Source organism: Orcinus orca, chromosome 1, assembly GCF_937001465.1.
Source record: "Orcinus orca chromosome 1, mOrcOrc1.1, whole genome shotgun sequence".
NCBI lineage: Eukaryota > Metazoa > Chordata > Mammalia > Artiodactyla > Delphinidae > Orcinus > Orcinus orca.
In genome coordinates this window covers 59,657,522-59,801,700 of record NC_064559.1, presented here as the reverse complement: position 1 = coordinate 59,801,700, position 144,179 = coordinate 59,657,522, and the positions used below count along the sequence as shown (strand labels likewise).

General features: G+C 39.7%; 1 protein-coding gene across 2 annotated transcripts; it reads left to right on the top strand.

Annotated features, from left to right (window-relative positions):
• The first annotated feature begins 32,388 nt into the window (after window positions 1-32,388).
• PRRX1 (paired related homeobox 1) lies at window positions 32,389-106,984 on the top strand. Of its 2 annotated transcripts, XM_004269749.4 has the most exons (5): window positions 32,394-33,649; window positions 89,001-89,176; window positions 93,888-94,069; window positions 97,855-97,926; window positions 103,646-103,783. In XM_004269749.4, exons 1-4 carry the CDS (start codon window positions 33,409-33,411, stop codon window positions 97,907-97,909), a joined length of 654 nt encoding a protein of 217 aa, XP_004269797.1. In that variant the 5' UTR covers window positions 32,394-33,408; the 3' UTR covers window positions 97,910-97,926; window positions 103,646-103,783. The 2 variants fall into 2 exon arrangements, with proteins under 2 accessions (XP_004269796.1, XP_004269797.1); XM_004269748.3 differs by lacking the exon at window positions 97,855-97,926 and having other exon boundaries at window positions 32,389-33,649; window positions 103,646-106,984.
• The last annotated feature ends 37,195 nt before the right edge of the window (window positions 106,985-144,179 follow it).

Below are 144,179 nucleotides of genomic sequence, written 5' to 3'. Positions count from 1 at the left end.
TCTACTTAATCTTTGATTAGGCTCTGATGGTCCACTCACAATAGTGCTTCTTCTATTAACCTGAGACCTATTCCCAATTACAACCTGCTTTTGGTGTTCCTGGATGACATCAAGATGTGTGGGATTAATAGACAGTAACAGGCACACTGCGGAACAATTGTAGCAAAACACCACATTCCCTCAAGAGCATGGAGGGTGATTTCCTGGGTCAAAATATTAATGTCTAGACTTCCAAGGCTGTTGTTATTATTCTGGAAAAAAAAAAAAGCATCATTCTACTGAGTCAACAGACCATCCTGGATTTATCATTGAACTCATCTCATTTTACTCTCTAATTTAAAATTTCTTTGTTTCTCTCTGACAGTTTGAAAACATACTACTATTAACCTCAAAGAGTATTGGGTCCACTTATACATGATAGAAATATACTGTGTATAATAATATTACACATTTATTTATAATCTGTCTACTTTCAAAGAAAGGATTTGAGGTGGGCTATTCAGAGTAAATGAAAGAGATTCAATCAGCCCTTTCTGTCTGGGAATTTGAGAATCTAAGTGTACCCCAAAAATGCCAAATATGGCAATTTTCTCCAGGACTGTCACATTGCCCTACTTCCAAAAAGATGACACCCAAAGAGTTCACAGCTGTGCTGTCACCACAAGTTTAAATTTGACACTGGTGATATCAAAACCATGGAAAATAATTTTTAAAAAATATCACAGCTGAGTTTATGGATTACTTAAGTTGTCATTAAGAAATAAGCTCCACGGAGTTTGATAGAGACTACTGACATTAAAGGATGCTCAGGGCTTCCCTGGTGGTGCAGTGGTTGAGAGTCCACCTGCTGATGCAGGCGACACGGGTTCGTGCCCCGGTCCGGGAAGATCCCACATACCGCGGAGCGGCTGCGCCCGTGAGCCATGGCCGCTGAGCCTGCGCGTCTGGAGCCTGTGCTCCGCAACGGGAGAGGCCACAACAGTGGGAGGCCCGCGTGACGCAAAAAAAAAAAAAAAAAAAAAAGGGTTTTCAGTGAAGGAAATTTATTAAAGAATCAGCTGTGTAAAATGCTGTGCTAGGCCTTCCACATCCATTATCTCATTTAACTTCATACTAACCCCATCAACTATTATTATTTTTCTCATTCTGTATATCAGCAACACATTTCAAAGAGGTTAAATACCTTCCCCAACAGCTGGTAAGTGACAGAATGAGGAAGCTTACTCATGTCTACCTGATTCCAACGCTTCATGTGCTCTTTCCATTACTACTGGAATGTTTGGAATTCAGATTAAATTCCATTTTTGGCCTGGATTAAAGATCTGCTCTGTGGCATCTCTCAGGAGTCAAATATAATAGAGGCTAATGAAAACAGCTGATTCACCTAACAAAGCATAACACACCACAGAAGCAAGGGACAGGGTCTTACTCTTGGAACAAAATCATGGCAAGACTGAAAGCCTTCTCAGCCATTCCCTCTCAGAGAAGCCACGATAGCTAAAAGTCTACTATGAGTGTTTCTTCCTTATGCCCTTTTTTTTTCTTTTAAAAAAGAAACTATTTCTCTGGAATACAGGAAAGGTTTATACATGAAATAAATTCATATCCAGGTATTTTGTGACTAATAGGATATGCCTTCTTATGAGAGGAGAGGAAAGGCAGTCAACACATTTTTGGTGTGTGGAAGGCAGCAGGGCTGAAAAAAAGAACGGAAATCTGGAAATGAGAGAATGCTCCCTATTTTGTCTCCTGCTTAGGTCAAATGCTAGACATAGTACTTGGGAAAAAAGGAGAAAATAAGATTCTGGTGTATCTTTCTTGCGTAATCTAGAAGCTTGCGATGGGCCTGAAATTTGTAACCATGTTCTTAATGTGAAGGAAGTCTGCCTGAAGATATTCATAACTTTTTATTCTATTCTAGTGACCACTGATGATTTGTATCATTTTACAGGTCAAGAACTGGCATCAAGGTCTTTTCTGAACTATTTGCTTTTATAATTTTCATAATCCTATACATGAGAGGTACACTTTGAAAAAGTTAGGAAGAGATTTCTTTACCTTATCTTTGTGAATTTGACCTTTGATTATCATTTAAGTTTGAACCACAAATTATGGATTTGACTAAGACCAGTCCTAGTTAGCAAATTGCGCAAAACCATAGAGAAAAAAAAACTTAGTGATTTATTCTGTCTCATTGACTTTCCTGCTTGACTGAATATTAGAAAGTATAATGTAACTAAATATAGAATGTACCTCAGAACATAAGGGTTGGAAGACCAGAGCCAAACTCCAAGCACCGCCTATAGTTGGCAACACACAAAGTTCCGTTTTTAAACAACTTTTTTCAAAGCTTCTAAAAAATTATTCTGCTCTTTAGAAAACACTGCCTAGCCCTGTCACATTGAGACAAGCCTGTGGAGTTGGCAGCCATCTTGTGCAGTGAAAGACAAAGTATCTGGCTCTGAGCCAAGGAAAGCCAAAGTGATCAATATTACATTCTGAAAGCACCAATGGACCCTTTGTCCCAGGACTAACTCTTCTGGGAGATGTGCCAGAAGATTCACGTGTGCACATATGTGCACACATGCAGTAACATGATGATTCAGGAAATCTAGTCATATGGGAAGATCAAAAGCACAGCAGGATATTCCTGTGACTCTGGCATTGGTCAGCAATACTTCAATGTCCACATCCAAATATGAAGGCAGCTTAAAGAGTCTACAGATGGAAGATTAACAGAAACTTGAAAAAATGTACTAAGGCAGCTTATTTTTTTTCCCGTTGTCCTTCCACCTACCATGAGCAGCCCTGGTACATTGTCAATCACTCCCTCACACCACTTTGAAGTATGACTCTGTCCCTGAATCCTACAGAGTAGATGCCAGCCTGGCCTCATCTCACCTCTTTAAGCCTCTGCCCTTCAGCACACTCACAAGTGTTTGGAACATATATTGGGGATGGAAAGGAATATGATCCCAGCCCCAAGTCCAGACGGCTACTAGAACACGTCATGTGTCTGGCACTGAAAAAGATCACATTGCCAATTTAAAACTAGAGAAATGATCTCAGTTTTGAGGGGAAAGAAAAAAGAAAGTCCATGTGGCTGATGAGAGAACAATGAAAAGATACCTCACACACACAAAGATCATTTATCTAAAAATCAAGGCCATATTTGGGATCAGAAAAAAATAGACTTAGTGGATAACATTAATAGAAGGGCCTAATGAGGCACTCTTGCTACTGTTGTCCTTACAAATAAATTTTAAGAACACATTGAGCCAGGGAGGAAATTGGTATTCAATTTAGAACTTTTTCATACGTTTAATATCTGCCTCTCTCATCATGTTTGCAATTTTTACAGTCTTTGTTATGAATAGCTTCTCATCACATTTCTATGAGGGAGATCATCATAATTACAACCTTATGTTACGGGAGAGCAGAAAGAAGTGACTTGGCAAAGGTCATGTGGCAACGCAGTGTCCTAGACAGGAAGGGAACTGATATATCTGGAAACCATTGTGAGCTGTGCATTCCAGTGTGCCTGGCAGAAAACAAGGCTCAGGTTGCCCTAGCCAAAGCCCTGAGCTTATTCAGAGACATGCGTGCTTGATGTGGATGTGATGTCTCTAAGAAGAAGAAATCAAGCTTTACTAGTAATAAATTGAGCAAAATCATGTTGGAAGCAATTTCCAAAATTACTGTTACTGCTAGGAGCGCTGGGAGTAAGATAGGGAAAGAATGAGCTGCCTTTTAATACTGGAGCATTTGATTTGGCATTTAAATTGCTACAAAATATGCTCTTAGCTAACAACCTATCATTTGCAAAAGCATATTAATTCTTTTAAGGATGGTATCTCTTTCACGAGATGCTCCAGGAGGCTACGTCCTTGTGTTCTTGGATGGTATTGTATAGCCCACGTGGCGATGGGACAAACCAACACTTCTATCCTAGGATGCTGCTTTGCAGTAGGAACTAGGTGTTTAAATAATTTTAGAAATAAAATATCATGAAGTTCATAATTTCTGAACACTGAATGAGCCTTCTTTCAGAACTTTTCCAAACTGATCACTGTTCTTTTTCCACCAGAGTTAAAAAAAACACTCCATCTCCCATTACAACATAGAAGAGAGTAAGACTGAAAACTCAAATGAGAGAAATGACGGAGTGTTGTAGTCAGTATTTTTCAGAAACTGCCTGTTACCAGGTAAGCAAATATCCTTCTGTAGTTGTTTTTAAAACACTGTACTTACTTTGTGCACTTTGAAATAAATGGAGAAATTGAGAATTTTCTGTAATTAATATTGAAATTCTGATGTATAGAAGTAAACATTTAAATCATAAGGTAAAGGACTAAAACTTCATTGGATACAGAAGAAGTCTATTAAATGAGAATATGACCCAAACTGGACAAGGACAGACACATATCCCACAGCCATATCTGAACAAGTGGCTTTCCCCAATTATTCCACAGAGAAATTAAATGTTAATATACCATATAGTTTATGTTTCAAATGTTTTAAAGTGATTATTAAATATTTCAAACAGCACAGATGAAATGGTATATTATCACCAGCTACATTTTTCAAACCTTACTCTCTTGTCATATTTGCTCCAGATCTAATTTTTTTACAAGGAGACATGGCAGGTACATTTGAAGCTCACAACGGAACACCACTCTCCACCCTCACCACTGCATTTAATTTCCTCTCCTCTGTCTGCACCAGTAATTGGAAACTGGTGTGTATTTGTGTTTGTTGTTGTTGTTTTCATACTGCATTATATGTGGTTATATCAAAACCCATTATGCAGCATAATTTTGCACATTTAAAATTTTTACCCGAATGGTATAATGTTGTTCACATTCTTTTCTACTTGTTTTCACCTTCCACATTGTTTTCACCTTCCACATTGTTTTCAACATTTATTCAAGTTGATGTATATATATGTGTGTGTGTGTGTGTGTGTGTGTGTGTGTGTGTATATAGTTTAATCATTATAATCACTAAAGTTGGTCTACCTGTGTGTGTAAGTTGGGGAGAATACTATTTAATAACAGTTCACTTCATTGATTTTCATTTTTATTGTACTTTTTTTTTTTTTTTTTTTTGCGGTACGCGGGCCTCTCACTGCTGTGGCCTCTCCCATTGCGGGGCACAGGCTCCGGGCGCGCAGGCCCAGCGTCCATTGCTCACGGGCCCAGCCACTCCCCGGCATGTGGGATCTTCCCAGACCGGGGCACGAACCCGTGTCCCCTGCATCAGCAGGCGGACTCTCAACCACTGCGCCACCAGGGAAGCCCTGTTGTTTTATTTTACATTTCCTCGGTTATAGTGAGATTGATCTCATTTTCTGTGGTATTCCTATTCATAGTCTTTGCTCATTTTCCCAGTGGGTTCTTTGACTTTTTAAATTAATTTGTAAGAGTTCTTAAAATGTTATAGATACTAATTCTTTGACAATTATATGCCTTGCAAATAATTTATATTATGCCTCTTTCTACAACTATTTATGTATTTCTGTATTTAATGTCAAGCCCCATCTCTATTCTTTGACAGCTCCATTCACCATACACAGTTAATGACCCCAAAGAAATTTTACAGTAACTTCACTTTGCTTGCCTATCAACCCCATTCTTGTTCAATTCCAGATACAATTTGCTTCTGACGCTTGACTCCGTTTCCTTTCATTGGCCCCAAATCTGATCTTTCGTATGACATTTAAACTTAGAGGTTTTGATATTCTGTGCTCCCTTAAACTCTTGCCAAGCACTCAGCCTTGGTCATCTCAGCTCGTTTCTTCCTGATGCAGATTTTCTGGATTTGTATAACTCATGTACCATGTTCTCATGATGGTAGACCCTTTGGTCTAGCATTAAATTTCCTAACAAATGCTAAATCTTTATCAACCTGATTTGTTTTCTTCAGGCATATATCACTGTCCTAAATCATCTTGTCCATGTCCAGAATCAAAGCAATACCACTGCTTCTTTATTATCTGTTTCATGCTCTCTACCCTCCTACCACTATGTAAGCTCCATGAGATCAAGGATTTCATCTTTTCACCATAGTATTCTCAATACTTTTAGAATGAATGAATGAATCCAGGTGTTCTTTGCACAACCTCTGAACTTTGGAAAGCTAATTCTAGCACAAGTCTTTCTAATTAAAGTTCTATACCATTCTTACACCATAATATACAACTGAAGAGATGAATAAATGAATAGAAGAATGAATGAAGTAATTTCAAAACTGCTTTCCTCCCAATATTCCCTATTTTCAGAATGGAGTCGTCATCTCCTTTTATTTTTCTAGTCCAAGAACCTCAGAGTCATCCTAAATCTTTCTCTTCTCCTTGCTCTAGCATACCCAATTTTGTCAGTTCTACTTTCTGAGTATTTGCCCTTCCTCCCCATCTCCATGACCATTGCCCTAGTTTATCTCCATCCTCTTCATCTTCTACATGTCTATCAGAGGGATAATTCTAAACACAAGTGCTATTATGTTATACTTCTGCCCAGCTCTGCCACTGAGCTGCACGACCTTGGGCAAGTAACTTAACCATGCTGTACCTTACAGAGGATTGTTGTGGGGCTTAAATGAATTAATATAATGAATAATAATAACATTTAGAACAGAGCCTGGGATATGGTGACAGTCAATATATGTTACTAAGTATTATTTTATTAGAACTTAGTATTCTTCAATGAACTTGCATTGCTTATAGGAAAACAAAAATATGTCACAGCACAAAACAACATTTTTGCCAGGCATGTAAGACCTTTACTATTTTACCCTGCCCACTGCTCTCTATTCACTTCCCCCTCTTCTCACTCTAAATTCTAGTAATACCAAATCACTTTGCATTCTCTATACATAACATGCTTCTTTATAACATTGCACACACTGGTGTCATCCTTTTCAAAGTTCTCTTACCTTTTAAGTCTCAACTTTAATGCTGTGTCCTCTGATGAACCTTTCCAGACATATCTTGATAAAGTCAGGTGCTTCCCTGGAAGTGCCACTTAACTTTGTGTATATGCCACTTACAGCTATTATCTTACTGTATTATTAAATTTTAAGTAGTATTTCTGAATCTTCAGTAAACTGTATACTTCTTTGGGGCAGAAATAGTTCATTTAATCTGTTTTTCCTTTTTCCTAGTACCAGGGTCTGGCATTTAGTACATATCCAACAATTATTTATTGAACAGATATATGAATTACCTGGAATGGCCTATATTATTGATAGGGGAATAACATTTTGAATAAAGGAAAACCCCACCATTATTATTCATGACTCTCTGCTGAGAAAAACTCCAATTCTGCATATTTAGTGATTTAAGTATGTAAGCTCATCCTTTGAAGAATCTCATAGCTTGTGATCTATTTTACCTTCATATATTCCTTCTCTAACACTCTTCCTTTCTTTATGTAGATACAAGTTTCTGACCTGCATCATTTTCCTTCTTTCTGAAGAATTTCTTTAATATTTCTTGCAGTGCAGGTGTCCTGACAACAAATTCCCTCAATTTTTGTTTGTCTGAGAAAATCTTTATTTGTCTTTCACTTTTGAAGGATAATTTCACTGAATAAAGAATTCTATTTTGGTGGATTTTTCTTTCAACACATTAAGTATTTCACTCTACTCTTTTGCTTACATGACTTCTGAAAATAAGTCTGATGCAGTTTCTATCCTTGCTGTTCTGTAGGTAAGGTATTTAAACTCTGGTTTCTTTCAAGATTTTTCTCTTTGTCTTTGATTGTCTGCCATTTCAATATTGTGTACCTATGTGTAGATTTTTTACTTTATCCTACTTGGTATTTTATGAGCTTTCTGGATCTGTGTTTGGTGTCTATCACTAATTTTAGACAATTCCCAGTCATTATTGCTCCAAATATTTCATCTGTTCCTTTCTCTTTATTTTCTTTCTGATAGTCTCATTGTATGCATATTATACCTTTTGTAACTGTCCCAAAGTTCTTGAGTATTCTGTTTGGTATCATTCCATTCTTTTCATTCCTTTTTCTCTTTGCATTTCAGTTTAGAAGTTTCTATTAATGTTTCTTCAAGCTCTCTGATTCTTTCTTCAGTTGTGTCCAGTCTATTGAGGAGCCCATCAGAGGCACCTTTCATTCCTGCTACAGTGTTTTTGATTTCTGGTATGTCCTTTTGATTCTTTCCTAGAATTTCCACCTCCCTGATTACGTCACCCATCTGTTCTTGCAATCACCCACCTTTTTCTTTAGGGCATTTTTCTTAGCACATTAATCATAGTTGTTTTAAAGTTTCAGCCTAATAATTCCAACATTCATGTCATACATGACTCTGGTTCTGATGCTTGCTCTGTCTCTTCAAACTGTACTTTTTGTCTTTTAGTATGCCTTATAACTTTTTATTGAAAGCTAGAAATGGTGTACTGGGTAAAAGAAACTGAGGAAAGTAGGCCTTTTTGTGAGGTTTTATGTTTATCATACTAGGAGTTAGGCTGTGTTTACTGTTTGCTGTAGCTGTAGATGTCAGAGGCTAAAATTTCCTATGGTGGACTTACAGTTATCTTCCCTGTTGTCTTTGGGTTTCCTTAGAGATATCAATTTTTTTTTTAATGTCTACTGCTTCTCAGTAGAACTACAGGGGATACGCTGATACTTCCAAGAAGAAATGGCTGAGTGGTGCTCAGGAAGATAGAAGCATAGGTAATCTCACCAAGAAAGGGTTCCATGCTCCAAATATGTATGGCAGGAATCTACTGGTATTGAAAGGGTCATGCAGGCAGCAGACATTTAAATGGCTATCAATGTGGCAGAAAGACTGAAGACCACATGCCCCCTACCCAATATCTTCACCCTATGTAAAATCTACAAACTGTGACATAACCCAGGATGGAGAAGTCCAGGAAAGCCTAATGCTTATGTTTTCTGCCTTATGGGTTGAAGGCTTAAAATATTAATTATATTAATTTATGATTGGGAAAACCCATTTATGATTAAAAACTCTCCAGAAAGTGGGTAGAGAGGGAACACACCTCAACATAATAAGAGTCATATATGACAAACCCACAGCTAACGTTATAGTCAATGGTGAAAAGCTGAAAGCATATCCTCTAAGATCAGGAAAAAGACAAGGATGTGCACTCTTGCCATTATTATTTAACATAGTTTTGGAAGTCCTAGCCATGGCAATCAGAGGAGAAAAAGAAATAAAAGGAATCCAAATTGGAAAAGGAGAAGTAAAACTGTCACTGTTTGCAGATGAAATAATACTATACATAGAAAATCCTAAAGATGGTACCAGAAAACAACTAGACTTCATCAGTGAATTCAGTAAAGTTGCAGGATACAAAATTAATACACAGAAATATGTTGCATTTCTATACACTAATCATGAAAGATCAGAGAGAGAAATTAAGGAAATAATCCCATTTACCATTGCATCAGAAAGAATAAAATACCTAGAAATAAACCTGGGAGGCAAAAGACCTGTACTCCAAAAACTATAAGATGCTGATGAAAGAAATAGAAGATGACACAAACAGAAGGAAGGATATACCATGTTCATGGACTGGAAGAATCAATATTGTCAAAGTGACTATACTACCCAAGGTAATCTACAGATTCAATGCAATCCTTATCAAATTACCAATGGCATTTTTTGCAGATGTAGAACAAAAAAAAACTTAAAATTTGTATGGAAATACAAAAGACCCTGAATAGCCAAAGCAATCTTGAGGGGAAAAAAAAAAAAAAAAGGAGCTGGGGGAGTAAGGCTCCCTGACTTCAGATTATACTTTAAAGCTATAATAATCAAAGCAGTATGGTACTGGCACAAAGACAGACTTATAGATCAATGAAACAGGATAGAAAGCCCAGAAATAAACCCATACACGTATGGCCAATTAATCTATGACAAAGGAGGCAAGAATATACAGTGGAGAAAAGACAGTCTCTTCAATAAATGGTGCTGGGAAAAATGGACAGCCGTATGTAAAAGAATGAAATTAGAACATTCTCTAACACCATACACAAAAATAAACTCAAAATGGATTAAAGACCTCAATGTAAGACCAGATACTATAAAATTCTTAGAGAAAAACATAGAACACTCTTTGACATAAATTGCAGCAATACTTTTTTGGATCCACCTCCTAGAGTAATGAAAACAAAAATAAACAAATGGGACCTAATTAAACTTAAAAGCTTTTGCACAGCAAAGGAAACTATAAACAACAAAAAGACAACCCACAGAATGGGGGAAAATATTTGTGAACAATGCGACCAGCAAGGGATTAATCTCCAAAATATACAAACAGCTCATGCAGCTCAATATCAAAAAACAAACAACCCAATCAAACAATGGGCAGATCTAAATAGACATTTCTCCAAAGAAGACATACAGAAGGCCAAGAGGCACATGAAAAGATGCTCAACATCACTAATTATTAGAGAAATGCAAATCAAAACTACAATGAGGTATCACCTCACACCAGTCAGAATGGCTATCATCAAAAAGTCTACAAACAATAAATGCTGTAGAGGGTGTGGAGAAAAGAGAACCCTCCTACATTGTTGGTAGGACTGTAAATTGGCATAGCTACTATGGAGAACAGTATGGAGTTTCCTTAACAAAACTAAAAATAGAGCTACTGTATAATCCAGCAATCCCACTCCTGGGCACATATGTGGAGAAAGCCATAACTCAAAAAGATACATGCACCCCATGTTCATTGCAGTGCTATTTACAATAGCCAAGACATGGAAGCAACTTAAATGTTCATTGACAAAGGAATGGATAAAGAAGATGTGGTACATATATACAGTGGAATATTACTCAGCCATTAAAAAGAATAAAATAATGCCAGTTGTAGCAAAATGGATGGACCTAGAGATTATCATACTAAGTGATGTAAATCAGACAAAGACAAATATCATATGATATCACTTACATGTGGAATCTAAAAAATGATACAAATGAACTTATTTACAAAAAAGAAACAGACTCACAGACTTAAAAAACAAACTTATGGTTACCAAAGCAGAAAGATGGGGGGGGGGGGAGAGATAAATTAGGAGGTTGGAATTAACATATACATACTACTGTATATAAAATAGATAATCAATAAGGATCTACTGTATAGCACAGGGAACTCTACTCAATACTCTATAATAATCTATATGGGAAAAGAATCTGAAAAAGAATAGATATGTATATGTAAAATTGAATCACTCTGCTGTACACCTGAAACTAACACAACATTGTAAATCAACTATACTCCAATATGAAATGAAAATTAAATTTAAAAACTTTTTTTTAAATTTATAATGGGGGGGCTTCCCTGGTGGCGCAGTGGTTGAGGGTCCGCCTGCCGATGCAGGGGACACGGGTTCATGCCCCGGTCCGGGAGGATCCCACATGCCGCGGAGCGTCTGGGCCCGTGGGCCATGGCCGCTGAGCCTGCGCGTCCGGAGCCTGTGCTCCGCAACAGGAGGGGCCACAGCAGTGAGAGGCCTGCGTACCGCAAAAAAAAAAAATAAAATAAATAACAATGGAGAAAACATTTCTTTCAAACCTGAATTTGTAGACATATTCACATTTTTATTAGATCCCTATGCTCTTCTTTAAAACAGAGGGTACATACCTACATTCAAATGATTTCAGAAAGTTTCTCCAATTCTCTTTTAATAGGATTCATCTTCCAGAAAATTAATAAATATGGAACACAGAAGACTTAGGCAAACTAGACTTTATTGCTGTAAAAACCACTTTGGATTAAACCCAATCTAAATAACTCAGTATGAAACTAAACAGGAACAAGATAGAACAACAAAATTACAACAAATAAGAAACTCAGAAGGGTCAAAAATGCTAATATTTACCAGCATTATGAGCTCCTAATTATTAATTGTGTCACAACTTAGCCTTGTGACACCTCATTACTACTGTAGTCCTCTTACTGTCCAATGTTCCTGCCCCTTCAAATTCTCTTGTCCCAAACATTACAGCTGCTATGGGCATCACATAAAAATTTGCTGCAATCATTGGCACTTCAGCTTAGTAATTATTCTAACTTTTTTCTATCATCCTGGACTCTTTGAACTCCCTCACAAATTGGTTCTCTTAAATCTCCAGTCTTCCTTGCCTTTGGATCTGGGAATGCTCATCTGTTGATAACCCAACCTCAGACCATCCTGATTGTTATGGGTTAATTTTATTTCTCTGCTTCCCCTCCCCACCAAAGATATGTTGGAGTCCTATCCCCCAGTACCTCAGACTATGACCTTATTGGAGATAGAGTCTTAACAGAGGTAATCAAGTCAAAATGACTGGTGTTCAATATGACTGGTGTCCCTATAAAAAAGGGAGATCTGGATGCAGAGACAGAAACATACAGAAAGATGATGTGAAGAGACACAGGGAGAAGATGGCCATCTCTATGCCAAAGAGAAAGCCCTGGAACAGATCCTTCCTCACAGCCCTTGAAAGGAATCAATCATGATGACACCTTGAGTTCAGACCTCTAGCCTCTAGAACTGCAAGATGACAAATTTCTGTTGTTTAAGCCACCCAATTTGTGGTACTTTATTATGGCAGCCCTAGCAAACTGATACACTGATCCTCATCCGACATCACCTTGGAATGCTGCTTCTGATCATTGTTCTTTGGCTCCAGGCACAGAAACCAAATGCAGGATGTCCCACTGCATAAAACACAGCAGCAAAACAATATTCCTTATGCTCCCTATCAGGAGAAGTAAACATAGCCACACCTTGAGCTTCAAGAACATTTTTCTTTATGCCTATATATGAGTAATAATTATCAGTCTCTTTCAAAACACATAATTCACTGTTGTATTTACTAGCCAATGTTGTTAAAGATATTGTTCACCACATCACCCATATCCTTACATGGAATCCTGTGTGAGAAACTTGTTCTGAAATTCAGTGTTTCACAATTTGGCAATATCTATGAAAATTAGAAATGTAATGATAATCTATGACTAAGAAATTCCACAAGGCCCTGAAGGTGGATGCAAGCTTGGATTGTCTAAAGATCAGGAAAAAGGCCAGTCTTAATCTTTAGGTGCTTCAAGATGTGGATCTTTCTGAGACAGTTTGTTCTTCAACTTAGTGAATAATCAAGAGTAGAATAGAGTGAGAAATATCCCTAAAACATCAAATATTTTCTGTTTGACCCTCTTGGATCCTTGGAATTTGGGACATTTAGAATGAGGATTTCAGTTCATCATAGATCTTGCCCATACCATGTAGCTGTGACTGTTCACTTTGTGGCTCCTCAGACACAGATCCTCAGAGTAAGAATAATGATATTGATACGAATCAGGTTACAGGGCCACAATACCCATCAGGTGTGTCTTTTAAAGTAGCTCTATAGTGTAGCTAAGACAGCACTCAAACTGTACATAAAACAGTAATGATAGACTGCTTATAAAGTATTAATACGAAAGCTTAGAAAGCTTATATGCTCAGAAGAAACAAACACTTTGCACCTGCTCCTGTAATCCTTACATAAGGGAAGGAAGAGCTGTAATTTAGACTGTTTTGTGGTTTCTTTGTCTTCTCTCTGCCCCAAAGAAAACAAATACACACACAGCTGTTATAGCACTTGCTTTCTGCTCCAGAAGAGCATAAGTATGGAGTAGAAATCTTGACTGCTTGCAGACATTGCCTAATAACTAAAAAGTGACAAACACAGCAGGTCTCTCCTGGTTCCAGTAAGGAGGCAGTAATTCATTATAAAAGCAACTCTGCAGCTGCAGTGATGGCTGTTTTATGCTCATTTGTGCACCAGAGTCGGTCCACGCATAACTGTGTAAGTTTAAAGCTGAGGAAGTAACATCACTACTGTGGGCCTGGAGGTAGAAAGCACTATGATGATCCCAAATCAAAAGAGGAAAGTGACCAGTCCTACTGAGATAGAACCAGTTTCCCAAGCTTGGTCCCATCAAGGCCAAGAATGACTCCAGTTGAGAGGTAGTGACCCGAGATTAGGTCAGTGCAGTTTTTAAAAATATATATTTTATTTTTTACATTTCACAAACAAAAAATTTGTGAATTCCAGACCATGTACAATTTAAACCTTTTCAAAGGGCCATGAAGTTGCAATACAGTAAGGTGCTTGACTGAGGTTGGTGATGTCAGTGAATTTAACCCTTATTTTTGACTATTATTTCCTGTAGTAGTTATCGGTGGTATTGGTCAAAGATGTTATTTTTTAAAATCCCATTGATTATAGAGAGATGGAATGTCCTTCAAGTTTCCCTTTGGAAAGCTCTTACTTTTTCTTCCTACTATAAAGTAAATAATCTTGTGATAATTTTTAAGAAGAATCATTTGGCATAATATGAAGATATCAATCACAAGTGCTATGAAGCATTTCAGAAAAGCTCACTCATTCATTCATTCATCCAACCAGCTCTGATTAATTGCTGAGGTGACTTTGAAACTGACAGCTGAAGAAAGAGCAAAAGCTAATCTTAAGCAAAGTAGGTGTGATGACCATTAGAGACAAGGAAATGGCCTAGGTGAAGAGAGGGGTAGGAGGTAAAGTTAATCCATTTAATGAAGGGAAGTGTGCTAAACCTTGGGAGAATAGAGATAAGGACAAATCCCAGTGGGAGCTTACATTCCAGTAGAGGGAAATAGATATGTGAACTAATAAAAGTAATAGAACGTGATCAATTTTATGATGAGGTGAACGATGGTTCAGCAGGGTCCAAAGATAAGAGTGGTTAACTCTACCAGGCTTTCTATAATGCTTGAGCTGAGTCATGAAATATGGCGATATACTCCCCAGACTTTTCAGAGAATGACAAATGCTCTAGACAGAGAAAACTGAAAATGTGAAGGCAGAAGTTGAAATAGCTTGATACATTCAGGTTGCTGAAGCTTGCTCCATTTGGAATAAGGGTTCATTCATATACTCATTCGTTAAACAAGTTCCTTAGAATAGTGAACGAGATGTGTTCAGCCTACGCCTGCATGGAGACTACTTTATAGTGATGGAGGCAGATTTTTAAAGTACGATGGAAATAAATATATAATTACAAATTTTAAGTGTTTGTAAAGAAAAAAGTGAGAGCTAAGATAGATATAGAGAAAGAGACATGAGGAGGAATAGAAATATTCTTTAAAGTCTAGGAAGTGCTCTTGTGAGAGGTGACTTTTAAAATGACATTGAAGAATGAACAAAAGCTAATCTTAAGCAAAGTAAGTGTGATGACCATTAGAGACAAGTAAACGGCATAGGTCCTGATATGTGAAGAGAAGGGTGGGAGGTAAGGTTAATCTAGTTAATGGAAGGAAGTGCATGCCATCACTATGCTAAGGTGTTTAATCTCGCTCTTGTAGGCAATACAGAACCACTGGATAATGTTGAAAGAGACAAATACCATCATATTTGCATTTTAAGAAATCTACTTTCTTGGCAGGGTAGACAGGTATTGTCCATAAAGTAACCAGTTAGGAAATTGCTACAGTGGTCCAGTCAACGGAAGAAGGATTGCTGGAAGTGAAGTTAAGGAAGGAAAATAGAAGGTGCATATAAAACAAGCCCACATTTACACAAATAGTAGTGAAATTCAGGAAATTTAAGGCAAAGGGAAGATCAAAAACCCAGAGGAAAACTCAGTGGATGTTGCTTTTCATGAGACTTCTTTAGGGCCTCCTTTCTGACTCCAAGTATTCTTTCTCCTTGGTATCGAGTTTGCCTACTCAGCCTGCCTTGTTTACCAGAAGTCTATATAATTTTCTAAATATTTTGAAGTTATATTTTTAATTATGCCTAGATTATATATTTTAACAAATTTAAAATTTTAATTTTCTATTAGTTGTAGTTTATTTTTATACTTTTCAAAAGGTAGTTTCTAACTTTATTATCTTATTGTCATAAAAGACTTGTTTTATTTCTGCTTTTCTGTGGCATTCTTTTTGTCATAAACTACAGTAATAATCGGCACTTGATTGTGATAACCGCAATCAGTTCAACTCTTCTTTGTTTAATCAATCACAGAGGCCAATCTTTGACTGCCTAAGATTTATGTCTTCTGTTAACAGAATCCTGTACACTCGTTAACAAGTTAGTTCACTCCTGCCTGAGATACAGAGACAACTAAATTCAAAAAATATAATATCAGGCAACATTGTGTCTGCCTTCAGTGTCTGTAAGTTTCAGCAAGTATATTTTGGGTACTCGAAGTTTTATCACTAGCATCAAAGAGAATTAAGAATTGTAACCTGACTCTATTCATTCAACAATGTTCTACCGTTAAACTTTATTAGTCAAACTTCTTTCAGTATACTATATAGTTGAGTTTCTTCCCACTTGGGAAAAGGGAGAACAGTGTCAGCTGGGCATAGGGTGAAATGTACAGGGTATCAATGACTGAATGGATCACCAAGCACTACCTGAAATATGCTTCTCTAGGCCTGTGTATGTGTGCATGTATTTGTGTGCACTTCCAAATATATTCCAAAGTATTCAATGTTAGTAATACTATTTAAGTTGTACTGATTTTAAGGATGATAAAGCAACATTGTCCTACAGCCTCTAAAGATTCTTCTTTAATTCATAAATTGTATTATAGTTCCCCATCTGGTTTTCCTTCAGTCTGAATGGCTTATTGGAATAGACTCTACATTTTAGACATGTCCTTGGAAAACCTATGTTCTATCAGTGAAAATCCTGAGAAGTAATAATAGCAAGAAACTTGATTGTATCTCTTGCTTCAGTTTTCCAAAAGAAAGCCAATTATATCAATTTAATTATCTTTCTTGTTCTTTTACCCTAACATGTCTACAGTTGTGTGTTCCTTCTTGGTGTTTCCATTGTAGCTTATGCATCTAAAATAGGGATAATGAATTTTTAAATATTATGTAATAGTTTTATAATATGTTATAAAACTACAAATATATAATCTATTTTAAATGTCATAAGAAAATAAATACACATAATATATAATAAACATTAAAATATAAACCTTTTTCCCCCTATTTCCATTAACTTTCTATTTATTTGGAAATATCCATCTGCTGGAAATGGCAAATAGAAATGGAAAATAAAAGAGTAGTGGATATTCAACTACTGACTACCAAAATGGGATTTTTGAGTCATTTTTTTATGACAGTATTCTTAGAAGCCAAGCATTGTGGAAAGAAAAAATAAATCTCTAATTTTTTTCTACTCTTTTTAAAACATCAAGAAGCAGGACAGGCTGACCTGAATATCAAATTCCAATGGGTAGAGAGAATTCAGAAGACATATATCCTTTCCATACAGGAAAGTGAGCAAATTCTACTTCTTCTAGCCTAAAAGATTATGGGAAGAAAAGTTTAAAAGACATGGGAGGAGGTTCAGTTCCTCAGTCATTCTCCCCCACAAAGTACCCCCCCTCCATTTCCCACCAACTCCAAAGATTTTCCCCCTTCTTCCTATTTGCAACTCTTGAAAGAGATGATCTCACAGGGTGCTGTCTTGTACCAAAACAAAAACAAAAATAAAGAACAAACAAACCACACACACAAAAACAAAAAACAATGGAAAGGCTTGGTTTGCTTATAAGACTTGAGCTAGCCCTCTAAATACTCCATCAACTCCTTTAGTGTGTGAAAAAGATCCAGAAATTTGCATGCAAGGGGAGGGGAGGTAAGGGAAGCAGTTGAGCCATTGGGCTTATATGGTATTGCTGTGACAAGGGATGAGAGGACTTAACCAAAAGGATCCTAATCCTAGGAAGCTGAACATAGTGAGCTAAAACCGAGAGGGTTGTGCAATGCTAGAGTCAAACTGAAGCTTAATGAGCCAGGGTGGACCACTGCGGCCTAACCAGCTATGAGAAGCAAAAGCACACCTTCATCAATAATACCTGTGAAAGGGAGGCCAGGAATAAATTCCAACCAGAAGCTTTGTCATACAGGACCTAGAAATCAACACAGGGCCGTAGATCTTATTTGTGGATCTTAGACTCTCTCTTTCCAGCCTCTTTGAGACTTGAAACCCCTTCCTAACATTCTCAGATGCTAACCTAGAAGAAAGCCAGGGGAATGGAAAACAAGCTGAAAGATTGAGTATTAACATCCTCAAGGATAACGAATTATCTTTGAGAAGCTATTGAATCCCCAAGAGTCTGAAATACCATTACTTATTGAATTTAAGCTTTTCTTTTGGTCCTACTGGATGAAGGACTAGGGGAATAGATCAATTTTAGAAATTAAAGAAATTACTTTTTTCAGTTTGAAAAATATAGTGTTCAATCATTAACTCTGCCACACAAAACATTTTCTTAATATCTGTTTATCTCCCCTCTTAGATAGTGAGTGTATTGTGGGAAGACCTGTTTTGTTGTTTGGTCTTTTTAAATCTTCAGGGTTAGTTGGCACTCAGCACATGTTAAGTGAGTGAATTAGTGAATGAATGAGTATCTAGTGCAGAAAGGCCTTGGGGATTGTTTTACAAGTATCCATTTTCCTGGTTAGGATTTGAGGTAAACAGGCATGAAAAGTGCAATGAAGACAGACATCTTGTTGAGAAGTGAAGTTCTGGATGAAGAGATGAATCTTCAAATATAGAAAATCAAGCCTTACAAGGGTTACTGTGTTGAATTCTATTTGACCTTTAATCCCAAATGCCATTGAAAGCAACATAAGCAAAAAAAGAATGTTGGAATCTTCACTTCATGCGCTGTCTGACTCACTATTTATACTTTTTATTTGATCTTCAATAAGGCTCCCTTTACCTCATACATGAGTTATGGGTTCAAGGTTTTTATTAGTCTTCTTGCTGCAGCAGGGTGCAGTAGCTGAAATTCTTCTTCAACCTGTACAAGTACAGATTCATTTTTCAATTGAAGCTGTTATCTCCAGAAAGAACATATTTCACCAACACAATCCAAGGGCAGAGTCATAATAGCAAGTCTTCCCTATGGTCTAAGAATAGGAATCTGGCTCCTGGCAGCTGAAGAGCATGCTGGTGACAATATGCATCCTGATGTGACATGGCAAAGGAATCTTTCATTGCAAACAAAAACATGGCACCTTTCAAAAATGGGGTGGGTGTGAATGTAGAGAAAAAATAATCTAAGTATGACTATCCTTTGATTTATAGGATATCTAAGCATACATTTCATAATTCTTTCTTTTCCATTGTTCTGCCAAGAAAAATAGTAAGCCTGAATGCTACAATACAACTTCTCTCTTAACTCCATCCCCAGAAAAAAAAAGCAAAGACAGGGCCCTAAACATTCAGTGGTATCTTATTTGGGAATATGGACACTTTGGTGAGACAGGCAAAGGGACAGGCAAAGACTTTCTCTTCTTCCTCATGATATTTCTAGTTTTTCAGTTGCCACTGTGGTGTAGGGCGACTCAGGAGGGTAAATTGAAGGCTAAAGGTAGGGAAACAGAGGGAGTCTTGGAACTAACTTTATACTAAATCTTACATTTACAGTTTCAGACCATTGAACTGGCATTTCTTTATGTCACTGATGCACACCTGCACAACACACCATTTAGCAAGGCAGTTAAGAGCACATGCCTGACTGTCAGAGAGAACCAGATACTAATCATGTCTGGGTGACTCTCCTGGGAAAATTACTTAATTTTGGTTTCCTTATCTGTAAAAGGAGAGAGTAAAACCTACCTTCCAGGGTTATTGTAAAGATTAAATGAGATAATGGGTACAAAACACTTTGCACAGTGTTTGGCACATAGTAAATATTCATGAAATAGTAGCAATTATTACTATTATTACAGTTCTGAGGTTATGAAGTTGAGATCATCATGAACACCTGTAGAGCTAGGAGAAAATTGTCATGTCTTTACATACTTCAGACATCTGTTTTCAGTGCTATATACTTGGTGTATCATTTAATTGAACACGTAAAAGCATAGTTAAGATTTTGCTAAATATCAGAAGGCAATTTCTGAAAATATTTAATGCCTCTTAGACCAAGTGATATTTTAAGCATTTTTTTCTCATGCTGCTACTTATTCTTACAGAAATTCTCTGTGGAAGACAAATGGTAAATGAGTGGCAAGAAATGGGCCTCCAATCCCTTGCTTGAATTATAGTTTCTGTAAGAAACATAATATGATATGTCTTCAGCTTGTGACACGGAAATGGAGGGAACCAACTTTTTAAAAAATGTATGGAACAAACTAAATGTGCTCTTTGTGGCTGGCATTTTTCCATCAACATTATATTTGTGGACCCATCCATATTGTTGCATGAAGTATTTAATTCTATAAAAATTTATTTATCCATGATATTGTTTTTGAGTATTTGGGTTATTTGCTCTTTGAGTCTGTCATAAATAGTACTGTTATACTTTTTTAAAATATTTCTTTGGGTACATGTTCATATGTTGAACCATCCTTGCATTCTAGGAATAAATCCCACTTGGTCCTCATGTACAATCCTTTTGATATGCTGCTGAATTTGATTTGCTAGTATTTTATTGAGAATTGTTTATTCATGTTCATAAGATATATTTGTCTGTAGTTTTCTCTTCTCATAGTATCTTTGTCTGGCTTTTGGTATGTTGTGTTTTCACTTTCATTCATCTCTATTTTCTAATTTCCCTTGTGGTTTTGTCTTTGATCCACTGTTTGTGATTCAAAGAGTGTGTTGTTTAATTTCCACAAATTTGTGTATTTTCAAGTCTTACTTCTGCTGTTGATTTCATCCTGTAGTAGTGAGAGAATATAATTTAAATAATATTTGTCTTTTTAAATCGATTGAAACTAACCTGAAAAATGCCCCAGGTGCACTTGAGGAGAATGCATATGCTGTTATAGTTAAGTAGAGTGTTCTGTATGTCTGTCAGATCTTGTTGGTTTATTGTGGTAAGTCCTCTATTTCCTTTCTTATCTTCTCTCTGGTTGTTCTATTATTGAGAGTGGAGTACTGAAGTCTCCTCCTATTATTGTAGAGCTGTCTGTTTCTCCCTTCAATTCCATCAGTTTTTGCTTCATATATTTTGCACGTCTGTAATTAGGTATGCAAATGTTTATAATATTTACATATTCTTGGTGTACTGAAACTTTCATTAATATATAGTGTTCTTCTTTGTCTCTTTTAACTTATTTTGATTTAAAGCCTATTTTTTCTGATATTAGTACAGCTACCCTTGCTGTCTTTTGGTTACTATTTGCATGGAATGTCCTTTTCCTTCCTTTCACTTTCAACCTATTTGTGTCTTTGGAAAGTGAGTCTCTTATAGATGGCATATAGCTGGATCATGTAGTTTTATCCTTTCTGTCAATCTCTGTCTTTTTATTAGAGTGTTTAGTACATTTACATTTAAAGTAGTTGCTGATAAGGAGGGGTTTACTTCTGTCACTTTGCTATTTGTTTTCTGTATTCCTTACAGCTTTTTTGTTCCTCATTTCCTGCATTACTGTTTTCTTTTGTGTTTAGTTGATATTTTGTAGTGAGACATTTAAATTTCTTTCTCATTTCCTTTTGTATATATTCTATAGTTATTTTCTCTGTGGTGACCATGGGGATTGTATTTAACATCCTAAAGTTACAACACCTTAATTTGAATTTATACCAGCTTAAATTTGATAACATACAAAAACTCTGCTGTTTACAGCTCTGTCACTACCTGTTCCAGTTGCTGATGTCACGAAATTACATCTTTTGTATTGTGTGCTCCAAAACCTAAACTAATAATTCTTTCAAATGCATTCATCTCTTAAATTATGGATAAGGCAACATGTAGATTTACAAACCAAAGTTACAATAATACTAACTATTAGACAATAGTTAAAAATATATTAGTCTCTTAAATCATGTGGAATAGAGAGTGGAGTTACAAACCATTGTTATAATACTACCTTTTATAATCACCATGTATTTAACTTTATCAAGATCTTTATTTCTTCACATGGCTTCAATTTATTGTCTAATTTCCTTTCATTTCACTTTTCCTTTGAGCATTTCTCACAGGGAAGTTCCAGTGGTAAAGACATTTCTTAATTTTTATTTATCTGGGAATGTCTTAATGTATCCCTCACTATGAAGGACAGTTTTGCTGGATATAGGATTCTTGGTCGATAGTTCATTTTTCCTTAGAGTGCTTTGAATATATTGTCTTCTGGCCCCCAAAATTTCTTATGAGAAAATCTTCTGATCATCTTATTGAGTATCCCTTTTATGTAATGAATCTCTTCTTGTTGTTTTCAATATTCTCTGTTTATCTTTGGCTTTCAAAAGTTTGATTATAATGTGCCTCAGTGTGGATCTCTTTGAGTTTACCTTACTTGGAGTTTGTTGAATTTCTTGGATGTTTATATTCATGTCTTTCCTCAGATTTGGGAAGCTCTTTGCCATTATTTCTTCAAATATCCTCTCTGCCCATTTCTTTCTCTTCTCTTTCTGAAACTCTAACACTGAATAAATGGTCTGCTTGGTAGTGTCACTTAGGCTCTATTCAGTTTTCTTCAATCTTTTTCCTTTCTATTCCTCACATTTGGTAATTTCCATTGTCCTGTCTTCAAGTTTGCTGATTCTTTCTTCTGCCTGCTCAAATATGCCTTTGAATCCTTCTAGTGAATTTTTCATTTCAGTTATTATACTTTTCAGCTCCAGGATTTCTTTTTGGTTTCTTTTTATGTTTTCTATCTCTTTATTGGTATTTTCATTTTGTTTATACATCATTTTCTTGAGCATATTTAAGACAGTTATTTTAATTTCTTTACCCAGGTAATCTTCCATCAGGTATTTTAAAGGAACTCTTTCTGATTATTTATCTTTTACTTTGAATAGGCCGTACTTTCTTGTTTCTTTGTTTGCCTTATGACTTTTTGTTGAAAACTTGATGTTTGAATCTAATAAGGTGAAAACTCTGGAAATCAGATTCTCCCTTTTCCCTAGGGTTTGCTGGTTTTCATGATTGTATGTATGTATGTGTTTCCTTGTTTGTTTATTTATTTATTTGGGGCAATCTCTGTTCCAAGGATCAGCCTGAGGTGTAAACCTAAAATCTCCTCAGGTCTTTTCTGAGCCTTCACCTTTCCCATGCATGGTCACTTTCTAATTTTCCCTATATGTGCACTTGCTTTTGAATGTCTTAGGCTTTAGTGTTTGTCTCCCAAAAGGGAAAAAAGAAAAAATGAAGTGGGGAGAAAGGGCACTGGCCATTTAATTCCCTTAGAATCACTTTCACTTGAGGGGAGGAGCTTGAACAATGGGGGAAATGTTACAACAATTACCATCCTCCTTTTTGCACTTCTGAGATCAGAATCAGTGATCAGCAATTACAGCACTGATTCCTGATATTTGGAGAGTAGGGTCCTTTTTGCCTACCCTGGCTTCCACAAGTTGTGTGTTGTGTGTAGCTGCTCCAGCAATGTGTGCACAGCTGCGTGCCACAGGGCTGAGGCTAAGGTATGAGTAGTAGTTGCTACTGTGCTAAGAGCTAAAATTGACTGAAATCAACCTCAATTTACTGTCCAAACCTTCCCCTGAAACTTGCAAGCCTTCAATATACTCCAGAGTTTTAAATTAATTATATTAGACAGATTCTGCCAGCAAAATTGTTGTCAAGGTGGAGAGACAGTTTCTTGGTGCTTTCTACTCCCCCATTTCCCCAGAATTCTCTCTGCTTCTCATTATTTTTCTCCTCCATACTTAAGTCTGGATATTTTCTTCTGATCTATTTTTCAGCTATTTCTCTCTTAAGCTGTATCAAATATCCAGTTAAACTCGTCTACTGAATTTTTGAGTTCACCTGTTGCATTTTTTAGTTCTATAAATTCCACTTGATTCTTATAGTTTCAGTAGTGGAATATTATATTGTTTATTGTTAATTTTAAGTCCATGTCTGCTATGTCCAATACCCGGGACACCTATTTCTGTTGTGCATGTTTTCTCTTGGTCTTGTTTCTTAATATGTCTGGGTTTTTTTTTTTGTTTTTGCGGTATGCGGGCCTCTACTGTTGCGGAGCACAGGCTCTGGACACGCAGGCCCAGCAGCCATGGCTCACGGGCCCAGCCGCTCCGCGGCATGTGGGATCTTCCCGGACCGGGGCACAAACCTGTGTCCCCTGCATCGGCAGGCGGACTCTCATCCACGGTGCCACCAGGGAAGCCCTGTTTTTTTTTTAACTAAAATGCTGGGCATTTTATATGAAAATTATAGTGACTCTGGGTGTTATATTCCTCCAGAGAGGATTCAACCTATTTTAAAAGGCAAGAGAGAGGCAAATCAGCTCAATTTAATCTAGGACTGAAGTCAGTCTTTGGTAAGGTTCAGTCTTCATCTAAGTTTCTTGCATCTTAGGGATGTAGCTTTCTATGTTTCCTAACAGAGGGCCCGAAGTGTTCTTGTGGATTCTCCTCCTTGATATGTCATAAACTTCAATTTTGGTCTTCCTGGCCCTTTTGGGTTGCCAAAATTGCTGATCTGCTTTTTATTCACATTATGTTATACTGAGCCTTTTGCCTTGTGCAACTTAATTAGCAAACACCTTGAGGGAAAAATGGTATTACTGTTCTTATTTGTCTCAGCCTCACTTTTCTATGAAATCTCAGCTGCCCCAAACTCTAATTTGTCTTTCTCCATGGCCGTACAAATGCATAAAGCTCTGCTGAATTATCTGTTTCTTAGCAGGTACATTTTTTTCCTTTTCTTTTCTTTTCTTTTCTTTTTTAAGTCTCTTGGTCCAGTCCAAAATGTGGCAGAAAGTGGCAGACTACCCAACAATTAAGGAGGAATAGAGAAAGTTTGATTTACTTCCAAAAGCATTCTTCTCTGGAACACGATTTTCAAGTCCTGACTGCCTTGGAAGCTCTTTGATATTTGGGGTGAGGAGGATATAAATATTTCAGATTTTCTAGTTGCTCTTAGAGGGAGCATTGCTGTTCTGCTACAAGCTACTATATAATAAACAAAAGTGGAAATTTTGAACTTTTATTGAGTATTTACTATTTGCCAAGCACTCTATTAGATCCTTACTATGTTATGCTACTTTTTTTTTTCAGCAGTACCTTAGATGCTGAGACTCAGATATTGAGACTCAAAGGGACTGCATAACTTGCTCAAAGTTTTTAAGAGGCAGAATCAAGAAATATACTTCCAAGGTTTTTAAAGCTTCTACTCTTTCCATCATACTAAACTCAACATGGAATATAATAGACTGGTAATGGTTACAGGTTAATGGTAGACCCCTGCTTTATGCCATTTGGTCCAAAATAACATAAAATTGGATATCTGAAATCCTGTATCATAATTTTCAGAAGGAAAGCAAGAAACCCAACAGTAATGAAAATTAGAGAGATCACTAAATCTTACCCTTCAAATTTTGAAGGAAATAATTCAAACTTCTGGCTTAAAGGAGCAGAAGATGCTCAAAAGAAAAATTACAAAAAGAGGAAAAGATAAAAGGTGAGTGGCAAAAGGAAGTTTTGTTTTGTTTTTAAATCATGTATGTTGGTGAGAAGTGGTTCTGGTGTTTTAAATGCAGAGCTGGACACCAGGTTTATGAAAAGCAAAGCTGTATTTGTATAAAAGAGGTGAATGGTGACTTAACAAAGTGTTGAAGTATTAGGTTCATTGATCTGCAAAGTGTTGAAACACTACATTATTTTAGACTTTAAAAAAATCAGTTTTCTAACTTCCGTTATGTAAATACTTCCTTCTTATCTGTAGTGATGAAAAGCAAGAAAAGAATGGCAGGAAAATGTGACAACTGGAGGTAATAATCACTGCAACTGGTATTATACATACACATTATCTCACAGCATCCTTTTGAGACAGGCAAGAAAAAAATGTCACTGAAATTTGTTACCACTATTTACTGTGGAGCAAAACTTGAAGTAAGGTATATCTGGATGTGTTCAACATGACAGATAAAAAATTTTTATCTAACCAAACAATAATATACCTAACCAAACAAGTGTAAATAGACAATAGAAGGTGCAACCAGCTTGGTTTTTGACCTATGAGCTAGTACTATAGGAAAAGTGGAGAACTGGGGGACAAGAAGTGAGAGACCTGTTTAGAAAATTAGAGATTTATGGAAGGACTCAGGAGAGGAAAGCAGGTGGAGAATTGGTTGTGCTTGGCTCCAGATTTATGAGAGCAGCAAGTCCAAAAAGGTAATCTTAAGTGTCCTGCCCACTGGGTAAGCACTAAAGTCAGCTGAAGAGCCTCATAAGTTTTAAATTGGCCAAATTTACCCAGGCCCAAGGCGTATTGTATCTATCCTGTAAGATTCCACCCCACTTTTGCTTGGCTTAGAAACAGAGCTCTAGGGCCCCAACGTTTAGGAACTTGCAGAGGCAATAAGGCAGCCTGGGACCTCAGCTCTGGTGTCTTACATAGGGCCAAGAATCCAATGAGCATGCAGGTTCTCTAACTATCAGAGTGTGGTTAAAAAAAAAAAAAAAAAAAAAAAAATCCACCAGGCTTGAGCATTTCCAGCACAGTATTGAAGGGTCAGCAATGGTTTCCCTGGCAGTGCTGTGTGCTGCTGTTTGCCTAGAACCACTCCCAGTTTTATGCTTCTCAGTCACATGCATTTGCCCAGGAGTTTTCTAAAATAGGAAAACAGCAAGAATTTAACATCCTATTTTTCCATGGAACTCAAAGGAATCTGTAACCAGGGCCATCTGAAGAAGGGAATTAACAGAGTAGAGGAAGGGAATTTACATTTGTTAAATGATGATTATGATAAGGCAATTTTTATGTTTTTGTTTTTTTTCTTTCTTAATCCTCCCAACAGCCATTTGTGGTTTGTCTGAATCTGCCTGGTGAGTAAGGCTTGAGTTCCTCAGGACAGAGAAGGTATGGCATCTGCACATTCATTTCCTCTGAGGGCGTTTGGCAAGTCATCCTGACTACTAATTGTTATTATGTTAATATAATGTGAACACACTCTAATATTATAGCTACACACTCCCACGTAATGTTGCCTATTCATTTGCTCCAGTGTTAATTAATCTTCAGTTGCAATTCGACAAGCACTTATTGACTTAGTGACAGGATTGATGCTAGTTAGATAACACAGGCAGAATTTAGTGGTTACCTGGATAAGCTGGAGGTCATGTCAAAGAGGGAGGAATTTGGGGTAACTCCTAGGTTTCCTACTGGGGAAAAAGGCGGAGCATGGGAAGATTAGGTTGAGTTCAGTTTTGGACATGCTGAGTTTAAGGTTCCTTAATGAAGTGCGTGTCCATCAAGAAAATAGCTATTTTTTTTCCAGGGTTTACTGTACGGTAAGCACTGTGTTAATGGCTTGCATGCATTCTCATTTAGTTCTCATGAATGTATGTGGTAGGAGCATGGTTTATCTCATTGGAAAGATGAGTAAACTGAGGCATAGGGAGGTAAGTAACTTGCCCAGTTTGCCCAAGGTGACAGTGAGTAGGTGGTAAAGCTTAAGATTTAGATATTAGACTCATTGATGAACAAGTGGTAGTTGACCCATGAAAGTATATGAGATCTTTTAGTAACGACCTGTTTACTGGAAAGGACAGTGAGGATGAGGGACAGAACTCTGGATAATATCAATATTTAAGGAGTAAGCTGATGAAAAGGAACACTCTACGAAGGCCAAGAAGAAGTGGTCATTGAAACAGAGAACCAGGAGAAGAAATTTCAAAAAGAGAGTGCTCAATACTGTCAATTAGAGCGAAGGCACTTGGCAAAGGAAAGTCTGAGAGTACTCACTGCATTTGCCAATGTGCAGGTCCCCGGTGTCTTCAGTAGCACGTGCAGTCAGTGTCCAGCGGTTTGAGGAGGAGACAGCTCTAAGTGAAACTGCACTAGGTCCTACGTGAATATGTTGGCCCTCCCAAACTGCAACAAAATGAACCTATTACCGGCTTGCTACCTGGAAATGTGTTTTTAGTCCTACTTCCTTTGATTACTGCAAACTGCCAAAATAATCCAATAGGGCTATTGGATGGAGGTGGGCGTGGGTAGAGAGCATTCACCCATGCATAGGAGAAATGTTCCTGAGATGCCACTTATGATAAGAAGAACCAGAACGGGGAGGGCAAAGGAGAGTTTTTCTCAAGTCTGGCATAAAATCTCCTCGGAAACACTAAAATATGAGAACCCTGAAGAATCTATCTTGCATTTTACTCTTTTCCCCTTTTTTATTGCTAATGAATATATACTAGAATGTCAACCATGAGCAGGAAAGCATTTCCACCCCTATAGCATGTTATTTGCATGAGGGTGGTATTGTCTTGTTTACATGTCATGGAACCTACGACCTGTCACACGTGATTATCATGTCAGCTTATTAACATGTCAGAGAGTACAACTCCTGGCTTCTACCTCAGAGGGGAAACTGCTTAGGGTGTGTGGGGGGGGCATTCTGCTAGCCAGATGAGGCAGAGTTCTGCTAGCTTCCAGTGCCAGGGAAATCCTGGACAATAATCAATACCAAACCTAACTATGAATAGGACCACACAAGGGCACATAACTGGGAACCAAACCTCCTTCCTACTTTGGTCTGATCTCTTGGCAAGTTTCCTTGCTAGTCCGAGCTTTGCTCCCACTTACTTGGGGAGGAATCTAGACACAGGAGTTATTTTTAAAAAGGATAGGGCAGAAGGAAGGGTTGGAAAGCCACTCGCAGATCCTGGAGGGATCATGAAGAAGAGGGTTCTGGTTAATTACATGATCCAGGGCTTCACATTTTAATAATCATTGATTGATGGATGGAAGTCAAAGAAAAAGCCAGGGAAAGACCTACACACGTTTAGAGATTTTGAGTTAGAAATGCTCTCCTTCTAACTTTTCCCAAAAGGAAGTCACATGGTGAAAACAAAGTAGTGATTAGGTAACTAAACAGGCCACAGCATTCTCTGAGGACTTCTAAGTTCCCAGGCCAGGCCTGCCGCTTGCCTGGGAGATGAGCATGTGCTCCCGGCCACAGCTTCTCCTCCCCTGACATCTTTCTGCCAGATGGTCATTCTCTAATTCTAGAGGTGCTTGGCCCTCCTGGTTCCTGCAACCTGAGCCGAGAGAACTTTGATCCACCAATTTCCCCCTCCCTCCACCCCTCTGGCGAGCAGGGCCTGGCGCCTGGACGCAGGGAGAGGCCAGGCATGGAGACCCTTGGCACTCTGAGAAGGAGCTCCGTGGCCCGCCTCTGTGTGCCCGAGGTACAGCGTCTGCGCTGGCTCCGAGGGTTCCGCGTCAGCCTTCTCCCGCCTGGCCAGCTGGCAGCACGAACCGACGCCTTTCACCATTTACCGGGTGAATGCGCTCCTTGCTCATGAATCTCCCTGTAGGGTTATCCGGCTGGTTTTTAATTACAGTCCAGAATCTCAACAAATTACAAATGTTTTGTGTAAACATAATAAGGGTGTGGATCCAATCCACTAGCAATTGTTAATAGAAAAAAATAAAAACTAAAAAGCTCCACAAAGACCTAAACAAGAAAAAAATACCAATTCTGCAGGGTCTATGCCTCCAGGATTTGCTTTCTTGGGGACCCTCCCAGAGCGTCCTCCCAACTCACCCCGCCGCCCCAGCTCCCTGCGGTGAGAACTACGGATACCCTGGGAAGGAATGGCCTTCTGGAGCGGTGAAGAGTCCCCGGAGCCTTTTCCGCAGGATTCCAAAATAAGCATGCCGGGACTGCCAGAGGGGCCCTGCCGCCTGTCTCCAGACCCTGTCTCAAGCTGGCATCTCCCTTCCCTTGGACACCCCGGGAGTCTGCCCCCTAGTTCCAACTTCTTCTGGGCTTGGAGGACACTCTGTCAGCCCTTCTCCTGCCACGTAGTCCTCAAATGCCACCCCTGGAGGGGGACTCCGGGGCCTCAGGACTCTAGCGCAGCGCCGAGAGCTGCGCTGTGGCAGCTGGGCCAACCCCACACAGTCTGCTGGTATTTGAACTCTCACTCCGTAAGACATTTTGGGAAAATATTGTGCATAGAAATGTATAGATGTATATATGTGTACATATACACACGTATATATGCATGTATATGTAATTTGGTCGACAAATGCTAAGCAAATGTGCCCGGTGTTTTTGTTGAAACCGTTAGCATCTTAGTTGGTATTGGTATAATTGGTTGATATTATTATGAGTATGACAAGTGGATGATGTAAAGGGAGCGCCCGATCCCCTTGGAAAACACAGCGGAACACAAGTGGAGACATCTGATTGTTTCCAACTGCCCGTATCTCCCCTGTCGCTACCTCTCGGTCACCAACCAGGCTGACGGCACATTCTGGACAAGGCAACTTCCTCCGAAGGGCGATCTCCCCTCATATGACTGAGATCAATGTGTCTTCAGGGGAAGCGGCAAGTCCTGGGGGTGTCAGAAGCCCCTAGTCCCTTATCCAGACCTTTGTCACAAAAGGCAGTTCGGTTGGTATCAAGGACGAAAAGAAACATTAAAATACAACTGTGTAATGAGGGTGGAGAAGGAGGGAAAGGCTAGGGCCTGCTCCATTTCTGGGAAGATCCGAAGAGGCTGACTCGGCTGCGGGGACATTCCCAGCCGTGCCTCGCGGGGCGTGGAGAGAAGGGAGAAACGGCCGGCCCCTCAGCCCTTTCACCTAAGCTCATGCAGCCGGACGCCGGCTGAAAACCTCTCTATGCGATTAAGTCACGTCCATTCCAGCCGGTGGCACTGACACATGTGCGCTCGGCTTAGGCGCGCGCAACCAACGGTTTTGGAAATCTCCGCGCAAGGCACCCGCCTGCAACGCTCCCACTCCGGCGGGCCCACCTGGGAGCTCGGCCGTCTCCCACCGGCATCCCGCTAGCCCTGCCGCGCAGCTCGCCCCAGCCCAGACGCGGACAGATGTTTACTGCTTAGAGCCCCGACCACTGGGGAGACGGAGCGACGGGCTCTGCGCACCACGCGGCGCTGGCTGGGCTCTGGGGCTCCCGGTCCGGGTGCGAGCGGGCCGCGGGGGAGGGCGAAGGGATGGAAAGAGGAGGGAGGGAGTGGGTGGGCTAATGATGAAAAAGTCTCCTCCATCCCGGCTCCTTAATTAAATGCATGGAAAGAACCGAGGCGAGCACATCTGGTTTCAATCTGCAGCCCTTTGATGGCATCAAATGTTCTTTTCCTAGATCAGGGCTGGAAGTTCTGGGCTAACTGTGGCCGTTTGGAGCCCAGAAACCATTTACACACACTCGGACCCTTCTTTCTCTCCAGTCGAGCCTCTGGGCTATAGGAGAAAAAGGGAAAAAAAGAAAAAAAAGAAGTTTAGTAATCAAGGGAGTGAGGGAATATGTGTGTATGTGTGTGTGTTTAACGAACATAAAACGCCACAAATAAACACTTAATATTTTACTTACTAGTCATATAGTAACTCATTTCTAATGAGACTATTAAAGCTGTACCAAATTCCAACAGGTCATGAAAAAATCGCTCAGCACCTCTCTGTCCTCTGTCAAGTTAGGGCTCAGCATTAGAACGACAAAGCATTATCCATAGACTTAGATGGGGGTTCGTCCACCCCTCTCCGTCCTTCCTCCCTCCTCCACCCCCAGGGCAGCCGGACTGTACCCTGAACCTCCGCTGGAGCCTCCGCCCGCAGCTGGCTCTAGGAGTGCCCCTGCTTCCTCCGCATCTGGGCAGCGCGACCCTCTCGGCTTAGCGTCGTAGCCTGGGGAAGCGACCTTGGCCGCACCAAAGAGGTTACGAAATTGGCCAGCGTGGGGGGAAGGGGAGCAATTATGACAAACTCCTAGAGTCCTTTCTTCCAGCTAAATAAATATGTAAATTTCCTACTGCCTGGCCCCGGGATTCCTAGCGGCGCGGAAAGACTCGAATCGATTCAGTGCCTTCTAGATCTCCCCCAACCTGCCTTCAGTCCACGGAGGAAGCGTGGGAGAGCTTTCCATTATGATCACTCCTGTCATTTTATTACATTATTTAATAGGCTGCCTCTACAGGGCCAAATGCAGCCTTAATATGCTTGCTGTCTCCCTTGTTCTCAGACGCTCTTCCAGCCCCACCACCCAAAAATTGTTAGAACAGCAGGAAACGTAAAAAAAAAAAAAAAAAAAAAAAGGCAGAGAGAGAAGAAAATTTGATTGAGATAGTTGTGGATTTTTTCCAACAAGTTTCCCCGCAGCTGTTATCAAAACATGCAAATGAGATTTTCCAACAGGATCTTAAACAAATCTGGAGGAGTTAATGCCGAAGCAAAATAATCAGCCCGTTTGAAGTGACTATGGGTTTCAGTTTGTCTTTTCTCCCCGTGATACTATTGCAGGGGAATGATAATTAGACCTTTACTTAAAAAATCTGAAGGGGCTCTCTCGCTTTCTTTTCCCTCCCTTTTCTCCCCCTCCTCCCTCTCTCCCTCTCTCGCTCCCTCCCTCTCTCCTTCTCTCTTGCTCAGAAGTTGGCAAAGGGGGTTTTCTTAATCAGACTGTTTTTTTGGTCCGAGGGAAAGGAGGAAGAAGGAGATTGTGATGGAGAAAAGGGGTCTGTAAAACGTCAGGCACCACACAAAGGCTTTGCCACGTAATTACAGGCTCCTATTAAGTCGAGATCTGCCCTCCCAGGGGTCTCCAATTTTCTTGTATTCCCTACAAAGCCTCCTCTGCATGCCAGTTTGTGCCTTTTGAAGTGCCAGAGAGCTTCTTGATCCAACTGAGAAGGAAAAAGGAGCTCAGCAAGAAGAGGGGGAGAGGGAGAAGGGAACGGGGAAACCCACCACCACCCTCCTTCGGACTCTTGGAGCCCTTTTTTTTTTTTTTTTTTTCCTTACGAAAAGTAAAGTGAGAATCCTGCTCTCCAATACATCTGCAAGACATCACCCTCTCCTCCTGAAACTTTAGTCACTCCTGAGAATCCACAGGAGTGCAGAGAGGGGGAACACGTTTTCTTGAAGATGTTTTAAAGCTGGAACAAGCCTTCTTCTGTTGGTGCTTGAACTCTTGCCTGGGAATAACATTTTTAACCTTAAAAAAAAAAACCCACTTTGATTCTTCTCTCCCACCCCTTCTTCTCTGTTCTTCTGTTTGCCTAACTCCCCCGCCCTGCTGGCCTCCCCTTTCCTCTCTCCCCCTTATTATTATTTTTAGTGTGTGCGCGTGGACGCTTTTGGAGAGCTGGAAGGGATTTTTTTCTCCTGACTTGAACATAGGGTGACTTTTAATTTTATTTTTTGGTGTGGATTATCTCTTTGGACCCCGCCGGACTTGGCCTCAGGAAGGCAACCGAGGCTGTCGAAGGCTGCTGGTGCAGAACGCTCTGCTCTACACAAGGGGGTCCCCCGCCCTCCTTCCACTTTTTTTTTTGTTCTTCCCCTCCTTCTCTCTCTCTCTCTCTCTCTCTCTCTCTCTCTCTCTCTCCACTCCCCCCCTCTCTTCCCCACTCTTCTCCTCTCCCCCCTCGCGCCCACAGCGTTTGGTGTTGATTCGAGCGGGAAGAGGGGGGTGGGTGGGATCGGAGGGGGAGACCATGACCTCCAGCTACGGGCACGTTCTGGAGCGGCAACCGGCGCTGGGCGGCCGCTTGGACAGCCCGGGCAACCTCGACACCCTGCAGGCGAAAAAGAACTTCTCCGTTAGTCACCTGCTAGACCTGGAGGAAGCCGGGGACATGGTGGCGGCGCAGGCGGACGAAAGCGTGGGCGAGGCCGGCCGGAGCCTACTGGAGTCGCCGGGACTCACCAGCGGCAGCGACACCCCGCAACAGGACAGTGAGTGAGGGGCGCATGCCCGCGGGGGTGTGTGTCCCGGGGCGGGGGGCTGGAGCTGGGCGGCTGGAGCCCGCCTGGGGCCAGGGGGAGAAAGTCAGGAACCAGGAGGGGTTGGTGGCAGTGGCCGGAGGAATGGCCGGTCACAGACAGAGGGAAAAGGATGAGAAAAGGAGGGCTCCGCGGAGGACGGAGCCAGGGCGGACGCTGGAGGGAGGCCCTGCGATTGAGGTCAGGGACTCTGCCCGCCGCAGACTCTCGCCGAAGCCGACTGCGCTGCCTCTCCGTCCCGAACGAGTGCGGCTGCCAGATCTTCCCGCTTGCGGGGCGACGGGGCTGGGCTGGAAAAGGGTCCCAGAGCGGTGCAAATTCGGGGGGCCCGCCCTGTTTGGGAAAGCATTGGGTTAAAGATGCTGAGTCGAGTTCGGAGGGCTTCTTCCGGGTGGCGTAAGCGGGTTGGAGGGCAGACGGGACAGAGGTGGCAGAGGGCACCGCGTAAATCGAGCTAGACCCGCGCTGCTCTGGCTGGGCACCGCGCGCGGGCTCCGAAGGCCGGGTGTGCGGGAGAGGCGGCGCCGGAGCGCCCGGCTAGAAAGCCGGATCCGCTCTCTGTCCCCGGAGCCACTCTCTGTCCCCGGCTGTTGCGGACACCTGCATAAGGATTTGAGACCCCCGGTAGAATGAAAGGCCTGAATGACACGGGAAGACTCAGGCGAAGCAAAGGTAGTGTCCTTTAGGGGTGAAACCCGAGCTGCCGCCCCGCATGAGCCCGCACGGGAGAGATGCGCTGGGGAAGCGCGGAGCACTGTGTCGCATTGAAGGAGCTCTCCCTACTGGCCCCAAAATTTCCAGAAAAGTCCATGTATAATCTCCCTTCCTCAACCTACCTGATTGGTATCGTGCCCCCAAGGAAATCTCACCTCGCGTTATTAGCTGTACCTCAAAAAACGTGACTCCAAGTGTATCCATACGTCCTGGAGTCTATAACAGACCTGTCACCTGGCTCATCACAGGTGACATGGGGTTGGATATTTCCTAAACAAGGTTGTTAGAGTCAGAACTTGGCTGGAAGGTTTTAAATGAGGCTGATCCCTTTCCATGCCATTATTTGCTGACTGCTGTTTCGCCTTGGAACCTGGAGCCTGTGGAACCAGGGGGTCCACTGGAATTCTGTGCTTTTCCAAAAACAGTGCCAAGGTCAGATTCTCAGAAAACAGATAGCAAAGCAAACGGGACTTAGAAACAGCTGGAAGCAAGGCCTGTGAAAAATGGTGGGAGGGCCAAGCTGAAACAGGCCGCAGGGAGAGCCCATCTCTACCGCAGGCTGCCTGCTGTTCGCCCTGCATCCTTGGTCCAGGCCTGGGCTCCCCTTATAGTTTTTTAGCCAAAAGCAAACTGGGGCCAATCCACCCTACGACGCGCAGAGGCAGAGGGTGATGGGGAGTCTGACCTGGCCTGACACTAGGGAAAAACTGGGCAACTCTGAGGAGTGAAGACCCCCGTGTCCCCAAGTCCCGGATAATGCCTGGGTGCAGAGGCCTCCTTGTTGAGGTTACTGGTTTCTGGGGAGCTTTCTGGGGAGCTGCTCAGGCCCAGCACAGCCAGGCAGCATGACTCAACCACCGAAGGCGTAGGCACTTGTAGCTCAAGAAAATGCACTGCAAAATAATATTATTTGAAAACACTTTACTAGGGAATATTTAAACATACAAAGAGTAGGGCGAATAGTATTACGAATTTCCATGTGCCTATTACCCAGCTTCACTAATTCTGCAAATTCCGCCGTTTTTTTTGTTTTGCCATGGCTAATTATTAATCACAACGTTTGTCACTATTCGGAGAACTGAAGGCTGGAGCCACAACAGAAAACAACATTGTGAAGAAACTGCTGTATAGAAAATCAGGGTGCGGCAAGGGAGATCAGCCAGGGCTGCTTTGCCCCAAAAGCAAGCGGAGGGCTGTGTAAAGCAGGCCCAGGGTCAGTGGCCGCAGCAAGCCCAGGGCCCACGCAGGCCAGGGCTGGAGAGATGCTGACGGTTCCTGTCGTTTGACTTTAAGTGGACACAAAGAGAGGGGAGTTCGAGTTCATGGTGGCCTTCTAGTGGGTACAGAGCAAGACTGGGCTGAGGAGGCCAGCTGGGAAGCACCCCCAAGCTGAGGCGAGGCCACAGTGGTGGGGAGGCAGCCCAGGGATGGCTCTTTCAAGACCCAGGCCTGGCGCAGCTAAGGCTGCGTTGAGCACGTGACAACCGCGGGATGGTTGGGGACAGGCAAAGGGCAGCAGGCAGAGTTGGGGACCGTTTGTCCTGAGGGAAAGGGATGACACCTGTGGGAACCTGCCTGCTTGATACTTGAGCACATCACAGAGTTTCTAGTAGTAAGGAGGCCTAGTGGGGAGTGACCCCAGAAAGGAAACAGATTCTGGGGGAGGGGGTGTTTGAGGAAGAATGGTAGACAAACAGTTCCAGAGGGAGGTCGCAGAATGCAGAGCGAGGTGATGGGAATGAGCTGATGGACAGACACCTGGGGCTGAGAAAGTAGCCGGGAAAACACACACACCCAACCCCCCCCCCCCACACACACACACGCCAGAGGCCTTGCTTTCTGGAGATGACCAGGGCCTATCCTAACAAATAGTAGTTGCTTTTAGAAGCAATGTTTCCTCAACCTCCTTCCCCATCTCTGGGATGAGAATAAGAGGGTTTGGTAAGTTGAGTGATAGCAAGTGTCCAGGAGGACCTTTGTCCTTAGTCTTGGGACCCAACCAGGAGATGCCAAGGAACCTGTCATGAGCTACCTAGAAGTCAGGACCAGTGGAGCCCTGCTGGGCCTCCAGTCCACTGTGGACAGTGAGGGTCAGACTGTGAATCAGAGAAGAGAGGAGTCTCCAGGCAGGGTGTTAGAGCTAGGCTGCCAGCTGCAAGACACAGAGGAGGGCACCGAGAGTCAGGCGCTTTGAGCAGCCTGCTGGGAGTCTGCTCCAGAGTGAGAAATCATAATCTCCTTTGCAGAGATGAGGAACATTTAAAAGACACCTTTTCCTCTTAGAGCTATATAGAAACAGGTCCTTCCTAAATTTTCTGTTCAGCTGAAATAAGTAAAACAGACTCTACTTACACTTGCAATGTTAGATCATTAATACTGCAAATTTTTCTGAATTACAAACTGGACCCATCTTAGCAAAGAGGAGCCACGTACTGTCCAAAGTGAAGGCTTCCCGCTGATCTCCTGCACTCCACACCACAATTCTGTCCCCCCCTTTTTTATTCACTTCACTTTCCTCTCTGTTGAAGGATTTCTTTCTCCTTTTACTGATACTCCCAGCCTAGTAAATTTCTCAAACTTCTCGGTTCAAATATCTTAAGTGTTTAAAGAAACGGTTCTTTAACACGGTTAGAAATCCAGTGGCTAATGGGGGAGTGTGGAGTGAGAAGGGGGTGGTGGTAGAACAGGGGTAGTCAGGGAGAGGAAAGAGAAACAGGTCATAAAAATAGGCAGACCTACTTCTAGGAGGACGGTGCATCCCGCTGTCATTTCTTAATCTGAACTTCTGCAAACTCTTAAAAAAAAAAAAAAAAGCGCCTGCCTTCCACGTTCCCAACCTCTAAATTAGTGAAACCAGATTGTCCTAATAAGACCTTTCGTTGGAAACACATGTAGTCATAAAAAGGTAGACGGAAAGTCAATTAGACACGCGTGCACACTAGCACACATTCACAAGGCTGTTCTAAGTGTGCACCGGGCGCAGCTGGACCGCGGGCCACGGCGGGATGCAAATGCAGAACAGCGGCGCGGGGAAATCGATTTGTCACAAAGGGAGAGGTGTAAACGCGGCGCGAAGGAATCACCCGCCCAATGCGCCTGCCACATTCCCGGGGGCCCATCTCTGCCGACTCTTCTAGGCCAGAGAAACGCCCAGGAGAGCGGGACCTTTCTCCAGGGCGCTCCCTGCTTGGAATTCATATCGGAACATCAATTCCACTGGAGTCTCAATATTTGCAACACCTACAGCGCCAAGAAATTTTCCTATGCGGCACCACCCTGGGGCCCCGGAGCCGGTGCCGCCACTCTGAATTTGGGCCTCAGTTATCTCGATTCAGGGGAGGGAGCGAACGAAATATACCGTTTTAAGCGTAGCCTGGAATTTTTTTCTCTTTAGAGGAGGCAGTGAAATCCAGGATCAAGGGAGGTCACTGAGTCCCCAAGGTTGAACGTCAAGTCCAGAAAAGAGGTTGAGAATCCTGTTTACCTTACATGCAGAAGCAAGGGGCTTAATGGCCTCCTCTTACCGTTTCGGAGAAATTGACCGCCTAGTGACTCCCTCTCGCTTTGGAGCGAAGGGCGCTTGGAGTTTGAAGCTTCGGGGAGGGGAGCCTCTAAAGTCCGAGGCCCCGGCTGCCAATACTCCCTGGGGCTCCAGATCCCCCAGGTCTAGAAGACAGTGAGTCACTGGCTCCACCGTTCACTTCACTGAGGAGGCCCTGCCCAAGGCTCCGGAGCGCCTTTCCCGCACCTTGGGCGTCGCGCAAACCTGCGTTTTTGCTCGGCGACCTTAACCTTCCCTGGGCAAGCTCAGGTCAGAGCGTAGGGGCGTCAGACGGGGAGCAGTAGGTCACTCGGGTCCCTGCAGTTCCTTCGTCTTCCCAGGGGCGTCATTTTAGATTTTACAACACGAGTAAATAAATCATCTCCAAACCAACAAGATGTCACCCCCCTCCAGCCCCCTGCGAAAAAACCCCAGCAATTTCAGAGCCAAGGAGATCTTCCTATTCCACTGGCTCAGATCAGCTCAGATCCGAATTTTGAAGCCGCTCTGGTCAGCAGACACCTCCGGGAACCTTTTTCAGTTTTAAATAACATCTATAGATTTTCAACAATGAGGATCCCTAGACCCATTTGAATTTTCTTTTAAAAGATGTGTTTCTTTTACAGTTCCTCTCCCATATCCTGTTTACCTGCTCCCTCCTTCAGCAGGGCCGACAGTCAAAGCAGACCTCCACCTCCTGGAGAACCCCTCTCCTTCGCGGGGGCGCCAGGGACGCGGGTACAAGGAAGTTGCAAATCCGTGCGCGCCTGTGCGTGCGCGGCGAACCCCGCGTGCCTCTCGCTCCTGGCGGTGCGGACTTTCAATGGCTCTGAGAATATATATTTATTTTTTACCCTTTAGGAGAGATGGAGTCAGCAAAAGCCATAAGAAGTACAATTTTTAGGAATCGGGGGAGTGTATTTGTAGAAAAGGATATAAGGCTTCCTTTTTTCTTTTTTTCTTTTGTCCCCCTGAGGGTGGATAAGGGGCCAACTCCCTGTTGCCACTTCGTGTCCAAACATTTACAGAACTACCTGTGATTGCGCGCCATTGTAATCCGATTGGACGCTCTTTGTCGAATTCTGGGTTTTAATTTGAAGCGGGGCGAATGCCACTCATAGTTTTGGTACACTTTTAACTCCCTGTTCGACAATTCAAAGAAGATGCATATGTCAACAGCATTATTATTTATCCACAAGAATTTGGATTCTTGTAAAATCCAATAGTTTGGTGAGCAGGCTAACAACACTCAGTTAAAAACCAACCACCTCAAAAAGTAATAATAATATCAACAAACTGCCACGAACTCCTTTTCTCGAAATGCTGTTTGTTATTAAATCAGTAAATGCGGAGAAACATTGCTGAGACGTCTGAGGAGGGACAGTCATCGGTGTTTCAGGGTCAGTGGGTTTGTTTTCCAAACACACGTACGTTTTTGAGTAAGGAACCTCCACCGTGGTCTGGATATTAGTAGATTCTTGGCATTGTCATTTGTCTAATTTAGTGAGGCAGCCTCAAGGAAGTAGTCGTACAGAGAATTATGGCCTATCAATTTTAGGTTTAAGACAAAAAAGAAAAATCACTACATTTCACTTGTCCTGGAAGCACTTTTCTTGGTGAAAAAAATATCTGGGAAGCCGATTACAGGGGCAAGCCACTTTAGGGGAGGGGAGGGGAACAAAGGCACAAATGGTGGAGGGTTAGGGAAATTTTATGAAAGAAAATAAAGAAAACACGTCAGAACAAATCAATCACAAACACAAGTGACTTCTCAGAAGAGTCTGAGTACAACTAGAATCAAGGATTCTGCTGTTCCCGGAGTTCTCAAATACAGGAATTTATATAGGTCTGAGTTAGGACCAGAATGCAGTTCTCGGGCACTGGATAGCCTAGTCGCTTTGCTGCACCCCGTAATGAGGGAGCTCTAATTCCCAAGAACTTTGGTCCTCATTTTTGCCATTATTGATTTCCCCAGACTCAGCTCCAAATGAGGAATGCATTTGAAAAATGTGTATTAATTTGAATCCCCAAGGCCCGAGTTATGAGAAAGAACAAGGACAGGTCCTCTGGTTCCTATTTTGTCTGCTGTCAAGGAGTTATTTGCAAGCGATTGGAAATGCTCTTAACTGCCGCATGAGGAGAGACTACACCGAAACTCTCTTGCAGGAATGGCGGTCGCACCCGGCCAGAACAACAGGCTCTCTTCGACGCTCATCTATTTGGGGGAAGAGGGGCGGAAGACGTGGGGCGAGGGAGAATTAATTCAGTAATTCAGTGAAGAATTTTAACTTGTAAAATAAAGACACAGTATCTTAGATTTTAATGTTCTCCATCTCTGCCGGCCGGGACGAAGATGCGAAAACCGCCACCCCACCTCCGCCCTTTTCCTCCCAGTTCCAGGGGCACTGGGGCGCAGCGCTCGGCGAGGTGGAACGCACTCGCGAGCCTTACCAGACGCGCCTCTCCTTGCTCTCTCTTGCCGAAAGGGGGCGCATTCCTCCCAGGTCGGGGCTGGAACTTAACCCCGGCCTTCAAAAACCCTTGGACTCCCGCAGGAGAGAGAGATGTGCTGGAAGACCCCTCTACACAAGTAGCAAAAGATGGGAAATATCAATAGCGTGAAGTCACTGGGGGGCCTGCGTAAATATATGCTACACATAAGTTTTAACGGAAACATGGTAACAGCTGGTAAACTTTGTGCCTTCCTCTACTTTGAAACGAGGGTGGTCAGTATTCCAGGGTTAGCAGGAAGGGACAGGAGAAGAGTGGGACTAGATGACCCTGGATAGGTGGGTGCTAGGGCTGATGCCTCGGTTCCAGTGGGAAGGAGAATGTTTGAATTGTGGAGGTGGGTGAGACATTTCTGTAGATGAACTCCAAGTATTTAAAGAAAGAGGGGCAGTTCTGAGAGACAGAGAGCTGGCAGTAGTAGTGAGATGCTGCAAAACTGCCACAGAAACCCTCAGTACCTGAAGTCCTTGGATAGGGCAGAACATTGGCCACCTTAGAGTTAGGCCCTAGGGTTAGGGTAAGCCTCTTCCCCTCAAAGGAAGAACAGTAGCTGCCCCCGCCGTCTTTTATGTGCCTGCAGCTTGGGCACTCACAACCATTTCCAACCCCTGAATCTGACTCCTGGCCTCCACTGGTCCTCCCTTTTTGGGCAAGAGTTTCAAGAGACTTACAGGACAGATGAGGATACACCCTTGTACAACTTGGGATCTTCTACTTCTCTCTTGGTCTGTTTCTCACCCTGACATTGGAGGGTCAACAGGATAAGGCAATGCTGGGAACAACAAACTGACAGAATGAATATTTTGTCTTCGTAACTTCGATGGTAGTTTATACACACCTTCCAAGATAATCTTGAGCTTGGGCGTTCACTAGAAACAGAAGCATGAGGCCAGAACTGGAAGGGAAATTGCTTTCCCTCAAACGTTTGTCTGAGAGAACATTCACCCCATTCACTTAATTTCTCATCATCAGTATGTCATTATATTTTAAAGGACCTCACAGTGCTGGAAGGTGGTGTAGTTATAAATAAGCATAAAAACAGATGGGTACTCTTCCAGTACTCTGAATATACATGCGGAGGCCAAATCTATTCAAAGACGACTGAGATATACAACTTAAAGGCCAAGGGGCTCAACTCAATCAATTTTTGAGCCAGGATATGCTAAGTTCAATCAGCTTGACTATGGGCAAAGTGAAAGGCCTAGCCAGCACTTCAGATATATACAGAGAACATGTTTTCTCAAGTTTCCGTTGTATTTATCCACACAAATTCATGGTAGTCTGCAAAGGTCTTGGTAGAATTGGCTTGGGTCTGTTGAGTGATAGGGAGTCAGTGCCCCGGCCTCCTGAGCTTGTCCACCATCCTTTTCTTCTTTGCATTCATTCCCTGTGCCCCAACTGGCTGTCCAAGATCTGTCTGCTGTGGAGAAAACTGATGCTAGAGGCCACAGAAGCCTCTTAAATGCTGTTCTAGAATCCTCAGAAAAGGAGAGGGCTTTTGAGCAAAATATGTAATGTACTAGGTATTTTCATGTATTTGTCCTCTCTGATGATTCATTTTATAATAGCCAGTTAGAGACTTCTTGGGGATTGAGGTTCGGGAAACTGGTTACTATTCTGCTTCTTTTCCAAGTAACTCATAAATATATGAAGTTGAAAGTTCTAGTGGGAACAGGCATTGAATCTAAATCTTTATACCTGGACATTGACATACATCACCATTAATCCAAACTGGGAGGTGACACTAAATAATTATGTACATTGTGACTTTTCTTTCCATTTTCTACCAGTGCTACTTCCCTAAATACTGGTCTGGATTACAGCAGTCACATACCACTGGGACAGGTGCCAGACTGTTGTCTGTGCTCAGTAAATGCTTATTAAGTGATAGAATGAGCTCCCTAAGTTTAGTGGATCCCCTTTCTAACCTAGCATAAGTACTAGGCCCCCTCCCCTCCTCTTCCCACTCTAAACCCTTTGCCTTGGAGATCTCCTCTAGGCTCACCATTTTAGTAACCATCTATATACTAATGACTCCCAGGATATAGCTTCAAGGCTCCCCCCCTTGGAGCTGCAGATCTATATATGCATCTACCTATTGGACATTTCCATTTGAACAGCACAAAATGCTTCAACCTCAAAAACAACCTAAACATGGCACTAATGAGCTCCTTTTCCCAGTCTGATCCTCTCATAACTTTTTCTATTTTCCTGTATCAAAACATGTGGGTGCAACACTCAGAAACTTCAGACTCATCCTTGACTCCTTCCTTTATGCCTCTGTCCAATCCAACTCCAAATCCCAACAATTTTACCTTCTAAAATCCCTTGAATTCATCTCCTTTTTAAATCTTTACAATACCTCACCTGCACTGCTAAGCCAGCCTCCTAACTAAATGGGTCTGTCTGCATCCATGCTTGTCCTCCTCTATGTGTACATGATGGCAGAGTGGATATAATAGATCTTCAAAGAATATTGGTTGCATGAATGAGTGAATGCTAGTGCATTTTTTACAAATATATTTTTTAAAAAATCATGGCTCTCCTCTTCTTTAGAATTCACAATTGCTTTTCATTCTTTTCTATCTGAAGACCAAATTTTTGTCCTGTTCTTTTTTTAAAATCACTCTTTACTATATCTATATCTATATATATATATATATTTTTTTTTTTTTCGGTACGTGGGCCTCTCACTGTTGTGGCCTCTCCCGTTGCGGAGCACAGGCTCCGGACGCGCAGGCTCAGCGGCCATGGCTCACAGGCCCAGCCGCTCTGCGGCATGTGGGATCTTCCCGGACCGGGGCACGAACCCGTGTCCCCTGCGTTGGCAGGCGGACTCTCAACCACTGCGCCACCAGGGAAGCCCTACAATCTGTATTTTTATCTCTGCCCCAGCAACCTGCTCATTCACACACAAATGCTGATTCGAACCATTCCCCTGCTTTTCCCTAGTATGCCAGTTAAGCTAGTACGTGTGCTCTAGTCTCTTTTCTGCTTCTTTGATTCTGATCTGAAATGTCCTTGCTCCATGCCTCTTTTTTACAAACCTACCCATGCTACCTTTCAAGGTTCTGCTTCCATCACCTCCTTGTGACATCTTCTTTGTCTGCTTCTTTTAGACCAAGCAAATCCCTTTTCTCAATGCTTACTGTAGAAATAATCAGTTCCTCTACAAGTACTGCTTAATTCTTTTCTAAATATTTTAAATTGTTAATTTACCTTGAGAATTTTCTTAAGATTAGAGACTTTTTTGGGCAGGGTTTATTCCACAGTTGTAGTAAGCAAATAAATCAAATAGATAATTTTAGGGAGGTATTGTATGATTCTTCTGTTTATGCAATCTCTAATGCAAGTAATTTTTAAAATATGAGTAATACCAAAGTGCAATACATGCTTATTTTAGAGAATGTATTATTTTGCATTAAAAAGTTTAAATGGGAAAGTCAATTAAATTTCACCACCCTGAGGTAGACACAGGTAACAGTTAGATGTTAAAGTATTTCTTTTTTATTTTTTACACAATGTTTGTATTAATATTCTTTTTTAATATAAATTTATTTTTATTTTTGGCTGCATTGGGTCTTCTTTGCTGTGCACGGGCTTTCTCTAGTTGAGGCGAGCGGGGGCTACTCTTCGTTGCAGTGTGCAGGCTTCTCATTGAGGTGGCTTCTCTTGTGGAGCGTGGGCTTCAGTAGTTGTGACGCATGGGCTCAGTAGTTGTGGCTCGCGGGCTCTAGAGCGCAAACTCAGTAGTTGTGGCACACGGACTTAGTTGCTCTGCGGCATTTGGGATCTTCCCGGACCAGTGTTCGTACCTGTGTCCCCTGCATTGGTAGGCAGATTCTTAACCACTGTGCCACCAGGCAAACCCATGTACAACATTCTTGATGGCTGATTTTTCTTAATTTTTCAAAGAGTGTGTTTCCCCCAAATTAAGAAAACACACACATGTTGAACCCACTTGCTCTCGTCAGAAAAGTTAAACAAACGCACAAACAACAAACAAAAGTTCTCCAAGAATGATGAGAGCTGTGACATCACAGTTATTTCCCAGCGTTCTCAAGTTCCAGTGGGTACATTTCCAGCAGTAAAGACCTTCAGAGTAAACAGTTTCTTTTTCTTTTCTGCTTGTTCTAGCTGGGAACCTTCCCTAGACATGAGCACATGTCTCCTTTTGAAATTGGAAAAGCCTGCATAATACCTAAAGGACATTCCAAGACCACAGTTGGAGAGCTACTGCTCAAAAAAAATCATTTTTACATGATTTAGTAAGAAAAGTGCCACAAAGCAAGTTGGGAAGAAAATATCTTAAGGGACTGAAATTTTTCTATTATTGTAGATCCCTGGATCTTGAATTTTCTTTTATTAAATATTTTAAGACTCATACATGCTTTTGTAGAAAAAAGAGGAGGAAAATGATATATATTTCTCTGTACCCTGTAGAATGATGATCAGGTTGGATAGCAACACATTCCAGGACACGGTAGTGTTTTTTGGCAGAAGAAGAAGCACTTAGAAAAATCAAAGACAATGCATTTATCCAGATATGAAAGTCTGCAGTCCCCCAGCCCTTATTTCAAGTGATAATTGCAGAGAAAATATAAATTGTTATTATGAAGTCTATGTAAAAATCATTCCCAGGCAAAATGATGTTGAAACATTTGCCTGATGAATGCAAATATTTTCTTTAGGGAAAGTATTAACAAATGATATAACATCATGCAGAACAAAATTTTAAAATTATAAATTAGATATAGCTAATAATTAATCTTTCTCTTTCTCATGAAAAAGGGGGAACAGGGAGAGTAATCATCGTTTTTGAGGATTAAAAATCACTCTTCCCCAATAAAAGTTTCTGCAGTTTCCCACATTGCCTAGTTTTAAAGGAGAAAAGAAGGAGAACCACCCAGAGAGCTCTTTGCCTATAACCAGATGTGCTGTTCAGCTGCTCTAATCCTCAAGTTCGAGGGAAGAACACAGGATGAATCCTTAACACATTTAAGAAATGAAATGTAATTTGGTTCATTAATCACGAAACTGAAATCTGCAGTTTCGCTACATATATTTCAAAGGCTGAATCCCTTTTGACAAGAGAAGAAGAAAATAATATCACTGCACGTTTGACTGTTACGCGTCTGTTCTAGCTTCCCTCAGGGAAGAAGAGATTTTTCCGTGCGTGATCATTTTTTACTCAGAATATATGAAGTGTTATTTAAATTTATATCTTTTTTTCCTTTACCCTAACATTCTCCTTTCTCAGGGTGATGAGAATATCTGTTGTCTGCACTGTTTTGGATTTTTCTTTTGTGTGTGTGTGTGTTTGAAGATTCAGGGCTACCTTGCACAGCCAGGAAATTCCAGCTGTGCTTGGGTAAAGCCTTAAAAGTACAATTGTTTAAACTGAATTAATATACTCAGGCTGCTGTTTGCTTAATTCTTTTCCCTTATTACTTGTATAAATTGATGCCTTGCTTGTCTTAAAGGATTAATAACATTAATAATAGGAATGATAAAGTGAGATAAAATATGAAACTGCTTCACAAACTCTAAGAACATGTGCCAGTGCTATTATGTTTTATAAAGGCAGTTCTAAGAAGTAGGTAGGGGTAGCATAATTATTTTTGTTTTACAGATAAGAAAACTGTGGCTTGGAGAATTTTAGTGAGCTACTGTTGAGTGACTTGAATCTTGATCAGGAATCTCTCCTGATCCCATTTTAATTTTTTTCATTGTATCCCACCACCTTTGATGTCAATCAGATTCTTTTAGATACATTATTATCTAGAGAAACAACACTGAGTTAGGAAGAGGGACCCCAGCATGCCACTTCATGACACACTGCCGTGCTGCACAAATCTCTTTTAATTCCTCTGGTTCTTATTCTTCGTTATAAACTGGGCATATAACTTCATTATAAACTGCCCATCTTCCTCATGGGAATGTAGCAGGCCAAAAAGACATTGCATTTGTGAAAATATTTGAGAAATAAAGGGCTAAATTTATGTACATTAGTATACCATAAGGAATCAAATGAAGGCTTTTCTAAATTAAGTTATCAAATAAAGATAAAAAACAAGAATGTATTTCAATACATTTATATCCAATTCTCAAAAGCAAGAATACTTAATTTAGATTTAGGGGCACTAGGAGGTTCAAAGCATTTTACTTTGTTTTTAGACAAATCCATGTTAAATGATGGGTCTGCAATTTACTTACTGGTTGACTTTAGACACGTCTCTGGGTCTTGATTTTCTCATCTAAAAACCTGACACATTAATATCTATCACACAGGTTTATTGTTTGGAATGATGAGATGATGTAAACAAAGACCCTGAATGCTTGCCCTTTCCCTGTTCTCTAATTCTACGACCTCTCCGACAAGTTCAGGCTCAGTTATGTATTCAATACGGTTTCCCAATCCATGCTGGAGGTCATTTAATGTCACTGAAATTAGGAATATTCCCATCCTCCAAAGTCACAGTCTTACAGCATGTCACTTACCGAGTGACTAGGGAGACATCCGTTTTTGATCAACAGTTCAGAGCTGATGCCTTAGGATTTTTAGTGACACTCCTAAGACCACACCATAAGTTCCTGGCAGAGCCAGGAGTCTGGCTCAGATGTTCCTGACTACGGTCACCTCTTTCAGGCCACCCTCCCCTTCTTTAGCATGAAACAGTATTGCACATCTTTTTAAACTTTGAGATGGGACCAACCTTTCATATTTCCACGTGCTTCATCCATCACTGAAGACTTTATCGTGACTGAAGCAGACAAACACCCATCCCCAGGTTAGACACTGAATTGAATGGAGAATATATGACATATGCTTAGGCTACCAGCTGTCAAGACTTCTCATCCCAGACCTGACACAGCCAGTAAGTTTCCAGGAGACCAATCACGTTAAATTTTCTCTGTAGTATAATATCTCTAACATAGCACTGTCATACCACTCCTCTGAGATTTCTGTGGGGTTTACTTAATTTTTTTGTACATGAATAATACTAAGTTAAATGTGATTATATATAAAGTTGCCATTCTTTTGCCAACTTAGATTTCCTAACCAGTTGAGTAAGATAAACATTCTGTTCTCAGTTTGATATGTGACCTGCTTTCATATGTATGGCTTTGAAATCTGATGAACCTGGAAGACATACAGACTGCATTTCTATATCATGAAGCATCCAGGACTCTTTATTTATTTTTTGCCAAGCAATTAACGATGAAATCTTCCTGGCATTTTTCTGTAATAGAACAGCATGGCTAATGCTTGTGGTGCATGTGGAGAAAATGGGTCACTGTGGGTGAGGCACTTTGAAGACGGTTTATTGCAAGACGTGTGCTAGCCGTCTAGAGAAGCAGGGTACCATGTACCTTCTGCACATGATAGATGAGAGGCAGATCATCTCTTAAACACGCTCAGTGGGTATTAGTCAGAGATTAGGAGCACAGCTTTGTTGGGAATATCAGTTCCGACATATGGAAAAGTGTTTGTGTGTTTGTTAAAAATGCTTTGTGTGCTTTACAGTGTTATGTAGTCTCTAATTGGGGGTGTAGATAACTGGGTTACTGCTTTCCTTTAGGGAGCATGGAGTCCTTCCTCATCCAGGAAAATTATGCTTTGGTCCTTATAGTCTTCCTTTCTTTCTCCTATATATGTCTCTCCCATGTGCAGTTCATTTCTAATGATTTAGAGAAAAAGGATAAAGAGAAATAACAGGTAATCGGATTCTTTCTCTAATGCACTTGCAATCTAATCCCGTGTATCTTAAAGTGTGATCCCTAACTCACCCGCATGCATCAGAAAGAAGAACCTTAAAATGCAGATTCCAAGGCCCCACCCACACCCAGTGAATCAGAATCTACCAATCATGTGCATTCTAAATATCCTGGATGATTTTTATATACCGCAAAGTTTGAAAACACTGACGTACACCACTTTCTCTCATAGTAATTGGTGTTGAATGATGTTTCTTTGTGACATCCACTGTGTTTTATGTGTTCCATTGTTATTTAACTCTCCCTAAGTGTCAATCTTATCTTTTCAACCAGGTGTATAAAGTTTTGAAGACAAGGGCAGAGAGGCAGGTATTTTCTAACTTCAGAGTGCTTATCATGGTGCTTTTCATGTTGTAGATGGCTTAATAAAAAGCATTTATTAAATAAATGAATGCATGAACAAAGTGGGAGATAAAAAGAGCACACATAAAGCACTCACTAGGTGCCTGGCACTGTTTTAAACGCTTCACATAAAACAAAGAAAAACAGTTTGAGGCAATTATTGGGGGTTGTAAAATTACTATGATAAATTTTCAGTGATTGTTATCTCAGCTCTTCTTCTAGAAGAAAAATGTTAAAGAAGGGGCAATCTATCACACAGATACTAATATTTGCAATTTCACTTTAGTTTTAAGTAAGTTTTCAGATGAAAGCATGCCACATTTAGAAAGTTATAGTTCAGTATTTTGTATCTTTTTTTTTTACAAAGTCCTTCCTTTCTGATGGTTGATAAAGTACAGTTTTTCTAATATTTATGCAATTTTGTGTACTTATCTTCTACATGGTCTGAGAAAGCCAAGTTTTAATTTACCCTTTTTTCAGACATTGACTGTGGGAAGGTTGTATTTTGAAATTTCAACATAACTTTTCCAAGTTTGCCATGTTTAGAGACAAATTTATTCCATTAGTGGGCACATACATTAGCTTGGCACATACTAAAGTTACATCTCAAATATCTCCTTTTAAGGTGTGTTCCAGGGCTTTTGCCCTAAATGGATTTTTCTGCTAAATATCAGGCTTAGCTTTTTTCTACTGAAGTATATCTAATTCATAGCTTGCCGTTCAAAGAGTGTGGAGGAGATGTGGATAGCCTCTTAAATGACAGACCATTCAGTTAAAAAGGAACTGCATTTAGAAAGTCAGGGTTAGTGTGATTTTAGAAAGCTCAGAGGAAGAGAACAAGAAAGGAGGACCTTTGCAGAGATGAGAAGGGGCAAAAAACAAGGGGAAAGGCTTTCCTGGAGTCATATCTGCAGCAGAGACCACTGCTGAGTTACAGGCCTCTAAGCTCATCTGGGATCCTTTGGTGACCTAAACTTTGCTCTAGTGGTTTACGACATCACTGGCACCCCGTTAGTGGAATTACAACTTCATAATTTACAGTTAGCTGTTGTTTATTTTATATTTAATCATTTGTGGAGCATATTGGCAGTATACTCAGGGGAACTATGTGGTTGTGCTCCTGCAAATCTTGTTGCATAATTAAGTACGTAAGAAGTAATTCACCCAGTGTCATAACATCCCATATTTCAGGTCTTGCAGATGCTGGCCTTGGTTGTGATTGTCCTGAAAGTTAGCCCTGCTGACTCACCTTCTCAATGAGTTTTTCTTTGGGCTGAACAGTTACCAAAGACAGCTGGGCTTCCTGGTTTAAATACAGTTTTCTAAGTAGCAAGCATAATGCTTCCATAGAAAGATAATCCTCTATGTGATATTAACTTCTATGATGTAACTGTAAAATGTGTTTCTATTCCTATTAACCCAAAAGAATGTTAAATGTATCAATGATATAACAAAGAAGGTTCTTGAGTTAGCAAAGGGAATTTGGATTAGTCTCTATATTTCTCTGTGTTTGGCCCTGCGGCTCAGAGATGCTTATCTAATGTCTTTGGACTTATCTAATGTCTTTGGATCTTTCAATGGAGGAAGGGAGCTAAGGGAAAGAAATTAGGATTTATTGAGCACTCATCATGACCAGGTACTGTGCTGGGTGATTTATACTACTTAATACTGTTTAAATTTTCACAATAATGCTGAGTGGTAGATATTGTCATGCCCACTTTACAAATAGGGTTTTGAGACTCAGAAGGGGCAGAGCAACTTGCCTAAAGCCTCAAAGTTAATCCTGACAAAACCAGAACCTGTCTTGACACCTCTGGTAACCCATATTCTGTTATCCTATCACTTATCCTCCAGTGGTTAGAAAAGTGGAAGAAGATGATTGAGTTGAATGGCTTTTCTGTGACGTTTAGTCCGTGGAACACAGGACTCCTGTAACTGGGGTACTGGACTGTTCACTGGGCTTACAAGTTAAAAAATGCAAATAGTCCTTTAGAAAATTATAGTTTTGCAAAGAAAACCCCTCGTGTCACTGGATACTTCAATGACAGTCAAGCAGCAAAGTTGAGGTTAATTACAGGGCTCAGTGAACTTGACTGAAAGGGTGAGCTGAAGATAGTACCAGAGAAGAGATTAGGAGAGCCAGAGAGCTTTCCTCAAGATAAGGACTTGATTTTGATCATGGCTCTGACCTTGAACATGCCACCCAGCCCCTCTGAGCTATAATCCTCTCAAATAGAAAGCATATCGGTATAGTTTTTACAAGTCCATTGAAGATTAAATCAGGTATATATGGATCTTCTTTACCTTATCTCACGAGTGGTACACATCTTTTCAATTGTGTCAGGTCTAATACTGGATTAAATACCGGATTAAAATATTGAAACAAAATGACAGGTCCAAAATTTCTGGTTATATTCTTTCCTGCTATGGAAATGATTTTTTTTATAGCAAAGAATAGGGTTTTATTTGAAAGAGTCAGTCTGATTTGGTTGTTTGGAATTGGAAATTCATTTTTCCAGATGCAATGTTATAAGTGGTGATTAGGGTCCCAGGAAGCCTCCAACAGACGAGTAAAAGTATGATATAGATGAACAGTAGTGATGATGGAGGCATCCAGAGGGCTGTGTCCTGGAAGGAATTGTCTCAGGGGCTCAATAGTGAGGAGGAAAGGGCTGTCCTTCCCTCTTTACTGGTATAGACCAGTGCTGGGAAAAGTTTAGAACTGGATGAATTTTATCTCTAGCAGCCTTCTTTAGCACTTACCCTCTGACCACCAATGTATGAATTCAGCCCTTCTCTCCTGGTGCTCTCATGTCATTTATGGTGTGGTCTCTTTGCCCGGTTTCTTTAAGAATGCGACTGAGGTTTTGGTGCCTCAATCATCCTTCCTGCTCACCCCTCTTCTTTCTTAGTTCCCAGTGATAAACACACAGACAGTAGTTTAATGGGAAATGATATACTGAATTTTCATCATCTGGACCAACACTCAATAAACCCCGGGCAGCCCAAGGCCCCATCTTCTGAGATTTGCTGATGAAACAAAGTTGGAGGCCTAAGTTTAAGTCTGTCATGATTGTGGAACAGACTCCCATTCCATTGTCTTTTCTGTTCCTCTCACTCATTTCCTCATGTTTGACAACTATGTTTTGAGTACCTGCTGTGTACCAGTCACTATTCTAGGTTTTGGGGATGAAGCAGTGAAAAAGACAAATTGTTTCTTCTCATAAACCTTACATTCTCCTGGGAAAGAAAGGTGATAAACCTGTACATAAACGAACTAGATAAATGATTCAATTACACATGATGCTAAGTCCTATAAAGGAAATGAACAGGATTATACGAGCAAGGATATAATGAAAGGAAGGAGCTAACCATGAGGAGATGAGAATAAAGAGCCTCTCAGGCAGTGGGAGTAAACAGCAAGTGCAAAGGCCCTATGACAGGTACAAACTTTTTTTTTTTTTTTTTTTTTTGCGGTACGCGGGCCTCTCACCGTTGTGGCGTCTCCCATTGCGGAGCACAGGCTCCGGATGCGCAGGCTCCGGACGCGCAGGCCCGGCGGCCATGGCTCACGGGCCCAGCCGCTCCGCGGCATGTGGGATCTTCCCGGACCGGGGCACAAACCCGCGTCCCCTGCATTGGCAGGCGGACTCTCAACCACTGCGCCACCAGGGAAACCCAGGCAGGGCTGTTTTTTTTTACTTTTTTTTTTTTTTTGCTGTACGCGGGCCTCTCACTGTTGTGGCCTCTCCGCTTGCAGAGCACAGGCTCCGGACGCGCAGGCTCAGCGGCCATGGCTCACGGGCCCAGCCGCTCCGCGGCATGTGGGATCTTCCCGGATCGGGGCACAAACCCGTGTCTCCTGCATCGCCAGGCGGACTCTCAACCACTGCGCCACCAGGGAAGCCCTTCATTCCTTTTTTTTTGTTTTTTGTTTTCTTTTGGCGGTACGTGGGCCTCTCACTCTTGTGGCCTCTCCCGCTGCGGAGCACAGGCTCCGGACGCGCAGGCTCAGCGGCCATGGCTCACGGGCCCAGCCGCTCCGCGGCATGTGGGATCTTCCCGGACCGGGGCACAAACCCGCGTCCCCTGCATCGGCAGGCGGACTCTCAACCACTGCGCCACCAGGGAAGCCCAACAGGTACAAACTTGATGGGTCCAAGGAACAGAAAGAAGGTCAGTGTGACTGGAAGATAGCAAATGATAGGAGTTTGGCAGATGAGATCATAGACATAAGTAGGGGCCGGGTGATAGTGACCTTGTCGGTCACAGTGAGGAGCTGGGCTTATATTCTACGTGTGATGGCAGTGGGAAGCCCGTGGAGAGATTTAAGCTGGGGAGTTTTGTAATCTGATTGATGAATTTAAGAGAACAATATGACTGCTATATGGAAAATAGATATTAGAGGGGGAAGGAGAAGCAATTAGGAGGTTATTGCAACAGGCCAGGTCGGGGGCGATGGTGTTTTGAACCAGCTGTATGGATGAAGAGCTGAGCATCGGTGGCATTCACCCAGACTGCGCTTACTATAGGGGCGTAGGAGGCTGATGGGAGCCAGCTGGCTTAGTAGATAAAAGAGGCCTCGCCTGGAGGACTGACCCCAGGTGCTTACTTTTCTTAGCCTCATCTTTTCTGTATTTCCTTAACCAGGTTTTCTCTCGAACTTGCAAGCCTTTTCTCAGGGAGCTCCCTGGAATCAGTTGACAAAGAAGAGGGAGTGGTTGGGTGCAGTGCAGTGTGAAATGTGGGCAATTTTTTTCTCGAGTTTGTGATTTGAAAAGTTTGAGCCTGTAATTCAGGTACTGCCTGTAATTTTCCCAGAAAGGAAGGATTCTGTTTTAAGTTTAAGTTCAAAAGCAGCCTCTTTGTAATTTAACAAAACATGAGAAGGTAGTGTTACTAACAACCACAATTCAGATACGTGATAACTGAAATGCCTTGAGACGTTCTTTGTATTTCCTCGGTTGGAGTTCCTCCCCTTTAGTGTGTGTGCATTAATGCAGTCAGAGGTCAGAAGCCAGTGAGGTCTTTTCTCCAAACAATGAAATAGTACGCAGAGTTCAGATGAGCTCAAATCAGAACATTTTACCTACCACTGGTCATCCAGCTAACAAGTATTTATTGTGTTCTGCACCATGTCAAGCACTTTGGAGGATACTAAAGATGCGTATGACATAAGCTTTTGCCAAAAAAAGCCAATCATCTAATTGGTGAGATGAATCTACTACTGGCCCTCACATAGCTCACCTTCAGTGTAATTTTAACACGTCCAATCCTGAGATCACCAGTCCTCCATACCTTTCCTCCTCTTTTCCCCATCACTCAAGGGTACCTCGGGCTACCAGGTGGTGCCAGCTCAAACTTTCAACAGCAACTGCAGCTCCTTCCTGTCTCCTGTTCTACATGCCTGTTTCTCGGGGCAGACATCTTGTCTCACAGGGGCTTGATCAGACCTTTCCTTCCAGTTCTTTACAGATGGAATTTTCTATGACCTGGAAGTAATTCTAAACTGGAGGAAGAATTTCAAACATGTAAGAAACCACTAGTTGGAAAGAAGACACTTTGAATAGATACATCTTGCTCTTATTTATTTTTTATTTTTAAAAATTTTTATTGGAGTATAGTTGATTTACAATGTTGTGTTAGTTTCAGATGTACAGCAAAGTGAATCAGTTATACATATATCTACTCTTTTTTAGATTCTTTTCCCATATAGGCCATTACAGAGTGTTGAGCAGAGTTCCCTGTGCTATACAGTAGGTCCTTATTAGTTAGCTATTTTATATATAACAGGGTGTATATGTCAATCCTAATCTTCCAATTTATCCTCCCCCCCCTTACCCCCTGGTAACTACAAATATGTTTTCAACATCTCCTCTTGCTTTAAGAATATTTTGAACCTCCAGTACTTTAAGCATTGTGCAGCTTATAGTACCACGAGAGTTAAGAAATGCCTCATTATCTCATCTTCCTCAGCATTCTAAACCTTCTAACACTTCTCGTGATTTTCAAGTTATTTGGCAAATGATGTTATAGTCAGCATAAATGTACAAGTATGCGATCAATTAAACAGACCACACAGAAAAGTTCAGTAGTTGGAAAGAAAAACTGGACTTCATATAAACTGAACCTTGGAACAAGATGACAGTCCCCTAACTTTGAGACTAGAATTCAGAGACAGTTTATTAATTTCTTAACACGGAATTTAGACAATATTTTTCCTGAGGCTGAAATATTGGCTTTGCAACGGGGCTTATTTGAGGTTTTATTAGGCTTCTCATTTCTTCTGAGCTTCCACTAATGTCTTTATTAATGATCTGAAAAAAGGAGCAGAGGAAATTGGGTCAGGATAAATCATTTTACACCAGTGGTGGCTGGAACTAGCCCTGCACATCTCCTGATGCAGGGGGACACAGAGGACAGTGTGAGGTGGGGAAGCCCTGCAGCCTGACAAGGCTGGTCATAGTCAGCTCAGACCTGGGAAGGCTGGTCAAAGGGTAATTCAAGTCCTGACTAGTAGCTGACTAGGGAACAACTCAGCAGTTCTCAGAAGGCTGATTCCAAGCCAGAGGATTTATGGAGGCAATCTGCAAGACACAGTTAAGAGGGAAGATGATATGGGAATTACAGTGCTTTCATCCAGACTAGGAAGTTTAAAAAATATTTGTTTTGGTAGGTGAAGAATATGGAATTTGAAATCAGAACATCTAGATTTCAGTCCTGCCTATGTGTGCCACTCTTGGCCTCTATTACCCATCTGTAAAATGGAATGATAATGCATGCTTGATTTTTCTTTTTTTTTTTTATGGAGTCTTGAAGGGGGCACAACATGGAAGAAAAGATGTATATGAGAAGAAACTAACACAACCTTGTAAACGAACTATACCCTACTAAAAATTAAAAGAAAAAAGATGTATGTGGTTTGAGGTCTGATCAACACTACTATAAAACTCTAGTATAACAGAAGGGTAGCAAACTGCTAGGGAATCAGACGGTGGATTTTTCAAACTAGCGGGGATACATGAGGAAAGGCTTCCTGGAAAAAGCAGCATTTGAACGGGACTTGGGTGTAGTAGAATTTTTTTACAAGTTGGAACATTGTGAGTTAAGAACAATATAAACACTAAGCAAGCAAATTTCAAATGGACATGGACCTGTTCAATCCCACAAGGACGCTTGCAAGCAGAAGGGTGAGGCCTGTGAATTTCCTTGGCAGTAGCTGACATTGCTTCACTCTGTTATAGTTAAAAATATAGACCCTCCGCCTCCAGGCTGTCAATCTAGGCACCTTTCACCAGCATTAAACTCACTTAAAAATGATTTGAAACAACATTACATTTTAAAAAAAAAAAAAAAGAGCCTGGTAGATTTTTAGTCAAGGGTACAAAAAACAAGTTGCTGTTTGTGTTCCAGATACTTTTTAAAAAATATGGTCTAGTGAGTGGAGAATGGCAGCTTGGAAAACATGCTGGCTTTTAGAGGACCAGAAAACCTAAGAGGGCAAAAGCGGGCAGCTCTGCATTTTATAACCCAGCTTTTCTTTAAAAGGAGCTATTGGAGACCCTGGAAAGGGGGGAAGGAGAGAAGTGGGGAAGAGAACTCATTCAAATAATCCCATGGTTTTCAGCAAGGTCAAAAGTCTGAGAGTTCTGTGTTGCCTTGGGGAGTGGGACTAAGGAAAATGTGACTTGGCAAGGTCAGCAATTTCTGACACTCATTCAAATTCTAGCCTTAGGAGGGTAGCTATTTGATGAGAACAGGGGAAGAAGTGGCATGAATAGATGACTTTTAACATCGGTAAGAGACAGGCAGCTGCAGCAGCTTGTGCGCTCAATTCCAGGAGAGACATTTCGAGAGCAAACAGCGTCACCTCTTAATCGCCTGCATATGGATTTCCCACTTGGTGGATTCTTTTAATGTCGATGGTTGCTGTCTCAAACTTGCACACTCCAGAGGTACTTCATTTCATTATCCCAGAGACTGCACGTTGAGAACCCAAAATCATCTGGAAACTAAACCTAGGCAAAAGTTGTTAGAAATGTATACCTCCTAGGTAAACGAAAACAAAGAAACTATATAATATTTTTCAGGGGTAAATACAGAAGGCTTCTGGACTACCTTTTGTTTTGGGGAGTGGAACTAACATTCTTTGAGTACCTTGTAAATGGTCATGGCTTGCTTCTCTCCATTAGTTAGAACAATCAATAATTGATTGGACACTTCCTCATCCCCCCCCCAAATACAAGTCATTTAAGCGTTTTTTAATTAATACTAGGCTCTTTCCAGAGTGACACAAAGTTAAACAAAAAGCATAGTTTCTATGATATTAAGAGCTTCTTTTAGAAAGGTCACCTTGACCACTTAGGATTCTTTTTTTTTTACAGGTCAGAATATTGTGAGTGAAGAACAATATAAACACTAAACAGGCAAATTTCAAACTCCATACGTGAAAGCTGGGTTTTATTTTTATTTATTTGTTTTTTAATAAATTTATTTATTTTATCTTATTTATTGTTTCTGGCTGTGTTGGGTCTTCGTTGCTGCGCGTGGGCTTTCTCTTGTTGCGGCGAAGGGGGAGCGACTCTTCGTTGCAGTGCGCGGGCTTCTCATTGTGGTGTCTTCTCTAGTTGCAGAGCGCGGGCTCTAGGTGCACGGGCTTCAGTAATTGTGGCACGTGGGCTCAGTAGTTGTGGCTCACGGGCTTAGCTGCTCCGCGGCATGTGGGATCTTCCCGGACCAGGGTTCGAACCCGTGTCCCCTGCATTGGCAGGCAGATTCTTAACCACTGTGCAACCAGGGAAGCCCTGGTTTTTAAATAGTGAGAAAGTGTTGGCGTCATACATTTACAGTCTGTTGCTATATTTGGTGAACAAGTCTGTGGGAAGTACTCATGGATATTAAACAAGGAGGACTCTTGGTCTACAAACCTTCCTCTCTCACCTCTTAAAGGAAATTTATTTGGATGTTCAGGGATGCTCCACAACTTCTGTGAATTCTTTCCTCTGTATGATACTGTGCTAAGCCAACAGGAGAAGAGCTTTGCTCTGAGAGAGAGGCAGGGCCCACTGGCTAAGAATGTGGACTTAGTATAGCAGCCCATTCCCTCACTTCATGTTCTGCAGTTACTCTCTGAGCCCCACCTTCCTCTTCTCCAAAACGAGGAGTACAAAACCTCCCATATAGGGCTATTGTGAGCATCCAGTGAGATAACGTATTGAGCGTGGTTAGCGCTGTGCCTGGCATGTAGCAAATACTTGCAGGATGGAAGTTATTTTATAATAAGCACTTGATCCTTATTTTACAATTGAGCAGACACTGTGGAGTCCTTTATCACTCAGCCATAAAAACTGTGTGAATATTTCCTTGAAATATTTGTAAACATCTGGAAACAATTTAGTCCAAGGACACTTTAGGTAACTAAAGGGACTCATTCTTAAAATGAATATATAGTCTCAGGAGACTCTGGGGTCAGAGAGCAAGTGACCAAATACTTCTGCTCAATCCAGAAAGCTTTGTGGTGAGAGAGAGGGAAAAAGAAGGAGGGAGAAAGAGAACGGGGTGGGGAGAGAAACAGATTTTGCTTAAAGCTAAGGATCAAGCATATTTTGTTTGAGAAGCAACATGTTGCTTATTCTGTGATTTAAAAGTCAAAGCATCTAGGCTATATATCTGTTTATTTGCTGAGTGACCTCTAAATCCAGTGGAGTACCTCTCTAAAAATTATTATTGTTATTATTATTATTAAATCTATTCACCTAGAGATCTTGGGAGATAAAGCCTAGAACTGCCTGCTGAATTTGGACCTCGAAGCGGTGTAAAATCACTCGAGGGAAACATTAGCACTCAGAGTACAACGTGGATCAGAAAGATGTAATGTTACACAGTGTAAAGAGATATCTGTGGAATTGGGCTATACTTGCAAAAATGGAGGTATTTGGGATTTTTCCTACTTTTCTTAGACGTTGCCTTTTTTTTTTTAACCAATCCATTTGAAAAAGCAATTGGCTTTTTAAATTTTGCTCTTAAAGATAACACAAAGCCAGGTGTGGTTTGAGGGTTCCCGACTTTTAGCCCTTCAAAATTAATTTCAGATTCATGCTCGGGATAATCTAGACTTTAGAAATTTATTTAGTTGTAAAATTTTATTCAAAAAATTCTGGGCATTCTTATTTAGCCACATAAGGACATTTATATAAACTTCCTACTCTTTTCTGACTATATCGTTTCATAAAGAAAAGGATACTATAACACCAAAATAATAAAATGACTATAATCTCAGAATAAAACATATGGGTGCACTTAACTTATGAAGAAACTCGCTGCTTTGTACTTATTTCCTCCCCATTTTATATTGGAACCTTGAAAGATTTGTTCTGAGGACTGTTGACTAGGAATCTCTGATCTAGGTATTTTTTGCCTCCTATATCTTCACTATATAATTGCTGATTTTGTTACTGAAACTCATTTGATGATTTCGTGATGACCCTAGTTCAAGTAAAATTCATATTCTTTAGCTATGCATTTTCAGTTCTTAGTTCTGTGACAATAAAATTATCATCAATATGCCTTAACAACCAATTACATATTTAAAACCAGATGAAAGATAATCTGAATAAAAAGTAGACATTTGAGACTTTTTTTCAGGAATTATTGATTTGAAGCTGTACTCAATCCATCAGGATCTATTTTTTCCTTATCCACTGGTACCCAAGTTCAGATTCCCCAGCTTCTTAGGGACAGTGATAGGAAAACTTGACTAATTTTCAGTTATTTCAAAACACCTAATGAAAATATATGTTTACTCTCTACAGACAAAGAAAAAACTTTACGATTTCTTGATTGGATTGATATTAAGTTACCGTCACTCTGTGGAACATTGTATAGCTCTTAGAATATAGTAGGGACTTATTAAAGAGCTGATTGAACACATAATGAATGATGATATTCCTGGCTATCACAGGCTAAACGACACCTTAGACTGACAATTTTGAGTTTACTTAATGAAAATAACAAATGATAGTTTATTTTCCAGTAAGGTTTTTAAAACATGGAATCTGTGGTGGGGGGAAGGTAGTCCATGGAACTGAAAAGATTGACAGCATTCTTTTCTTGTGTGAAGATGTGAGTGGAAACAGGCTGTGCTTTGAGGCAGTTTTGTGCACTTAATCTTTATGTTTGTGACCAGAAGTCTATGCCAAGAAGCATGTGATTTTTTTAAACTTTCAGTATATGATTGTAATGTCCTGATATTTATCAGCTCAAAAAAAATCCTTTTCATTTCTTAGATATTTTTCTTGCTTTCGGACACCAGGTGGCGATATGAGGTGAGATGTGGGGAGCTTGGGGCCCTGAGGCTGGATTATGTCACAAGACAGATAAATTTAAAAAGGGAAGGCGTTTTAACGATTTGGCTGTATTTTGGCTGAGAAAGGCTAGGTTGGCATTCATCATCTGTATGAAACACTTTTCTCACCAGATTTCAGGCAATATTTCACTTGGAAAATTCAGGAGCTACCAGAAGGTCTGTAGCTTCTGCTAGTCTTGTCTTTTTTTTTTTTTTTTTTTCGATACGGGGGCCTCTCGCTGCTGTGGCCTCTCCTGTTGCGGAGCACAGGCTCCGGACGCGCAGGCTCAGCGGCCATGGCTCACGGGCCCAGCCACTCTGCGGTATGTGGGATCTTCCCAGACCGGGGCACGAACCCGTGTCCCCTGCATCGGCAGGCGGACTCTCAACCACTGCGCCACCAGGGAAGTCCTCTGCTAGCCATTTTTGATTAGTATTTCATAATATACAAGACCTGCCCTCCTCCCATCTCTCACATTCATTTAACATTTACAGAGTACCTGCAGTGTTGCACGCACTGTTATAAGCACTAGAAATATTGTGTTGTATAATAAGGTCTGGGCCCTGCCCCCTAGGGCCGCATAGTTTAGAAGAGGCAGACATATGAGTCCTAAATCAGCAACATGTCATGGATTCTAGGATGGAGTCAGGATCAAGGCAGGATAAAGAAGAGTCACAAAGGATGAAGTTGTCAACCAAATAAATGGCTAAGGAAGAACTACATGGAAGATGCGAACTTTGGGCTGAATAATGAAAGATGAACAGATGTTAATCACTTAGAACGGATTGGGGGAAGGGAATTCCCTTTATACATAACAGTCCATTTTGCCACCACAGACAGTTCAAGTATGTGTGGTATGTGCAAGAAAAGTTGGTTGGGTCTTAGCAGTTAATCATAGTCATACCCAAAAGCAAACTTGGTAGTTAACATTAGTAACCTAGTTTTTGGATTTGAAAAATGTGAGAGAATACACTGTTGGCAAAACCCGCCACCTCCTCCTATATATGAGAATTTTTGTGATAAGAGTAATTGTAATATAAATTGGGTTTAAACATTCAAATGTTTTTACGGGGTCAGGATGGTTTAAATATGGGCCACCTGGATTTTGTGTCAAAAAGGTCTGGACGTGTGATTCTTGGAAGAGTTTGAATAAAAAAAATTTAGAAACTATTCAGAGAGTCGGAAATTTCAGAAGATGTAAGAGCCTGGAGAGAGAATAGTAAGTTGGCTTGATGCAAGCACTGCCATTGGGGTCAGAACCAGGGACTGCAGGGATTGATCAGAGATAGTCCATTAGAAAAGGTTTGATTGCAGGGAGAAGGTACTAATGGTTTTGTCTGGGCAGACAGAAAGAATTTAGAGAGGATAATGTGATGAAAAAGATGCCTGCTTGACAAAATTTGGGGATGGATAATAGCACTAGTTTGGGTTTTAGATGGCTGTAGAGAGAGTCAGATAATCCGTTCAAGTGAGAGACATGTTTTGTTCGCCACTATTTTTCCAATGCCCATCACAGACCTGGGAAATTGTTCCTCAAAAAACATTTGTTGAATAAATGAAATAAAGCAGATGGGTTGGGTGACAGCAAGCAGACTCAGATTGGGTTAAAAAATGTTTATTAGCCAATTTAGGCATGAAATATAAAGTAATGTCTTAGACATTGCCAATGGATTTAATCAGGCCAAATTTAACCCAAGTAATGAGAACCAACTTGTTTTTATAGAGTTGCCATGCAAATGAATTCTGACTTCGAGAAGAAATTACATTCATTTCTTCCTTCTTTCTTCTTCCCTTCCTCTCTCTTTCCTTCCCTCCTTCCCTCCCTCCCTCCCTTCTTTCCTTCTTTCCTTTTTTTTTCTTTCTCATGTTTTTGCTATTATTTCAGGTACATTGAATTATTTTGTTTTCCCCAGTTCCCATCTTTTCTTCCTCTCTCCTTCTTTTTCTCTCCCTTTTCTTCTTTTTCTCCCCCCTTTCTTCTGCATTCCCTCCCCCACCCTTCCTTTTCTCCTCCTCTCCTTCCTCCTTCCCCCTTCTCCTTCCTCTCCCTCTTTTTCCTCCCCTATTCTTGTGTGAGTGACAAACATAGAATTGAAAATAAATAAACTAAAGGAGCACAGCCCCAAGGGTTTAATGTAAAATGGAAATATTTTAACCCTTGTGCTCTGGTGGCTGACAGAGTTCTAGCTGCAGGTTTCAGCAGACCACTCGACCTTCTGTTGGGGTGGGGGAAGCAATGCCTTATTACAGCACTTAAACCTACCTTATTGTAACATTAATTCAAGAAATATTTAATGCGCCAACATATGTACATGGTACTGTGTTAAGCACTCTGAGAACACAAAGTTCTTTGTCCCTCAAGAAACTTGAGTTGATGGATGGGTCTAGAATCTAGGCTCTAGATTAGATAAACACAAAATAAATATAATATTAAATGGAAAGTGATGTTACAAGAGAGGAACAAATTATTTGATACAGGAGTTATTTCTATCTTGGAAGTCCAAAATTGGAGTAGGATTTATATTTCTGGGAAAGAATATGCATTTATATTAATGATTGTCCAAGATCAGGAAGTTCTTCCTAATAACGGACAATCTTTATGGGTTAAAAATCTAATTATTCTTCCATAGTTTCAATATTTCTGATTAAATTCTTAATTTGAAGGGTTTAACTCAAGAGAAGAGCCTTAAAAATCCCAATAAATGGTGTTAGTAAGACTGTTGGGATATTCTTCCTTGATTCATTGTTGAATTATATATTAGAATGTAGCTAACTTTCTAGAATGTAGTTAAAAGATAACCTTACATTATTATTATAACCCTACCTTATAATGAGCATTATAACCTTATTATTAAGTTATGCATTACATGTATCTGATGAAAAATCAAAGCTGATTTTATTTCAGGTTGCTAGTATTCTCTTACTATTTAAGAATTAGATTTGTCCTAGTTGTGGAATCATTGTTTTTCAAGATAAAAAATGATAGTCTGTGACAAGGATTGAGGACTTAAATGGGTTCAGTAGAGAACTTTCATGGAAATAAGTTAAAGGAATCTTTAACTAATTAATTCCCCACCACCACCCAACACACACTCACCCCTACCTCTCTTACATTTTTCTGCATTTGGGGCTTTTGGAATTTGTGTATCATCAAAAAGACTTACCTTCTGCAGAAAGCCCTTGACCTTGAGGTACCTTGGGAAACTTTAGGAGCTTGCTTAATCCTATATGTATTCCAGGCAAATTTTGACAGCCTTATTGCTTTTCATCATTAAGTGATCCTGGAACTTTTCCTACATAGTTGGGCATATTAACACCAGCATCTTGATTCATTTCCAACCCAACCTTCAATTTATTCCACTTAGGCTAGTCATAGCATTCTTCCCTGCTCCTTCTGTGACCTAAGCCATTTGGGAGAACAGTGTGTGCTGTTAATATGTGTAGAGTTCTCAGGAGACAGAAGCAATAGAAAAGCCGAATAGCATGGTTTTGTTATTATTACTAATCACGGGGCTCTACCTCAAAGGAACGAGGGTGAGAAAAGATGAAATAGCATTGATAAATGACTTGCACAATAAAATATGCTGTAGAAAAGTTCTAAATATTACTATAAAGAGTGGAGACAGCATGCAAATGTGATTAAGGAGGTGGGGCCAGAGGGCAAAAGCTGGAATATGGGTGCACTTAGGGTCAACAAGACTGATTTCTGCTATGATGTAACTTCCCGCACATACCAATCTCAGAGTCATGTTTTCAGGAAACAGGATATTTGATATGACAGCAGTGCCTTACTTACGAAGGGGACCAGGAAAGAACAACAGTTAACTTTCTTGCTGGGCTGTGATCTCCCTCTTCCCCTACCCCTAACCCCCACTAAATTCAACAATTACCATTGTAAATAATTTAAAAATTGGTGTTGCTAGGTAGAACTTGCTCAGCCAGACTCTTAAAAGGAGAACTTTTAGGAATGAGACGTTTGATAGTACAGTTGGTATGATGGAGGATGGGTAATGGGGTTGATGGGGCCATTTATTACCTGGAATTTCTTGGAAATTGAATTAAAAAGACGAGAAGATCAGACCTTGAACTGGACTAAATTTTGAGATGAGACAATCAGAAATCTGATCTGATTGGAGGAAAGTGAGATGTATCAGTAGTAGCAAAGAAACAAGTCTACGTAGTATAAATTGCAGGTGAGTTTTTGTCTACAAAATAAAATGGTTGGGAGTAATAATTCCATTTTATTTCAAACATTTGATTCCTAATTTCCATGTTTTCTGCCTGTGAGAAGCGGGAATAGTATTGTTCACCACACATAGATACCATAGAGTTTTAGTTTTATATAGCACTTGGCAGTTTTTTTGGAAGAAGGTTGCCGCCACAAAGGATGTTACTACCACATACTTTGGTTTCTAGGTGCAAACGTGTCCAAAATCCCAGGTGCAAATGTATCCAGATTTCAGCACCACAAGGTTTTAGTTTCTCACTTGTGTTTGTTGTAGTCCCTGCCAACAAATGAAACACAGTAAAGAGGTTGGGTCAATTTCTAAAATGAATTAAGGAGAAAACGGTAACTTACAGAATCTCTGAACTCACAGTTGAAAGAGAGTTTATAAGTGACTGAATCAAACCTATTCTGGGATCTGGAATTCCTCCTCTGGTATTCCTGGATTAAAAAAAATCCAGGGCTTGTTTAGTGGTTTTCACAGCTAAGGAGTGCACTATCTCACAGAACAGCTGTTTTCTTTGTAGGGTGGAAATTATCTTTATAAAATTTATATGAAAATTTTGTACATGTACATGCTTGTGTGCATGTATTATACATATGCCCATTTAGAAGAGGCATATTCCCTATATAACTTCATTTTCTTATTCAAAAGCTAGTCACATGGGCTAAAAAGTGTGAGCATATTTATGGGGAAAATAAGAGAACTGGAATAGTGCTTAAGAACTGGGAAATGTGCCCGCAGTATTTACCACTCTTTTAAGAAAGCATATTTAGGCTTTTAGTACCAAGCACATCTTTTTATTAACTCAGGAACTTCTACTATTTCACAATGAAAGCAGACTGTAAATAAAACGTTACTGATTTTCTTTTTTCCTTTTCCTGTAGTAACCAAATGCTTTCAGCCACTGGAGTCTAATGAATAACAGCTGTGCTTGAAGTGTTTCTATAGCTAAAAAATTTTAAGTATGATAACATCTAAGGATTTTTTGTTGTTGTCAGAATAACAATAGATGCGGGAAACTAAGTGGTGACTAAGGGCATCAGTTCTTCTAATTTGTCATTCAGCCTCTTCGTGAAGTAAATTAGGAACTGGCAGAGTCTAAGAATGCAGTGCATTGGGAGAGAGGCCGGGGCTCTCTGAACCTGCATGTAGTTGCAAGAACTTGCAATGGAAGAGTCTAGTTCACCCACTGGGATGTCTTTGGTGGCCTGATTTACAAGATATCTGATATTAGAATGGCTAAATGCAATAACTCTACCCCCATGGACGGTTAGAGCTACAAGGGTCTGGAGAGGGCGTCCTTCCAAACCTCTTATTTGCAAAGTGAGGAATCTGAGGTGATTTACACAAGATCAGGTCGCTGGTGGCAGAACTGTGTCTGCAACTGGAGCGCCTGTTTAATGCCCATTAGGTTCCACCAGTGGCTTTTCCAAAGCTGCCTTCTGGTTGTAACCACTCAAAATAAGATGCTATATAAATACTACATACCTAAATATTCAATCAATTGTCCCCCCCCCCCCACCGCCACCTTTTAGCGAAACCTTTCTGGAATATATTTGACGCTAGTGTCATGTGTCTGTTCACATACGCTTAGTGAAGGAATATTTGTCTTTGGGTGGAAAGGTCATTCTTTCATGCTGGGAATGTGTACATGCATGAGATTCTCAGCCACAGTTAGATAGAGGAGAATATTTCCTTCTTCAGGGTCAGGATCAGAAGCCTTTATACTGCCAGCTGTGCTTGAGTTCTTTTCACTTGGACATATCAACTCCCAGTCAATTATATTTCCTATTAGTTCAAATCATTTCCTATCATAATATTGTAATACTTATATTCAATACTACATAATATTGTAATACTTCAATTAAAAAATAAATAAAAATAAAAAACTCAAAAAGGAAAGTAGAGACTATTGCCACCAACATTTTTGGATTTGTATGCTGGCAAGAGTCAAACATCAAAGAAATTTTGCTGCAAAGCTTTTAGATTTGGATTGTGTTTAAAAAAAGAGAGCCACTAAAGTAGTGCTGGTTCGTTATTTTAAAATATTAAATCTGCAACACATAATCAGTGATTTGATTAATAGTGGCTAATAATTTTGGATGTGCTTTTTTGCTCTATTCAGTGAGGAATCATTTTTAAAGTCTTTATGTGTGAACTTATAGCCTCATATTGGCATTAGATATTATAAGAAGAATAGTTACTGATAAATAATAAAAAGAAAACATAAAACTAGATGTATTTAAGGTCCTGAAACTATTTTATTTGTTTACTTGATCTTTTATTTTTTTTAAATAAAATGCATATATATTCAAGGTAAAAAAAAAATCACTTCCTGTTAGTTCCTGTTAGAAAGTCACACCTCCAGTCAACAAGAAATCTATAAGAGGTATGAAATCACACCTTTCCCTCCAGCTATCCTAACTGCGTCTTCTCTTTTCACTTCTTTTCCTGGATATGCTCTTTTTTGCTCTATTCTCTGGGCCCTTATCTGGAACCCCAGTTGATGTAATGTAGCATAGGCTTAGAGCGATTTAGGATGATTTTTCTGGGACCGTCCAGATGTTCAGTGTGGAGAAATAAAATATAGACGTGCTTCCCTCTAGACTTCAACATAAAAGGCTTGAGCTTTTAGCTTCCTCTCCCTGTAGTGGTACGTGTCCAAAATCCAGCACAAAAGAGAGACAGAGAGCATCCACACCTCACATCTGCACGGGTCACTCATGCAAGGTGCCAGCTAGGCAGGAGCAAAGGAGAGAGTGACACATGAAAAGTCCCAGGGCCACATGACAGTAAGACCAGCCTGGCATGCTTTTCTAGAGCGATTTGGAAACTCAGCGGGAAGGGTGCTAAATGCATTATTAGTCATGGCCAGCGGTGACCTGTCTGTATTAGAGAAAAAGAGGCAAACTTGGCTCTCAATATCATATTTTTTGTCTTACTTTGCCTGTTCCCTAGTGTGCAGTTCTCAGAGAGGAATGTGCCATAGTATTCCAATGGTTATGAAAAGATAGCATAAGTACAGCTGGCAGTCCGGAAAGGATGTGGTTAAGATATAAGCCACTTGAAGTTCTTTATAAGTAAAAATACCTCACTTAATGGCTCTTTTTTTGTTTTTTTAACATCTTTATTGGAGTATAATTGCTTTACAATGGTGTGTTAGTTTCTGCTTTATAACAAAGTGAATCAGTTATACATATACATATGTTCCCATATCTCTTCCCTCTTGCGTCTCCCTCCCTCCCACCCTCCCTATCCCACCCCTCCAGGTGGTCACAAAGCACCGAGCTGATCTCCCTGTGCTGTGCGGCTGCTTCCCACTAGCTATCTGTTTTACGTTTGGTAGTGTATATATGTCCATGCCACTCTCTCACTTTGTCCCAGCTTACCCTTCCCCCTCCCCATATCCTCAAGTCCATTCTCTAGGAGGTCTGTGTCTTTATTCCTGTCTTGCCCCTAGTTTCTTCAGAACCTTTTTTTTTTCTTTTTAGATACCATATACATGGATTAGCACACAATATTTGTTTTTGTTTTTCTCACTTCACTCTGTATGACACACTCTAGGTCCATCCACCTCACTACAAATAACTCAATTTTATTTCTTTTTATGGCTGAGTAATATTCCATTGTATATATGTGCCACATCTTCTTTATCCATTCATCTGTTGATGGACACTTAGGTTGCTTCCATGTCCTGGCTATTGTAAATACAGCTGCAATGAACATTTTGGTACATGACTCTTTTTGAATTCTGGTTTTCTCAGGGTCTATGCCCAGTAGTGGGATTTCTGGGTCATGTGATAGTTCTATTTTTAGTTTTTTAAGGAACCTCCATACTGTTCTCCATAGTGGCTGTATCAATTTACATTCCCACCAACAGTGCAAGAGTGTTCCCTTTTCTCCACACCCTCTCCAGCATTTATTGTTTCTAGATTTTTTGATGATGGCCATTCTGACTGGTGTGAGATGGTATCTCATTGTAGTTTTGATTTGCATTTCTCTAATGATTAATGATGTTGAGTATTCTTTCATGTGTTTGTTGACAGTCTGTATATCTTCTTTGGAGAAATGTCTGTTTAAGTCTTCTGCCCATTTTTGGATTGGGTTGTTTGTTTTTTTGATATTGAGCTGCTCTTATGATTCAATTTTCCAGTTAAAAAAGGGCAAAGAACACATTTTGCCATTTGTGCTAGAGATTAGTATCTCTTTATTTACATGCAAATTACTTTAAAAACTAGGAAAACCTATAAAATCTTAAATATTCCACACCAGGGACTCAAACTAAGAGTCTTTGTCAAATAAAATGAATTCTCTGAGATCTGCTTTGAGCAACTTTCTTTGCATCTAAGCACAGCCTCTCTTAGAGTAAGGAAATAGTAAAGTTCTCACAGGGAGAGAAAACGTTTACCACTCAGTAAAAATCCTGGGGCCTCGCTGTATGAAAGCTTTAATTTAGCTCGGCTCCCTCCTCCATGAGTTAATTTAGAGCACTAATAAAAGGAGATTATTTTTGGACTGAGAATCTGCCTGGTACATTCTTTGAACCTAATAGAGCTAAATAAAGCCATCCAAACTCCTGTGATTTTTGGAGGAGGTCACCCACAAGTGATAGCCCTGTGATAGTTTTTATGAACATAGCAGACCAAATGTGAAGGAACATGCTCTAATCTGGAGCGATTAGGAGCCTCATATATGAATAGACCCGCTTCTTAAACCCACATTAACTGGGAAAGATATGGAATGTGAATGTGCAAGTGTGCCTGAGTGTGCACGCACACACACACATACACATATCAGTGCAGGAGGCAGCAAGGAGAAAGGGAAAGCACATAGGCCTAGAAGTAGAATAAACCGTGTCTCAGCTTTGGCTGTGGTACCTACCCGGTTTCCATTGGGCAAATCACTTAATCTCTTTAAGACTCAGTTACTTTATTGTAAAAATGGGAACAGTCAAAAGGTTATCATATTGGATGTGAAAAGTATATACATTCACAATCACCTTGCAAGCCTAATATTTTAGTTTTGATTTTTTTCCTTGCCTGTACCTTTTCTGTTTTTTTCTCATAATAAATGTAAGACAAGCTCATCATAGAAAATTAAAGAAGAGTATAGAAAAAAACAATATGAGAAAAATATCTATTATTGCATCACTCAGAGGTAAATACTCTTAACACTTTGATTTATCTCCTTCCAGTCTTTTTTTGCTGAATAGTGTTTCACACAGTTAAGAATATACCAGATGTATAACTTTCATTCGTATATATATGGATATATGTGTTCACAAGCGTTCTTTCGTAACATTAAAAAGGCTTTATAAACGCAAACCTTAATACTGCATATTCCCCCTCCTCATCTTTATCAGCATTATTGCCAACAGCATCATTATCTTCGTTTACTGATCACTATATACTAAACAAAAAATAAGTGGTTTACATATATTCTGTTATTTTACTTCCTTCTGATAGAATACCGATGTTTGTATACTGAGACAAATATAGTCAATAAAAGCAAAATATTGGAGGGAATAATAATATTAATCTGTAAGCCTCTGAGAGAAACTCCAGGACCATTGAAATTAAATTAACTGGCAACAAGGTGATAGTAATACTGACAATGACCTCATACTTCTCTGGAAAGTTAAATCTAAATAAAGATATACACATATGTTTCTTGAAAAAGAGATGTCGTACCACATATATGCACTTGAGACTAAATTTTTTTCTAATTTCTAAGTCTGGAAAACAAAGCATCTCTTTGTTTTTCTGTTCCTAAGGAATGAAATCATTTAAAGATGGTTTAATGCCTCAGTGAAATGCAAAAAGGCTTCTTCCGAGAATACATAGGCACCATTCAGGGTTTGGGAGGGTGTTTTAGAATCACAGTAGAGGCCTTTTGCTTATTAAAATTCACTATTTTTCTGACCAGTTAGCCTCTAAATGAAGCAGCTGAGAGGAATAAGACCATATTATTTCTTTAGTTTTCAGAAACCAATCTTGTCATTTCCATTTTTATCAACAGAGCTCATTCAGAGCAGAATTGGAGCAAAGTTGCTGCTGACTTGATCTGGCCAAAGGTTCTTAAGTAAGGCCTTTCACAACCATTGCATCTTTTTGCTGAAAGCTTGCTGGTGAAGGGAGAGAGTGCAAGAGATGGGAGAGTCAGCCTTTAAAAGTGAAGAGGGTGGGCGAGGAAGGGTCGAGGGGGGTCTCTGGGGAAGGGGCTCTTGGTGTTTAATGTTCTAATCCTCCCTTCAGAGTGGCCCACTGGCCGCCAAGGCTGGTGTTATCCTGTGTTCAGTGTTGATGGTCTGTAATCCTTTGTCAGAGTAATTGATGGTGAAGTCTGCACTTTTGCAGCTAATGATAAATAGGGCTTTTAAAGGTTATAATTTCTTGTTTAACTGATGCCAGTTGCAAATACTTTGTGCTGAGGAATAATTTCTCTCTGCCAAATAAAATATAGTGGAAGTCTGGGGCGTGTTTTTCAGCTTATTGTTAATCACAGCTTGCCTGACAGAGCACTTTCTATGCAGGAGATAAATGCTCAGGCCGTCTGGCTGCCAATTTCAGTACAGAAAGGACTTTTCTTGTGGAAAAAGCTTTTCTGTTTCTCCAGCAAACATTAATAAGGCTTGTTTATTTTTATTTTTTTTTACTTCTGATTTTTATTCTTGTATAAAACACTTTCAGAGGGCTACATGTTTAGTTCCTTGAAAAGAGAGGGATTCTTTGAGTTTCTGAATGTGTCTCACTTCTTTCTCTGTTCCATTCTGGAGCCGTGGTGCGCACATAGCTCCTCCAGATTAATGGCAAGAAGGCAACTTTCTCAATTCACAGAAAACTGAATTATGAGCAGTGGGGTTGGGGGTGAGGATCTTGAGGGGGTCTGCCCATTTCAAGACTGAAGGAAAAGTTAGAGTAAAAAGGGCTGGAGAATGGCAAAGAGAAGAGAAATAAGGGTTCCTGTGGGCTCAGAAGGAGACAGGCTTGCTTGGATTTGAATTGCACAAAGCAACACAAAAATACGATGAGAAATGCCAGTTTGCCTCAAAGTACAAATGCATGCACTTCTGGGGTTTTCATATATATATAATTATACTTAAAATATACCGATAGAGTTAGCAATTTTAAAATACCCTGTGGTCAATATTTTGTCATATCTGATATTATATTTTTGGAAATTTTCTTTCTTTTCTTTAATAAATCAAGTTGCTTAAAGTGAGACTCCTCAGGAGCCTGGGAAGTTCAGTAGGTCTCAGGTGGAATGTTGGAGGGTGGAGGCAATACCAGGTAGTATAGAGCCTTTGATGGGTTGTGTTACTGCAGGTTCCTAGTGGAGGGGTGCGTGGACTTTTTGGATATACATTTGGACCATTTGGAAAGTCCTTCAGAGGTCTGCCATACAGTAAAAAATTTCCCTTCTTCATGTCCTGAATTTGTACTTTGAATCTTTTGTAACTCAGATACACATATACTTAATAGATTGAAAGAAAGATCAGCAGGGAAGTTAAAAACGGGTACATACCAGAGAGATAGTGAGAGATGATGGACAGAGATATTATGGTGGAAGTTTAAGAATCAGAGATGCCTAAAGCATCCTGAGCATTAAAAGCAGCAGGATGGGCCACATTATTAGTACTGACTTTTTGAATATATAAAGTGTCGATGTTTGCCTCACGCCCAGCCAAAACCACACTCTATGCAATTAGCAGGATGCTATCTGAAAGGCAAAACTGCTCCTGTCACCCACTCCCCTGCTGAAAAATTCATTACTGACTCCCCTGCGCTAAAGGATGAAGTCCAAATGCACGTTTTAGGAGGCCCTCCACCATCTGGCCCTGCTTTCCCTACAGCTCCATCTTTCTTCTCTTCTCAAAGATCCCAGTGCTCAGCTTCAGCAACACAGGAAGGTCAAGATCATATCACTTGCCAGCCCTGCCTTCTTGAGATGTCTACTTTTCCAAAACTCTGAAATTAGGACAATGACATGCTCCTTCATGGGGCTGGAATGAGGAATAAATGAAGTGAAAATCCTCTATTAGGAATGAGTAATACTGCTTTCTATAACTTTGCTCCATCCATTACAAGCAGTCATCCCCCCCGGTCAAAGTGTAATTTTTTTCCTTGAAAATCCAGTGCAATTTGTTTCTCCTTTTCTGTGACTCTTTTTTTTTTTTTTTTTTTTTGCGGTACGCGGGCCTCTCACTGTCGTGGCCTCTCCCGTTGCGGAGCACAGGCTACGGACACGCAGGCTCAGCGGCCATGGCTCACGGGCCCAGCCGCTCCGCGGCATGTGGGATCCTCCCGGACCAGGGCACAAACCCGTGTCCCCTGCATCTGCAGGCAGATTCTCGACCACTGCGCCACCAGGGAAGCCCTGTGACTCTTGTTTTTCATCTGTTAAGATGCAGTTGATCCTTCCTTTGTTCCACAGCTTTGCAGGGTATGCCTCCGTTATTTTACTTAGCTCATTTTTTTTGAAGTTACCTATTTATAGATCTGTTTTTCTCACTAACCTGTGAGCTCCTTGTGGGGGTGAAGGCCATTGACCTTTCATACTCACCAGCCCCTAGGTGTTCAGTAAACATATGTCACATTGCATAGAAAGAAAACACAAGATAGGAAACCTGAACTGATTCATCATTGCAACTTTATTTTAATTCCATGGTTTAAAGGCTCGTATACACCTTGGGCATGAACTCAGTTTAATTTGTGGGCTACTGATCATTCCATCTCTACTCAGGCCAAATGCTTTGCTTGCTTTGTTCAAGAATCGCTCATTTGTCAGACTCCCCCTGTGGAGTTGGTCTGTGTGTGAGGTGCGTGTGAGGGAAAAGCAGAGGCACATTTCTGCTAACAAATGTAGTTTCCATCACAAAAGAACTAAAAAGAGAACTACCCAACTTAATTTCTTAGTGGGGCTCACCGGATCCTTAAATTGAGGTGCTTATCTACGTTCACATCAGACGATATTGAATTTTGCTGTTTTTTCTCATGGTTTCCGTTGTTCTATCTCATGAGCACCCTCTGAAGGATAAACACTTAAATTTTTAATTTTATTTTGATAGCACTTAAGGCAAAGACAGTATAATATGGTTCTTCCATAAATGGCAATAGTAGAGTATTTCAAACAACGTGGGGATTCCAGAAAGCTGAGGTCGCGGCACTTCAGTGATTGACGATGCTGAGTGTAACGGATGGGTACTAGGTCTGTGCAATTATCTTGTTCCCACTGGCCTTGTGCATAATCGGATTTATGCTCCCATGATTCTGGGAAGAATTTGTAACGAGTTGATCAGGAGAAGAATAGAAACATCTTGTAGGCTGTAACTTCAGTGTTTAACGTTTTGCCAAGTCAAATGCTCAGAAGTGTTTCTCTGAAAGAAACACCTCTTATACAAATCAAATGATTGCAACCCAATCATATATATATCAAGAAGTTGGTGTATTTATTTATTTCAAATTCTGAGTTAAAATTATATCCAACATATGCTCACAAATTCCTATGCACTTCTTAAAAGTTCTTTCATTTTTTGATAGTTTTAGGAAGGACATTTTATAACCTCTGCATTCTTTCAGGAAAGAATGCTGGTTCTATGAAAGACAGAGTAAAGAGTTTCAGAACTTGGGCTCTGTAGCCAAACTACTAAGAGTCAAGTGTCAGCTATGTGCCCCTGGTCAGGCTGCTCAATCCCTCTCAGCCTTGGCTTCTTCATTTGCAATATGAGCATAATAATAACATGACCTATTAAGGTAATGAAATATAAAATATTCCATGTAAAGTACTTAACAGTGATTCTTGGAAAATAGTAAGTACTCAGTAATTGTTCGTTATTAAGAAATATTAAATAAGTACTTACTTGGGAAATCATATTAACACAACATCACATTAGATCCTGGAAAGTAGGTAAGACAGTTACAAAATATTGTGTCTGCCTTCACAGAGTTTACAATAATAATGTCTTATTTGTATGCATAGTAGTTTTTAGGAAAAAAATCTTATTTGAACCTCACAACAATCCTTTAAGATTTTTTTTCATTTGTTAGTAAAGAAACTGGAGCATAGTAAGGCTGCGAGTTTGTTGAATGACAGTGAGGGGCAGACACAGGTCCGACACTCAAGGCTCTTGTCTTGAGTTACTGTCATTTCCAATACACACCAGTCTCTCCCTTTGAGTAGCTATTGAGACTAAAATACATAGAAAACAAAGAAGACAATGTAACAGTGTATAACAATGTGCTAAATTGTGTGAATCAAGCACTTAGTGCAATTAGAGTTAAGAAAAGAGAATAACTCATATGATCTTGAGAAGTCGGGAAAAGTAAAATAAAATTTTTTAATTAGAAATAAAAACAGTGAACTCACCCACTAACCATTTTTAATTCTGAATGTTACTGAACATTGGTTTCTCTTGTACATTAAATTAAGTAAACGTTACTTTACTTAGTTTTGCTAAATTTATTAAATTATTAATATATTTTTCCTTAAAATTGTATTTAAGTGCTCTTTTCTTATACTGTAAACACATTTGGACTATAAATGAAATAGCATATGTGAGGTGTTTTATGATCTTTGGAAGAAAGGCATCATAAAAATGCAACCTCTCAACCCTCAGAAGTTATGAATACAATTACATTGTCTCTCTCTAATGGAATTCTGTTCTCTCCAACTGCACTGAGAATAAAGTGGGGAACATAGATTTCTAGTTCTATTCCTGAGGTTTAAAAATCTCTAGGCTGTGGTTAACTTTTGGCTTGAGACCACAAAAAACACACTCCAAATATTTGTCATATCCAAAGGTTAAGTAGGGTACAAAGATGTAATTGATTTATTGGCCATTGGTCACTGGAGTCATTGTATAGGACTGTATGCAAACTTGCCTTCTTAGCTGTACTATATTCTTAAAGGCACCTTGAGAAGCAAGCTAGACTTGGGAAAGCCAGTGACATACATCTTCCTGTCTCCTGTCCTGAGCTCCCACAAGGGATGATCTTGGAGGAACTCGCCATCATGATAGTCTTTGTTGAAACAAATAAAACGGTAGACAGATTTGCCCCAACAGATCTGCACCCTGTGTATAATAGACTATACACCAAACTCTTCTTAATCCTAAATGTCAGAGTTTTTCTCTCAGCCTGGGAAGTAAATTGTTTTTCTGAATGCTCTCCTTTTGGAAGAGGCATCAACTTGGAATCTAACTAACAGGCCTAAATTCTGTTGTTACTGGATCCTTTGCAACATTATTTTTCCAGCCCTGACAAGAAACTGCTTTTCTAGAGGGACCCATAAAATCTACCTAGTGGCTTTGGTCTGGATTTTGAAACATATACTGCAAATGGTTCCAAAGGCTTGCGTATTACTTGGGTCCTAGTGGGATGGTGTTAATGTATAAACACTCACAGTTTAATGGAAGAGCATCCTTAGTGATTCATCTTTAATGCACTCCTACTCCTTTTGTGTCACTTCCCCTCCTCTATGTCTGCATTATGCAACAATTTAAGACCCCATTGATATAGCACTTGGTTGTACCAACCAGCACAACTTGGCAATTGACTTACTTGGAACCTTACACACTCTGCCTTGGTTTATTTAAATTTTAAAATTTAAACATCTGAAATATCTATTTAAGATTTTTTTTTGTTTACAGCTGAGTCCAGCTGGCACTGATATCACATGAGCCATTGTCGGGGAGCTCCTACCTAGAAACTAATATGTCAAAGTGAGTTACCAGATATAGCTGACATGAGACTAGGTAATGATGATAGGTCTTAACAGTTTTAGTGGGCTACACAGAAAGCCCAAACAAGTAAAATCTTTCACAATGCCAAAGGTTGGTCCTTTCCACTGGGGGCAGTTGGATCTGCTTCTGGTTCTCATGTTTATAGCACTGTTGCAGTTCAACCCAGGATTCTCTGAGCTGAGTCACACACACACTCACGCAGACACACACACCCACGCACATGCACATGCACACAGACTTTTTATAAAAAATATGACCCCCACCTCTAAATGTCAGATTATTTTAAAATTCCAGAACTTTATAAAATGGTTTTTCATCTTTGCTCTCTTCTCAACTGTTTGAATACTTGCTAAATCTGAACATTTTCTTTAAAGTTTATCTAAAAGAAAATAAGCATCTACGCAATGCTGAAATAACCCTGATATCCACAAAGGTCATCAGTAATGTTATTTAAAACATCAAGAACACTGCAGATTTGACTGCAAAAATGTGTATCCGTGGAGTTATATAATATCTAGTTAGTCATAGATTCCAAAATTGGAGATAATTAGTAAGTAAATATATTATTCTTTACTATATACCTCTTTGAGGGCACAGATTTATTCATTGGTCAAGTATTTGAAGAAGAATTTATAATTTAAAATCAGGAAAAGATATTAAAAATCTAATAACATGCCACATTTGATAACAATAGAAATGGAAACCCAGCTTGGCAAAGTTACATGCTTAAGATTACATGACTGGGAAAAAAATCACATGATTTTTAGTACCAGACAGGTCAAGAACCCAGGTTGTCTGACTTTTAATCCACTGGAGTACCTCCCCCACCCCTGCCCCCACCAATTATATAAAACTGTCTTTATAATAAAATTCTATGAAGACATAAATATTGGATTTCTGGGGAAAGGTATAAAATCACTATCGTGAAAATCTGATCTGGGGCTATGACTAATTAGAGATAAAGTTTGATATAAAACTAGACTCTCTCAAGTCAAGAAGTTAATTATACTGATGTCATTCGGTGACCACCTAGGCTTAGTGGCAAACAAAGTTAGTGCCCTTTTGGCTTTTGGGAAGATCTGAGACTGGTGCTAAAACTAGAAGTCTCCAGGAAAGAAAATCATGATAATCCTCTAGCCAAGGAGCTTTACTTCCAAACTGACAGACCTGTAGTAAAGAAGGAAGTTTAATTATGCTCTCAAGGGAGGTATGACCACTACTGGAAAACCTTAGTATGAAAACAACCAAACAGAACAAAGTGAAGGAGCCCAGCAGGGGTCTGCAAAACACAACTGAAGAGCAAGAAGGAAGTTGATTTCCTTGTAGGTAACTCCCTCTTTGGCTAGATAAAAAAGTATAAAACTGCAGCTTAGGATGGTCTCACTTTCCCAGATCAGTTACTGTATGCACACGTCCTTCAACCAATTTATGGCAAACATTATGTTTCTAAGATCTTATTTTCTAAAATCTCTTCTCCCATCTATACACCTAATCCATATATGTTTTTTTTGTGAGTCACCTGAGTTCATAAAATCTTCCAGTTTATTCCTAAGATGCTTTATTTTAAAGGTGCTGCCTTCCCAGTAAGCTAACCACATCGTCAAACCCTGTGCCATTTTATCAACATTGCAGAGGAATAGAGAAGAAATAAGAAGAAAGCCAGCAAATGAAAGTTGAAGAATGGTTTTGTAGTGGAATTAAGCACTAGTTTTGTAGTGGAATTAAACACTAGTTTGTCCTGGTTTATCCTTCCTCTTGGTTCAACATATTGCTATCAGAGTCCTTTCTTGAAAATGACTTAAAGGTTGGAAAAAGATCTAAAGGTAGGGAAAATCTGTAAAAAGACGCAAGGATGTGGAAGGAAGAATGGCTGTATTGGCAATGCATGCACATTGGGAACAGGTGTCAAAGAAGAGAAAGATTTAGGTGGTGACTAAAGAGCCATTGTTCTTACCCTTGGTTATCCTCCTTTTCTAGTTACCTTCTTTTTAATCAGTAAAACTTGTTATTAGGTCTTTCCTCCATCCTGGCTTCTTCCTGTTATGAGCTGAGCAGTATAAAGTCTTCTTGCCAACTTTCAGATGATGCGGAGTTGGAAGTGGTGGCCATGACATGACTCACAGTGACACATAGATTACTCATAGGTTTCCACTCTAGGCAAACAGAATCACCTACTCACAAGGAGTTCTTTAGGGCTGTTCAACAGCAGGGGACATGATTCAGTGGAATAAGATTATCCCACATGGATTTTTGAGTGCTTTGCCCAAAACCTTTTTTCTCTCATATGACCTTAGTGCATCAGCTTTCTTACCGGTTAAAAGTCACATATCCCTGGAGAGGAAATCGCCATATAATTAAGGTTTAGGTGTGGTTGACAGTAATGTTCTTGTATGTTGGCAAATGAATTAGTCATGCTTTTGCCCAAGCTCCTTTACCAGTGAAAAGGAACAGAAAACACAGAAATAACTAACTAGAAGAGAATACAACCTAAAGCTAAAAATATATATTTTTGGAACAGAAATAACTGTATCAGGTCACCACTAACATGTTCAATAATTCCATAATGTGTCATCATTACCAAAGTCAAAGATTTAACAAGTGTTACTGAGATATATAGGGCTCTGTTCTACACACTTATTCACCTGCCTCAAGGCTCTCTTCTAACTGGGGTGATAATTACTGATGCAAAGTCATGTGCAAAGAAAGTGCATGAGAGACCTGGGTAACGCATGCTCCTGGAATTTATGTGCCTTGTAGAGATTGCAGTAACCCTTCATAACAGGAAAGTCTCTGTGCCAAGACTTTATAGAAACTCAGCCCTGAAAGGGCTGTCAGGTTTGTGGCTGAGTGTGAATCAACCAGGTGTACAGAATAGGCGTTTTCACCAAGCACAGTTAACATATTCATTAGTCATTCAAAGAAAAGAGCCTAAAGTATGCCAGGCACTAATGCTAGAGGCTGGGATACTACAGTTAACAAGTCAGAAAAGGTTCCTGCCCCCACGCAACTCATATTCTAGTGTGTGAGCCAATCAGCAGCAATAATTATTTGTCATAATTATTAGTTTGTCATAAGTTGCAAAGCCGATGGTTCATTCCGATTCTGGAAGGGGAATAGTTATAGGAAGGCTACTTCTGCTTGGTGATCAAAGAGGGTCCCTATGGAGAGCTGACAGGAGGAGGTTAACTATGGAGGTTGACTGAGACTTGGAGGAGGAGAAGGTACCATCAGTATAGTCAGTGGATAGGGGAGAGGCCTAGTATGTGTGGTTAGGCAAAGACAGACGAGGTCAAAGAAGAGTATGAATGACACATGAGGAAGGCATGATTTGTCACCATCATCAGCTGAACAACCAGAATGGGGTGAATGGAATGACAAGTCATAATGCAGCTGAAAAAAGGATGCTGAACTTCACATGTGACAGAGGGAGGCTCATGCTGACTGTGTCTTCTTACTTGCCAGCCACTTTGGTGTCTCTGTCCTCCTCCCTCGCCCATTACTGGCTCTGATGGCCACCACATCTACTGGAATCTCTTTTCTCTGTTTTTACTTTACTTTTCAAGTGCTCATGGCTTCATTTCCCAAATCGATTATAAAGTGCCTTGAAGGTGGACTACATGTAATATTTGTCTGTTTCTCAGAGCACCTACTTGCCTGGTGTGTAGTAGATGCACACTTAATATTTGTTCAAATGAATGAATAAGGTGATAGAGACAGGATGTGAAGGTCAAGAATAAGCGTGACCATTGTTAGTGGCACCAGTTTTGGGATTAGTCTAAAGTGGTTGACATAGACAGTGTTTTCAGCAAGTGTACTGTCACCCAACCCACAGTTAGGTGGTCAAAGCTAGTAGAAGTAATAATAGAAATAGCAGTTATTCTCATTTCTGTTAAGTAAATTTAAATGTTAGAATAACTGTTTCTTAGAAACCTCTCAGGTTGCCTCTTTTTTCTTGACTGCGATTATAGGTGAACTAATTTCTTTTAGAATAAAGATTCACATAAATTTCAGTTTGGAGACATATGTGCAGAGTACTCTGGACATAGAGGAATGGGTCAATCACTTCAGCTTCCTCCAGGCATGAGTAATTACAGAATAGTCTTCATCCAATATGTCATCTAGCCAAAGGTTTTCCAAAACATAGACAAGAACGAAACAAAGCAAAACCAAACACATAACAACAAAAACCAAAGGACATGATTCAGTCATTGCCTTAAACAAACAATTATTAAAAGTTTTCTATTGGGCTAGATACCGAAAATATAAAAACAATCCGAAAAACCCACAGTGCTGGATTTGAAAGAGATCTTAGTTGCCTAGTCCAACCTATAATTTTTCCAGTAAGAACACTAAGGCCAAACATCACATATTTGGTCAGCAATCCTGCTGAATTAGGATCTGAACCTCCTGATTGCCAATCTAACACCCTAATTGCCAATTTCCACAACTGCTCCATAACAGAATTTAAAGCAAAATAGAAGGAAATGTGTATATACCTAGTTGTTATAATTTTTAAAAAACATGTATTGTTTATGTCTTAAAGCAACCCCATTTTACAGATAAGAAAGTTGAAATCCAGAGATGTTACAGTGTGATACATTTCTCAGAATATGTCAAGCTTTAAACCACCGTTTACACTTTGGCTTTTCTAATTCTTGAAAGAGAATTTTAATTTCCTTTCACTTAAACATTGTTTAAAGATACCAGGCTTCTTATGTTGACCATTTTGGCCTATTTTAGTCTTTATATTAGTTTGATGTCAGAGGCCAGAGTAACACCTGAGAGGGGCTTTAATCTCCTCTTTAGCCCTCTTCATTTACTCTATACAGTGTTAACAGAGTTATCCTTGGCTCCATCTTTATTGTGATGAAAAGCTAATTCTCTGTTTTCTGTGGCTTTCTCTGCTATAGGCATCTGTCCTTTTAACTTGAGATGAAAAAGCATAAGGAAAGACTAGTCATGCTTCTATTCTCAAGTGTTCAAGCCTCATAATTGTCTTTTTATCCAAGTAAAAGAGCCTTGTTCCACCACTACTGTCCTTTCAAGAGCTGAGCTGACTCATTAATCATGTACATCTCCTTCATTACTATCTGCTGCCAGCTATGTTTATTTGTTTGCTTTTTTAAAAAATGTATTTTTTACCGTATTTTTCTTGAGGACATTAAAATTTATTACCCGAAAAATGAATCATTAAAAAAAAATGACTTATAGCGGCTGCCTCCCATGGAGACACCAATTTCCACTGCTAACGTTAAGACTGATGTTGTGTCTTTTACAAAATAACAACAAGTCTTACTACAAAGGGAAGATGCTACCCAAAGAAGACAGGAGCTTATAACTCCTCTAGAGCTTTGTTTGTAATCCTGCTGAAATACACGGCACTTCCAAGGGGACCACACACCTGGAATACTGCAAGTTTAGAAAGCTTTTAAAATCTCCATCAGAACTCACTCTTTTCCCAGAATTCGCTTTCCTTGGTTTCTTTTTATCCCTTTGGAATTCACCAAAATGCTCAGACATTTAGAAAAAAAAAAAGTCACTGAATAAATATTGAGTAGTATGACCCAACTTTTGTGTTTTTAGACATGTGGCAACCAAATTAGTCAACCCGAGGCAAACAGGCTGCGAAATCATTGAATTTTCATAGCCTGGGTTTAGCCCTTGGTTGTCTTCTTCCTTTCTCCTGTATTTTTTTTTTAAAACTTGTTTCTAGTGAGATTACTTGTTAAAGGAGAAGGTTGCTGTCTTTGAGTCTTAGAATCTGCCTGCTTTCTGAAAGTTTCTTTTCAAAATTTTAATTGAGAGAGGAAAATTGATTGCCTTGTTAGAAAGCTAGGAATTGACGAGCAGTAGAAAAGTGACCCAAACTGCACTGATTTCCATGTGCAATTTTGGGTCTATTGTCATGTTTCAGTTCTTTTTTAATTTATAAAGTTTTTACTCATTTTTCATGCTCCCTAGATCTCAACTATGCCCTCCATCAAACCTAACTAAGCCAGATCAACATATTTGAATGTTTTTTCTCACTATCTCCCTAGTTATGCTGTGATAGAGATCTTAGTGAATAGTTAGATACCAACAAACAGTAAGCAGAAGAAAAAAGGAAGAACAGCAGTGGTTTTGACAATCCACCTCCAAGGAGAAATTGCAGCAGCAGTGGTAGCTGTTAAAATCCACCACTTACAAAACAACTGCTATGTGCCAGACTATCTGCCTGCTCTGTGTTCATTATATTTTCAAGTGACCCTAGGAAGTAGGTAGTCTACTTCCATTTTATTGTTTTGAAAATTGAGGCTCAGAGAAGTGAAGTGTCTTACTCAAGGCCACACAGCTACTAAAGTAGCAGGGCCTATAGGAGAACACAGGTCATTCTGATTGCCAAGCCAGTGAACTTTCCTCTCTACTCCACTGCACTCCCTCCTGATTATAGTGTAGTTGGCTCTGAGTAAAACATTCTCATTTTCCACTATTTTCGACATCCAGAAATGAATTGAAAAATGAGTAAATAAGTGATTCATCCGTAGAGAATTGGGAGTAGGTTACATATCTGAAGCTGGAATTTTATGTCTTTATCGAAGAGAAGGTATTTTGTGCAGTAACTGAACTCCTATGATAATAATTCCAATATATGAATATTTTATGTCTGACTGTTAATTTGTATTCACTGAGCATTGATAAGAGCTTCAGTTAAATACACATGTAAACTTTGTATTCTGAAGTTATAGTCTAAAATAGACCCAGAGTCACATGGAAAAATGATAGCATGGGGAAAATTGTCAATATAGTCCCAGAAGAAAGCTAGGGTTCCAATATAGGGCTGCATCGGAAGGCTTGCTTTGTCTCGGATATCCTCAAGGTTCTGGTCAGGAATCCTTTCAGAAAAATGTCTTAAGAGGGTTAAAGTAGATAAGATGATATGGATTGTGTTGATATTTTTGACTGTATGGAAATGTATTGGTCCTACAGAGGTGAAAGCAAATATGTGAGATGAAGAAGTGAAAAGCAGTACAAACTGTATTATGATATCTCATATTCTCCAGTATTTTCCATTTCAAATGAGAGTTGGTTATATTCAGAGAGCTCAACTTTGAGCTGTATCTGCTTGAAACCACTGTAGCTTTACACAGAGCCATTGATCCATCTTTTGGGTGAAAACCATTCAAAATAACATTATTTCAAACTTTTTAGAGCATTTTATTCTCCAAAGAACATATATTCCCCCAAATGTTTAAGGTGTTTTAATGCTATTTTCTAAGGTTTAAGACTCATACTTGACCAAAAATAAACCATGTCTATGCCAAGTTGACAGTAAGGGAAAAAATCATCAAAGACCATGACGCAAAGTTCAGGTTCTGGCAGCCATGACCCTAAGGTGAGTAAGAGCTGTACAGTTGGGCATTTGTATTGGCTGAAACCTGGTCACTCTTGACAGTTGCTGGGATTCAGCAGTGGAGGATACCAGGTATGCTGCAGAGAAGATGCGGATGTGCTGCTGAACTTGGCTTTGGTCAGTGGGATGTGCTAAACTCAGTCTACACTCATCCCGGTGAGGACCTATGTGCCATTGATCGGAGCACTTATTGAAAGGATGCTGTCGTAATTACAATTGGAGCTTAGTGTAACCAAAGAAACTCAAATGAATGCCATAGCTGTATTTCACTGCTTTTCATAAGCCTTGCAATAAAAGCTAAACAGTTTTTAGTGGCTTTTACAATTACAATCCCTTCAATTTTCCAAAGGTTACAGGGCCTGAACCACACAAATCCCATTAAAGTAAGTAGTTGTGCAATATAAGTTCCTTTGAAAACATTCTTCAATGCCCATAAAATGATCAGCCGGCTGCTCTTTAGATCCGCTTGCCTGCCATGTTTTCAGCCAAAAGGCAGATGACAAGCTTTGATGTGATGGTTGGTTTCTGCTACTGAAGCTGGCGTTTTATCTTCTTGCATCAGATTTCTTCTCAAATTGATGTGACTCAGGCATACGAAACACATTTTTTTCTTCAGATTTTATTCCTAAAATATGTTTTTGCTGTACCTTTAAATTACATTTGGCTGACTGATTTTGGAATCTCAAGTGTCCCACAAGGTACAGAGCAGGAGAGCGTAAGGGCCTTTGGGAGTTAACTGGAGCCTGCACAGTGAGTGCAAACCTTAGTGAGGAGGAACCGCGGTGTGCTGCGTTCTCCTCACGCTTGAGGATGGCGCTCCTCCCTGTCTTCTCCACCCTCCCTTCAGTGCAACTTCAGCAGCCGCGAGTGAAGTTCACAGTGAATTTCAAGCTAGAGCCAAGGACAGAGCTATTGTTCTCTTTAACTTCTACTTGAAAGCGTGAGGGGTCTCCTCCCTAGAATTTACGGCTTTCTTTCCTAAAGAAGTGCTTGATAAGTATTCTGACATCCTGTTCCATAGGAAACACCATTCTCTTTAGCAGCTCTTCCCCCTGCGTGTTCCTGTTTGCTGAAATCATTCATTTATCTTAGATCTGCTTTTCTTGTAGGGAATAAAAAAGAAGGACCAGCTCCTTCATTTACGGAAGAGTCAGACCCACCCAGCTTTCTCCCATCTCTCTAAATCTGGTGGTGAACCTGTTTGAAAAAGAAACATGGTAAAAAGATTTTTTTCCTCCACAGGTAAAATTATCCAGGGACAAAAGATAATGTTAATCTAATTATTTACTATGCACTGTTAAAAATAATAATTGGAATCAGAAGTTATTCAGCCCTCCAAAACCTTACGTAAATCACCAAGGTTCTAATTTTCTGGGACTACTTCTATACCACAATACTACTATAACTCGTTCAAATTTTATTTAATGTATCAAAAGACCTTATGTCTTTTATATAGGAATACTTGAGCGCAGCGAGGTGACAAAACATTTACATAAAAAGAAATGAACCATAATTTTAAAAAAGTATTTGATTATGTACTAAAATATGTTTAGGAATTTAGATATGGAGAAATCAATATGGACTGGCATTATCAGCAAAGTTTTATAGAGAAAGTAGGATTAAGATGTGTCATAGGAGACAGAGATTTTGAACTGTGTCCTAAAATGAAAGAAAGGGAAGTACTAATATGAATGTGAGGAGAAGATGGAAGGTGAGGGTTTACTCCTGTGCTAAAGGAACCCTGCACACACTTAATTGATGAAGCAAGCACTTACAGAGGCCTTTGAAAAGTGAAATCCAAGGACGTCTGGATCAAAGTTGCTGTCCTAGATGAGAATGGTTCCATTTTTGTAATGGCTCTTCTGGCAGGAATAACAGCTTGTGATACACGTGGACCCTCTTCCTGAGACCCTCTTTATACAGCTAGTTTGGTTAAACCTACCTTTCCCATAAAATTTTTTCCTGGGGTAGTGGTTTTTTATTTATATCTGTGGTGAGTCATTGCCCCTCTCCTGCACAGGGTGTATATTGTCATTGGCACTTAAAAGTAGAGTGGAATTAGAAGTCCTGGCTTCCACACTACTATATATAAAATAGGTAACAAACAAGGACCTACTGTATAGCACAGGGAACTATACTCAATATTTTGTAATAACCTATAAGGCAAAAGAATCTGAAAAAGAATAAATATATATTCTTTTATATATTATATATATATATATATAAAATATATATCTGAATCACTTCACTGTTCACCTGAAACTAACACAACATTATAAATCAACTATACCTTAAATTAAAAAAAAAAAGAAGTCCTGGCTTCTAGCTCTGGCTCAGTCACAGCTTGTATTGTGATTTGAGGCAAATCACTTCATTCTTCTAAGCCTCATTTACCTCATCTGTAAAATAAAAGGGTTGAATTAGATAATTTCTCTGGTTTCATGGGGTGCCAATATTTTATGACTCATGAATCCAAGTGAAAATTAACCTGCTAATAAGATCATTTTTCTTATTTTTATTAGAAAGCATGGCAGTAACTGCATACTTACAATTTACTCAATCATTCATAACATACATAATCATCCATAAAATCTGTAAACACCTTGGATTTGAAACATGATTTTGATAAAAATGTATCCATGTACCCTGTGGTTATCCTGCAGTTTGGTGAATCCTACCCATTTCAGAATTCCAAAGAATTAGCTATTTCCTGATGGCCAATTGGCTGTCAGCATCCTTGGACAGCATCTTTCAAAATCAACCTTTACAGTAGCTGTTTTTATAAGAAAGATGATATTCCAGCAATGATAAAAATACACCACTTTCTCTACCCTGTATTCAACCAGAGTTCAGAATCTGATAACAGTCCTTATCCCAGGTGTTTCAAATACCCCACATTTGGAAACCCGTACGATGTTCACATTTTCTCTCATGCTGCTGATGAGATTGTACTGATCCTGTTCTGTGTTCTTGGGGGAAAACAGGGAGCTCATAGTTGGTGATTAGTGAGCAAAGACAGACGAGCCGAAGGGCTGCCGCTCAAGCTGTCTCTGTTGCCCCCTCACTGTCTCTTTCTGTTATACTTGTGCTCTGAAGGACGTTTGCCAGATACACTCCTTGGACCCCTGTTATTTGTGTGTCTTTTCTCACCTTCAACATGATCTGGACTGGTGTTTTCATTTGTTAAAAACAACAAGAACATTCACTGGGAAACTTTTGCTGGAATCATTTCAGGTCATCATAGCTATTTATTCTCTGTCATAAACTATAATTCTCCATTTCCCTTGCTCCCATGTCAGGGGAGTTGGTGGTTTATGGTGGACAGGCAGTGGAATTTGAGTGAAGAGTGGAAGATTTCAAAGAACTACTGAAAGGCTATGGAGCAGGTTGTAGTACTAACAACAAAACATAAAAAATTCTTGTTCTCCATCATAGTTTGGCAGTACAAGAAGAAATGGGCTTACCAAACAGCGTAAAGGATTTATAATTTGTGGTTATACCTGAGAAAGCATTTTCTTTGAGGAAAGAAAGCAAATCATGGGATTGGCTTAACAAGGGATTTCCTTTATATGATTAAAATAGCCTAGGGTCTAATTGATCTCAGTCTAGGGTTGGTATGGAAGCTAAATATTTTTTGCAGACTTCTGTTTAATAGGAGCATGAAATACAGGTGTGGTGCTGTCAAAAGGCCTGAATGACTGAGAGAGACCTGAAGTGCAAGACATAGAACTGTAAAAAGATTTAGAAAGAGAATGGGAGCAACAGGAATGCCTTCAAATATTCAAATAGGAAGGAGCATACAAACGCAAGGCAACAGCTGAAAGATGTATGATCCTAGGTGTTTGAACTCTAGTGTTGACATTATTATAAACTAATTTTGCTAAAACTAATTTTGCTAATAGCTAAATAGTGGTAAAATCAGGGTTGTTGGATGGAATATTCCAGGCGTTGATAGATCCCAGAAATCATGATAATTAAATTGGCTCCATTCTCAAGATGCCACTGATCTGACCTTCTTATTGAGAGTGTCACAAAACTGCCTTCAAAGCAGGGCTCCTTGTTGAGGTACCACAGTGGAAGAAACTAGAGAGGTGGTCAACTCTGAACACAGCCATAAAGCTGAGAGAATGGGTGTCAGCAGCTTCTTAGCTGGGGGAATGTGGTTGAGATCATACGGCTTTTTTTTTTTTTTCCTACAGAAACAATTTTCTAAAGACAGGAAAAGTTTCACATTTTCCCTGGACACAAATTCAACAAGCATTTACTATATCTAGGTGCTTTAACTATCAGGAAGGAATGAGCAGTCTCTCTTCTGAGCTCCAAGGGCTTCATCCTCCACTGATGAAGCAGCACTCATGAAGAAGGGGTCTCTCATCAAAAAGTCTTGGAGGCCTTAGTTAGGCACTGAGAGATCTGAGCTAGGAACTCCTAGATTTAAGCTGCACTTTGAATCCCCGCCCAAATCTGGAACATGCCCTCAGTTTGTAATACTACTACTATAGCTCAGGGGTGGGTCACTCTCCTCGGGGCATTAGAATTCATGTTAGTAATTTTTTGAGTATTTTGTGTGTTTATAGTCAGAGAGGATCAGGAGACTTTACATGTTGGAAAAAATGGCTGAGAGCTACTTTCTGTTGAATGTGGAGCTAGCAGCCACGCTCCTCTTTCTCTCCATCCTCACTCTCACTCCTCATATTTTTCTTTGAGCTGAGTGGGGAAAGTGATTGGAAGTGTGAGTTCAGTTCATCAGGCTGAGCATGTGACTTGGGCCTGAGCAGCTTGAGCTGTAAGTCTCTGAGTGCTACACGGGCTCTGCAGTGGCTTGGGCGTCAGGGTGAGGGCTTGATGGTGGTGTTAGCACAACTGGTATTCCGTGCAGCTTCACACATCCATCATTCCTGTCTGGGCTGAAGGAGGGTGGCAGGACAGGAGCACACTACTCTCTGACTGCCATGGGCAACCTGGATGATCAGCTTGCCAGGGTGCCTTTGAGGGCACTCAGAGAAAACCAAGGAGGAATCTTGACAGGTGAAAACATGGGGAAATGATTCTCCAAAGGTTCCCAAGAGCTCAAAGCCTTAGAACTCAAATTTGGAGTGAAACTGTTTCAGAGATGTTTCAGGACTGTTCTTGAGTTCTTAGAGGGTGAGTCTCAGGTCAGTGTCAGCTTTTGATGGTGTTATAGCACTAGCTCTGATCTAGGCTGAGGCCCCTGAAGCCTGCCTCAGCAACAGCATGGAGCCTTGAGCGAATACAGTTGTGAGTTACTTGCCGTTTCCAGGAAAATGCATGGTAAAACAGAGATCCTTCTAATATTGCCTAAGACAAGTGAGGTACAAAGCAATCTACTCTCCTTCCCCCATCTCCAGAGAATATGGAGAGGAGTTAAATTTTCCTTTAGCCCTCTTTGACAAAACAGGCTTCAAAAAAATTTTTTTTTTCAGCATACAAAAAATATCCCTCTGACAGTTCAGGTCTGGTCCCAGATTTAGAAGCAACAACCAAGCATGAGGACTGCTGCGGGCTCTTGGCATATGAACCTGATTGCACCAACGCCTGCATGTGCACACTGAAAGTGGCATTTGGCTATAGCACTTTGATAAGCGTGTGAGCCAAGGAAACAGTCTCATTGTAGGTACACCGTAAAGAAGTGTAAACCGGGACCTCCAACGTGACTTTTTAGCTCCTTATCATCAATTTCTTCTATTCCAGATGATCAACTGAACTCAGAGGAAAAGAAAAAGAGAAAGCAGCGGAGGAACAGGACAACCTTCAACAGCAGCCAGCTGCAGGCTTTGGAGCGTGTCTTTGAGCGGACACACTACCCGGATGCTTTTGTGCGAGAAGACCTCGCCCGCCGGGTGAACCTCACCGAGGCCAGAGTGCAGGTAACCGGAGTATTCCCCTCCTTAGAGGCACATCTCTGAAGACTGTTGAAAAACACAACTTGTAGGTTTCAGACCAGAGCCGATGCTAAAAAGAATTATAAATGGACAGCATGAGAACAGAATCCGTTTCTAATTGTGTTTCTTTTGGCAGCAGAGTATTGAAGTGAATTGAAGTGAATGCCTTTCAGTAGGGCCGAAAAGGCCTTGCTGGAGGTCTCATTCCTCCCAATGTTTCTCACCCTTCCAGATCCATGTTATAAACATTGTCCATTGGAGGATTTGACTCTGCACCCTCCCTCGTCCACATCCCAGATTTCGACTTGAGTTGTAGGGTGGCCGGAGAGATGAACTCTCTGTCCTCCATCTCAGTTTTCCTCCCCAGACTTTGGGAATAGCTAAATCTTCAGGAAAGGTATTATAAATACACACAATTATGGACATGGATGGGAGTGAGAAATGAACACACCAAAGACCTTGCCCATAGGAACTGCATTAAGAGCACATTCAAATAGATGATTTTGTGTTTCTATGAAGTAAAGAAGGATAAGGGCATGTAAGACAGGGGAAAGAGAATCACATGTGTTTCTAATATGAATGCCATGAGACATCACCTACAAGCCAGACATCTAGAAATAATACCACCTGTGATTAGGAATAATAATGATGATAATCATAACTAACACTAGTTGAGCCCTTACATGCCAACTAGTGTTTGTAGTTACATAAACTAATCTGTCTAATCCTCACAACAATTCACTGAGGTGGATAACATTATTCATCTTGCAGATGAGGAAACTGAGACTCAGAGGTTAAAGTAGTTTCCCCAATGTCACACAGCTAGGAAGTGGCTGAACTAGGATTTGAAGACAGATATGCAGATTCAGAGTTCATGATTTTAAGCACTACAGTAAATTTTAAATAAGTAAGAGTCTTCTGGCTAAATGCTTTTTCAAGCAGTGCTTTGCTGTCTTTGCTGAGAGTCAAGATTTTATTATTTTCCATATTGCCAGTGGTAGGCTGCTCTTTTTTTTTTTTTTTTTTGTGGTACGCGGGCCTCTCACTGTTGTGGCCTCTCCCATTGCGGAGCACAGGCTCCGGACGCGCAGGCTCAGCGGCCATGGCTCACGGGCCCAGCCGCTCCGTGGCATGTGGGATCTTCCCGGACCGGGGCACGAACCCGTGTCCCCTGCATCGGCAGGCGGACCCTCAACCACTGCGCCACCAGGGAAGCCCAAGTAGGCTGCTCTTTTGATAAAGAGGGGTTGTGGGCCAAATCTGTCTTGTCTTCCCGAATGAGTTATTGTTTGCATATCTGTGTTCAGTCTGGGCTTAAAGGGTTTCTTTCTGCAAATAATAACCCTCTTGATGGGGACTAGAGCTAGACTCAAAGAGTGTGGAGGGTAGGAACTGTATCTAGTACCCTATGCTATGAGAGACATTCGTTGAGTTGAGGGAGAGGGTCCTAGAGGTCCCTTCAACCTGAAGAGAGTGTGCAAGAGTTTTCCCCATGGGAAACAGGGACTTCACCTAGAAGTGTTCCCCAGGAGAAAAAAAAATGTCATTGACAAAAGGGGAAAGTTGCCTGGGCACTGTGGTGCCCCCGAGGATAGGTGAGGAGAAGGCATACGTGAGGATGCGTATGTTACTGCGTGGCAGTCTCTCAGGGCTCAGATGAGAGTGGTCCACGGGCACAAACTCAGTTCTGCTCTCTCCGTCCTGCAGTCCAAAGCAGAACTCGGAGGTCTGCCTTCCAACATCCTCTTCCCCCATGCTGCTCACCACAGTTCTCCAAACACGTTCTCTGTTTCTACTCTTAAATCTCTTCCTCTCCTTCAAAAACCCCATATGTTTTATACCCCAGGCTTGGCCTGCAGTGGCCTAATAAATAATTTTAGGCCAATAACCCACAATTCCTGAAAGTACCATTTTTGCCATGGCGATCTGAATTTTAAATAAGGAAACCTGGACACGGCAATGCTGGAAATTTTTAAAAAAATGTGAAAGAACAATTTTGGGTTGAGAGCTATTTTGGCCCCATCACAACAATGAGCAAATGATGTTCTTATATGCTGAAACTATTTTATCTTCCACCTTTTCCATCCTACTACGTTCTAATGTCTTTTAGAGCTGTGAACATTTCCCACGTGAGCAGGACAGAATTCTCCCTCCGTGACTTTATTCTTCCTCCGTGAAGTCTTACCTTTTGCCAGTGTGAACCACTCCCTCTGACTCTGGCCTTCTTTATATTTATGGCTTTTATCGCAACATGACATGTATTATATTGAGTTGTATGTGGGCCAACTTCCCCAACTAGACTGTGAAGCCCTCTTGGATGGAAGCCATATCTTATCATCTTTGCAAAATTCACTTTTTTCCCTCAAATATTTATCGAGCATCTGTTATTCGCTTGGAACTGGTTTTGGTTTGCAGGGCATAAATAATACACTGGCCTCTCTCCTTAAAGCTGTTACAGACTGGGGGCAGAGAAGACAGATGTGCATATCATACTATTATCATAGAGTAAGATGATTCCTACACTACAGGAATGTCCAAGAATGAGTGATAGACCAGAGGAGGGAATGATTAAATCTTCCTGGGGAAAAAGAGAATACATGAACATTAAGCAGCCATTCTGAGCCAAGTCTCACAACAACCTGTGAGTAGGTATAATTATCTTCATTTGATTGGGGGACAAGGAATCAGAGAAATTAAATAACTATCCAAGGACAAACCTTTAAAGTCATGGAGCCAGTGTTTTTATCCAACTCTGTTAGACTTTAAAGTTATGTTCTTTCCACTACAACATTTCACAAAGAAGGTGATATTAAAGTTAAATCTTAAAAAACATGTCCTTGGCATGTGGACAAAAGGGAAGAATATCACAGGCAGAGAGAACATTCAGTGTGAATACACGTAGGTGGGAAAATAACCAAATATATTTGGGAGCCTTAAGCCCAGGTAGGATTGGAAATGATGAAGGGCCAGTGCATGAGATTCAAGTGATACAGGATGTGGCTGACTTGGTGGACAGTGTGCTAATTCTTGAACAGTCTTTGTTCTATGGTAATACATTTTGATTTTAATCTGTGGGTGATGGAGAGTCAGAGGATGATATAAAGCTAAAGCGAAGCCCTGATACAATTATATTTGCATTTAAAACGATAACTCTAATAGCAATATGAAGGACACATTAGAAACAAAAGAGGTGAAGCCAGAAAAGATTCTGCCTCTACTGATTTGCACCCTGGTCTTCCATGGGGCACCAATCACATGGTATTTTATGTGAATGTTACCAACTAGAACTGTGAAATTGTCCCACTCCTCACCATAGGATTTCTTTCTCCCACACCTGGTCATGCGTTTCCATAATTGCACTTAAAATTCTTGTAATTTTTCAAATTTACATGTCTATCTTCTTTTAATAGATTGTGAGCTGCTTATGAGCAGAGAATAAGTCTCACCTCTCCATTCCCGGTATTTAGGCCAGGGTCTAGAACACAGTCGCCATAAAGACTTCTTGAATGAGTAAATGAATGAATAAAATACCACGGCAGTCTGGAAGAGTTGTAGTATCATGAGTCAGATGTTCTTAAGCTCAAAAACTCAGCCATTTATTACTTGTGAGAACTTTAACAGATTACTTAATCTCATTGAAACGGTTTCCTCAACTCTGAAATAGAAATAATAACACCTAATTGTGGAATTGTCATGATAACTAGAAATAATGTAGGTAATGTGCTTATATAAGTTCCTAGCCCTGATAGCACTTAATAAGTGGTAGGTTTATTATTAGCTGTAGTCGATGATATCAGTACTGCCCATTTCCTTGGAACCCTACAATTAAATATACTCCAGCCAACTTCCGATTTTCAGTATCTGCATTTCTGTTTCACAAGTTTCTTTCTAGAACTTTGGGAGACACGCCAGAGGTGTTGGAACATTTATGATCAATGACTGACAGGAGCCAGTGTACAAATCCACAATTCTCTCACCCCTCCAGTGGGAGGTGTGTGCCCTGCATCAGTCCTTAGAGCACCTTAAGGACTGAGCTCCCACAGAGGAAGCTGGTTCAGTAGCACAGTTAGAGGTTGCTTTTCTTCTGTTACTTCCTCCCTCTCTTACTGATATTCCTTGCACCTCCCAGATAAACTATTTGCTTCTTAAATCCTTGTCGTGGGGTCTACTTTTGGGAAAATGGAGAGTTTTCTTTCCATATCCAATAAGTATTATGAAAGCAGTTGAAGTTTTTGCCTTTTGAAGAACTTTGAAAAAACTTTTAAAATGCCATTGTATCTGTGCAGAAATCTAACGAGATTTTTCTGTTTTTGAAAAAACTTTTAAGGTGCCATTGTATCTGTGCAGAAGTTTAACGAGATTTTTCTTTTTTTATTACAATTACAACAAGGAATATAATCCATATTTTGCTGTCACGTGGGTTAGTCATGGATCGCATCTCCGGTGGCTTGATTATTGGAAGTACCTCATGGTCCTGTTCTAATAGTCTTTGTGCTTAAGAGCCCTGGAACATGGCCCACCAGGGAAGGATTATGGCATGTTTTCTGTTGTTCTGGGAAGAATTCCATACTTAGCCTAGATCTTCCATGGGAAGGTATTGCATGGTAAAAATCAACCAGGACTTTATTCATGGAACCTCTTCTTTGTTTTTTTCTCTCCCTCCTCATGCTCTTCTCTCCTCCCGACAATCTTCCAGGTGTGGTTTCAGAACCGAAGAGCCAAATTCCGCAGGAATGAGAGAGCCATGCTGGCCAATAAAAACGCTTCCCTCCTCAAATCCTACTCAGGAGATGTGACTGCTGTGGAGCAGCCCATCGTACCTCGTCCTGCCCCAAGACCCACTGATTATCTCTCCTGGGGGACGGCCTCTCCGTACAGGTGAATGACTGGCCCACTCTCCCTTGCTCCGCTTCCACACGTTTCTCAGCGGTTGGTCACGTTTAAAGCTGCTTGTGCAGCTGGCTGACATTTCTTACTGGGTTAACCTCTTCAGAGACATTCAACTTGCTGACATCCCCAGATTTTCACAGGAGATTACTAGTTGCCCCAGGAGCAGGGTTTGGGGCAGAAGAGAGAGGGGCAGGCCATCAGCAATCTCCTCTTGGACTCAGGAACTCTTGCAAAGGTTTCAAAGATGGGGAAGAATCTCAAAGAAAAGATCATTAAGCTATGCCCAGAGTCCCTCTTGTAATCATTCTGGAACAACACTTCACTCCATTTCCAAATCTGATAGATTGGTTTGATTATATGCAAGTAGGAATTTAACATGTAAGGCTCTAAGTGTAGGACCAAAGGCAAACTTCACAATAAAACTGATTTTGAATGAAAAGAAAAGAAGTAAGGAAGGGAAAAAAGAAGGAGAGAGACAGAGAAAGACAGAGAGAGAGAGAAGGGGAAAAAACCCAAGATCATTCAGATAACTTTCATGGCCCCATAGTTCTTTGTTAGTAGGTGGGGATGTCTTATGATCCAAGATGCCTTCCTAATCTATTGCTAATTCTTGTCTACTTATCTGAAGTTCTTTGAGGGGTTAGTTTGTGTGTGTGTTTTTTTTTTAAATATATAAAAACAATGTATAATTTACACTAAATTTTTATATTTAAAAGGTGAAAAATATTAAGGAAGCAAATAACAGAGTATTATTTCAATGGCTTGGAAAGGCTTTTAACCTCCATTTATTATGCTGTCCAGAAAATACAGATTAACGCTAGAGGGAAGCTGAGACACATGTGCCTAATGCATTGTCATCAGTCTAAAGTGTCTCTATTTGAACCTAAACCTGAGTATTCTTAGAAACCAGATCAAGGCTATGTGTTCTCTGGCTGATTGCAGTGGAGGAGGAAGTATTTACAAATTCATTTATTATGCTTCTGTTTACCTTTTTATTGCTAAGGTTAATTAAAAGTTTAAAGAGAGGTTTTAAAGTAATTATAAGATTATCTCCCAGTTGATGCTGAGCTACTGATGTGAAACGTAACATTAGTGACATGCAAATACTTTCAAAAGTTGATCACTCTAATCAAAGCAAAAAACCTCAACTAAATATTCTCTCTGTTCCAAATCAGTTCCTTGAAAGAAACAGCATAAATGGATTTGAAAATTTCTTTTAAATTCCCCATTGTGAAATTAGCCTGAATTGCTTTGGTCTTAGTACATGGAGATTCTATGCATAGGAAACTGGAAATTTCTATTGCTCTCAGACATAGTATGCTTTGCTGATTTCAAAAGATTAGTCCTATCTGTGTGTCCTATTTAAAATTTAGACTCCTCTCCCATAGGATTTACTAAAAACATATTTTGAAGACCATCGTGAAATCATATATTCTTTAATATTTTAAAAAAGTGGAAGACTGCTTTGTTTTTCAGATAAATATTGCTAGTTCATAGACTCATTAAATGGCTTGGGAAATGGATGTGGATCAGAGCTTGATGTTTCAAGGTCTCTGGTTTGAATTTGGTCACAACCAGGAAGTTCAGCTCCTTTTTCTTCCTGGATCCTAGTGAGGAAGTTTTCATACCAGCTGTAATAACCCAGATGGCTGTCACGTGGTCCTTACCAGTGAGAGGCGGAGGGCAGTACACTGCATGAGTGGGGATGAAATCGTCCCTGACTTAATGGCTAGATTACCTGGACCTCAGCAGAAGTTCAAATCCTGTGCCTGCATTATACATACTATGTATATGGGCATCTAATTGAAATTATTATGCAATTTATGTGTGCTATTTGGGGAAGTGTTCTATTTTATTTTGAATGAGTATGTAGAAATACTAGATACACTTTAAAAAAAACACTCATAATTCCACCATCTTGAGATAATTAGTGTTTATTTTTGCAATTAGAGTTCAGTATTTCATATAGTATAGACTTAGTATAAATACTATTTTGTATTCTGCTCCTTTCACTTAAAAATCATATAACCTAGTACTTCTTACTCAATTCATGGTATACTTTTATATCATTTCTCTCTTAGACACAGTTTGTAAAAAATAATTAAAAATTTCATAGAATCTGATTGTTCATATTCTGTATGAAGAATTAATTCATCTCCAGATTTAAGTAGAAAAATGATGGTTTAAGCAGTCATTTAAGCAATAGTAATGTTTTTTGACCCAATGTTGACTGAAGTGTTTATATTTTGATTAATTTCTAAAAGTGGCACAAAGCTATTTTGTTTCTTAGAGATTTTTCTGCTATGTTTAGAACCAAAATACATTATGATTTCACATTTTGAAGCTTGGTAGGAAATATAAGTCTTGTTAAGGAAATATAAAAGAAAACCAAGTGATGAAAAGCAGAGGAAATGATAGACCTTTTGTGTTATGGAAAATTAACTTGCTATTTCTGTTGGTACTATTATGTCAAATTAGTTATCTCACATGTGACATTCATTAAAAGGCATTTCTCTTGGTTAATCCTTGGACGCACCTGTGTGGCAGCTCTGTCCTTGATCTGGTTCCAAAGAACAGACCCAACACCTGCCCAAGTTTAAGCCTTCAGCAAGCAGAATTAGAGCGAGGGCTCATGATCCCTGTTTCTGTCCAAAGTATTAGGCCACATAACCATATTTTCATTCAAATTAAATCTTACACGATACTGAAAATAGTAAATAGTATAAGACTAGGAAACTACGTAAACATGCCTGTTTGATTCAGGGTTTGTCTCAGATCTGTGAAGCATGCCTGCGACTGAGGTCCACCTTCTGGGGTGTGTGGGTAACCCCTGGGATGAGTGAGGCAGCTTGGTCATGCAACCCAGGGACAGCGGAGCAGACAGTTTTGCCAAAGAGGACAGTTTGCTCACTTCCACAGCAAACTGTGGAAGACAGGAGGAAAGCAAGACTCAAAGCAGAGAGCATGCGTATGGTCAGAATTATGGGATGGGAAACAGCCAACATATTTTTTTCTGGGTGTCTTTTATATCTAGAGTGGTGGCTGTATAATTTATCATCCAAACTGGGACACTTTTCAAGTAAAAGGGGAGTGCTATTCATAATGACACTAGGACAACAGGCATAAACTGGGATTGTCCCTGGCAAACTGAGACTTATGGTTCACTCTATTTATAGCATGTCATGACCTCCTTCATTCCCTCGAGGGTGTTAGAGGTGATGATATCAGGTAGGAAACTGAGTCACCAGAAGGAACAAAGCATTCCTTAACAGGACACTACTGTCCTGGGAGGTGTCTTCTTTATCTACGCCTAGACAGTTGAAAGAAGCTTGTCTTTGGCACACGTGCTCACTGCTTAGCTAAGAACTGTTTCCTTATGCAAATGAAAGCACACACAAGCACTAGAGTTATTTAAGACTCATTAGCTTGTACTGCTTTGCCTTTCGGGTGGCAGTGATTTACCAAGTCCTGGACTTTTGACTGTTGTTTTAGATGAAGTAGTTAAGAAACCTTTCTGCAGAGACGTCCCTTCCTATGAAAGATAGATAAAGAATGGCCTAGCTCTGCAGTGTTGGTCTGGAGTGCCATTTCCAGAGGGAGGGCTGGGCTTCAAAGAAAACTAATGACAAGTGAAAGAGAGGCCAGCGATCCTTATCCACAATTTCCCTCCCCCCACCTTCTCCTCCTCCCCTCATTTGATCGTGGTCACGGTGCTGCCTGACATCTGCTGAACGCATTTGGCTCATTTCTCCCTTTCACACTTTCAAAAATAGATCCTCGTCCCTCCCAAGATGTTGTTTACACGAGGGGCTTCATAACGGATTCTAACGGAAGACACTGAAAAGGTAACTTGTCAGAGGGGGAAGAGGGCGGCTGCTGGGGGTAGGGTTTAAATGGGAATTAAGTATATTCAAGAAAGTGGGGCTTACCAGTCCTAGAAATGAAAGCAGTGAGGTCCTCAAGTGGGGAACACCATTGGAAACCAAAACTGCAAGAAAATATGTCCATAGAGTTAAGGGTAGTCTGATAGCCTAGAGCACGGCTCTGCAAAGATTACTGGGCGTATGAATCACCTGGAATCACGGTACGATGCAGAATGAGATTCAGTAAGTCTGGGGCAGGACCTGGGAAATGTACCTCTAACTTGCTCCCATGTGATGCCCATGCTGTTGACACTTGGTACATACTTTGAATAGTGAGGTTTTAGAGGAGATGGGACAGAGGTCAGAAGAACTATGTTCTTGTCCTGGCTCTTGTTGTTCTTCAGGCCAGTTGGGTCGTGAATCTACGTAACCTTGTATCTAAGCTTGAGCTAGTAATAGTTTCCCTCTTATATATCACACAGGGGCATTTGGAACCTACGTTAAGCAATGTGCATTTCAAAAAGAGAAACAAAAATCATTGAGACAACAGAAAGATGCAAGTCTTCATATATAAAACATTTCTAGAAAGAAAAGTTTAAAATGGTGGAAGCATCACTGAACATGCAGTGCAAACTGAAGGCTTAGTAATGAAATATGGCCCAAATGTGTCCACTTTAAGAGCTAAATGTACATTTAAAAAAATCAACTTCTGAGTTTTAAAAACAGAAGTTGGAAATGATTATTTAAATCACGAAAAGATCATTTCCAAAAGGATTTATCGGGTCTCTCTTTAAAAGTAAATTTTCCCTAGGAAAACTCATATTGAATTTTCTTAGATGAAGCGAGTATACCTCTGCTGTTCTTGCATTGACAAAAGAACAAACCAAAGAGATGATCTCCAACCTCTACACGTCACTGACAGAGTCATGAAAACCTCAAGCTCTACAGCCTTTCGAAAAATCCCAAGCTGGGAAGCCTTAGGATCTCAGGAAGACACATAGACTTCTTGGGCTGACAGATCTGTCTTTGGGGTGAAATTTTCCATAGCTTGTCATCATTTGTCCAAAAGGGCCAAATAGAAAACAAAGTTAGAGTTGAAAACTGAGTCAGGTAGTATTTTTCCCCCAGCTCTCCTCAATTGTTTCGTGATTTGTGGGATTTACACTCCAGGTGATTAGAAAGCAGAGGGGGAGACGGTCATAAGTTTCCTGGCTTTAAAACCATACCATGTATAGTATTTTCCATACTTCCTTGGTGTTTGGCAGTCATTTTAACACACTATCCCTCACGACAACCTCTCAAGGTAGGTTGAAATTATCAAAAATGATTTGTCCCCAGTGAAAACAGAACTCTAACCCTGCTGGTGGTTAGCATTCTGCTGTCTGTGGCTGGGCTCCAACTGTTAGGAATCTCCAAATAAGGAGAGGGAAAAATTTCAAGCTTACTTAAATGTGTCAGCTCTGAGCAAGTCCCAGAGCAGATTTGCTGAATCAACAGATAGGATACAAGTATTTCTTTTTCATCTCTAATTCCTCAATGCCCTGTACACGGCAATGTCGTTTCTTGGTCACAGACACAGAGAATTTTACATTCTTCAAAACTAAATAGAAATATTGCTTTGGCCAAACCCTATAAGCCCAGTCTTAGTACTCATCTCATGTCTGCATCCTGTTAGAGGAATAGGCAGAAGGCAAGACCAATGGGCAGGATCTCTACGTGTTGGAAAGCAGGCTCTTGGTGTTATCATGTGCTTAATAAATTACCTAGTTTCAACCTCATCTTTTTAGCCCAGGAAGCTTAATCCTGTTTAGGAAGGAGAGGTCATTTTACATGGTGCGAATGGCCCCATTAATTTGGTTGAAAACAGCTTATTAACCTCACTGGTTTCTGTCTTGTGAGAAAACATTTCAGGGTTCTCGTTCTTTTCCTAACACAGAGCTTTAGAAGTTTTGGTGACATGGAAAACAGGTGGTCATGAACAATCTTTCAGATTGACAGCCACTCAAGGCTCTCTTGCATCTGTTGTCACTTTTGGAAGTGGGTCCTCTCCATCATACTTCTAATGCCTTTTTAAAGCATGACTAAGCTGCTCTTGGATTAATTTTGTCTTTTCTGACCTGTAACACGTCTTGCTTATTACTGGTATGTCAAAGGACTGGTCCCTACTTGCCTAAATGGTAGTTTTAGTTTAAGTTGAGAAACTAGATTCATGTCAAACTACTGGAGGGAAGACATACTCGTTTTCTTTAGTGTGTGCACACAATATCCCTTTAGCCTCTACCTATAAAGTTATGTACTCTAAATGTTTGTTTAGAGGCTGTGAATTAAGATGGTCTCTGTTCTTTTATCCTATTTCTTATGGCTATGCGATGCTGAAATAAGTTAGACCGATTTTTGAAAGTTTATAGCTTTCCTAAACGTTTATAGAGTGAAAAGCTTATCACTTATCAAGTGTATAGGATATTGCAAAACTCATTCATTAATATCAACTGCTTTTTTATTCTCACATCCCTCTAACTTGAGAGCTACATATGAGTCATTGTCATGGTCTCGCTAACACAGTGGTGTCCTTTAACAGCACCACAGTACAATTAGACAAGGGTGTTGTTCTCAACTCTGCAAACACAGGTTGCTATTTAAGGAAGAACGTCTCAGTGAAAATCCAATCTCCTGTGTAAAATATAACCCTAATTTCATTAATTTGGTTTTGAGATGGGAAGTGGATCAACATTCATCTCATCTGGGATATTAACATCTGGCCTGCGTTAGAAAATCTCAGTGTTTCCAAGATATGTGTTACCATACCAAGTCTTCAGACTAGAAAACCAGATGATACTAGCAAATTATGAAGTAACTGCAGCAAAATGGTTATATAATAGATAAAATTGAAATCGCAAATACAGTAGACATTTCTAGAAAACAGTAACAGCATCTTCAGTAAACTAATTCTCCATGGTTCTAATTCCCTTTGTCTGCTAAGGAAAGTGGCCACACCTTTGATCATCACAAAAAGAGAGAATCTCTATTAAATAGGACTTTGCTTGTCCAGGATCTCAAAGGAGGGAAAACATATCCCCCGAGAAATTGGGCCAAATATGTAAAAGCACAATACTCTATGACAATCTACAGTTTGCCATCAGAGAATTTTTGTTTTCTTTCTGCTCTCTCATGAAGTTTTAGCCTCCTGTTTTCAGAAGCCATTTAATTTTATTCTCAGTACTTAAATAATACAGATAACTCAAAATCTCAGCTTCTTTCCTATGCATTTAAAATTATACTATGTACCATCTTTAGGACTTAATTCTCTCACAGAAATCTGGCTGAGAAAGGCTGATTTGGTTGATGTCATAATCTATAACTTAGGTACATTTTCCAAATCCAATTATCTTTTTTCTCAGCTACTTAGATCTTTTATTTCTTTGAAATCTTAGATTTCAGTATATCCTAGAAATTTCTTGAGTATGGGATTTATGGATTTGCATATATTTCTGGTAGGGTCTTGAATGGAAGCATGTAATTCATACAGAACTTAAATGATAATATGTATAAGGGTTTTGAAAATAAATGAGACTTCTTGGTATATTGTAACAAAGAAAAAAACTTGTCCCATTTTAACAGGTTGTTCTGACTATTTATCTCACTCCTAATTGAAACCTACATGAATTGGGACTCTTTCTGTCTTTGTCTTTTGGTAGACAGTAGTAGAAGTAATAGTCTATTCTATAAGTCTAACCTGCACCAATATTTGTTCACTTTTTACTGTTAAAAGCTATTTATGGTGGATTAAGAATATGCAATCATCAGTCTTGCCTTTGTCATGTCCCTTTTGATTTGGCACATTTGATTAAGATAGCAAAATTAACGGGAAGGACTGGTTCCTTAAAATAAAAGCATGTCGGTAAAAGATTTTTAGAAATCATTACTCACAGCAGGATGACAGAGATCACTGATATTGAGCAGTAATCAGTTTAATCATACAATATCTAGATATTTGCCAGTTACTTATCTATTCATTAAATACTTTCTTGAATGCCAAATATGTGCTAGATATGGTGGTAGTTCTATCTGGGGACACGGTGGTGAACAAGGCAGATGTGGTATCTCATCTATGGGGCTTATAGTATGAGGAATTAAAATAAGTCCTAAAAGGAAAAGTACAGGGTGCTATAGATAAATCTAACTTTGTGTAGACAGTTAAGATCATGCACCCAGAGATGAGTAAGAGTGAAACACACAACAATGAAACAGAAGAGTGTAGGGTTATTTTGGAACCCTTCTGAGTCTTCCCCCTGCCATAGGACACAACCATAGACACTCACACTCATACACATACCAGTGTTTATAAGGGTCTTAAATTAAGGATTATATTTCTGGAAAGACCTAATTATACTTTTTAACCCGATTTTCCTGGGTTAATTGCTCGTAACTGAGCTGATATAGGCTATTGTGAGTCTTGACTCTAAGTCTTGACGTAAATCTTGACTATGTGGTGTCCCAAATAAGTATTAATGATACAGTCTCTCTCTTTGTAGAGTAGCTTTAGTTTTTTCTTTCTGGTCTGTCACTTGATCCCCAGAACCACAAACTCCTGTGTGGCTGACAAAATTGCATAGGAATGCAGGCACCAGAAGAGCACATGTCATTCCATTTATAAGTCTATCTCATTTCAGCCCTCAGTTGAAAGGTATTTTGTTAATCTTAGAAACAACTAGGAACATTTTCATTGAATTAAAATGAGTTCCCTTATAGCTGTTTAGTATCAAGTAATGTATAATTTGCATCCAAGTCTAAGAAACCTTTACTTTTCCTTTAAAAGAAATTCATGGATACAATTAACAGAAAACCACCAATTACAAATTTCTGCCCAGTGGTATTCCTAGGTCTTAATTACAGTCTCTCACAATGAAAAACAACTTTGGGTTTTTCTCAGCAATAAGAACAGTCAGAAACAGTTACCTCTGAGGTCAGGAATACTGGAGCATTTGCTAGTTTATCTAAGAGATTTAAACATTTCCAAAATAACTGACCCAAAAGACAGTGTAAGCTGCTCAAGTACTTTTGAATAAGTTATAAAATCAAGGCCAATTGGAGTGGAAACCTCTTGATTTGGCAGTGCTTGGTACTATCAACCAGTGGATCAACAAAGGCAGAGAAGTCATCTTAGATTATTTAACTGGTTCTCCAAGTACACTATTTAATATGGTATTCAGTGATTATCTAAAATACGTTAGGATTAATGTCAGCTACCTAGAATGAGGAATGAAAAATGCCCTGTAGTTTCTTTTCAAATGCCTCCTTCTCTTCCTCCTCACTCCCACAAGCTGGTGATGTAGGCAGGACAAGATTAAACACTGTTTTAACTGGTCAACTGATGAAACACCTGTTATCCACCATAAGCAGCTTTCTTCTCTCACCCCAGAAATAAATCATTACTCACTGTATCCAACACAGAAAATACTTTTCCCCTCGTCTTGTTCCACGCTCCACTGCTTTTCCCTGCCCTTCAAAACACTGCCACCCTTTTCCAAGGGCCTTAGACTAATGGAATCTGGGGCTGTAAGGGACCTCAGAGGTCATGTAGTCCAACCCACCTGCCCCTACCTGCCCCCATCCTGAGACTTGTACCCATCTGGGGCACAGACTTGCAGCTTTATGAAACTAATGCCTGTTATTCTCCCTGCTCTCTCCTTTGTCCCTACAGCGCCATGGCTACTTATTCTGCCACATGTGCCAACAATAGCCCTGCACAGGGCATCAACATGGCCAACAGCATTGCCAACCTGAGACTGAAGGCCAAGGAATATAGTTTACAGAGGAACCAGGTGCCAACAGTCAACTGAGGAAAAAAATAATTAAACAGGCCTAAGAAGAAATCAAAAACCATAAGACACCTATCCTGCTCTGTCATTTCTACATCTGCTGGAAAAAAATAAAAACAAACAAACAAACACAGAAATAAACTATTGGGACCATGGCAGAGAAAAGCAGGAGAGGAGCAAAATGAAAATTAGTTAACAAATGTTCCTCCTCCCTCTGGGATACCACCACCACTTGTTTCTGTGTGTGTTAATTTTGTTTTTCCTTCTATTCATATGCTTTGCTTGATATACTCTGAGCTTCTTCAGTTAAGTTCAGCCCACCCACCCCCATGATTGTATGGGTTTTAAAAGAATCTACAGCAGCCAAAGAAACCATATATGTATATATATTCAGAATAATTGCCTATAGTCTCCTCATTGACCTGTTTGAACCTCAGTGTCTTACACTATCCTTCTTCCTAGTTCTCTGTACAGAAGCTCTAGGAACTTCGGAAAAGCCAAAGTCTTTCTGAAGAATCTGTGCCAGACATAATTCCCTTTCTCATTGTCTCCATCTCTGTTGGTCATGGTAAGCTTGTTCCATCAGCTACTGGAAAGAAAAAGCAATTGTATACAACATCTGGTCACTGGCCTGTCTGATCCAGTGTGATTGGCTATGTCTGGCTAATTCTAAGCTCTAAGTTCTAGATCTAAGCTCTAGATTTAAGCTCTAAACTATAGAGGATAATATTACCATCACTACCGCCCCTCACCCCTATCCAATCAATCAGCCATCCTAAGTTAAAGATATTTGTTGTTTCTTGAATGATTTGCTGTCATAGGCTATTTGATAGAAGATACATTTTTCACTCGAGAGAGGGAGAGACATTTCTCTAGGAAAACAAAGACTAAGTTGTGAAAGGCATGGCCTATATCTCTTTGGTGCCTTAAGGGTAGTCAGATGCACACTTATATATATACTGTATATATTTATATATTATATATATATAAAATATTCTTGCAAGCTTGAGTTTGCAGTTTCTCAAACACTACAAAGAGCATATTTCACACCATCACCAGTGTCTTTATTTCTACGGTGATAAGACTTTTTATTAGGGATCTCATTTCCTTTCTTTCTCTACACAAAATTCTCATTACGGCCACAGAGCAATTGATAGGGCAGCTGTTTGAAAACAGGTCTAATTTTCACATTAGGGTTTTAAATAAATTAGAAACTATTTGAGGCTATGAAAATGTCCTTGAGTTTGGCACCTGAACTCTGGTGGAATGCTGATACATTCTGATCTATCACGTGAATTACACTTAGAAGAGGGAAAGCCGTTTCGTCATCTGTCCTTTTTCCACTCAACAGAAATCTGAAAGATACGCCTTTAAGTGGAATACTTAAAGGTTTATCTAAATTCTAAAAATTTAAAAGGCAATTGTGGGCTATTTTTGTCTTCTAATATATTGAAATAAAGTTTCGTGTCTAGGGCTGGGAGCCAGGACTGACCTTTTCTTTGTTTCTTTCTCTTTGTTTCCACCCGTGCTTTTGTAACTTGTCAGGTAAACTTGACCAAACCATGTTACCATGCTGTGCCTTGGTTTACCTTTTTTGTAAAATGGGTTTAACAATACTTACCTACCTCACAGGGGTGTTGTGAGGCTCTAATCATTTGCTTTTTCATTCTTTCCTGTATTCTCTGTACGTCCAGCGCTTTGTAGCCATGGGAGGAAAGGGAATATAAAAGTATACCATGTTAATAGAAGGCTGCTGTACCCAGAAGCCTTGTTTTCTAGCAAGGAAATGCTACCTTGCTGTAAATACTTATAACCTTGTATTTGGAAATGAGAAATAGGTTTATATTTGCAGACCGCTCAAAAAATCACATCATTTGACCAAAGAATAATTTAAGACACACAGAACAGACATATCTTTGACTTACGTTTTCATCCTGACCAACTTGGATTTCTAATAATTTTTATCAGTAATTTGAAAAGGTTTAGATTGATTTTGGCCAAATATGCCAACTCTGAGTGACAGGCAAGGATTTGGGATTTAAGATGCACTTTTAGTACAGATTTTTTATTTTCCCTGGCATATCAGATTAAGCTAATGGTGGTATTTTTTCAGTCAAACAGCCACCAATCTGAAAATATATTTCCTATGTTGATTTTGAACTTCTTTTATTAAGAAGGAAGCCCATCTTATGCATTTTGCTTTCATCAGCTGATTCTCTCTTAACATACTATTAAAACATTTCTTACTGAATGGTTTATGTAGGCTGGCTGAACAACACACATTACTTGCTTCCTAAAGTATTCTTCAACTAATTCTTTTGTCCCACTAGTTGCTGCAGATTATCAAGTTTCAAAGGAACAGTGTATCCTAGCAGATTAAAACGTTCTTTGTGAAATGAGTGCAGTCCAAGAAATTGGTGAACTTTTGGAGTTTGGGGAGAACAGCTAAAAAAGGATTTGGGTTATATAGTGCAGGGAAGAGACATCATAGGTGAAAAGATTTTGCTAAAAAGGGGGAAATCTTAGAAGAGGGAGTAAAGAGATAGAGGATCATGTAAAACAAGGTCATTTGAAACTTGCATCCTGACATTCATTTCCAGTGGTGAAGAGAAAAGCCTGAACCCATAACCCCAGTGCTGGATGAAATTAGGCAATTTTACCCAACACCTGGGCAAGTGCTGTCCAGGAATATCATAGAGTAACCAATGCTGTCTGCCACAGGAGCTTTTATTGCTAGTGAATCAATACCACAGACACCTATTATGTAAGCATCTGATGGAGACATGTACACAGGGTACAAGCACTCAATTTTGTTCATTCGTTATTGATTAAAAAAATAGAAGTTTGATATGTGATTTGGAGGAGTAGCCTTCTGGCTCCTAAACCAGGTGTCAACAGAGGGCCTCAGGGACACAAAATTCAAAGGCATATCCCTGTTCCTTATCATCTATACCCAGATAACAGATGAATACATACAAACTATCTGTCTGTGTCCCCAGTCCCCCCCCACCACCAAAATAAGGCGCTGATTTGTAGGGTACTTGGCAGTTTAAATCAAGCAGGAAGAAGTGACCGGATAAAAAAGGGAATGACATTTAGGGTATAAAGATCTCATAAGAAATGTAATATGTAAATTATATCTTGCTTTATGATGTAAAATATACATTGTTTGCGCTAGAATAGAAATGATTCCTTTTCAATAAAAAGAAAGAAGGATACTACTATGCTGAGTCTGCTGGTTCTTTTCTCTTTGACCTTCAAAAACACATCTGCTAAGATCTAAGATTGCACTCAGAAAAGAGTGAAGGTAAGAGGGATTTATGAACAAGAGAACTTTTATCAGAGTGTAATAATATTTTCTAAAAAAGGGAAATAATCTATTGTTCTCACAAACAAAGACAAATGGTGGGAGAAAGAGGGGACTTTTTTTTAGTATAATGGATAAGTGTAAAGTGGATCTTTTAGGAGAGTTTTGCTATTTTTCATCCACATCTTTAGTATCCACAATAACAGATATCATTAGACAAAACAGATTTTATATAAAACACAGCCTTTTCTTTTAGAAAAAAGAAGTAACAAAGTAACATTTCTTAAGCACCTATTGTTATAGCATTGTGTGTGGTAACTGGTGGAGGCGTGATATAGAAAAACGAAATAGGAATCGAGTTTTTTCATACAAATTAAAATATGATTTAAAAGGCAACTACAGCATGAACAAATTTATGCAGTAGTTCAAGACAATAATGTGTCAAAGAAATAGAGCAGATGGGAGTTCAGAAGAGGAAGCAAGAAAACACTGTGAACTGGAATGGGAGAGGGTTTCACGGAGGAACTGGGACTTGAGTTTCATCAGCAAGGATTTGGTCAGGAGAAGGGAAAGTGATGGCTTTCAGGTAGGGGGAATGGTATGCGTAAGAAAGGATGAAGGTAGGGATACGGGAATGAGGAATTTGTTTCAGGAGCACGGCAAGATGGGCCTTGTGACTGCCTGGAGGGGTGGGATAGGGAGGGTGGGAGGGAGACGCAAGAGGGAAGAGATATGGGAACATATGTATATGTATAACTGATTCACTTTGTTATAAAGCAGAAACTAACACACCATTGTAAAGCAATTATACCCCAATAAAGATGTTAAAAAAAAAAAAAAAGATGGGCCTAGATGGGATGGAGAGTTTATTTTCAAGTGGAGTAGAAGAAAACACTGAAGATTGAAGCTGAGTCTTCATCTTGCAAGGTATTATGTGTCAGACAAAGGACTGTGGACTTTTCCTCAGGCCATAGAGATTCACTGAAAATTATAAAGCAGGAAAAAAAAATGCCATGCAAAAAGTACTTCTTTAGCAGGATTGTTGTGGTAAAAGAATAAAGGTAAACTAGCGCAGAACAGAAAACGGAAGCAGAACAGAGAGAAGGGGAACAAAAAACAAAGGATGAATAGGAAATATCTTGCAAGGAAAGAATCAATAGGACTTTATGATGGGAGAAAGAGAATGGACAAATCAAAGACAACCCTGATTTGAAACCTGGGGACTAGGGGGATGAATCACTGACAAAACTGACAAAAATCAACAAAAATGGGAGAGACCCAATTACAGGAGAAGATAATTGCAGTTTTAGATGTATTATATTATTGTACCATTTGAAAACTGAAATGTAGGGACTTCCCTGGCAGTCCGGTGGTTAAGACTCCACGCTTTCACTACAGGGGGCATGGGTTTGGTCCCTACTCAGGGAACTAAGATCCCACATGCTGAGTGGCATGGACAAAAATACAAAACAAAAAACTGAAATATAAGTGTCCAGTAAGTGAAGAAGTAAGGCTTGGAACCAAGGTCAAGGATGATAGACGTTTGGGATTCATCTTTAAGGAGGTGACACCTTGAGGTACAAGTGTGAATAAGTTCTTCGAGAAGAGAAAGTGTCGTGACTCAAATAAATATTTTAATAAGTGGCTTTTGGAAGTAGTTTAGCCCAGGGAGAAAGACAGGACTTTGAAGAACATCTCCAATTAGGGAGAGAGTTACTGAAAGCAATTTACAAGGAGCTTTTTGAGAAATAGGAGAGAGGTCAGCTTGTTTGTTATCCCAGAGTTAAGGAAAGAGAAGTTTTCAAAAAGAAGGGAATGCTAATATACTCAAATGCTGTAGAGCAGACCAGCTAACTGGGGGTGGGGAAAAGGCCATTGGATTAGTGATTTTCTAGAGTACAGTGTACTAGAGTGCTGAAAGAAGAAGGTACGTTTTGGCAAGTTATGGTAAGAAGAAGTGCTTTAAAAAATGGAAGCAGTGGCTGTAGACCACTTGCTTGAGACTTTTGGCATTGAAAGTGTATTAATAAGGATCCTTTCAGTGGCAGGTGGCAGAAACCTATCGCACTAGTTCAAATTACAAAGAGCTTTACTTAAAGGACACTAGGGTTGCCCACTGAACCCAGAAAACTACTGCTGGAGCCAGAGTAGCCCTTGGGATCCCAGACACTGTAATGAGGCCCATACCCTTCGACCCGGCAAAGTCCACACACCCTGCCTTGGGTCTCACTAGCACTCCTCTGACTGTGCAAATAGTCTATGGGGCCAGATGGATGTGCCCACCTGGAATCTGCACCGTTCATTTTGGACCATCCTTCAGGCACTTGGGATTTGGAATTTCCTGTCAGAATGATCTGGAACCTGCTTTCAGGGTTTCCATAGGCCTCTTTTCCTGGGACCACTGTTGTTTGGGGATGGGGTTTGTACGTTGTCCTAGGATATGTGTGCTGCAGTTGCCACCTGTGTGCGCATGTCTGCTTTTGGTGTGGGATGGGGCTGAGGTGAGAAGGGAAGTGGGTAGGCCACAGGCTGGGGGCTAGGTCCTGGCCCTTCCCTACACTGCCATGCTCTGAAAGAAATTACAAAGCAAACAGTCTGAGAATTCTGGATGTGAACCTGGCTTTTCTGGTCATTATGGAGGGATTCATTAATGGAGGAGAGTGGAACATAATTGTTTAGCGGTTTGTTAGCCTGATTTATAATATAAGCGTGTGGATGTAAATATGCGGACCTTCATTTGTACTCTTGCCTGGGTATGGCTCTAGCACCCCCATGGATGAGAGACCTGGCTTGGCTGCCTTTTGATTTAATTTCTGGAGACTCCATTAACTAGAAATCAGTGCCAGAAAGCTTTTTGAGTCATAAATTTTGAATGTGAACCCAACCTGACCCCACTTTTTTTTTTCTCTTAGAAATAGGACTCAGAGTTCTATGCATCTGTAGGACTTCAGCTTGAAGGCTTCTTTCAAATCTTCCTTGGGACAGGGTCACAGGAGAGTTCTGAACAGAGCTAATCTGCCCCCTATCAACCAACATCCCAATTTATTGTGATTTACATGGGTTGGGGTTTGATACCTTACATCAGGTCTATGGGGAGAGAAAACAGCAGAGAGCTTTGAGAAAGGGCCGAGAAGGGAGATTTCAGTTATCGCTTTAGCTCCTCTTAAGCCCATGTACTTTCCACTGTGTTTCAAACTTCCTGACTTTGCTTAAAAAGGGGAAATTTCTGTTACAGTTCACAGAGTTTGCTATGGTCTGACCCTCGGGAGTCTTGGAGATCTGGCAATGGGTTGAGATCCTCCTGGTTGTACAGAATACCTCAGGTCATGTAGTTCTAGATTTGAGGGCCTCTAATAAATGACACTCCTCTTTTACTTATCCATTTCTATATTGTTAAGTACATTTCTGCTGCAAGTGGCAGAAACCCAACTGAAATTAGGTTGAGGCAGTTTAATTAGGGTGTTTATTAGATGGATGGGAGGTAGGCCAGAGGAAGAAAAGAGGAGCCATGAGAATCAGGGTAGCTCTGAGAAGCTCAGCTACCAGAAGAGACTTGACATCACCAGAACCCTCTGTCTCTCATCTCTGCAGGCAAATTTTCTCCATGGAGTAAGGAAAGTGACGGCTGGCAGAGGCAGACTTACATCCCTTCAGCTTTAGCAGAAAGATCTGAGAAACCAGCTCCTGTTATAAATGTCCTGGGAGAGGACTTTAATGTCCTGGCTTGATGTACGCACACTCATGACCCAATCATTGTGCCCTGGGGGTGGAGGTGTACTGAGCCTCCAGACCAGGGGTGTCTGCCTTTTTCAGGTACCACTTGAGCATCAGTGCAACTCCTCTTGTCCTCACTTCTACCTCTAGTCACTAGTGAAACACTCAGTCCCCAGCATATTTCCAGAGTCTTGTAGACAGAACATAAACTAAGCCAATGTATAAATGCTCCCCACTTTCATTTTCAGGCATACAATTATTGGACATCAGTCCCCACAGCAGTGGTGGCCACCTTGATAATGGATCCTTGTGTTGGTTTCCCTTTTTTCCTTTTTATTCCCTAAGCTCCTCAATCCTGCTACCTGGGATCATTTTCCAAATAAAATACCTGCATGTCAGCCATTACCTCCATCTGTGCTTTTTGGGGGGTGGGGTGGGGGGAGGGCTCTGACTAATACGAAGCTCTATTCTCTTTTGCTAGGGGCATCCTCCCCAAAACTATGTGGATTGAGTATTGGGGACCTGCTGTTACCAGATGAAAGAGAAGGAAATGAAATGTAGGCAGATAAAGATAACACAGACAGGTTGTCCCGAGCAAGGAAGGAGAGAGAAACATTTTTGACTGTAAATTGCTTTCCATCTCAATTGGTATTAACTCTTTCTTCTCACTAATGTTGGCAAATGTTTGCTGCAAATACTTCAGTTAAAATCATACCAATTCCTTTCCTCATTCTTGTAGAAGAGACAGCTAGCATTTCAACAAAGTCCATTTACTCTTCTTTCTGTGCACATGGGTAGGTCTCATGCCCCAGCATCCCTTGCAGTAAGGTGTGGTCTTGTGACTAATTTTCAGACAATGGAATGAGAGAAGTGGTATTTGACAACTTCAGTCCTAGCTCATAGCTCCCATCTATGCTTTCCTTTGCTCTTCTTCCCTCTGGCTGCCTGATATGACAGCCTCTGATCAACATTGGGAACCACATTTTAAGGATGGTAAAGCAACAGTCAACCTGGGACTTGGAAAAGTGACTTCAGGAAGCAACGCTGCAACTCTTGCTGACCTGGAAACATTCTGGAGTGTTATATGGTGGGGAAATAAAGTTTTGTTCTGTCAATCTATTACATGACAAGGTTTATTTGTTAACTGCAACTCAGCCCAACCTAATACCTCCTCCCCCTTTCTCCTCCCTTTCCATTCTTCCTTCCTTCAATATCACATGCATTTCAAGACCCTTGTAACTCACTGACTTACTGTTTTCCATGAGCACACATTCTTATTCTCCCATACTGGATATTTGAATATTATATAGTTTTATAGCATCTTGTGCCCTTTGGATAATACCTAATTAATTGAATATTGTAGTAAATGAGTACACTAAATATCACTTTCAATAAATTAGTGCCGGACACTCTGGAGTTCCTGGAAAATATCTCAAAATGTTATTCTAGTTATAAAAAGGCAGCATTCTTGAAAGTAAGATAGCCAGGTCATCTACAAATTGAAGACATCTGAAAACTATTTCTTAGAGTCACATATTTATTTGCTTAGTGTCACTCAGTTACTCAGAGGTAAAATAAGGCTAGCGATCCTGGACAGCTAGAGAAACTCACACATGTGCACAGAAAGATGTGAACAGAAATGTCCATTATAGCACGGTTTGCAATAATAAAATATTGGAAACAAATAAAATGTCCATTAAAGAGAGATTAAACAAAACTGTGATATATTCAGACAATGGAATATTATTCAGAAATAAAAAATGAATAAATGAGAAATGGCTACACATATCTACTTGGGGACCTCTCAGAATCATAACTGTGAGAAGAAAAAATAAAAGTTGCAGAAGGATATATGACACTTTATATAAAGTTTAAAAATGCACACTAAAATCATATATTGTTTATAAACACAGATGTATGTGGTAAAAAATAAAAAGATGAAATGAAAAACAATTTCAGAATACTATTTCAGAAAAGGCAATTTCTGAGTAAGGAGGTAAGGCATAGGATTGGAAGGGGCACACTGAGTGCTTCAAGTAAATCAGAACTACTTCATTTCTTAAAAAATATGAAGGTGTCTGCTCTTCTGGTGAGATGGGGCCGGGAGACGCTCTGCTCACCTTCTTGCCTGGGTTGGCATTCAGGCTCTAGGGCCGACAGAAAATCTCGTTTGAGGGTCCCACTGAGTTCCCCGGTCAGAGTGTTGTAGCTGAGGAGAGCGGCTGCTTGGGAATACTGTTCAGGTACTGCAGAAAGCCTTCTTGGAATCTGACATGTTATCACTTTGGGACCGTTGGCCTGCTGCTCCTGCCTTGGCCACATGAAGGCTCAGACTGTCCCAGTCTCTGAACTGAAGAGAACCAACACTATTAGCATATCTCTCACCACCATGAATGTAAGGTATTTCAATGAAGAGTATCAGGAGGACATCTGCAAATCCTAGACTGGCATGTACAAGTTCTGAGGAATGGTAGAATAACCCAATGTATCTGGGTGACATTTGGAGACAGCTGGGACAGAGCTACAACAGGGCAAGGGCTGACACCCAACTCATAGCCCACCTTCTCCAGCCATGTGGCTGTCAGGGTCTTGGTGCTCTGGCTGGCTGTCAGGCCTGAGCCTCTGAGGTGGGAGAGCTGAAATCAGGGCATTATCCACCACAGACCTCCAAGCCCCACATAATATCAATGGGAGAGAGCTCTCCCAGAGATCTCTGTCTGAACGCTAAGACCCAGCTCCACTCAATAACCAGCAAGCTCCAGTGCTGGACACCCCATGCCAAATAACTAGCACGACAGGAACACAAACCCACCCATTAGCAGAGAGGCTGCCTAAAATCATACTAAGTTCATAGACACCCCAAAACACACCACAAGAAGTGGTCCTGCCCACCAGAAAGACAAGATCCAGCCTCATCCACCAGAACACAGGCACCAGTAACCTCGACCAGGAAGCCTACAAAACCCACTGAACCAAACTTACCCACTGGGGGCAGACACGAAAAACAATGGGAGCTATGAACTAGCAGCCTGCAAAAAGGAGACGCCAAACACAGTAAGTTAAGCAAAATGAGAAGACAGAGAAATACACAGGAGATGAAGGAACAAGGAAAAACTCACCAGACCAAACAAATGAGGAAATAGGTAGTCTACCTGAAAAAGAATTCAGAGTAATGATAGCAAAGATAATCCCAAATCCTGGAAATAGAATACAGAAAATAAAAGAAATGTTTAACAAGGACCTAGAAGAACTAAAGTGCAAACAAACAATGATGAACAACACAATAAATGAAATTAAAAATTCTCTAGAAGGAATCAATAGCAGAATAACTGAGGCAGAAGAATGGATAAGTGACCTAGAAGATAAAATAATGGAAATCACTACCACAGACCAGAATAAAGAAAAAAGAATGAAAAGAATTGAGGACAGCCTCAGAAACCTCTGGGACAACATTAAACACACCAACATTCAAATTACAGAGGTCCCAGAAGAAGAAGAGAAAAAGAAAGGGACTGAGAAAATATTTGAAGAGATTATACTTGAAAACTTCTTTAATATGGGAAAAGAAATAGTCATTCAAGTCCAGGAAGCACAGAATATACAGGATATATCTGAGGAGAAACACACCAAGACACATATTAATCAAACTATCAAAAATTAAATAAAAAGAAAAACATTAAAAGCAGCAAGGGAAAAACAACAAATAACATACAAGGGAATTCCCATAAGGTTAACAGCTGATCTTTCAGCATAAACTCTGCAAGCCAGAAGGGAGTGGTAGGACATATTTAAAGTGATGAAAGGGAAAAACCTACAACCAAGATTACCCTACCCAGCAACGATCTCATTCAGATTCGACAGAGAAATTACAATTTTCACAGACAAGCGAAAGCTAAGAGAATTCAGCACCACCAAACCAGGTTTACAACAAATGCTAAAGGAACTTCTCTAGGCAGGAAACACAAGACAAGGAAAAGACCTACAATAACAAACCCAAAAATTAAGAAAATGGTAATAGGAATGTACATATAGAAAATTACATTAAATGTAAATAGATTAAATGCTCCAACCACAACACATAGCCTGGCTGAATGTCGACAAAAACAAGACCGTATATATGCTGTCTACAAGAGACCAACTTCAGACCTAGGGACATATACAGACTGAAAGTGAGGGGATGAAAACAGATATTCCATGCAAAAGGAAATCAAAAGAAAGCTGGAGCAGCAATTCTCATATTGGACAAAATAGACCTTAACACAAAGACTATTACAAGAAACAAAGAAGGACACTACATAATGATCAAGGGATCAATCCAAGAAGAAGATATAAAAATTGTAAATATATAGGCACCCAAAATAGGAGCACCTCAATATATAAGGCAAATGCTAACAGCCAAAAAAGGGGAAATCGACAGTAACACAATCATAGTAGGGGACTTTCCACTTTCAGCAATGGACAGATCATCCAAAATGAAAATACATAAGGAAACATAAGCTTTAACTGACACATTAAACAAGACGGACTTAATTGATATTTATAGAATATTCCATCCAAAACAACAGAATACACTTTCTTCTCAAGTGTTCATGGAACATTCTCCAGGATAGATCATATCTTGGGTCACAAATCAAGCCTTGGTAAATTTAAGAAAGTTGAAATAGTATCAAGTATCTTTTCTGACCACAATGCTATAAGACTAGATATCAATTACAGGAAAAAATCTGTAAAAAATACAAACACATGGAGGCTAAACAATACACTATTAATAACCAAGAGATTACTGAAGAAATCAAAGAGGCAATCAAAAAATACCTAGAAACAAATGACAATGAAAACATGATGACCCAAAACCTATGGGATGCAGCAAAATCCATTCTAAGATGGAAGTTTATAGCAATAAAATCCTACCTCAGGAAACAAGAAAAATCTCAAATGAACAACCTAAACTTACACCTAAGCAATTAGGGAAGGAAGAACAAAAAAACCCCAAAGTTAGTAGAAGGGAAGAAATCATGAAGATCAGATCAGAAATCAATGAAAAAGAAAAGAAGGAAATGATAGCAAAGATCAAGAAAATTAAAAGCTAGTTCTTTGGGAAGATAAACAAAATTGATAAACCTTTAGCCAGACTCATCAAGAAAAAAAGGGAGAAGATTCAAATCAATAGAAATAGAAATGTAAAAGGAGAAGTAACAACTGACACTGAAGAAATACAAAGGATCATGAGAGATTACTACAAGCAACTATATGCCAATAAAATGGACACCCTGGAGGAAATGGAAAAATTCTTAGAAAAGCACAACCTACCGAGACTGAACTGGGAAGAAATAGAAAATATAACCAGACAAATCACAGGCGCTGAAATGAAAATTGTGATTAAAAGTCTTCCAAGAAACGAAAGCCCAGGACCAGATACCTTCGCAGGCGAATTCTATCAAACATTTAGAGAAGAATTAACACCTATCCTTCTCAAACTCTTCCAAAATATAGCAGAGGGATGAACACTCCCAATTTCATTCTACGAGGACACCAGCACCCTGATACTAAAACCAGAAAAAGATGTCACAAAAAAGAAAACTAGAGGTCAATATCACCGATGAACATTGACACAAAAATCCTCAACAAAATACTAGCAAACAGAATCCAACAGCACATTAAAAGGATCATATACCATGATCAAGTGGGGTTTATCCCAGGAATACATGGATTCTTGAATATATGCAATTCAATCAATGTGATACACCAAATTAACAAATTGAAGGATTAAAAACCATATGATCATCCCAATAGATGCAGAAAAAATTTTGACAAAATTCAACACCCATTTATGATAAAAACCCTAGAGAAAGTAGGCATAGAGGGAACTTACCTCAACATGATAAAGACTATATATGACAAACCCACAGCCAACATCATTCTCAATGGCAAAAAACTGAAACCATTCCCACTGAGATCAGGAACAAGACAAGGTTGCCCACTCTCACTACTATTATTCAACATAGTTTTGGAAGTTTTAAGCACAGCAATCAGAGAAGAAAAAGAAATAAAAGGAATCCAAATCAGAAAAGAAGAAGTTAAGCTATCACTGTTTGCAGATGACATGATACTATACATAGAGAATCCTAAAGATGCCATCAGAAAACTACTAGAGCTAATCAATGAATTTGGTAAAGTAGCAGGATACAAAATTAATGCACAGAAATCTCTGGCATTCCTATACACTAATGATGAAAAATCTGAAAGAGAAATTCAGGACACACTCATATGTACCATTGCAACAAAAAGAATAAAATACCAAGGAATAAACCTACCTAAGGAGACAAAACACCTGCATGCAGAAAACTATAAGACACTGATGAAAGAAATTAAAGATGATACAAAAAGATGGAGAGATATACCATGTTTCTTGATTGGAAGAATCAACATTGTGAAAATGACTCTACTACCCAAAGCAATCTACAGATTCAATGCAATCCCTATCAAACTACCAATGGCATTTTTCACAGAACTAGAAGCAAAAATTTAACAATTTATATAGAAACACAACAGACCCCAAATGGCCAAAGCAATCTTGAGAAAGCAAAACAGAGCTGGAGGAATCAGGCTCCCTGACTTCAGACTATACTACAAAGCTACAGTAATCAAGAAGTATGGTACAGAAATATAGATCAATGGAACAAGGAAGAAAGCACAGGGATAAACCCACGCACATATGGTCACCTTATTTTTGAAAAAGGAGGCAAGAATATACAATGGAGAAAAGTCAGCCTCTTCAGTAAGTGGTGCTGGGAAAACTGCACAGCTGCATGTAAAAGAATGAAATTAGAACACTCCCTAACATCATACCCAAAAATAAACTCAAAATGGGTGAAAGACCTAAATGTAAGGCCAGACACTATAAAACTCTTAGAGGAAAACATAAGCAGAACACTCTATGACATAAATCACAGCAAGATCCTTTTTGACCCACCTCCTAGAGAAAGGGAAATAAAAACAAAAATAAACCAATGGTACCTAATGAAGCTTAAAAGCTTTTGCACAGCAAAGGAAACCATAAAGAAGACTAAAAGACAACCCTCAAAATGGGAGAAAATATTTGCAAATGAAAAAAAAGACAAAGGATTAATCTCCAAAATATACAAACACATGGAGCTCAATATAAAAATAACAAACAATCCAATCCAAAAATGGGCAGAAGATCTAAATAGACATTTCTCCAAAGAAGATATACAGACTGCCAACAAACACATGAAAGGATGCTCCACATAACTAATCATTAGAGAAATGCAAATCAAAACTAAAATGAGGTATCAACTCACACCAGTCTGAATGGCCATCATCAAAATATCTACAAACAACAAATGCTGGATAGGGTGTGGAGAAAAGGGAACCCTCTTGCACTGTTGGTGGGAATGTAAATTGATACAGCCACTATGGAGAACAGTGTGGAGGCTCCTTAAAAAATTAAAAATAGAACTACCATACGACCCAGCAATCCCACTACTGGGCATATACACTGAGAAAACCATAATTCAAAAAGAGTCATGTACCACAATGTTCATTGCAGCTCTATTTACAATAGCCAGGACATGGAAGCAACCTAAGTGTCCATCGACAGGTGAATGGATAAAGATGGGGCACATATATACAATGGAATATCACCCAGCCATAAAAAGAAACGAAATTGAGTTATTTGTAGTGAGGTGGATGGACCTAGAGTCTGTCATACAGAGTGAAGTAAGTCAGAAAGAAAAAAACAAATATCATATGCTAACACATATATATGGAATCTAAACATAAAAAAAAGAAAGTTCTGAAGAACCTAGGGGCAGAATAGGAATAAAAATGCCTACGTAGAGAATGGACTTGAGGATATGGGGAGGGGTAAGGGTAAGCTGGGACGAAGTGAAAGAGTGGCATGGACTTATATATACTACCAAATGTAAAATAGATTGCTACTGGGAAGCAGCCACATAGCACAGGGAGATCAGCTCGGTGCTTTGTGACCACCTAGAGGGGTGGGATAGGGAGGGCGGGAGGGAGACGCAAGGGGGAGGAGATATGGGGATATACATATATGTATAGCTGATTCACGTTGTTATAAAGCAGAAACTAACACACCATTGTAAAGCGATTATACTCCAATAAAGATATTTTAAAAAAATCTCTTAGAGGAAAACATTGGCTGAACACTCTATGACATAAATCACAGCAATATCTTTTTTGACCCACCTACTAGAGCAAGGGAAATAAAAGTAAACAACTGGGACCTAATGAAGCTTAAAAGCTTTTGCACAGCACAGAAACTATAACCAAGACTAAAAGACAACCCTCAGAATGGGAGAAAATATTTGCAAACGAATCAATGGACAAATCATTAATCTCCAAAATATACAAGGAGCTCATGCTGCTCAATATCAAAAAACCAAACAACCTAATCAAAAAATGGGCAGAAGACCTAAATAGACATTTCTCCAAAGAATATATACAGATTGTCAACAAACACATGAAAGGATGCTCAACTTCACAAATCATTAGAGAAATGCAAATCAAAACTACAACGAGATATCACCTCACACCAGTCACAATGGCCATCATCAAAAAATCTACAAACAATAAATGCTGGAGAGGGTGTGGAGAAAAGGGAACCCTCTTGCACTGTTGGTGGGAATGTAAATTGATACAGCCACTATGGAGAACAGTATGGAGGTTCCTTAAAAACTAAAAATAGAACTACCATAGGACCCAGCAATCCCACAACTGGGCATATATCCTGAGAAAACCGTAATTCAAAAAGAGACATGGGGCTTCCCTGGTGGCGCAGTGGTTGAGAGTCCGCCTGCCGATGCAGGGGACACGGGTTTGTGCCCCAGTCCGGGAAGATCCCACATGCCGCGGAGCGGCTGTGCCCGTGAGCCATGGCCGCTGAGCCTGCTCATCCGGAGCCTGTTGCTCCGCAACGGGAAAGGCCACAACAGTGAGAGGCCCGGGTACAGCAAAAAAAAAAAAAAAAAAAAAAAAAAAAAAAGACATACCACAATGCTCATTGCAGCACTATTTACAATAGGCAGGACATGGAAGTAACCTACGTGTCCATCAATAGATGAATGGGTAAAGAAGATGTGGCAGGTATATACAATGGAATATTACTCAGCCATAGAAAGAAACGAAATTGAGTTATTTGTAGTGAGGCGGATGGACCTAGCATGTGTCATACAGAGTGAAGTGAGAAAAACAAAAACAAATATTGTGTGCTAACCCATGTATATGGTATCTAAAAAAAAAAAAAAAAGGTTCTGAAGAACCTAGGGGCAAGACAGGAATAAAGAGGCATAGGTGGAGAGTGGACTTGAGGACACAGGGAGGGAGAGGGTTGGGCTGGGATGAGGTGAGAGAGTCGCATGGACATATATACACTACCAAATATAGAATGGATCGCAGGTGGGAAGCAGCTGCATAGCACAGGGAGATCAGCTGGCTGATTTTTTTTTTTAACATCTTTATTGAAGTATAATTACTTTACAGTGGTGTGTTAGTTTCTGCTTTATAACAAAGTGAATCAGCTATGAATAAAGATATATCCCCATGTCTCCTTCCTCTTGTGTCTCCCTCCCACCCTCCCTATCCCACCTCTCTAGGTGGTCACAAAACACCAAGCTGATTTCCCTGTGCTATGCAGCTGCTTCCCACTAGCTATATATTTTACATCTGGTAGCATATATAAGTCCAGGCCACTCTCTCACTTCATCCCAGCTTACCCTTGCCCCCCCAACCCCAGTCCTCAAGTCCATTCTCTACATCTCCAACTTTATTCCTGTCCTGACCTTAGGCTCTTCGTAAGCTTTTTTTTTTTAATTCCATATGTATATGTTAGCATATAGTATTTGTTTTTCTCTTTCTGACTTCACTCTGTATGACAGACTCTATGTCCACCCAACTCACTACAAATAATTCAATTTCTTTTCTTTTTATGGCTGAGTAATTTGTATATAATTGTATATCTGTGCCATATCTTCTTTGTCCATTCATCTGTCGATGGACACTTAGGTTGCTTCCATGTCCTGGCTATTGTAAACAGAGCTGCAATGAACATTGTGGTACATGACTCTTTTTGAATTATGGTTTTCTCAGTGTATATGCCCAGTAGTTGGATTGCTGGGTCCTATAGTAGTTCTATTTTTAGTTTTTAAGTAACCTCCATACTGTTCTCCATAGTGGTTGTATCAATTTACATTCCCACCAACAGTGCAAGAGGGTTCCCTTTCCTCCACACCCTCTCCAGCATTTATTGTTTGTAGATTTTTTGATCATGGCCATTGTGTCTGGTGTGTGGTGATAGCTCATTGTAGTTTTGATTTGCATTTCTCTAATGATTTGTGAAGTTGATCATCCTTTCATGTGTTTGTTGACAATCTGTATATCTTCTTCGGAGAAATGTCTATTTAGGTCTTCTGCCCGTTTTTGGTTTGGGCTGTTTGTTTTTCTGATATTGAGCTGCATGAGCTGCTTGTATATTTTGGAGACTAATCCTTTGTCAGTTGCTTCATCAGCAAATATTTTCTCCCATTCTGAGGGCTGTCTTTTACTCTTGTTTATGGCTTCCTTCGCTGTGCAAAAGCTTTTAAGTTTCATTAGGTCCCATTTGTTTATCTTTGTTTTTATTTCCCTTTTTCTAGGAGGTGGGTCAAAAAGGATGTTGCTGTGATTTATGTCATAGAGTGTTCTGCCTATGTTTTCCTTTAAGAGTTTTATAGTGTCTGGCCTTACATTTAGGTCTTTAATCCATTTTGAGTTTATTTTTGTGTACAGTGTTCTAATTTCATTCTTTGATGTTTAGCTGTCCAGTTTTCCCCGTACCACTTATTGAAGAGGCTGTCTTTTCTCCATTGTATATTCTTGCCTCCTTTGTCAAAAATAAGGTGACCATATGTGTGTGGGTTTATCCCTGGGTTTATCTATTCTGTTCCATTGATCTATATTTCTGTTTTTGTGCCTGTACCATACTGTCTTGATTACTGTAGCTTTGTAGCATTGTATGAAGTCATGGATCCCGATTCCTCCAGCTCCGTTTTTCTTTCTCAAGATTGCTTTGGCCATTTGGGGTCTTTTGTGTTTCTACACAAATTGTGAAAACTTCTGTCCTACTTCTGTGAAAATGCCATTGGTAGTTTGATAGGGATTGCATTGAATCTGTAGATTGCTTTGGGTAGTATAGTCATTTTCATAATGTTGATTCTTGCAATCCAAGAACATAGTATATCTCTCCATCTGTTTGTATCATCTTTAATTTCTTTCATCAGTGTCTTATAATTTTCTGCATACAGGTCTTTTGTTTCCTTATGTAGTTTTATTCCTAGGTGTTTTATTCTCTTTGTTGCATTGGTAAATGGGAGTGTTTCCTCAATTTCTCTTTCAGATTTTTCATCATTAGTGTATAGGAATGCCAGAGATATCTGTGCATTAATTTTGTATCCAGCCACTTTACTAAATTCACTGATTAACTCTAGTAGTTTTCTGGTAGTGTCTTTAGGATTCTCTATGTATAGTATCAAGTCATCTGCAAACAGTGATAGCTTAACTTCTTCTTTTCTGATTTAGATTCCTTTTATTTCGTTTTCTTCTCTGATTGCTGTGCTTAAAACTTCCAAAATTATGTTGAATAATAGTGGTGAGAGTAGGCAACCTTGTCTTATTCCTGAACTTAGTGGAAATGATTTCAGTTTTTCACCATTGAGAACGATGTTGGCTATGGGTTTGTAATATATGGCCTTTATTATGTTGAGGTAAGTTCCCTCTATGCCTACTTTCTCTAGCGTTTTTATCATAAATGGGTGTTGAATTTTGTTGAAGGCTTTTTCTGCATCTTTTTTAGATGATCATTTGTTTTTTTTTTGTTTTTTTTTTGTTTTTGCGGTACGTGGGCCTCTCACTGTTGTGGCCTCTGCCATTGCGGAGCACAGGCTCTGGACGCGCATGCTCAGCGGCCATGGCTCACGGGCTCAGCTGCTCCGCGGCATGTGGGATCTTCCCGGACCAGGGCACGAACCTGTGTCCCCTGCATCGGCAGGCGGACTCTCAACCACTGCGCCACCAGGGAAGCCGATCATTTGTTTTTTATTCTTCAATTTGTTAATATGGTGTATCACATTGATTGATTTATATATATTGAAGAATCCTTGCATTCCTGGGATAAACCCCATTTGATCATGGTGTATGATCCTTTTAATGTGCTGTTGGATTCTGTTTGCTAGTATTTTGTTGAGGATTTTTGCATCTATGTTCATCAGTGATATTGACCTCTAGTTTTCTCTCTTTGTGACATCTTTGTCTGGTTTTGGTATCGGGTGATGGTGTCCTCGTAGAATGAGATTGGGAATGTTCCTCCCTCTGCTATATTTTGGAACAGTTTGAGAAGGGTAGGTGTTAACTCTTCTCTTAATGTTTTTTACAATTCGCCTGTGAAGCCATATGGTCCCGGGCTTTTGTTTGTTGGAAAATTTTTAAACACAGATTCAATTTCAGTGCTTGTTTTTGGTCTGTTTATTATTTTCTATTTCTTCCTGATTCAGTCTCCGAAAGTTGTGCTTTTCTAAGAATTTGTCCATTTCTTCCAGGTTTTCCATAATATTGGCATATGGTTGCTTGTAGTGGTTCTCTGATCCTTTGTGTTTCTGCAGGGTCAGTTGTTATTTCTCTTTTTTCACTTCTAATTCTATTGATTTGAGTCTTCTCCCTTTTTTTCTCATGAGTCTGGCTAATGTTTTATCAATTTTGTTTATCTTCTCAAAGAACCAGCTTTTACTTTTATTGATCTTTGCTCTTGTTTCCTTCATTCTTTTTTCCATTTATTTCTGCTCTGATCTTTATGATTTTTTTTCCTTCTTCTTACTTTGGGTTTTTTTTTTTGTTCTTCTTTCTGTAATTGCTTTAGGTGTAACATTATGTTATTTATTTGAGGTGTTTCTTGTTTCTTGATGTAGGATTGTATTGCTATAAACTTCCCTCTTAGAACTGCTTTTGCTGCGTCCCATAGGTTTTGGGTCGTCGTGTTTTCATTGTCTTTTGTTTCTAGGTATTTTTTGATTTCCTCTTTGATTTCCTCAGTGATGTTTGGTTATTAAATAGTGTGTTGTTTAGCTTCCATGTGTTTGTATTTTTACAGATTACTTTCCTGCAATTGATATGTAGTCTAGCGTTGTGGTCAGAAAAAAATATTTGATACAATTTCAATTTTCTTAAATTTCCCAAGGCTTGGTTTTTTAACCATGATATGATCTATCCTGGAGAATGTTCCATGAGCACTTGAGAAGAAAGTGTATTCTGTTGTTTTTGGATGGAATGTCCTTTAACTATCAATTAAGTCATCTTGTTTAATGTGTCATTTAACCTTGTGTTTCCTTATTAATGTTCTGTTTGGATGATCTGTCCATTGGTGAAAGTGGTGTTTTAAAGTCCCCTACTATGATTTTGTTACTGTCAGTTTCCCCTTTTATAGCCGTTAGCATGTACTTTATTTACTGAGGTGCTCCTATGTTGGGTGCATAAATATTTAGAATTGTTATATCTTCTTTTGGGATTGATCCCTTGATCATTATGTAGTGTCCTGGTTTGTCTCTTGTAATTCTTTATTTTAAAGTCTATTTTGTCTGATATGAGAATTGCTACTCCAGCTTTCTTTTGATTTCCATTTGCATGGAATATTTTTTTCTATCCCCTCACTTTCAGTCTGTATGTGTCCCTAGGTCTGAAGTGGGGTCTTGTAGACAACATATATATGGGACTTGTTTTTGTATCCATTCAGCCAGTCTATGTCTTTTGGTTGGAGCATTTAATCCATTTACATTTAAGGTAATTATCAATATGTATGTTCCTATTACTGTTTTCTTAATTGTTATGGGTTTGTTTTGTGAGTCTTTTTCTTCTCATGTTTCCCACCTAGAGAAATTTTTTAGCATTTTTTCTAAAGCTGGCTTTGTGGTCCTGAATTCTGTTAGCTTTCACTTGTCTGTAAAGATAATAATTTCTCCGTCTAATATGAATGGGATCCTTGCTGGGTATAGTAATCTTGGTTTTAGGTTTTTCCCTTTCATCACTTTAAATATGTCCTGCCATTCCCTTCTGTCTTGCAGAGTTTCTGCTGAAAGATTAGCTGTTACCCTTAAGGGGATTCCCTTGTATGTTTTTTGTTGCTTTTCCCTTGCTGCTTTTAATATTTTTCTTTGAATTTAATTTTTGATAGTTTGATTAATATGTGTCTTGGCGTGTTTCTCCTTGGATTTATCCTGTATGGGAATCTCTGTGCTTTCTGGACTTGATTATTTCCTTTTCCGTAATAGGTAAGTTTTCAAGTATAATCTCTTCAAATATTTTCTCAGTCCCTTTCTTTTTCTATTCTTCTTTTGGGACCCCTCTAATTCGAATGTTGGTGCCTTTAATGTTGTCCCAGAGGTCTCTGAGACTGTCCTCAATTCTTTTCATTCTTTTTTCTGCTCTGCGGTAGTTATTTCCAGTATTTTATCTTCCACATCACTTATCCGTTCTTCTGCCTCAGTTATTGTGCTATTGATTCCTTCTAGAGAATTTTTAATTTCATTTATTGTGTTGTTCATCATTGTTTGTTTGCAGTTTAGTTCTTCTAGGTCCTTTTAAACGTTTCTTCTGTTTTCTCCATTCTATTTCCAAGATTTTGGATCATCTTTACTGTCATTACTCTGAATTCTTTTCCAGGTAGACTGCCTATTTCCTCTTCATTTGTTTGGTCTGGTGGGTTTTTACCTTGCTCCTTCATCTGCTGTGTGTTTCTCTGTCGTCTCATTTTGCTTAACTTACTGTGTTTGGGGTCTCCTTTTAGCAGGCTGCAGGTTCTTAGTTCCTGTTGTTTTTTGTGTCTGCCTCTAGTGGCTAAGGTTGTTTCTGTGGGTGGCATAGGCTTCCTGGTGGAGGGGACTGGTGCCTGTGTTCTGGTGGATGAGGCTGGAACTTGTCTTTCTGGTGGGCAGGACAGTGTCTGGTGGTGTGTTTTGGGGTGTCTGTGACCTTAATATGATTTCAGGCAGCCTCTCTGCTAATGGGTGTGGTTGTGTTCCTGTCTTGCTAGTTGTTTGGCATAGGGTGTCCATCACTGTTGCTTGCTGGTCATTGAGTGGAGCTGGGTCTTGACGTTTAGATGGAGATCTCTAGGAGTGCTTTTGCCATTTGACACTACGTGGAGCTCTGAGGTCTCTGGTAAATCAATGTCCTGAACTCAGCTTTCCCACCTCAAAGACACAGGACTGACACCTGGCCGGAGCACCAAGACCCTATCAGCCACATGGTTCAGAAGAAAAGGAGAAAAATAAATAAATAAAATAAAGTTATTAAAATAAAATAATAAAATGTAATTATTGAAAAGAAAAAAATTAAAAATAGAAAAAAGAAAAAGGAAGAGAGCAACCAAACGAAAAAACCAATCCATGAATGATAACAAGTGCTAAAAACTATACTAAAACAAACAAACAAACAAACAAAAAACAACAAAAGAAACGGACAGACAGAACCCAAGGACAAATGGTTAAAACAAAACTATACAGACAAAATCACACAAAGAAGCATACACATACACACTCACAAAAAAGAAAAAAGAAAAAAATATGTATATGTCATTGCTCTCAAAGTCCACTTCCTCAATTTTGGGATGATTTGTTGTCTATTCAGGTATTCCACTGATGCAGCGTTTATTGTGGAGATTCAATCCGGGGCTCCTTAGGCTGCTAGGAGAAATTTCCCTTTCTCTTCCTTGTTCGCACAGCTCCTGGGGTTCAGCTTTGGATTTGGCCCTGCCTCTGTGTGTAGGTTGCCTGAGGGCTTCTGTTCTTCGCCCAGACATGACGGGGTTAAAGGAGCAGCTGATTTGGGGGCTCTGGCTCACTCAGGCCGGGGGGCCAGGTGGAATACCGAATGCAGAGCGAGCCTGTGGCAGCAGAGGCCGGTGTGACGTTGCAACAGCCTGAGGCACGCTGTGTGTGCTCTCAGCTCTGTGCTTTGTGACCACCTAGACGGGTGGGTTAGGGAGGGTGAGAGGGAGACGCAAGAGGGAGGGGATATGGGGATATGTGTATATGTGTGGCTGATTCACTTTGTAATACAGCAGAAGCTAATGCACCATTGTAGAGCAATTATACTCCAACAAAGATGTTGAAAAAAATATGAGATGCAAATATGACAAATATTAAAGTTTGACAAAAGCTGGGTGGCAAGCACAGTATGTTCAAGATACTGATCTCTGTAGTTTTCTGTGCTTATTATATTTCAAAATTTGTTAAATGTGGGAAAAAATAATGGGCATGTATATCTTACAACCTCAGCAGGGGGACATGCAAGATTGTGGTGGGTGTGTTTGTGTAATCCTAGACTTTGCTCTAGCCAAGAGGGGAGGAAAGATGCTATAATACATTTTAAAGAAGACTTTAAAAAAAATCCTACATAGAACTTATCTCACCCAATCAAGCTTCTAAGCATGGAAGAGGCAATGCCCCTTAAAGATTTATATCAAAAATATTTTCCTTGGTTTTTTACTGTAAACCTAAATTTCTGTCTTTATTGTTTGGGTTTCCAGGAGTCTCCCATTATCTGGGCTGTATGAAGTAACCCATACCTTGAAGTTATTATTAGCCATTATAACTCCTGCATGGTGTTGAAAGCATAAGGCATAGTTTTGATGTATGTGATGGGGGCAGTGGAGAAGTATGTGTGTGGGGTATGGGAATCCTGTTGCAGAATAGCAAACATTGATGGGAACTCTACAGAGGGGAATTTTAGGGGATAACATGATGTAATGGGAAAAGCATGGACCTTGTTTCCAGTCTCTACTAACTTATTTTCAGTGTAATCTTGGAAAGTTATTTATCCCCTATGAGCCTTTTCTCTTTGTTTGTAAAGTGATGCCTACACCATTGGTTGGTGGAGGGATTAAACAAGGCAACACACATGAAGGATTAACATACTACTTGAATCACATTATAGATTTCCTTTTTCTTCCATACTTCCAAGGGACAGCTCAGATTCAATGGAGAGAGTCATGATTTGTAGGCTAGGAGGCCCAGACTCTCTGTGTGGCAACATAGCAGAAGGAATTCAAAGATGAGAGAACTGTGGTAACCAATGAGAGAAGGAAGAACATGGAAAGGAAAGGAGGGAGTGTACAGAATGTGTGTGACTGCCCTACTTTTCCCAGAAGTATATGCAAGACGTTTCTCCTGTTGTCTAGCTACTCTTAAAATTGAAGTGGGCTTCCCCCACCTCCTTTGGATACAAAAATGAAACTCAAAGTTTAGAAGCCTCAAAAAAAAAAAAAAAAAAAAGAAAAAGGAAAGTTTAGAAGCCTCTTTTCCCCACCCCTTTGGAAATTCTACAGAACAGTGAGTGAGGAGAGTTCTGATGAATTTCTTTTTTGTCTTTTGTAACACAAAATAGTGCAGCTCCAAAGTAGTAGTGCACAGAGCTAATTTTTGAGTGAAGACAAAGTCCCCAAAGTATTTTGCTTCCATCCCCTTTCCCTACTGCTGCTTGTCTGTGCAATGCCCCTTTTTGTCAGGACTGGAGTGTTTGATGCCGGTTAGCTGTGAACAACTTGTCTCATCCTGGACAGCACTCCCTATTCCTCCTGACCCCCAAACTTTCCATTCTTGTTTCCAGGTGCGTTTTCAAAGAGTTTTCTTGAAGTTAACTATTTTTGTGTCAGTGAGGAAAACAGCAGTCACCGTGGATGCCTAAGAATGATTACAAAATTGTCCTTCTTCAAGCTTCAAAAAAATGAAGTCTGGAGCTTTCTCCCAAGTGCCCCTGCTGTCTCTGTCGCTAGGTACCTAACTCAGCCCCTGCCCTTCTAGGGAAAGAATGAAACTCCTTCCCTCACCCCAACACAATATAAATTGCTGATGGTCAGGTGGGATTAAAAATATACTGCAAATACGCTGTTGACAAGAGATGCACAAAACACAAGGATGGAATTTTGAAGAAAATATAAATCAGTTGAATACTAGGCCAAAGAAACCTGGTGTATACATATTAATGACAGATAATACAGACTTTGAGGCCAAGAGCACTATTAGGGATAGGGAGAATCATCACATCATGGTAAAAGAACAACATGAAACTTTAACAATGTAAAATAACACTTAACAACACTTAATGACACAGCCTTAAAATTTATAATCTATACATTGACAGAATTACAAAAAGTAATTTAGAAATTCACGATACCAATTGGAAATTTTAACATACTTCTCTCAGTAAATGATAAAGACTGAAAATTAGAAAGCTTATAGAAGAGTTGAACAAGAACAAGCTTCATCTTTATACATATTGATAATATAAGATAGATTTTAAATATCAAAGAACTCATCTAAACTACCTTTTTATTGTATATTAATTAAATGCTATATCATTAGCAAAAGAAATATAATGGGGAAAACATTATAGGCCATTTTTGAAATTCATAGACAGCAGACAGTATTCCAGAAGAGTAGGCTCAGGAAGATATTTCAACATTTTAAGGAAGGGAGATAACAGGCATTATACCTATATGGGTATAGGGGATAAGCCCTACAACCAGTCAAAGGTCCTGTTAGTTGGGCTCCTGGAGACATCAGAGCAATTGATCCTTGTACTGATCCCACTGTACTGAGTTCAGGGACATACCTGGACTAAACTCATGTTGGCCTACAGGGGTTGAGGGAGATGCTTGAATGTACTATATTGAACTGCTGTCAGTAATAATATTATATATTATATAACAATAAGTTTGATGATTTCAGGCATATATTCCGACTAGCCTACGCTCAGACTTCCTCTGGCCTGTATAAGACAGAATGCTGGGTTTCCTGAACAGTGATATTACCCTCATTCACTTAGACATTATAATCCATAACTGCAGGATGTTAGGGTGTAGAAATTTGCCCTTCCATCTGTCCTGGAAAATGTGCTGTGTATCCTGACATTGCTAACTTCCTTAAGCATCCTTTAGAAAAATGAATCCAGCTTGATTTCCTAGAGCAATGTCTGTGTTTGATATTTTGTCAGTTTAAGCCCCCTAATAAGACTTATTAAGTCCTGTTTGACTTTGCTTCCCAGAAAACTACTGAGTGAATGCTTTTTGAGAAAAAGAAAAAAAGAGAGAGTATGGCCACAAGAGGACAGGATGTAATCAAGTACTTTATGCTTCTTTAAATAGGCAGGATTTGTAGACTGGTAGTTTGGGATATTCCAAAGTACTTGTTCATCTTCATTTCTGGAAGCCTTTTAAAAATTAGGAAACTTATTATGGCAGGGTTTCTATACCTTTCACCTAATGACTTTATCCTCAGACTGGTAGCTAGAAAGTTGAAAATGTCCCAGAGAATTTTTGAGTAAGTTTCTCATTTTTCAACAGAAAAAATATAAAGAAATAAGAGATAGATAATGATATAGTACAGTTGGATATAATTTTTGACAGGCTGAATAATTGTATCCAAAGATTGTGTTTTCTTCATTAGCACACTTCAGAAATTTGTTGTGGGTTCACCTTTGCTCAATATATTAAACAATTGCTAGTATAAAGGCAAGAAAAATATTATGCTGATCAAAATTTCAAATGACCTAAGCCTTGAAAGAATAGCTAATACACTTGAGTCACAGGATTAATTTCAAGATGGATTCATTTCAATATTAGATAATGGATTAGTAGGCTCCTAATTTCAAGAAAAAAAACCCTACCTAAAGCAACGTCTTTCTTTAGTCTGATTTCCACTACACACCCCTTAGAATGGCTAAAATTAAAGAGATTGTCAATATCAACTGTTGGTGAGGATGTGGAGCAACTGGAAATCTTACATATTTTGCTGGTGGAAGTGAAAAATGATATAATCACTTTAGAGAACAGTTTGTCAGTTTCTTATCAAGATGAAAATATAATTACCATAAGACCAAAAAATTCCACTCCTAGATATTTATCCAGGAGAAAAGAAATATATGTAAAGACCTATACACAAATGTTTATAACTGTTTTGTTCATAGTAACCCCAAATGGAAATAACTTAAATGCTCACAATAAATGGATGAACAAACGTATGTGTGGTATATTTATAAAATTAAGTACTACTCAGTGATGACAAGAAACAAACTATTGATTCATGCAACAACATGGATGAATACCAAAAACATTACGTTGAGTACAAGAAGATGGAGACAAAGTATATATGTATGAATTCATTAAATGACACTCTAGAAAAGACAAATCTAATCTATAGGAATAGAAATTCAGTGGGTTGCCTAGGGCTGGGTTTGGGAGGACTGACTGCAAAGGTTACAAGGGATCTTCCTGAGGGATGGAACAGTCCTCTACCCTGACTGGGGTGATGGCTCCATGACGGTACACATTTGTTAAAACTCATCAAACCATAGTCATAAACTATGTATTTGTACGTAAATTATGCTTCAAAAAAGATTAAAAAATAGTATGATTGTAGAACTCTAAGAAAATGTTGGAGATATCAATAAATCATGCAGCAGTAGAAGCTCCTTGAATGACTGTGTGATGAAAAGTTTAAGTTGCAGGAAGGGGGATCTAAGAACAGTTGTTAATCAATGGCTTGAGCTGCAGAGCAATGAACAAACTTTTGGTATGTGTTAGTTAATTCAATTAATTGGGCATCCATAACAAAAAAAAATTCCCATTGTGACTTCAGAGAATATTATGTATTCAGAATTGCTCTGAAGGCATAAAGAACTAGGGTCTGCAAACAAGCAATGACAACTATCATCATGATCTTAATTATTATTATTATTATTATTTGCAGTACGCGGGCCTCTCACTGTTGTGGCCTCTCCCGTTGCGGAGCACAGGCTCTGGACGCGCAGGCTCAGCGGCCATGGCTCACGGGCCCAGCCGCTCTGCGGCATGTGGGATCCTCCCGGACCGGGGCACGAACCCGTGTCCCCTGCATCGGCAGGCGGACTCTCAACCACGGCGCCACCAGGGAAGCCCCTTAATTATTATTTTTGATTATATTTGTACTTCCCTTGGTGAATAATATATCTATACATTCACATGAAACTTTCCTGAAATTTAAACACAATCTACTGTTGGAAGATAATAATGTTGGTACCAAATACAAACTGAACATGATTTTCCAATATGAGATAGTGTGCTTCCATTTCACATGAATGTAAATCATTTTGTAACTCACAGAAGGACGATAAGGAAAACTTAAGGTGTTACTTTAAAAAATCAAAATTCAAAGATGAACATCAAACTATGAATATGAAAGCCCTGACAGTAACTTAGGTAAAACCACAGACTGATCCTTAATGCTAAAATTTTCTCTGCTGAGACACAGTCAGGTTGGTTCTAGGATCAAAAGCCTAAATCAAGAATTATATATTGTACTCTCTCCAGATGGAGGCTTACCAATTTGGGTAATGGAAAAGTGACTTCTACATTTCATTCCAATTTTGAATTAGGTATCTATATGATGATAATATTAAAATACACTTTTTAATAGTATTATGACGTATTTTCAATGCCTGAGTGGCATGGCACAAATATGAGTAAGATGCCAGCAAGATGCCAGCTTCTGGTTAGCTAGCTGTTCTTTGGGTACACTGTGGAGTATGCCAGCTCTCAAGTTTGTTTGAGTTTCCAAACCTTTTGTGGCAAAGTTAGACTCAGAAAGGAGAAAAAACAACCCTCACATATTTTGCTTGCTGGGCAGTCCTATCACATAGATTCAGAATAAGATCATTAGTGTTGATGAATTTTCCTAGTTATGCTTGAGAACTTAACACACAGTTTTGAGAGTTGCTTCATGTTGCACTGTCTAGCTTGAACTCTAAAAATTGTTCAGTTGCTAAACCAAACATGCCCCAGGTTTGCCAAGGAAAATAATCTATTTTCCTATTTCCCGTGCTCCATCAGGGTACAAAACACAGAATAAGCCAAAATTTCTCCACAGTAGGCTTGCAGTCTTAAGGAGACCATTATTTTCAACGCAGAAAGTCAAATATTTTTTCCAGAACCAATTTTCTTGCTGACCACACTGAGCATTGAGAAATCAGTGAGCGCCTTCTTGGGAAAAATTGAATTGAAGAAGGAATTTGGCTTGAGAAAACAGGAAGTGGGTTTCTATTACTGTATAAGGCCAAGATAGAAGGACTTCTAGACCACATTGTCAAAGGTGTGTGAATAATCTCTAGAGGCAGTGACTATTCCTTTTGATGCTTATCTAAACCAAAGCAAGGTTTATCCATTACTCCTCATTTAATGACAAAACTAGGATAATACGGATGGACTTTTCTTTCTTTTCAAGGAGGAGGAGATCAAGTTGGGAAAGTCCAATTCAACACTTTTAAGAAGTCTTTAGTACAAACATATTTCATCCATTAGGTTAATGTTTTTCTCAGGCTTGTCCAGGAATAAATCCCAATTTTCTCCCCTTAACATCCCAAAGGCACAGCTGATTTGTTTTTAGTTGGGGCAATGAAATGTTTAAATGGGAAACACATGTCCATTTGGTCTGGAGAGGACAAGCTAGGAGCTTCTTGTTTACGAGGCCCCCACTCAGCAATAATCTGACAGCCACAGAAAGACTAAACAAGCAACTAGCAATTAACTCCTAAATAATAGTTCTTCCTGGGAAGATAGTGGATTTTAAATCCATGTAGAACACTCAGTACCTAATTTAAGGTTTAAAAGGCTCTTTATTTCAAAAAGGAGGAAGTTCTGTTATAAATCTTACTTCATTGTTGCCCTTCTCTTTCTCGCAACACAAATAATTTGACCTAACTCTTCCACCCTAATGCTCATGACCCCGATCCCTGTGTCCTAGGTAGTGTTTCCAAGTGGATATTTCTATCCAGCCTCTCTGTTACCTTTATATTCTTTTCTAACTTCTGTATCCCAAGCACAATCTGGGAAATGGGAAGAAAAATATTATCTCCTGAGAGAATTACACTGAATAAACAACATAGAGAAGCTGCTGAATCAAAGGAATCTCAGGAGATTGTGACATGCAGAGTGGAATTTAAGGTCAGCATTTTTGGTACCAGGACAGTAACACATAGGAGAGATCACAGTCTAATCAGTCTTCCTTGTAGCTGTTACCGTGGCCCTGTGTGCTGCTAAGAGTGAGTCTTTCTTGTAAATAAAATAAATATAGTAAGTTTAATCACATGGAATATTTTATACAACTGCTATGAGTAGTGTTTCTGGAAATAACAGGTTTTAGAAACAAAATAAGTCCTTAAATTGATAACGTTGACATGTGATTTTGTATACTGCCATTAACCTTGTTAGAAGATGTAAATGTTACATTATTTAAATCCCACCCGATAATGTTTTCTGGTGTTTTCCAGTGTTTGCATATTTGTTATAGACTGTAGTTTATTTTACTACTATTAAACTTAATATCTATGATTTATTAATAATGAAGATTAATGAAGTCATAATTAATAATTAATGTATTTATAAACAAATGTGTTTTAGATATCCATAATAAGAAGTAAAGAGCGTACAGAGTACTGAAAGTGTTTTAAGAATAACTTATGACTTTGCCAAGTCTCAAGAATTCCCAGGAATTCTAATTTCTTGTTCCCGAATCCTAAGATTAATACTAGCCGGGAATTTGAAGCACTAGTCCTTGGTGAACCTAGGAGGAAACATCATTCGTGAATAGAATACCGAATTCCAGTATTCAGTGCCTTAGCAAAGAGTGGTGAGAATGTTTTGAACTTGGGAATTAGAAGAGCTAGATTAAAAACCGTCTTTCAGAGACTTGTCTTCTAGACAGCCTTGGGCAAGCCACTGGCAATATGGAAATACTAACACTTTACTGGGTCGTTGATGAGCTCAAATAAGATTAAGAATTTCACTTTGTACCCTTTTACGCACTTCAGATAAATTCAGGCAATTATCTCAAATAATCTTGCCAAAATTTGCGTGCCCCCTATAAAATTGGGAAGACCCAAAACTGGACTGCAAGACTGACTGGGAAATTGGTAGAAAGAGCTTTGTGGCTAGTTCCAAGTGTTCTGCTCCTAATAATTTTCCCTATCTGCAAAACAGGATCAGGAATGGGTGTGGTGAACGGCTGATGGATTTTGAGATACTGGGGATTTCTGCTGACTGCCTCCAGCAAGGCTCCAGATTCAGTGTCCTTCCTTTTTCAATACTAGAAAAAGTCTAATGGGAAAAACACAAAAAAGGAATCAGCCAGAACAAAAATATCAAAGATCAAATGTGACCCAAGAGACTGACAGGTACACACTGCTATATTTAAAATAGATAACCAATAGGGACCTACTGTAGAGCACAGGGAACTCTGTATTCTGTAATAACGTTTAAAAATAAAGAAAAAAAATGTGACCCAAGAATGCTACCCAAATATTTAAGGTCATTAGGACACCTTAATCAACCAGTTTTTCCACTGTTTCCAACTTCAATCATTTAAGTACTATATTATACTTTCTACAACATCTGCATACCATCCGTACTCATTTCTTTAATATTTTTCTTTAATTTGGTCCATTTTTAACTTAGTCTTGTCCCAAACAATAATAAACATGAAATTATTGATTGATGTGCAAATGTTATTTCCCTAAAACACATTTGCATAACTATTACATATATCATAACACATTGGTACATAACTATTATGGTAAACAAATGTCCATCTGTGTACCATTTCAAATCATACTGCCTACCACTGGACCGCAATTTGGGAAAGAGTTCTACAGACCATTTTCACTAAGTTTACTAACAAAGCTTAAGGAAAGGCATTTTGTCTTAAATGAGTAAATGGAAACAGGCCTGTGAAGTCACACAGGACCCCACGCTCAGAAGGGTCTCATGTTTGGTTTAATACTCTGCTGTCACCCTCCTAAAACTCTTACTAATTTTTTTAAAATTATTTATTTATTTATTTTTGGCTGTTTTGGGCCTTCGTTGCTGCACGTGGGCTTTCTCTAGTTGTGGCTAGCGGGGGCTACTCTTCATTGCGGTGTGAGGGCTTCTCACTGCGGTGGCTTCTCTTGTTGCACAGCATGGGTCCTAGGCACAGGCTCAGTAGTTGCAGCACGTGGGCTCAGTAGTTGTGGCTCGCGGGCTGTAGAGCACAGGCTTGGTAGTTGTGGCGCACGGGCTTAGTTGTTCCGCGGCAAGGGGGATCTTCCCAGACCAGGGCTGAAACCCGTGTCCCCCTGCATTAGCAGGCGGATTCTTAACTACTGTGCCACCAGAGAAGTCTCCTCTGAATAATTTTTAAACAAGAAGACCCACATTTTCAGTTTGTACCACGTGCTGCAATTTATATAGTCAGTCCCAAAGGGATAGAGGAATAAAAAAGGATTGGCATCAGAACATAGCTCAAATGTGACATTGAAATTTCATTAATTTCATTCATAATGTTTTTCATTAACAACTTTTTGCAATCAATCATTAAGTAGTTATTCACCCTAAAATTATGCAAGACATCCATGGAAGATTTTTAAAAGAAGCAAGATATTTGTTACCTTATAGTAGAGCCTGTAGTCAGGTTGGGGAGTTAAGATGATATTCATTAATCAATTAGCTACTCCATAATGAAGAGCTAAGTTGAATATTGTGTATAACTGTAATAGTAGTTTAGAAAAGAAAGATATCTCAAAGTAGGAACAGTTGGAGAAGATGTGAAAGGGAAAGATTTGAGCCACTTATCATCTCAAATATCTAGTTTTAGAAATGTCTATGCTAAACTGTCATGTAAAATCCTCTACAGTCTAGTCCCAACCTTTCTTTCCAGCTTCTTCTCTAACCTGTTTCCCCAAATACAGATCTGTCCCTAAAACTTAAAAAAACCCAGGTCAAAAGTATGAATGGAGGCTCACATACCATGTATTCAGATGTTTAAAATTTATAAGCCAAAGTAGTAAACTGTTAAATAATACCTGTCATATTATCCTGCACTGATTATCCTATCTTTATGGCAATCTGGAAGGCTAGGTTCTAATTTAGGTTTCCTGGACTCCTGGGAGTTTCACTCTTGAGCTTGGTGGGGTGGGAATAGCTGGCTCCTAGCCTCAGGCTTGCAGCCTACTCCCCTTCTGTTACTGTATCCCATTTCCAGCCCACAATGTGAGGGGCCTCATGCATACCATGTGGCCTCTAGCTCATACACCTAGGCTCATCCACACCTCCCCCCAGATACCTGCCTGCTGTCCTCACTTCAGTGTAGGTGAGTTCACATCAGCAGCATGATCTGCCTTGGGAAGATGAATTTGGGAAAAAGTCTGTGCGGGCCCTCAAGCAGGTTTGGGGCCATTTGGGCAAGGAATTCTGGATTCCAGGAAATCAGAGTGGGGTCTACAAAGGGCAGGGGTGGGAAGGAGGGTTATAGGGGGTGGGCATGGGCTCTGGGTGGGCATATCTTCTTGCTCATGGTCTTCTTGTTTCATGGAAGGTTTGTAGTTGAGGAGGGCTGAAGCCTGGTCCTGCAATACACAGAACCTCAGGAAGGTACAGCCAATATACCCTATGTGCTACCCACTGCCTAATTTCTCCTTTTCCCTAAAAAGTGTTTTTAAGTATCTCTTTGTCTTTATACATACCACTCTGCCTTTCTTTTTCACCTACAATACCCACACCCACTCTGTTGAGTATCATAAGAACTTGTTCATATGCCACCTCATCTTTGAAGCTCTGCAAACTCTGTTAGGCACAGATAGTTCGTTTCTGCTTTGTGGTCCCTTGACATTTTATTTGTGCCTCTATGATGGCCTTTATTATCTTGCACTGTAATCACTATCTTCCTCCACTGGACTGTGAGTGCTTTGTCCATGTTTGGTCTCTGTACCAAAAGAGGAACTAGTGACACACAGTACTCTCTCTTACAAACATATTTACTGAGAGAATGAATGAATGAAATATACTCTTGTGGCCCCCAAATGTGCCATGCTATGTGAAAGTTTGTTTATCTTGGAGCATTACTGGTCTCTAAGAGTAGACATGAGCATCTACATGGCACCATCCTGGTGAAAACTGGAAATATTCAGTCATCCAGATGTTAGGTGTCATACGGATAAATCCCCAGACGATTGACTGAACTTTTCCATTTTCATTGGAATGATTGGCATTGTGTATATAGGGCCTTGTGTTATCAGCCCTTGTACTCCCACCACAGTGGGTTCAAAAAGTTACTATTACAGATACAAATGCTCAGCAAGCTATTAATGGAATGCAGCATTCTTCATCATGTGCTACTCACGTGAAAGCTGACAAGTTCGGTGCCAAAGTGATTTCAGTTCATCAGTCCTCATTGTCATTAGCAGCTAGCATTTATTAGGCAGTCGCATGTGCAGAGCACATTTTCAAATGAAAGACATCATGACAAACATTAGCTGATGAGAGTTTTTTTTTTAAGCCACAGAATCAGCTTTCCTGCCGCCTACCAAGCTATTTTATAAAAATTCTGCCTAAAGGATTCAGAGCATGTACTACGTTTTGATTTTTAAAATCACGCTCATGTCATGGAAGTCCTCTGTTTCCCCAATTCCCTGCCCTTTGTTATGCCCTTGTCCTTGTCTTTTATCCCAAACTCTAATAATTGAGCATGCATTTGTTTGTTATATTCTGCCTCTTAGCGTGGATAGACGAGGTACAGTGGAAACGCAACATATTAAGAATCAGAAGCCCGACTTTTACCTTGCCTCTGTCATTTGGGGATTTGAGGAAAATCACTGAACCTCTCAGAAGTTCAGTTTCCTGATTTGTAGTTAGTAATACCTGCCTTAGAGAGCTGCTGTGAGGGTGAATAAAATAATGTATGAGAAAGCACTTTGAAAATTCCCAAGTAATATAAAAGTATTCAGGGTTATTATTCGTTGCCTTAAGTGCACCTTTCTATTTGATTTGAGGTTTTTGTCTCTTCAAAAACAAGCTTAGATGGTGTCTGAGCATTGGTCCTTGAGGGTGTCTAGATACAACAGCAAAAAAAAAAAAAGTCAAATGAAGCGTAATAAACAGTAATGATAGTGATCGTGATGGGTAGGACGGATAATCTTTTAAGCACAGATGGGAAATTCAAGGCCTGGAATTTTCCAGAAGTTGCCAAAGAGATTCCATGACTTCTGATGCAAATTCCAAAGCTCAGTGTGCTCCTTCTACTGTACTGTCCTCCCCCAGCCATAGTTCTCCCTTAGGGAGTTATAAAGTGAGACCTAATTTTTCATGTGCTTTTATGTGGCTCTCATAATGGAAGAGCTGCAGAGCGTCAAAGAACTAGTTCTATCCAGTATGTCCAAGTGGTGCTATCTGTGCACAGGCCATGGAGGTCGCTCACAATGGGGGCCAAGCACTGCTATTCCGTGTGGTGCTGTGATAAAAGGTGGCAGCCAACAAATATAGAATTGTCGCTCCTCCTAGAAGCAATGACATGAGCAAATGTGCCTGGCAGGTTTTTCTGAACAAACACATTTGGCCACCCATTTCCCTCAGCTTCTAGAGGAATTTCAGAACATAGATATTTGAAAAGTCCTACATCACGGGGAGAATATAAATGCTTATTACAGAACTGACAGATAAGATTCAGGAAACATACTCTTTCGATTAGAACTAGTCCAGGGAAAGGCCAGATTGCTAAAAGCAGCAGTTGTTTTAACTGCACAACGATACCACATGGTGGCTCCGGAAAGAACTGCACTGAGAAGACAAAATGTCTACAACCAGTTTTCCCCCCAGCAGCCTCTTTCTCCAAGGCATTGTGAGAATTTCACAAAACAGATGCAATTAAAAATAGGAAATTTGCTGAATATCAGAAATTGCTTCCTAAATATTTCAAAGAAGTATTTTAAACTATTCTATTTTATGAAAACTTCTCTGATAGTCCCCACATGGGTAGGAGCCTCACAGCACTGGGTGTGTGATAATCACCTACTTTACTTGTCTTTCTCACCCAGGAGATGGTAAATCCCTTGAGGACAGGGCAGTGTCTTTCATCTCTGAAAGGCAGGCTAGTATAGTGGAGAGAGTTTCTCTGAGACACCAGCCTGTTCCAGGGTTAACTGTGTGACCTTCAGAATATTATACACTTACTAGACTTAGTTTCCTAATTGAAAAAGTGAAGATCAAAATAACTACTTCAAAGAGTCATTGCCAGGAAGATAAGTTCATGGGTGAACACTGCCCAGTGTATAGCAGATACTTCATCGATATCTGTTGAATGAATATAAGATGCATCTGTAAAACATCTGCTATTGTATTTTCCATTTTGAAACCCGTATCTTCAGTATTTTTTCATAAATGCAATTTTTAAAAAAGTATTAAAACTTTCTCTTTGTATATGCTTCCCATTCTTTCTTTTGATCTTCTGTCATATCACCTCTTCAGGAAGATACACCTTGCATTGTGCTTATATAATTTTTTCAGCCTGTCCCTTTAATCTCTCCTAACACATATCAATATGTTAATAGATTTATGACTTGAAAATATTCCCTTGACCTGCAACTCCATCAACCTAATCTTTTATCTTTCTCCACTTTACTATTAAAATTGTCAAGTTAACTTTCTCCTTCTAATGCTTCTCTGTGAAGACATACTATGAACTTTCAAAACTGGCTTATTACCATCTATGCTACAGAAAGCAAATATATTCTTGAACATCTCCAATGACTTTGTAATCATTAAATTTATGGACTTTAAAATCTTATTATTATAACAATTTCTTAACAAATTCCCTTTTTAAGAGTAAAAATTCTATGTTTTAGATGCAAAGCCACAGTTTATTAGTTTTATGCTATAAAGTGAGTCTCCTTCAAGGCCTTTGGACCTCAACTTCTAAATATATATACTTAACCAAGTGGTGAGAATAAAGTGAGACAGGGTCTATGAAAGTTCTTTGAAAATTGTGAAGTGTTGTACTCATATTAAGAATTATTGCTCTTATTACTGTTATCAGGGACACAAGATGAGTTAGAAAAATATCCTACTCTGGAAGACCCTACTGTCTACTTGTGAAGGAAGACCTATGCAAGATAATTTAGAAATAGACAAATGAGTGCCAAAAGAGCCAGTATAAAAGTTTTTTGGAAAACCTAGAATGGAGTGACTAGGTTGGAGTGGATAAGGAGCAGGCATTTGATTACTGTTGGAGTTGATGAAAGAATGATATTGATACAGAGAATAGACCTTTGAGTAGAATCCTAAAGATGAATAAGAACAATGGTGGGAAGATGGTTCCAGGCAAATTAGCCCTGTAGGATATATATGGTGCAGTAGAAGGTGAGGATTCTGGAAAACTAAGCAAGAGCTATATTTTTCAGAGAACATATACTGTTATTACATGTGCTCACTTCTTACAAATAAAGTTCTAGAATGGCAATAAGGACAATTGTTTGTTGGTACTTCCTTAGCCTTTCCCAAATTATATTTTAATAGTAATTTATCTTTCTTTTAACTTCCTCTAGGACAGTTGTTCTTAACTGGGAATGATTTTGCCACCAGGAGACATTTGGCAAAGTCTGGAGACACTGTTTGTTGTCACAATTGGTGGAATGCTACTGGCATCTAGAGTGTAGAGGTCAGAGATTGTGCTACACATCTTACAATGTATAGAACATTCCCACACAACAAAGAATTATCTGATCCCAAATATCAATCATGTCAATATTATTTTTCTCCAGAATAAAACAGTCTCATGCAGAAGTTAGCCACTTTGTTTCCAGGCTTCTGTCCCATCAACCCCCATGACTGTAAAGTGTTACCTTGGACTCCAGGTTGCTTATTAGAGTACTTTCTTAAACAAAGAAAATTCTTTCTGTAAGAGAAAATCTGGTGCCAGCTTTTAGGATAGTAGACTTTCATATGCTAGCTAGACTCAGAGGAGAAAGATGTTCTACTCATGCTTACTTAGAACACACCAGCCCTGAAACCCTGAAGACGCACAGATTGAGGAGCATGAGGTGACAGCACCATGGATAGCCGGGGGAGCAGCTAAGGAGAACTGTCCCATCCATGGCTTTGTGAGAAGACATCCACTGACAGGGGAGGAGCCAGGGGGAAGGAAAGGAGTTAGGCAGGAAAAACCCAGCAGCTGTGTGACAGTGGCTGTAGTGGAGAGACTGACTTGTGAGCCTATCCAACACTGATTGGAGATTCTTAGACATAATTGGGAGAGAATGGAAGCCAGAGGTCTCCCATGAGCAAGTAGGCGCAAAATACAGGAAAGTTACATCACTATATAATTGTGATACAACTACATCACTATATAATTCCAAATGAGTCTGAAGATATTCATGTGGTATATAAGTGGCCAGAAGTCCAATTCCAGGGAAGCAAATATTCTGGTAGAATTACTTTTGGGGTCATGAAACATTCCTTATAGCTGTAGAATAAGGGTGACCTTTTACAGTACATTAGCATTTTAATTTAAGCAGAAGAAAGCAATTTCTGATTTACTATATAGAAAATTAATTGAAGAAAGACTAATATTTCTTAGTAGTTTGTTCTAGCTTAACCCAGCAGCCTTGACTCCAGGGGAAGGTCCTGTGGAATCCAGTTCTTACCGCCTTACTTCTGTTTTGTAGCTATCATGGCTGTCACTCAGCCAGAATGGAATCCCTAATGCTAGAGAATCTGGTGTTCCAGGAAAGCTGCTTCGTGCTGAGGCTTGGGGAGCCTGCCCATCCTCTACACAGCTCTGATAGCTATAAATGCATGTGGGTAGGACAGTGCCATAATCTGGGAAATAAGTACAGATTCCTGTCATGCTAAGAGAGAAGGGACTTACACATACATAATACATGTACATACATACATAAATGTCTATCTGCTAGATTAGAGGGGTGGATTATAGCCTGTGGAAATGTATTGGAATTTAAGAGAGAAAACAGTTTTTAGTTACTTTAGAAAGAATAGTTATATATTAAAAATATGTTGTTTATGTATTTGCATATTAACAATGCACATTAGCAGTAGTGTGCTATTTAAAATACACAACTGAAGCATCAGTATTTAACAACACTTTTTAGACTTAATTTTTGTTATCATCTGAATTAGAAAACAATCTGTTAAAAATGTTTGTTGTTTTGAGTAGTCACTTCCTTCACTCGAGTTAAATCAAATTGTTCAAATTTTTACTGTGTCTTATCACAGTGGCTATTTTTATTTTTGAAGAGTAGCTCTATTTTCTACAAAAAGATGAGACAGATATGATTTAAAAAAAATGGGGCACTAGATTAGAAGAGGATGTCCAAATTTCCATCCTGACTCTGTCATAGCAGAACTATTTTTGAACTAGATTAAATCGTCCTGCCCCATGGACTTCAGCATCCTCATCTATTAAATGAAGGCTGTACAACCCCTAAGTTCCCACCAGGCCTGTGATCCTCTGAAATTACTAGACTTTTCTTGTTATTCTCTCTTCTACTCTCGTTACTTCTATTCTTTCAGATAAGAATTTTGCCAACCTTGTTTATTTATCTGTTCTTTTATTTTGCCACCTTTATTTTGCTCAGCTTATTGAATAATAAAGTCACATAAGATTCGCCTCCTCCAGGTTATGTTAATCTCATATTGATTACTGAGGTTCAGTTTAACACTATTTAAAGAGCAGAGGGTTTGGAGTCAGGTAGACCTGGGTTTGAATCCTGGCTCTTCTACTTATTGTGTGACTTTGGGCAAGTCACTTAAACTTCCTATCCACCTGGAGAATACGGTTAAGAATGTCTTTCTTTTAAATTTCTTGTGAGAATGACTTGATCTGAATACTTATGCCAGCATAACTAGCTTTTTCTTATTGAGCTTCTTGTCTTCAAAGCAACTTTCTTCTTTCAGTCAAAGAATATTTATTCAGTGCTTCCTGTATGCAAGCATGCTTCTAGATGCTTGGGTACCATTTTTCTTTTTCTTTGAATTTTATTTTATTTATTTTTTTATACAGCAGGTTCTTATTAGTTATCCATTTTATACATATTAGTGTATATACGGCAACCCCAATCTCCCAATTAATCACACCACCACCCACCCAACCCCCCCACCCTCCACTTTCCCCCCTTGGTGTCCATACGTTTGTTCTCTACATCTGTGTCTCAATTTCTGCCCTGCAAACTGGTTCATCTGTACCATTTTTCTAGGTTCCACATACATGCGTTAATATACGATATTTGTTTTTCTCTTTCTGACTTACTTCACTCTGTATGACAGTCTCTAGATTCATCCACATCTCTACAAATGACCCAATTTCGTTCCTTTTTATGGCTGAGTAACATTCCATTGTATATATGTACCACATCTTTATCCATTCGTCTGCTGATGGGCATTTAGGTTGCTTCCATGACCTGGCTATTGTAAACAGTGCTACAATGAACACTGCGGTGTATGTGTCTTTTTGAATTATTGTTTTTCTCTGGGT

Excerpts from the sequence above, each read along its gene's own strand:
- PRRX1 (XM_004269748.3), top strand. The coding sequence starts at position 33,409 with ATGACCTCCAGCTACGGGCACGTTCTGGAGCGGCAACCGGCGCTGGGC. Across the intron at positions 33,650-89,000 it reads CGACACCCCGCAACAGGACA|ATGATCAACTGAACTCAGAG; the intron begins GTGAGTGAGGGG and ends CTTCTATTCCAG. Across the intron at positions 94,070-103,645 it reads GGGACGGCCTCTCCGTACAG|CGCCATGGCTACTTATTCTG; the intron begins GTGAATGACTGG and ends TTGTCCCTACAG.